This window comes from Lissotriton vulgaris, chromosome 4_1, assembly GCF_964263255.1.
Source record: "Lissotriton vulgaris chromosome 4_1, aLisVul1.2, whole genome shotgun sequence".
NCBI classification, from domain to species: domain Eukaryota; kingdom Metazoa; phylum Chordata; class Amphibia; order Caudata; family Salamandridae; genus Lissotriton; species Lissotriton vulgaris.
In genome coordinates this window covers 40,757,134-40,901,312 of record NC_141691.1, presented here as the reverse complement: position 1 = coordinate 40,901,312, position 144,179 = coordinate 40,757,134, and the positions used below count along the sequence as shown (strand labels likewise).

The window sequence follows — 144,179 nt, the reverse complement described above, 5'->3', positions numbered from 1 at the left end:
AGTCGACGGTCCGCAAATCAAGCAATACTAATATATCGTAGTAGACCACATGAGATAGGTCAATATATTTAGTGGAATAGTGTCTATTTGCTATTTTGCTAAAATATTTTGTTATTGTTCTTTTGAAATGTATGATTTGGTTGACAACACTCATCCATGTTGGTGGGTCTTTCTTTCTTTCATGTTGTACATCAACTCCCCCCAGGGGCAAGAGGACAGATGAGGAAGTGGTATCAGCTGCTGCTGCTGTTGAAGGCCAGGATCGGTCAGGCCAGGGCTCCTTTGCTGGCCCCGGTAAGTTTTCATTTTAATAAGGAGTACCTATTTTTTCCTAGCATTCCTCATTCGATTTTTTCTAAATCATCTTTGATCTTCTTGTAGACTGTATCTAAATTCTTATCCTGCCTCTACTATGACTCCCTGTGGTATTACTAGATTATTCTTATTAGTCTGTCTGTGTAGCTAACTAAGATTGCACATTTGGCAAAAGGTGTTAAACGAAACTCCCATTCTAGTCAGCAATAGCTTTGTGCAGTCCTCTGGGATTGTCCATAATGTCTTTTCAAGTTTTCTAAATGTTTATGCTTTGTCAATTCTCAACAATAAAATGTGCATGCCCACCAAGAAAGAATAAGATACTACTTTACTTTTGGATTGGATAGGAGGACAGTCCATACTACAACTGTTGCAGGGACAAATCTGCACAAACAGAACTATGGACACTAAATAAGGCATTGTTTATCAATTATAATAGGTGCAGGTAGACTTTCCACATACCTCAGTGATAACAGACTTTGAAGAACCCCCAATCTCCTTACTGACTAGATAGAGTGGCAGAGTCATTTAGCTCCCAAATTCATCGATGATTGACCCCCAATGATGATTATCCAACGCAGGACAAGAGTATGGAGTCAGAGTCCAGAAGTGTCAGAGGCACAGACTCATGCTTGCAAATTGCAAAACCTTTTGCGCAGTCACTCCTGATCAAAACCCACAGAGTCTATTTAAGTTTTAAAGCTTTATTAAAAGTGAAAACATTTATTAAAATCAAGCTTGTCATAAAACATAAACGGTTGATTAAAAATGGAAAAGTTCTTAGTGATTTATTTCACATATTTATTGTGGGCGAGCCGAGCCCTCACCTGGTTTGAACTTTAATTTTTCTTTTTGGTGCTGAATCTTTGGTCACTCCGTCCTAATGATGATGATCTGATCTTGCTCTTGTTCTTAGAAGTGAAGCTTCTGTATGTTATGAGAAAAATGATGCGTGTTAAAAAGCAAGCATTTATCAGTTGTGCCAAAAAGTGCAGCAAGACAACACCCTTCCCTGGAAAAAAGGACATTTTTACTTTAGAGTAGACAGTCACAAATTATTAGATTGGTTTCTGTATTCACATTTCTTCATTCCTAGACAAAATACTAGTGAGTGGTGTATGTCTATGACATCTAACATTCTTAAATGTACTTTGTAGGAAAATCTGGTGCAGGGGCCAGCGGGGAGGTGGAGGAAGACACGTCTGGGGAGGAGGCAGTGCAAGTGCCAGAGGAAACTGCTGTGAGGGTTGCCACGGTAGTGGCGGGCAGTGGTAAGCTCTTATATCCCTTACTTATTGAGATTGCAGACTGCAGAGTGTGCTCTCTGCACGGGTGTAGTATATATGTTGTACAGTGAAGTTAATATACTGTTAAGAAGACTTACAAATTTAGAACAAAGTTTTTATCAACCAGGTAGTAGCCTCCTCTAAATTTACTTCAACTCAGCCGTGATTTTTTTTTCGAGAATCCAAATCAGATCTGAGATTATTTTGATGGATGGGATGAACGAAATGCGAAAGAAGGGTGTAAGTAAGTGTGGAAGGATGAGCAAGTTAAAAGTAATGATGACTGACAAAGAAGAATGATACGTGTTTGATTGGTGTCCGAGGTGGCTGGGAAGGAATATGATGCATGGCTGGGTGAAGGATGAAGCAAGGATGGGTGGAAGGAGAACAACCTGGGTGGGTGAAACAGCAACTGTATGTGTGCGCAATATATCCTTTGGTTGAAAATCAAATGCAAGTCAAGCACGGATGTATGGCTTGCGGTTTCCCAAATAAAATGAAAAGGTTGTTTTCCTGTGAGAAAACATAAGGTTTGTCTAGATGAGAGACATGAAGAAGAATGATTGAAATATAGTTTGAATGGATGGATGCCTGGATCATGGTACTATCTGACTCTTAGATAGCATATGTGTATCTAGAGAGAGTAGACGGTCACTGGATGAACTAAGTGTTACTTTGAAGAGCATGTAACACCGCACCCGCACGTCCGTTCCAGTGTAGAAAAGGCAAGGAAAAGAAGTTTTAATTTTGTCTGAATACTACCATGAATAGTAGCAGTAATTTGTATTTCCAGCACAGCATATATCCGGCTATTACGATGGCCACTCACTACCGTGTGGATGTATCACTGTTCACTCAATAAAAAGCAAAGCACCTACAGTCATCCCATATGTATGCAAATACATACCATGTGCAGTGATAGATAGTCACATTATTTATCTTCTTCATTTTCCTTTTCTAGTATTCATTGGCACTGTAGGGTAAAATGTAAATTAATTAAGCAGTAGCCCTTGTAACAGATTTTTCTCAGTGCCACCCATAATAAAAAAGCAAGAACATCACCACCTGCATGTACTGGACTGGTACAGTAATGCAAGTCTGTCTTACTCATCATGGCAGGCGTCTGTTTATCTCGTATGCAAGTTGACTGCGCTGGCATTATGCCGGCTTGCAGAAGTTAACATACCAATTTTGCTAAACAAGAGAGAAGAAGAAGAATTAGACTGGTGTACTGTCATAGTCGACTCTAATGGAGTGAGTCTATAGTGCTCGTAGAATTGATTCCTTAAACTCCCACTAATGTTAGAGCAAGGATGAAGAAGTGGGAGGTTAGATAGATACTGGCCACAAAAGTTATGTACTGAGCTTGCAAGTTGCTAGTTCTACTGTGACACAACTTTATGCTGAATCATTTTATGTTAATCTTAAAGAGCATTTGTTACAGACTATGTATTTCTTTCTTCACATAGATGCTCCTTCTAAACCAACATGGAAGAAGCTGGCTAGAAGGGCCACGCAACGGAGGCTGGAAGCGACTGTCGCCGAATATCGGTGGCTGGTGGCCCAGGAGGAGATGGACACGCAGTCGACCACAACATCGACCGGGACAGCTGCATCCTCCTCCGCACTCCCTGGGTCAGCCAGTCAGCGCAGCAGGTCTCCAGCGGTAAGGAGCCGGGGTACTGCAGCCACCCGCCACCGCCGAGCAGCAAACAAATCAGCTGCGCCCCACAGCAGTACCAAAAAATGTTGCACCGCCTTTCACTCAGGGTGTCCTACCTCGAGCAGGAGCTGTTGAACACCAAAACTTTCTCTACCTTGCTGGTTGAGTATATAGGTAGGCAACCTTGGTCAGCGCGTCCTTTACCAGCGTGTGGCGCTATTTGTAGTAGTGCGTGTGGAGTGGCAGCTCGCTCGTTTTAAACCTCCCGTTTTGTATTTTTGTTCATTGTATCTAGGGCACTTATTCCTTGATTTTAAAATTTCCTGGCCCGCATACCCCCACCTCTGTCATCCTAGCTTGCACCCTAATTGGTACAACCCACCGCTCTTTGCGGGTCCTTCGCCCTGTCTCGAGGCGGCCATCTTTGTTGAGTGGGAGCAGCGCGCATTCAGTCCTTTCTCTACCTTGCTGGTTGAGTATATAGGTAGGCAACCTTGGTCAGCGCGTCCTTTACCAGTGTGTGGCGCTATTTGTAGTAGTGCATGTGGAGTGGCAGCTCGCTCGTTTTAAACCTCCCATTTTGTATTTTTGTTCATTGTATCTAGGGCACTTATTCCTTGATTTTAAAATTGCCTGGCCCGCATACCCCCACCTCTGTCATCCTAGCTTGCACCCTAATTGGTACAACCCACCGCTCTTTGCGGGTCCTTCGCCCTGTCTCGAGGCGGCCATCTTTGTTGAGTGGGAGCAGCGCGCATTCAGTCCTTTCTCTACCTTGCTGGTTGAGTATATAGGTAGGCAACCTTGGTCAGCGCGTCCTTTACCAGCGTGTGGCGCTATTTGTAGTAGTGCGTGTGGAGTGGCAGCTCGCTCGTTTTAAACCTCCCATTTTGTATTTTTGTTCATTGTATCTAGGGCACTTATTCCTTGATTTTAAAATTGCTTGGCCCGCATACCCCCACCTCTGTCATCCTAGCTTGCACCCTAATTGGTACAACCCACCGCTCTTTGCGGGTCCTTCGCCCTGTCTCGAGGCGGCCATCTTTGTTGAGTGGGAGCAGCGTGCATTCAGTCCTTTCTCTACCTTGCTGGTTCAGTATATAGGTAGCCATGCCATCGCACAGCGGTCACGCGCAGCGGGGACGCCGAAATGACGCCGGAGTTACACCAGAGTTCAGCCCGTCTGTGCCCGTCCGGGCCCAGCCGGGCCTAGGGCCTACCATTATGCCCGACTCTTCGGCGCCGCCTACCATCAGGTTTCGATATGGGAGGGATGCCCTCATCGCCCTCCGTCCGCCCCACCCTACCATCTGTAGTTTTGCACAGGAGGGAACTATTCCATTCTTACTGTGTAGAGCCTGTTCATCCGGTCATAACTCAGTGGCTGTGAAGTCCGCTCTTTCTATGGCTCTACTGAATTGCCGGTCCCTGCCGAGTCATGCCATCGAAATTAACTCACTTATCTTGGATCACAAGCTTGATGTGTTGTTTCTCACTGAGACTTGGCTCTCCTCCAGCTCTGGCCCTGACATGGTCAGAGCACTCCCCCCAGGTTTTCTCATATCCCACCTTGATAGACCTAAAGGGAGGGGAGGAGGAATTGCTGTCCTTTTTAGAGACACGCTTGCTTGTAAGATTCAGAATGGAGGGGTGACTGATTGCGAGAGCTGTCAGTTCTCCCTTCATTTGTCACCTACAGTGTCTTTGGTAGGCTTGTTGATTTATCGCCCTCCCTGACCCTTGGGTAATTTCCCTAACTCTCTCCTAGAAACTACTGCACTTCTTGCCTCCTCAATTGCCAACTTTGTCGTTCTCGGGGATTTTAACATCCATCTTGATGACCCCACTAATGCCGCGGGAGTTGATCTGCTCGATGATTTCAAATCCTTCGGAATCAACCTGGTCAATTCGGGTGCGACCCATGAGAAGGGCCACTTGCTCGACCCCATATTCTCAAACTTGGACCATCTTAATTCATCTCCGGCTCTTGCCCTGCCTTGGACAGACCACTTTTTGGTGTCCGCAATGTGGCAATTTGATAGTCCTGCTGCGGTGGCCCCAAGGGTTCACACTTTGGAAAGAGCCTGGTCGAGGCTCCCAGTTGACATCTGGGCGGCACACCTGGAGGCTACGCAGCCCCCTCAGGGAGTTAACCCGATAGTCGCTGATGCGAATTTATACACCTGGCTTTCGGACTCACTGGACACTCTCCTACCCAAAAAGAAACAACTTACGAGGGGTAAGAGAGTGGGTTCCGCACCTTGGTATTCGTCTGAATTGAGAACCCTGAGGAAGGGATGCAAGAGGCTAGAGCGGTCCTGGAGGAGAGACTGGTGTGAAACGAGTCAGAAAGAATATCGTGCGGCTCTGAGCAGGTACAAAGCTGCTATTCGGGTGGCAAAATCTGGATTCTTTGAAGAGAGAATAGGCTCTGCGGCCAACTCTTCTAAAGAGTCATTCAGGGTCATTAAGGAGCTACTGAATACCCCCGTACCTCCGGTCATCCACGAGGACCCTCGCAAAAAATGCACAGAATTGGCCTCCTTTTTCAAAACTAAAATCGACAACATACTGGCTTCCCTTCCCAGGCAATGTGAGGTTTCTTCCTTGGATGATAATCCCCGCTCTCAACTTAAGATGCAACCGGTGGAGCTGGCCTCTCTTGGTCCGGTCACTACGGAGGAAGCTCTTTCGGTTTTGAGGTCCATGAAGAGTGGCTCCCCCAAAGACCCAGCACCTATTAAATATCTTAAACAGGTGGCCTCTACCATCGGCGGCCCAGTGACGGACCTTATAAACTTGTCCCTCACTCAAGGGGTAGTTCCCCCTAGTTGGAAAGGGGCAGTGGTCAAGGCTCTTTTGAAAAAGCCTAACCTTGATCCCGCCGACCTCGCCAACTTTCGGCCTATTTCCCTGCTGCCGGGTATTAGTAAGGTGGCTGAGAAGCTGGTGAACAGTCGCCTCTCGGATTTCTTGGAAGCTAACTCCCTCCTGGGCGACTCCCAAACGAGTTTTCGTCCCGGTCAGGGGACTGACACCGCCCTGCTGGCGGTCGTGGAGAATGCAAGGAGCATTCTGGATTCGGGGGGATCAGTGGCAGTGATCCTCCTGGACCTCAGTGCTGCTTTTGACACCGTGGACCATCAGGTGCTTCTCCAACGGCTGTCGGGGGTGGGGGTCACTGGTTTGGCTCTCAAATGGTTTGCTTCCTTCTTGGAAGGTCGCACATTTGAGGTGTGGGAAGGCCATGAAAAATCATCTTCAATCCCTCTCCAGTGTGGTGTGCCACAGGGCTCTTCATTGAGCCCTACTTTATTCAACGTTTATATGGCCCCCCTGGAGAGTGTGGTACTGCCGCTGGGTATTAAAATCATCAGTTATGCTGATGATACTCAGCTGGTGGTAGGCCTTTCACGTTCAGAAGACACGCTTGCGAGTGGGCAAGACAAGTAATTTATAGCAGGTTGGTGATCTCTGGCCACACATCTCTTTTCCCATGCCAATACGCCAATGGGTCATGATGAACATAGACCTCTGTTGAGTCATTCAGATAGGCCTGCACCATCGAATCAAGGTTCTCCAGGGTTCCTCCACTTAGCTTACTTTTTTCTAGGACCTTTCGAGAAGCAAACCCAAGCTGAGTTAGCCAATCCTCTTCTTCACACAATATTACTGTTGTGTCTGGTGCAGATGATACGGTTGCTGGTGTCGTTAACGGCTGAGAGGGAAAATCAATCACTTCTGCCACAGCCACAGATGCAGAAGTAGATTTTTTTGACTCCGGATGGCCTGCTGATGCTGATTTACTGCCTTTTCCTTCAATTTCCTGCCGTTCTCTTTCAAACCGAGTGGCTGACACAGCTAGTCAATGTTTGTACTTTGTAACATCTGCGTCATCAAAAGGAAAGAAAACTCTGCCTGCCACTGCCTTTTTGTACCGTGGATCCAGAATAGTAGCAGAAATGTAATGCTGTTCTGTGTGGATCTTTTCAAGACGTTCATCGCGAAGTAGGCGCTGTAATAACTTCTCCTCCAACTCAAATGCTTCTTGCTTTCCATTTTTTTTAAACGTAGAAGACACCGCCTTCAGTTGGTGCTCTAGCATGCGCAACAATGGGATAGCTTTTCCCAAATTACAGTCCTCCCTGCTGACTGCACGTGTGAAGACCTCAAAAGGACGAAGCATTTCTGTCAGGCTTTTAGCTAGCTCCCATTGCTCCACCTGTATCCTCAGGTCTATCATAGATGTACCAAGTTTAAAGAAATACTGATTGACTACCGCATACTGCTCATACAAACGCTTAAGCATGTAGAAGGTTGAGTTCCAACGTGTTACCACCTCCTGGATGAGTGCTTTCACTGGCACTTCACGTTCATGTTGCAGGCACCTCAGCTGCTTCTGGGCCTTAAAAGAATGGATGAAATGTGTGCACATTCTTCGGCAGGTGGTCAGTAACTCATAGACTGGACTTTCTTCACACAAGAATTTTTTAACAACCAGGTTTATACAGTGCACCAAACACGGCACTCTGAAATAGTTACCCTTATCCATGGCCTTAACTACATTGGCGCCATTATCCGTGGAAACATAACCAATGCTGCTTTTTCTTAGGGACAGCCATTGAAAGACCTTTGTGTTAAACTCATGCTAAATGTTTTCTGCTGTATGAGTTTTCTCCATGGCAAACATGGCTACTGTTGCATGTTTCCGATCAGCTTCATAAACTTTGTCCGTGTCAACACCTGCGTTTAGCTTTGCTTTAACCCCTGAAAAAGAGACTCAGTGTGCAGTGATGCACATGTAATCAAGGGCTTGGCAAGTGGTCCACATGTCTGTTGTCAGATGTATAGTGTGAACAGCACTCTTCTGCAAAGATGCCCCAATCACCTCCAGTACATCTTCATGTAGTGCGGGAACCGCAACTCTGGCAAAATAGAACCGGCTAGGAACCCTTCATTTAGGGCAGAGCATTGCCACCATTTCAAGAAAACCCACCCCTTCCAGAAAAGAAAAAGGGAGAAGGTCCAGCGCTAATATTTTAGCCAGCTTAGTGTTATACACACGCGCCATTGGGTGGTTGCGTTCAAATGGCGCATCTGAAAACAATATGCTTCTATTGGTGGGCTGGACCATTATACGGGATGATGATGACTTCTTCGACCCAGTTACACTCAGTGATGATGAACTTTTTCACATTCGTGTCTCACTCTCTCCCACACTCTTAGTGTGGCTCATATATCTTGAAGTGGGTGTGCTGCTGACAGGGTTACTGGGTGTAACTGAAGAAATGTTTGACGCTTCTTCCTCCTCATCTTCATCAGATGAAACATCAATGGATACAATTTGTTGACTTGCAATTTGAGCTGCCTTGGTGCGCATGCCATTTGACAGTGTGCTGTCTATCAAGATGACCTCTCTGGCCTCCGGTACCATAGTTGGTACCAAGCTTACCACGACTAACTCGAACCTTACCAAGGGTACAAATGGCTATGTTTTCCCTTGTTGGGCTAACACTAAAGAAGTGCAAAACTGCAGACTTCAAATATCTGTGGGGGGCGGAGGAGGCGTCACTGGGAATGCTAATGCCAGATGCCAGATGAAGTCGACCATGTGTGTTGCCGAAATTTACTACGTTGTGCACTTACAGTACCACTAATTGAGGAAATGGAAGTCGAGGTGGATGGAGGTCCCTTCTGGCGAGAGAATATGGAAGCTGTAGGTGGTGGTGTACTAGTTAACTGCATTGGTGGTGGTCCCATTGCCACGTCGCCAACATCATGTTATCATCACACTCCATAACTATGAGACTTTCTGGAACCTTCCTTTTATGCTTAGCTACCTTTGTCAGATCATGGTGTGCCTCACTCTCAGACAGCAGTGGTGGTTCCCAATTTTGATCCATATCATCAGAAGGAAGGGGGCTTGAAGAAGATGTAGACACCATCCTTGATCTTTTCCTTGCAGGGGATCTGGAAGACAATGAATGATCAGGAGGAGTGGCTTCCTTAGATGATACCTCGTCTTGAATGTCGATTTCCTAATGTGACCCTACTTCAGGAGGAACAACTATTGTGGGCACTTGTGCCACTCCATGCACCTCTGCATGCGCCTCTCCTTGCGCCGCCTCTCCTTCCACATGTACTCGGGCTTGTACTTGCAACACATGTGGTTGTTGTTCCGACTGTGGTTGTTGAACACTCGTCAGATGAGTTACAACAACCTGTGTTGATTGAGGGATGCTGCTACTCTCTTGCGATGAGCCAACATCACTGGTCGGTGGTGATTGAACATTTATACTGGCTGTCTCTGTAGCACTCAAGGGCTTGGACCTAAGTTGGCGTGGTGGTGGTGGCACTGAGCCCAATAGAGTGGAGGTGCTGCTCCCAGCTTGGTCCCCAACAGACCCCGCTGCTGCTGCAGGCGTACTTTTTTTTCCCAAAAAATGCGGAGGTCAGCACACCAGTCTCCTTGGTAAGTGGCGCCACTTACTTCCTCTGCTCCTTACTGGCAAATTTTTTTGGGGCCATCTTCTTCAGATGTCAGAAAAGCAGGCCGCAGTTGCACAAGTTGCACTGTTGTCTGTGGCCACACATGACGTTGTGCTGCACACACCGCAGCAGGACTTATTCCTGGCACTGATGAGGAACGATGAGGCTGATGATTTGTCGTTCGGCACCTAAAAGCAAAGGAAGCCAGAGGAACATCAGTTAAATAAATGTTGCATATGTAGCGCTTCAATTAATATTTTGCAAGTAAGCATTTTTATTATGCCCACCCCCAAAACGGAAAGACCAATAAAATGCACCACTGACAGAGTACCCCTCGGTATAATGGATGAAAGCATGGCAGACTAGGTGCAGGCCTATGGCACAACAAAGCACACTGCCTGGCTTCAAAATGGCCCCAAGACCTCAACCCACATGGCCAGGCCCTGGACCAGGCCTCAACATGGCCCCCACCCACATGGACAGGCCCCAACACCACCCCGAAAAGTCAAAAAACACACACAAATTACCACAATCCTATGCCATCCATGCCCTTCATGATCTTTACATTAAAAAGACCCCACAGAAAGACCCAGTTCATGCACCACTGCATACCCCTGGGCAAAAGGCCCCAACAACAGCCCAACAATCGAAAAACACACAACAATCACCACAATCCAATGCCATCAATGCCCTCAATCATGTTGAAATTCAAGACACTCCACAGAAACACTCGGTCCATGCACCACTGAGTACCCCTGGGCATAATGGATGAAAGCATGGCAGACTGGGTGCAGGCCGATGGCACCACAAAGCACACTGCCTGGCTTCAAATGGTCCCTAAACCCCCACCCACATGGCCATGCCCTGCCTGGACCAGGCCTCAACATGGCCCCTACCCACATGGACAAGCCTCAACACCACCCCAAAAGTAAAAAAAAACACACACAAATCACCACAATCCAATGCCATCCATGCCCTCCATGATGTTTACATTAAAGACACCCCACAGCAAGACTCGGTCCATGCACCACTGAGTACCCCTGGGCATAATGGATGAAAGCACGGCAGACTGGGTGCAGGCCGATGGCACCACAAAGCACACTGCCTGGCTTCAAATGGCCCCTAAACCCCCACCCACATGGCCATGCCCTGCCTGGACCAGGCCTCAAAATGGCCCCCACCCACATGGACAAGCCTCAACACCACCCCAAAAGTAAAAAAAACACAAAAAAATCACCACAATCCAATGCCATCCATGCCCTCCATGATGTTTACATTAAAGAGACACCACAGAAAGACTCAGTCCTTGCAGCACGGATTACCCCTGGGCTAAAGGCCCAACAACAGCCAAAAAATAAAAAAACACACAAAAATCACCACCATCCAATGCCATCCATGCCCTCCATGATGTTTACATTAAGGAGACCCCACAGAAAGACTCAGTCCATGCACCACTGAGTACCCCTGGTCAAAAGGCCCCAAAAACAGCCAACAAATCGAAAAACACACAAAAATCACCCCAATCCAATGCCATCCATGCCCTAAATGATGTTGAAATTCAACAAAACAGTTGTATCATGCACCAATAACTAACCCTGGTCCTACTGGATACTGTGGCTATCCATAATATATTTTATTTAATGTTCTGAAAAAGTTCCACTATTGTATTTGCAGCAACTGTAATGCCCCAAACAAACAACATCAACGTACTTGTGAAATTTCTAATCTAAAAGTGATCCAAAGAAAGTCAAAAAGGCCTCAAATCCAAATATCCAGCAGCATCCACAAAAAGTAATCCTTCCAGGTCACGATCCAAATCAAAGTGACCAGGACATGAACAAAGCACTGGGAGGAGCCTGCTGGACAGGAACAGGAAGTTGGAGACTGTGGAGCACTTCCTTCCTCCCACCCCCCCCCCCCAAAGTGGACCCCTTGCAAAAAAAAGTGAAGGCAAATGTCAACCTGAGGGGTTATTCTGATAAAAATCATGATTTTCAGAAGGTTTATCATGCCTGCTGGTGGATTTCTTGTGCAGAATTGCAAATTTTGCAATTTCGCGAGGGCGAGATTGTTGCTGCCCGCCGCATCTACGTGTTCGCAATTGTTTACTCCCGCGATGCGTGATCTCGATCCTTGATGACGTACTCGCGTTGAAAAACTCTCGCTGTGCAAGGTTCGGGCTGCCATGACGTAATCGCGGTCGACAAACTCCCACAGGATCACGCAGCAAGATCCAAAATTGCGCAGCACATGCAAACATGGAGAAAAAAACCTCTTCAAATGCTGAATGACGGTAAGTGAACGCTACGCGCCACAATATTGTATTTGTCAAGCGCGACCAAGTAAAGAAATCTGCTGTGTGCGATTTTGCTTTATTTCCGCAAATTTACGAGAATTTGCGGATCACAAATTTACAGAAAATCCACAAATTCTGCGAGCGGAATGGATTTTACGCTCATGCTTACTAACTGCCCCCAAGGGAGGACAGATTTAGTAAAAAGTAACAATGGAGCTAGTCTGAGTGTATTGAGCTGGAACGTGGCTTGCCTCCGAAAAAAATTTGACAACACAGAATGGGCAAATGTAATGTAATGATGATACTTGATACAAATGATACAAATTCGATAAGGGAATATGACATTCTCATGGTCCAGGAAACCTGGGCCACTGAAGATTTATATATTGAAGGTTTTCATTGTTTTAGTGTGCTATACCAAACACCTAGGATGGGAAGACCATCAGGAGTATTGTTTTTGGGGATTAACGTGGCAGCCGGGGGAAGTTTCAAGGTAATCGCAATTCAGAGTTTAGATTATCAGGCTGTATTGTTTAAAAGAGGGATCCACTTTTATCTGATTAACTTTTATAATAACAATTTTTAGGCAGTTCCAAACAAGAGTTTTATAAAGCTTTTCGATTTTATTTCAGATTTGGATAACCAATCTAATAACGGGGACCCCTTGGGTATTGCAGTGGGGGGTGATTTTAACGCTAAATTCAATGATGTGGGATCTAATAAGGGAACCGCTTATTTCATACAATCTATAAGTATAGGTAGGGAACTCGAACGGTTGACTAAATCGCACATTTATCCAACGTTATGAATTTGGTCGCAGGTTCGACTACGACCAATCACCCAACTTATAGGGGAAGGGGGTGTAGATCCTTAATTGATTACATTTTTGTATGCCCTCTGATTGAAAAAAAGTTGGTCTCTGCCAAAGTCGTACCCTCTGATTTTGGAGAACATAACCCCATTATGGTAATGATATACACAGCTCAACGGCCAATCTTTCAGACCGAATGTGGGTGTTCAAATTTAGTATTATCAACCGATAACTTAAGATTGTGCTGGAAGGGGACAGAAAATTCGGAAACTTTCAGAAAATTGGCAAAGGAGAATATGCCTCTCATTTATTCCTCCCTCTCATTAGAATCACCACCAGCGCATATAATTGAGGACTTTGGGAAGATCTGTCAGACAATCAAATCCATCCTCTCTAAACCCCCCCTCTAAGGTGGTACCCATTCCTAGATGGTTTAACCACAATTGTTCAAAAGCGAATAGGAACTTACGTAGGGCTTTAACTACCACCCGAGGTGCTCAATAGGAGTCAAACAGGCTAGAGAGGAATATGAGGAGGCTATCAGATGTAGGAAGAATGAACTCCTGAGGGACCAATGCGACAAATTGTCCGAGGCTTCTAGTTTAAAAAATGGTAACATCTTCTGGGAGGCACTCAGGGAAGTCCGTTCTATATGCCAGTCTCTGATACCAAACAGTTGTAACATTGCTAGCGCTGCATGGGTTGATCATTTCACTGCTATTTATTCCATCGCATCCCCATGCAAATCAACCTTCAACCCAGGTAATCTAACACCTATGGATATAAGCATTTCATAAGTAGTGGAAGCGATTATTCAGAGTTTAGGTAATGAAGCATTGGGCCCAGACGGGCTCTCTATCGAGCTAATTAAGTGAAACTTGGCCTTCTAGGTCCCCGTTGCTTCTGAATATTTTCAATGACCTGACATTGGCAAAGATACCTGAGACTTGAGCTAAAAGTATAATAGTCGCGATCTTCAAGAAGGGAGATAGATCTCTACCGCGCAATTACCTAATAGACAATACCCTTAAAATCCTAGGAATAGTCAGGTATAATTAAATTGTGGATTGGACAGAAGCAAACGACATCCTAGATCCATGCCAATTGGGCTTTAGGAGCAAGGTTGGAACCAAGGAACAATGCCTAAACCTAAACCTAATTATTGGTAAATACGCTATCACAAAGAGGTCCCCTGTCTACATGGCTTTCATGAATCTGTCCACAGCCTTTGACCTAGTGAATAGGTCAAGGCTGTGGCAATCCTTTTGGCTGGTGGATTGGATGAAACCCTGGTAAATTTTTTTGCATATTTGCATAGAGACCTCAAGGCCCAAAGAAGGATCGGGGCGGGTGGAGAGGTTTCGGGGCCCATCGATATTGGCAGGGGGGTCAGACAAGGATGCGTGTTGGCCCCCTTGCTTTTTATTATATATATATCAATGGTCTCAATGCCTCTCTGAAATCGGCTACTTAAGACGTCACCTACATTAACAAAGAGCCCATCCCAGTGATGCTTAATGCAGATGATGCCGTTCTTAAAGGCCATACTCCACAATTCACTGCGTCTTTTGATAATTATATGAAAAAATTAGACCTGCGGGTGAATATTAAGAAGTCTTTTTTAATCAGCAGTGGCCAGGGCAGCGTGACGTAGGTTCGATTATAATAGTTGGCCAAAAACTGACATTGGTTACATCTTTTGTTTATTTAGGATAGGCCTTTGCTGCGAACGGCTCATGGAGTGAGCATTTAGCTGATGTCAGGAGCAAGTTCTCAAAGGCCACCAATTCGATTTTAAGCTTACCCCATACAGAAAATCTATAAACTTCAGTGCACCCTGGTGGCCACATATGGCGCCGAGACAACTGCTCAGTAATCCAGCAGGAAGAAAATAGGTTTTGCAGAAAATTATTGAACAACCCCAATATATATGTCACAAAGAGCTCAACATTAATATTATAACTGATTTTATTCGGGCACGTCCGGCACTTATGTGGGTTGCAGTGTAGAAGAACGAAGTGACATCCTTGACGCAGCTGATCATTAAGGACTGTTTACTCAGTGACAAGGGCTTATAAATGTGTGGGCTGAGTAGTTTATGCAGAATAAATAGAGAAAGTGTTTTCCGGGATCCCATACTAGCAGCTTCAGTTGCTAAAAAGGAACTGCAGAACACTTTGTACTCCCTATATAATAATGAGCGGGAGGTGGCAGAGACCAGGAAATCAACTGTGTGTAACTACATGGCTATTGAAGAGTATTGCTACCCGCTTCACACGTATTTGACTTTACCAATGAGCCGTTGGGAAATGAGCCTACTGTTTCGCCTAAGAGCTGGCTCAATTCAATTTGCACATTGCTTCCCACTTGGTTATAGCCCAAATTTGAATTTTAACTTGTGTGCTTGTGATGGGAGGAGTGAGCAAACTATTATGCACTTTATATTTTTCGGTAAATATTACATCAAATATTCTAAGCTCTTTTTATATACCTATTTTTACAAAAGAAGACCAATCACCCTGGAAGCAGCGTACCGATTAATGGTAGATTTAGATGATGTTGAACTTATCTTTCGCACAGGCGCTTTCTTAAAAACCGCAATAAAGGCGAGGAGATCTATGTTGGACACTGCATGATATAATCCGCGAATTGTTTTTAACAGTTATATATATTGACATGATGGACAGTTTTGCACAAGGCACTTTGGAAATTTGTATATTGAATCCTTTGTATTAACCATTGTGATGTATTTGTGTTCTGTGTGCTTTTATGGGTACTACATATCCGAAAAAAGTCGAACTGAACTAAACTGAACACCCGACCAGAGGGTCACAAGTCACCCAAGTGTTTTTCAGTGCCTCACTGGTAGGCTCCTATTGTTCATCATTGAAGGTGCTATGAAGCACTCCCATGGGGCAGCTGAAAGATCGCAGACCTTGCTGATAAAAAGCAAATCCTCATCTTTCTGGATAGGGCACCCTCCTTCCTGGGCAAGTACCCTCGAAGAGGATTGGTGTCACTACAACGCATGCTTTTACATCGCATGCCTTTACAACGCGGTTTTTACCACGCAGTCCATTACAACGCATAATGCTTTTAGGCGCTGGATAGTGAATTATTTAATTTACTATTCCAACTCCAGTACCCGTGGATAGCAGGGAAGGTGTTGGATAGTAAATTAAATATATTCCCTATCCTAGAGCGCCCCCCAGCGCAATGCGTTGTAATGGTATGCGTTGTAATGGTTGCGATGTAATGGTAGTGCGTTGTAAAAAATGCGTTGTAAGTGATGTTCCCCCCTCGAAGATCCTATCTAGTGTCCAGTATATCTCACTCTAATCTAATGCAGGCACCATAGCCATGGCACCTATGCCCTAAGCTTGAGTCCTTCCCTAACTCCTGGACTGTCCTTCTGATGCATCGTCCTTCTTTCAGGCCCCAGGTTATACCTGGTGACTCCAGGTACTGTTTCTTCAACATAAAGGGGGTGAATCTCAGTGTCAGGTGGGCATTGACTCATATGTACTTGATGTGTGAGAATCCGAGGCGGCCCTTCTTTCTGGGGGAACAGCATCAAGCAAGGCTGCGTGGCTTTCTTCCTCTGTCTGCGCCCACCTCAATCGGGTGTCATAGAAGAGAAAAAAATGGGCCACTAGATTCCCTTCCTGGTCAGCACTGCTGTTGAGGACCCACCAATTATATGGAAGTGGGAGAGAGATCATTTTAACGTTAGATCTGTGGACCCAGTGCTTCCAGTTTCCAAGCTTCACTGCTGTGCGGGTGGTGAGCAGGACAAGCAGTGGCCACTTCCACCTCAGATCTAGGCAGTTCTTCAGTTGAAAATGTTTCACCAAAACAAATTCACTGGGCTGTAGCTGATGCCCGGGCCCCTCTGGTACTAGTTGCAGCATGGCGTGAATCTGTTGGTGGATAGAACAGAGATCTTTAGTTAGCTCATTCAAATTGTCCACAAGTAGGGGGTGCTCCATCTCGGATAAGCACTTGGGTCTTGGGATGCCCCAGACATTGGCAGGGCATCCAAAGACCACCTTATATGCGGACAACCCTGTTAAAGAATGCGCAGTTGCCCTGGTAGATAACCAAAGGTAACACATCTGGCCATCGCAATCATGTGCTTTCTTGGATCTTTGCTAACTTCAGTTTGAGAGTACCATTGTACCTCTCAACCAGGCCTGCTGCATGGGGGTCGATCGCTGCATGAAACTTCTGCTTAATATGCTAGCCTTTAAACACCAATTCAATGACTTTTTAATTGAAGTGAATTCCGTTGTCACACCAGATCACACGCGGCAATCCATAGCGCGGGTAGAACTCCTTTAAGAGTGCCTTTGCCGTTGTGATGGCTGTATTCTACTTAGTAGGAAAAGCCTGAATCTATTTACTGAATTCACAAATCATTACTAGCACATACTTCAAATTGTTAACACTTTTGATGAAATCCATCTGGAGAACTTCAAAAGGGAATAAAGGTGGTGCAAAGTTACCTAAGCGTGTAGGAGTACCTTTCCCAGGATTATGTTTCAAACAACTAATGCAGTGTTTCACTAGGTGTGGGCTACCTTAGAGATATTATCATTCTGCCATACTGGATCGAGTAGCTTGCATATTCCTTTGGTATTATTGTGTGCTGGGCTGTGGGTCATGGTAACAAAAGGGGGAATGAAAGAATTGGGCAGGAACCATCTCTGTTTCCCAGACAAGTCAGTCCAGCACCTCTCCTCGTCCAAACGCCATGTACTCTCTTCCCATATGCCACTTTATCTATGGTTGCCTCACTCTGTATTTCCCTGACATTCTCTAATGTGTCCTCAAACATTCCATTGTCTGGGACCCACCTAGTGGGACTTGCCAAAAACATCTTTTTTATCTTTGATCTAGCTGTCTCCTTAGCTGTCTGATCTGCAAATGCATGTACCCTTCAAAGGTCATCTGTCACTTCTTTATGAGCTCTACATTTTAATATTGCCAACTTATCAGGAAGTGTCAATGCTGACAACAGTCTATGTATCAATGGACCATGTTGTAGTCGCAATCCATGCAAGGTCAGGAACCCTCTCTCCGCCCAGAGGTGCCGAAATTATGGGCCACCCCAAAAGTGTACTGGCTGTCGGTGTAGACATTGACAGTCCGTCCCTCACTCAACTCACAAGCTCTAAGGAGGGCAACCAGCTCTGAAGCTTGGGCCGATTGGTGTCGGATACAGGATGTCTCAACTACAGGTGTCATGATTCATCATCTGGGCTTGCTCCTCGTTGGGTCGGCGGTGTAATACCCAATGGGCAACACCTCAAAGAGGGGCTATTTGGCGGAGATCTTTTATCCAACTGCCGTTTAGATGAAGTGCGGGTGTGGGGCCAGAGGTGCGTTTACGTGGTTGTATGAATTAAAATAAAGCTCGGAGTACCAAGAATGCCTTTATTCTGTCGGTCCCCTGCTCTAATTAAAATGAAAACTATCTGGTACTCGTTGGAGTATTATGCTTCCTGTTTACAAGTCACAGATTAGTATGTGCTGTGGTCGGTCGACATGTTACTCACCCTAAAGCTGTTGGCTAGCGATTCTTCAGGACCTATCAGTAGGAAGTGTATCTATGGTGTTAACTGTCTACATCAGTGTTGTGTATGTCTTATAATCAGACAAACATTCAACTGTGTGTAGCTCACAGAAAAATAGGTGTTTCCTACGTGTTATCTCTGTCAGACTGCATCTACCTGGATTAGGAGAAAAGGAGCAAATCACAACAGGAACAGATAAAAACCAGAGGGCGATAAATGTACATTCCCTGTGCCATGCTAGAATGAGTGCTGCTAGCATGCGGGTTAAACTGAAATGAACTGGTGTTCATGCAATTCCTTAGTGAGCATTGTCGTGGGCATGCTCATGTGGGCAATCATAAACAACCTATAAAAACGTTGGTGGTTAAAATTGATAAAAACAATACAAGACACATATGTAAAATATCAACATTTCAAGGTGGTGTGGCTTCTAACTCATCTAATAGGTTAAGTATACAGACCCCAACAGTGTCCGGCGGGTTATATGGCATGTAGAACCTTCAAGTATCTGGCGGGTCACAGGAGGAAACCATAATTTAAAGACATGTAGCTGGTGGTGAGTCATAGGCTACTGGATCAGTAACAATCATGGCATGGTATCAAATGGAGCCTGAGTTGTCTGCCTGTCTTAGGAACTAAAGAGACATATTGCCGGCCCAAGATAGTCCCTTCCTGAGTGCCCAGAGTATCAGGTAACCTTGCTGCTTTCTAAACTCAATCAATCAATCAATCACAGACATTTATATAGCGCACTACTTACCCGGAGGGTCTCAAGGCGCTAGGGGGAGGGGGAGTGCTGCTACTGCTCGAATAGCCAGGTCTTGAGCTTCTTCCTGAAGGAGAGGTGGTCTTGGGTCAGGGGCAGGTCGGTCGGAAGGGAGTTCCAGGTCTTGGCGGCCAGGTAGGAGAAGGACATTCCTCCTGTTGTCGTTCTCCGGATGCGGGGGACGGCGGCGAGGGCGTGGTTGGCTGATCGGAGATGTCATTTGGGAACGTGGAAGTTGATGCGGTTATTGAGGTAGCTAGGGCCTTGATCGTGTAGGGCTTTGTGTGCATGGGTGAGGAGGCGGAAGGTGATTCTTTTGTTGACGGGGAGCCAATGCAGGTCTCTCAGATGTCCGGAGATGTGGCTGTGTCGTGGGATGTCGAGGATGAGTCTGGCTGAGGCGTTCTGGATCCGCTGGAGTTTCTTCTGGAGCTTGGCGGTGGTTCCGGCGTAGAGGGAGTTGGCGTAGTCCAGTCGGCTAGTGACGAGGGCCTGGGTGACCGTCTTCCTTGTCTCGGTGGGGATCCACCGGAAGATCTTCCGTAGCATGCGCAGGATGTTGAAGCATGACGAGGAGACGGCGTTGACTTGTCTGGTCATGGTGAGGGAGGAGTCCAAGATGAAGCCCAGGTTGCGTGCGTGGTCTGTGGGTTTGGGCGCGCTGCCCAGGGCGGGGGACCACCAGGAGTCGTCCCAGGCGGAGGGCGAGGAACCCAGGATGAGGACTTCCGTCTTGACTGAGTACAGTTTCAGGCCGCTGGTCGTCATCCACTCGGCTACGTCTTTCATCCCTTTGTGAAGGTTGGCTCTGGCGGCGGAGGGGTCATTGGTCAGGGAGAGGATCAGCTAGGTTTTGTCAGCGTAGGAGATGATGTTGAGGTTGTGTTGGCGTGCGATGGCTGCGAGGGGGCTCATGTATACGTTGAAGAGGGTGGGGCTCAGCGAGGATCCTTGAGGGATGCCGCAGATGACTTCGGTGGCCTCTGACTTGTACGGTGGTAGACGGACTCTCTGTGTTCTTCCGTCGAGGAAGGAGATGATCCATTCCAGTGCCTTCTCCTGGATTCCGACGTTCCTGAGGCGCTGCACTAGGGTGCGGTGGCAGACAGTGTCGAAAGCCGCGGAGAGGTCTAGGAGGATGAGGGCCGCTGTTTCTCCGTTGTCCATCAGGGCTCGGATGTCATCGGTGGCAGCGATGAGGGCGGTCTCGGTGCTGTGGTTGGCTCGGAAGCCAGACTGTGAGGGGTTGAGGGATCCATTCGTCTCGAGGAAGGCGGCCAGCTGCTTGTTGACGGTCTTCTCGATGACTTTGGCTGGGAACGGGAGGAGCAAGATGGGGCGGTAATTCTTGAGTTCGGTGGGGTCCGCTGTAGGTTTCTTTAGTAGGGCGCTGAGTTCGGCGTGCTTCCAGCTCTCCGGGAAGGTGGCGGTGTCGAAGGAGGTGTTGATGATGTCCCGCAGGTGGGGTGCGATGACCGCGTCGGCCTTGTTGAAGATGTGGTGAGGGCAGGGGTCGGTCGGAGATCCGGAGTGGATGGAGTTCATCATGTGGATAGTGTCTTCGGTGCTGATCGGAGTCAAGGTGCGGAGGGTGGTGGTGGGGGGCGGTGGTTTGGTCGTGGTGTGCATCGGTTGAGTGCTGAAGCTGTTGTGTATGTCCGCAATCTTGTTGTGGAAGTAGGAGGCGAGGGAGTTGCAGAGGTCTTGCGATGGGGTGATGTCGTTGTTTCCGGCGTTGGGGTTGGAGAGCTCTTTGACGATGTTGAAGAGTTCCTTGCTATTGTGTGTGTTGTTGTCCAGCCGGCCCTTGAATGCAGTTTTCTTAGTGGCGCGGATCAGTTGGTGGTGCTTCCGGGTGGCACGCTTGAGGGCGGTCATGTTTTCCGGTGTTGGTTCCCTTCTCCAGGCTTTCTCGAGGGCTCGGCAGTTCTTCTTGGAGCTCTTGAGTTTGTCAGTGAACCAAGGGGCCTTCTTGCTGCCGGGTCTGCTAGGCGGGGTCCTCAGTGGGGCGAGTTCGTCCGCGCAGTTGTTGATCCACTTCGTGAGGTTGTCAGCGGCCTGGCTGGGGTTCGCAGAGCTGGCGGGGGGTGCTGGCTCAGGGAAGCGGCGAGCTGGTCGGCTGTGATCTTGGTCCAGCTTCTTCGAGCAACCGGTTGCTGGTGGTGGTGGTGGATCGTCGTTCTTCTGAAGGTGAAGTGGACGCAGCTGTGGTCCGTCCAGTGGAGTCCAGTGGCGTGGCTGAAGGCGATGTCTTTGCTGGATGAGAAGACAGCGTTGAGTGTGTGTCCGGCGAGGTGGGTGGGGGTGGATACCAGCTGCTTTAGTCCGAGGTTGGCGAGGTTGGCGAGGTTGTCGAGCAGGGTGATGGTGTTGCAGTTGTTGTTGTTCTCCACGTGGAAGTTGAGGTCCCCCAGGAGGATGTAGTCGGCGGAGGGGAGGGCATGCGGGCTGATGAAGTCGGCGATGTCCTCGCTGAATTGTGTGCGTGGTCCCGGGGGTCGGTAGATCAGGGTGCCTCTGAGGGTGGTCTTCGGGTCGGTGCGGATCTGGAAGTGTAGGTGTTCGGTGGTTTTCAGGGTGTCGTTGGTGTTGGTCGTGATGTGGATGGTGTCCCTGTGGATGATGGCGATGCCTCCTCCAGTCTGTTTGACGTGGTCTCTTCGGGTGATCTTGTAGCCCTCTGGGATGGCGATGGCGATGTCGGGCGCTGAGGAGTCGTTCATCCAGGTTTCTGTGAGGAAGGCGACGACAGGAGCTGTGGTGTTGAGGAGGTTCCAGAGTTCGATGGCGTGCCTGTGGACGGAGCGGGTGTTGAGCAGGATGCACTTGAGGTGGTTGCTGCTGGTGTTCGGCTTGGTGGGTGCTGGTGTGGGGCAGGTCCGGATGCAGGTGAACTTGCAGGCATGGCAGCTGAAGGGTCCGTGGGTGCGCCTCGGGGTGGATATATAGAGATAAATATTCAGAGCTGTGGTATATAGTTAATTGGAGATCTCCCCCGGCTCATGCAGATTCTGAGCGCTAGCTGAGTCTGCTAATCACCCAATGATCATGGGGCCCTGGGTCATTGCCCCCTTATTTAGGAACCAAGGGTGCTGGTACATTGAACCCCATCGGTGACTGCAGCGCTCCCCGGGATATTGTTTAATGATACTGGTGCCGCGACTTATTGATGTGGCAGAATGTGATTTTTGGCTTAAGAAAGTATGGTATTAGCATCGGGATCATGCGAAGTCAGAGCAAGGCTTATACACCGGGGTATTTTAGTCCTGAGCATTGCGGTTGTCCGGGTGTCAGTTATTGTGGCTGGAGCCTTAGACACCTTACAGTATGCCCGCTAGCAGTGGGGCATTATGCCCGAGGTAAGCCCCCTTGTGCACGGTATCTAAAAAATATATCTATATATTTTAACAAGTGCCGCAGGGTGGGGCGCCCTCCTATATTATGCCCCCCATATACACTTAGAGGTAGCGCGGAGGCTAGGTGTGGGAGTGGAGAAGGACGGATCCCTAGCCTTCTTCACAGGTTCTAGTGGGACTCTTGGCACTTACTTGGTTAGTCATGCGTCGTCTCATCAAACACCTACCCCTTGCCGCCTGACCCGGGTGGTAGTGAACGGTCCGACGGCTTGCCTCAAGTACACACACGTGGTAGTGTGATAAAGCGGATAGGAGCAGTCTCTCGTTTCCCACGGGGATCGTGGCGGCCACCTTAGGGTGGAGCCTTGTCAATAGTTACGCGGTGTCTCAGCCTTATCATTAGTTACGCGGTGTCTCAGCCATACCTAAGTAAATGCTGAAGCCCCTTGCAGTTTAGTTTTTACTCAACATTGAGTCAGGGATTTACATGCAATTACAAGATGGTAAACCCCTTCAGTGCTGATGACGAGCCCAGGCTCGTCATGCAGCACAGTGCTCGTGTGCTCATGACCAGCCTGGGCTCGTCATGAGCCGTGGAAGGCTCACACGCGGGGCTAATTCCCCCGCTGTGCTCAGCGTTCCATTGCGTGGGCGGGTTCATGACGAGCCCAGGCTCTTCATGAGCACACGAGCACCATGCTGCATGACGAGCCTGGGCTCGTCATCAGCACCGCGGCGCCGTGCGTGGCCCTCCTACCCCCCCACTGCGGGGGAATTAGCCCCGCGGCGAAGAGGTTAAAACCGTATTAAATAATTCCGTGCCCGTCCCCTACAGTATAGATTGGCCTCGTTTGTGTTAATGAGTAGGAAAATTTGTACCAAGTTTCGGGAGGCAGCGCAACAGATGGGGAGTTAAAATAGCGGCTGGCTGTATTAAAAGTCACATGATTTGGAGTGTGAAGCAGGTGGCCATGATACAGTGGTGTTCTATAGTTGGAGATATAAGTTCACAGTTCACTCCATGGTATTTCCTCGTTCAGGCCTCTGATATCGGTAGATAGTCTATGTATCCAGCCCTGTTCTTTAAAGAGCAGGTTCTGTTTTGATGTTCTAGGGCTGGCTTCAAGAACCAACAATTGTAGTGAATCAGGTATGTGGTTCAACTCAAGGTAGTGTCTACACATCTTTGTGTTACTCTTTTTACAACGGATGTTGCTTCTATGTTCGGAAATACGTGTCTTGATTGGGCGGGTCGTCATGCCAATGTAGTACAGGTCACTCTGGCATATCAAGAGGTAAATGCAATTGGTACTGTTGCAGTTCATGTGCCCCCTCATCTCCCCTGTGAATGTATTGGACAAAGTGATGGTCTTATGTATTTTAGTAAAAGGGCACGCACTGCAGCCACCACATGGGTAGTGTCCCTTAACTGAGGGTAGATGCCACAACGTGGTTTGAACTCTCGCCCTCTGTTGCATCTTGGGTCTAGTGTGCACCAGCATATCCTTGATGTTTTTTTATCTTTTGAATGTGAACCTAGGTGGTTCTAATTCTAGAGTCCCTCTATTTAGAATCTGCCAGTGTTTTTTCACAATTGTCCTCACTTTGATAGAGGTTGGTGTGTAAGTCGTGATGCATGTCATTGGTTGGTTTTCTAAGGGTTATTTTACCCTATGTTCAAGCAGCCTCTCCCTGCAGTTGTGTTTTGCCCTTTTCCTAGCTCTTGTGATTATCCTTGTGGGGTAACCCCTCGCTTCTAGGTTCCTGGGTAGATTTGAGGATTCTGTTTTATAGTTCTCATGGCTGCTACAGTTACGTCTGACCCTTAAAAACTGCCCAACGGGTAGATTAACTCTGAGAGCCCTGGGATGGTGGCTCGTGAAATTCAGAAGGCTGTTTCTGTCGGTATTCTTCCTGAACATGGTGCTACTCAGTCTTCCATCTGCCCCTCTCTGGATGGTGAGGTCTAGAAAAGTGATCTGGGAAGCAGATGCCGTCATTGTGAAATTGAAGTAGGGATTCAGTGTATTAATCCAGCTGAAGAATTCAGTATATGATTCTCTATTACCTTCCCAGAAGACCAGAATATCGTCATAAAGCGTTTCCAAAGTTTGGTATTGTTTTTGTAGGGGTTTGACTGTGGCGAGATGTACTTGCCCTCAAAGTCTGCGTTATATAGACAGGCCACGCTTGGGGCAAAGGTGCTGCCCATCGAAGTACCCTGTGTCTTGTGGTAGTATTGGCCCTTGAACTTGAAAAAGTTCTCCATTAAGGCTTTTTCTGTGCATGCCATAATGAATGTTGTGGGTGTTGGTGATTCCCATGAGCCTGTATTTAGTGCCTCCTCAAATCACCCCGAGTGTGGCCCTCTGCGGGATGTTGGTGTAGAGGGCCTCCACATCGAGCGTGATGAGGAAGTCAAACTGGGTATAGTCCTGGAAGTTGTGCAGTAGGCGCAACATGTCCTTGGTGTCCTGTATGTAGGAAGTGATGTTTTTTACCAGTGGCTGGAGGAAGTGGTCGCAGAATTGAGACAGGGGCTCCAGTATTGAGTCAATCCCGGAGAGTATCGAGCGGCCAGGGACTGGAGTGATCTCAATATGAATTTTTGGGAGAATTTATTTATTTTTTTATTTATGTTATTTGCAGAGCGCAACACTCTTCCCAGGGGATATCAAGACGCTGAAACCAGTACTGATAAATCTGCAGACTGACACTAGCACACAGATGCTTAAGATTTAAGGAATAGATGTGTTTTCATTTTTTTTCGGATCTGAAGGTAGTTGGTGGTAAGTCTTAGGTCCTGAGGAAGCTTGTTCCACTTCTTATCTGCTAGATAGGAAAAAGAGCGACAGCCTGTCCTTACTTTGTTAATGCGTCTTGTTCTAGCAAGAGCTGAATGGAGCAATCGCAAGTTTTTTGTAGCTACATAGAATTCGATCTTCTACTGAAGTAATTTCGGGCCTGTTTTATAGAGAGCTCTATGAATATGACTGATCAGTTTAAAAACCAGTGCAATTTCCTCAGACAGTCTGAGGCAGAATCAAACTTTCCCTTATTACAGACAAGTTTTGCTGTTGCATTCTGCAATACTTGTAGGCACGTGAATAAATTCTCATTCATGCCTAAAAACAGGGCATTGCCATAGTCTATAAGACTTACCAGCAGAGCTTGAGTAACCGAGCGTCTGCAGTCCAGTGGTATCCAAGGGAACAGTCTGTTTAGGAGCTTTAGAATGGAGAAGCCCTTGCCGCAGAGGGAACGCACATGCTCCTTCATAGACAAGGCGTCGTCCATGATGATACCCAGATTTTTGGCATGTTGTTTTGGGACGGGGGCCTTGCCTAAGGTGGACGGCCACCAGGAGGCGTCCCACACTAGTTTAGCACTGCTGAACAATAGGATTTCAGATTTACCAGAGTTCAACTTCAGGCAATGAGTGTGCATCCACTGGGCCATTTCAGAAAGACAGTTGTGCAGTTTGGATTTAGAAGTGTCTGGTTTCTCCAGGGCCACCATCAGTTGTGTGTCGTCCACGTAAGAACAAATGCCAATGCCCCACTTCCCACCAATTTTAGCTAGGGCTGAAATATAGGCATTAAAAAGGGTCGGGCTTAAGGAGGCACCTTGGGGGACACCACAGCCAATGTGGCTGGGTTTGGAATGGAATTGGCCCATATGCACTGCTTGTGTGCGATTGCTCAGGAATGACTGTAGCCATTTTCTTAGAGAATGTTCAGCGGGCAGTTGTGGAAGACAGTGTTGAATGCCGGTGACAGGTCCAACAGTATCAGGGCCACCGCCCCACCTTGGTCGATGCGGGATCTGATACATTTCCGACACTGCCAGCAACGTTGCTTCCATACTGTTATTGGCACTAAAGCCTGTCTGGGAGGGATCAAGAAGGTGATTTGTTTCCAAATACTTAGTCAGCTGGCCGTTAACCAATTTCTCCACACCCTTAGAGAGGTAGGGGAGCTGGGAGATGGGGCGGTAGTTTTCGGGGTTAAGGACATCCGTCCCAGCTTTTTTTAGGAGGGGGATGACTGAGGCGTGCTTCCATAACTCCGGGAAGATCGCGGTTCTTGGGGATTTATTGAAGAGCTGAGTAATCAACGGGCAAAGCATGGGAGCAATTTTTGAGAAAACAAAATGAGGACGGGGTACAACAGGGATCCTGATTTTACTGTGCTCATAGCTTTTAGAACTTCATCAACTGTGAGGGGCTCAAAACTGCCCAAAGTGGAAGTGACTTCCGAGCCGGGTGCAGCCACGGCTGTCTTTGCAACATCAATTGAACTATGGGAGTTCTGGGGACTGAAGGTAATATAGATCTTTCTGATTTTTCCAGAAAAAAAGCACTAATTCTTTCACAGGCCTCCACCGAGGGGGTAAGGGTCTGGGTAGTGCTGGGCGGTTTGCTGAGTTCTTTAACAATTCTAAAGAGTTCTTTGGCTGAGTTGCAGTTTTCGTTGATGCGCAGGGAGTGGTATTTTGTTTTCTTTTTTATGGCAAGGTTGTAGGACCTCAGCTTGAGCATATAGCTTAATTTATTTGCTTCATTTTTGGACCGCCTCCATTGATTTTCAAGTTTCTGGCACTCCTTCTTGAGGCATTTCAGTTGAGGGGTGTACCATTTTTCCGTATAGGGCCGTTTCCGGGATTTTAGAATGGGAGCCAACTCAGCCACGCCACCGGACTCCACTGGACGGACCACAGCTGCGTCCACTTCAGCTTCAGAAGGACCACGATCCACCACCACCAGCAACAGGTTGCACGAAGAAGCTGGAACAAGATCACGGCCGACCAGCTCACCGCAGCCCTGAACCAGCACCCTCCCGCCAGCTCCGCGAACCCCAGCCAGGCCGCTGACAACCTCACGAAGTGGATCAGCAACTGCGCAGACGACCTCGCCCCACTGAGGACCCCGCCCAGCAGACCCGGCAGCAAGAAAGCATCCTGGTTCACCGACGAACTCAAGAGCTCCAAGAAGAACTGCCGAGCTCTCGAGAAAGCATGGAGAAGAGACCCAACACCGGACAACATGACCACCCTGAAGCTCGCCACTCGAAAACACCATCAACTGATTCGCGCCACCAATAAAACAGCATTCAAGGAAAGACTGGACAACAACGCACACAACAGCAAGGAACTCTTCAACATCATGAAAGAGCTCTCCAACCCCAACGCCGAAATCAACGACATCACCCCATCACAAGACCTCTGCAACTCCCTCGCCTCCTACTTCCACAACAAGATCGCTGACATACACAACAGCTTTGAAACAAAACAGGTGATGGACAGAATGTGGATCAATGTCACACATTCACCCCAGTCCAAAGATCTGGGCCCAAATCCATCGTTTTTTTGCACTCCACACCACCCTGGGTTAGACAATGGCGATATGCAAATCAGCTCTGACCCTGTGCCCCATGGGAACAGTCCAGTCCGAACTACAAAAGCCATGTCCTTCCCAGAACGGAATCAAGCATCCGAGGACCGGACCGGTTTCGAGGTAACACCTCTCATCAGCCCGGCTAGCTTGACTCCAGTGGTGTGGAGTGCCTGGGACCCACGTCTGAGCATCCCCAGCGCACTTATGGTGGCAATTGCAAACAAAACAGGTGATGGACAGAATGTGGATCAATGTCACACATTCACCCCAGTCCAAAGATCTGGGCCCAAATCCATCGTTTTTTTGCACTCCACACCACCCTGGGTTAGACAATGGCGATATGCAAATCAGCTCTGACCCTGTGCCCCATAGGAACAGTCCAGTCCGAACTACAAAAGCCATGTCCTTCCCAGAACGGAATCAAGCATCCGAGGACCGGACCGGTTTCGAGGTAACACCTCTCATCAGCCCGGCTAGCTTGACTCCAGTGGTGTGGAGTGCCTGGGACCCACGTCTGAGCATCCCCAGCGCACTTATGGCGGCAATTGCAAACAAAACAGGTGACGGACAGAATGTGGATCAATGTCACACATTCACCCCAGTCCAAAGATCTGGGCCTAAATCCATCGTTTTTTTGCACTCCACACCACCCTGGGTTAGACAATGGCAATATGCAAATCAGCTCTGACCCTGTGCCCCATGGGAACAGTCCAGTCCGAACTACAAAAGCCATGTCCTTCCCAGAACGGAATCAAGCATCCGAGGACCGGACCGGTTTCGAGGTAACACCTCTCATCAGCCCGGCTAGCTTGACTCCAGTGGTGTGGAGTGCCTGGGACCCACGTCTGAGCATCCCCAGCGCACTTATGGCGGCAATTGCAAACAAAACAGGTGATGGACAGAATGTGGATCAATGTCACACATTCACCCCAGTCCAAAGATCTGGGCCCAAATCCATCGTTTTTTGCACTCCACACCACCCTGGGTTAGACAATGGCGATATGCAAATCAGCTCTGACCCTGTGCCCCATGGGAACAGTCCAGTCCGAACTACAAAAGCCATGTCCTTCCCAGAACGATCCTCATTTGGTCCATCACCTGTTGTTTTTGCAAATCTACTATAAGTGTACTGGGGATGCCCAGACGTGGGTCCCAGGCACTCCACACCACTGAAGTCAAGCTAGTCGGGCTTATGAGAGGTGTTACCTCGAAACCGGTCCGGTCCTCGGATGCTTGATTCCGTTCTGGGAAGGACATGGCTTTTGTAGTTCGGACTGGACTGTTCCCATGGGGCACAGGGTTAGAGCTGATTTGCATATCGCCATTGTCTAACCCAGGGTGGTGTGGAGTGCAAAAAAACGATAGATTAGGACCCAGATCTTTTGACTGGGTTGAATGTGTGACATTGATCCTCATTCGGTCCATCACCTGTTGTTTTTGCAAATCCACTATAAGTGTACTGGGGATGCCCAGACGTGGGTCCCAGGCACTCCACACCACTGAAGTCAAGCTAGCCGGGCTGATGAGAGGTGTTACCTCGAAACCGGTCCGGTCCTCGGATGCTTGATTCCGTTCTGGGAAGGACATGGCTTTTGTAGTTTGGACTGGACTGTTCCCATGGGGCACAGGGTCAGAGCTGATTTGCATATCGCCATTGTCTAACCCAGGGTGGTGTGGAGTGCAAAAAAACGATGGATTAGGACCCAGATCTTTTGACTGGGTTGAATGTGTGACATTGATCCTCATTCGGTCCATCACCTGTTGTTTTTGCAAATACACAACAGCTTCAGCACACAACCAACGCTCCCCACGACCGCACCAACGCCCCCCACCACCACCCTCAGTGCCTGGACCCCAATCAACACCGAAGACACCATCCGCACAATGAACTCCATCCACTCCGGATCTCCAACCGACCCCTGCCCTCACCACGTCTTCAACAAAGCCGACGCCGCCATCACACCCCAGTTACGAGACATCATCAACGCCTCCTTCAACACCGCAACCTTCCCTGAGAGCTGGAAGCACGCCAAACTAAGGGCTCTACTAAAGAAACCAACAGCAGACCCCACCGAACTCAAGAACTACCGCCCCATCTCATTCCTCCCGTTTCCAGCCAAAGTCATCGAGAAGACAGTCAACAAGCAGCTGGCCGCCTTCCTTGAGACAGATTGATCCCTCGACCCCTCACAGTCGGGCTTCAGGACCAACCACAGCACCGAGACCGCCCTCATCGCTGCCACCGATGACATCTGTGCCCTGCTTGACAACTGAGAAACAGCGGCCCTCATCCTCCTAGACCTCTCCGCAGCATTCGACACTGTCTGCCACCGCACCCTAGTGCAACGCCTCAGGAACTTCGGAATCCAGGAGAAGGCACTGGAATTGATCATCTCCTTCCTCGCTGGAAGAACACAGAGAGTCCGCCTACCCCCGTTCAGGTCAGAGGCCACCAAAGGCATCTGCGGCGTTCCTCAAGGCTCCTCGCTCAGCCCCACCCTCTTCAATGTCTACATGAGCCCCCTTGCGGCCATCGCACGCCAACACAACCTCAACATCATCTCCTATGCTGACGACACACAGCTGATCCTCTCCCTGACCAACGACCCCACCACCGCCAGAGCCGACCTACACGTAGGGATGAAACACGTAGCCGAATGGATGATGACCAGCCGCCTGAAACTGAACTCAGACAAGACGGAAGTTCTCATCCTGGGCTCCTCGCCCTCCGCCTGGGACGACTCCTGGTGGCCACCCGCCCTGGGCTCCGCACCCAAACCAACAGACCACGCACGCAACCTGGGCTTCATCCTGGACTCCTCCCTCTCCATGACCAGACAAGTCAACGCCGTCTCCTCGTCTTGTTTCAACATCCTGCACATGCTACGTAAGATCTTCCGGTGGATCCCCACCGAGACCAGGAAGACGGTCACCCAGGCCCTCGTCACCAGCCGTCTGGACTACGGCAACGCCCTCTACGCCTGAACCACCGCCAAGCTCCAGAAGAGACTCCAGCGAATCCAGAATGCCTCAGCAAGACTCATCCTCGACATCCCCAGACAAAGCCACATCTCCAGACACCTGAGAGACCTGCACTGGCTCCCGGTCAACAAGAGAATCACCTTCCGCCTCCTCACCCACGCACACAAAGCCCTGCACAACCAAGGCCCGAGTTACCTCAACAGCCGCCTCAACTTCTACGCTCCCACACGCCACCTTCGATCGACCAGCCACGCCCTCGCCGCCGTCCCCCGCATCCGAAGAGCCACAACAGGAGGAAGATCTTTCTCCCACCTGGCCGCCAAGACCTGGAACTCCTGCCCGACCCACCTCCGCCTGACCCAAGACCACCTTGCCTTCGGGAAGCAGCTCAAGACCTGGCTGTTCGAGCAGTACCCGACCCCCCCTCCCCAAGCGCCTTGAGACCCTCCCGGTGAGTAGTGCGCTATATAAATGCTATGATTGATTGATTTATTGACTTGTCTAATGTTTGGTAGATCGTCGTTTCAAAAGTTGCTGCGTCTTCACCTACTGAGATGTCGTCAGAAAACTCTACCTTAGCGTCTAGAAAATGTGTTTCAAAATCGGCCTCATTAACTAGCCTCCAAACTCGGTTAGAAATCTGATTGGTTGCCCTAGGTTTCGTTTGTTTAATGGGTAAGCCCAGTGTGAAAGCTATAAGGGAGTGATCTGCCCAAAGTAATGGCAGGATCTCTTGAATATTTATGGCTTCGATATTAGAGAAGAGTAGATCGACAGTATGACCCGATACATGGGTCGGGCCCTCTATCCACTGTTTGAGATTAAGGATCTTCATATCGCTCTCCAATTGAGAGACTGCTAGTATGTCCTTTTTCTCATAGTGCATATTAAAGTCACCGATAACTAGAAAGTTGTTGTGTTACAAGCAGATTGGTAGGAGTTGAGTAAGTAGCTTGGTGCTAAAATTGACTTGTTGGCCAGGAGGATTGTAAATTATTGCTCCAGCTAAGATAGTGAGGCCATCGTGGAGTAGTTGGAAAGGGAGGGTTTGATGTTCATTATAGGAGGTTGCTCGCACCGGGATGCAGGTCAGGTGGTCCTTAAATATAATGGCAACCCCTCCACCGCTGCTTCCGACTCTATCTTGTTTGATAATTTTATAATTGCCAGGTAATGCATTGGCCATATCTGGGGCATTAGAGTCGGAAAGCCACGTCTCGGTGATAAAGACCTGATCGGGGTTCTTTTCCTTCAGCAGATCCCATATGTCAGAGGCCTGCTTAGGGAGGGATCTAGCATTGAAGTATAGGCAGATAAGCTTGGGGTAATCCCGAGTCTTCAGGCAGCCTAGTTGAAATTGACCCATACTGCACCACCTGCAAGCAAGGCAGGAGATGGGGCCTAAGAGAGTCCCGGACCGATCAGCGTACATTGTCCATGTTTGTTGCCCAAAATAGCGGCATAAGTCAGCAGCTCTGTGCGTGAGTAGCTAATGACGGCAGGTGGGGATTGAGTACCACCGACAGGGGGTATGGCCTTTTGTCCCGGTTGGGCGCGGACGGGCGCAGACGGGCTTGCCTTAGGCGCGCCTTTGGCGCGCTACCGGCACGCCCGTTGCGCACGTCCGCAGCTCGTCCACAAACACATTGAAATAAATAGAGGGAAGCGCGGGTTCCTGGCTCCGCCCTCCGGCTCACGAGGGATGACCACTGATTGGTCTGCCTACTTCCCCTTTGTGCTCTTCACGCAATCGGCACTTAGCTGTGGTGGAACAGAGCATGGGATTCGGCAGCCGACACTAGCAAGGTACGAGGGACAGCCTAACTCGCTGTCTGCCTCCAAGTATATTTGTGCAAAATAAGCAATTTTTAAAAACAACAGGTAAAAATGCAGCGTTTTCAAGCAATTTAAAACCAGACGATGTGCGATCAACAGCAGCAGCAGCTACCAGTTCTAGGCTGCATGACCAATGAAACATCAGATTAAATAGAGGGAAGCGCGGGCTCCTGGCTCCGCCCTCCGGCTCGCGAGGGATGACCACTGATTGGTCTGCCTACTTCCCCTTTTTGCTCTCCACGCAATCTGCACTCAGCCATGGTGGAACAGAGCATGGGATTCAGCAGCCGACACTAGCAAGATACGAGGGACAGCCTAACTCTCTTTCTGCCTCTAAGTATATTTGTGCAAAATAAGCAATTTTTAAAAACAACAGGTAAAAATGCAGCGTTTTCAAGCAATTTAAAACCAAACGATGTGCGATCAAAAGCAGCTACTGTTGATAATATAGAAATATGGGACATTGAGATCTTTTTTGACCAGAAATTCTGCCTCCTTCTTGCTAATCCACCCTTGACATTCTTCTGACTCAACCATCCCTGAGATGGTGTTCTGTAGATGTTCAGTTGGGTTCAGGGGAATGGGTGTGCAGTAGCGTGTGTTGCCCAATTGTATATGGCACTCAGCGGGATAGTCAGTTGTGTTCATCAACACTGTGGCGCCCCCCTTTGTCCGCATGTTTGATCATGTTTTGAGGGTCATTGGCCAGGGATTCTAATATCTCAAGTTCTTTCTTGGAGATAGTGGTATGATTGTTACGTGCAGTGATAGTTTTTATGTCTTTCAATACTGCCTGTTCAAAGGTCAATATTTCATTAGGGACCATTCCGCTGTGCGGTGTGAAAGTAGAGGTATTCCGGAGACCAGAGTCTTCATTCATTTCCATGGGTTTCCCCTCAAAGAAAGCCTTTAGGCTGATTTTAAGAAAGAACTTTTGTATTTCCACTGTTTGCTGGAAGTTGTCTACTCTAGGGGTTGGAACAAATCCAAGTCCCCTCTGTAGGACCCTTTCTTTATCTGAGTAGAGTTGGCGTGTAGAGAGGTTTACTACCAAACTCACTTCTTGGTAGTCTTGCTGCTGGTGTCCATTCCCTGAGTTGTGGTATCCTCCCATTGTACTCTTTTGTCTGGCGCGTTGCCTCTCTTACGCCCTTGCCCTCTGCCCCAGCCTCTGTCTAAAAAAGGTCGGTTGGTACCTTGTGGGGCGAACTGTGGTGGGTACTGGGGACCAAATTGCGGCATAATTTGTGGGAATGTCGGGTGTTGCCAAAAAGGTGGTCCCTGATAGGGTGGTTGTGAGTAGTTGTTCTGTCCTCGCCTACCTCCTCTGGCCCCTCTACATTGACGAGGTTGCCAATTATCCCCACTTGAGTTGCTATCACTGTTGGAGCCTCTCCTCGAGGAATTAGCGCTAGAGTCCGAGAGGTAGCCTGTACCAGGGGGAGAGTAATCCTCATTCAGGTAAGGGTAGACCTTCTCTTTCTCAAACCGTTGGATTTCCTTCTGGAGTTTGGTTATTTTTTGTTTCATAAGATATTCCTTATGTTCGGTCAATTCCTTATTTATTTCAGCCAGCTTGGTTTTGAAGCCAGGGTTGGGGACCGAGCTCTTGAGTGTGCTTTCCAAATCCTAGATTCGCACTAGTAAATCATCTTCTAGCCGTTTTGCCGTGTTTACTATCAGGATCAACAGATCATGGGTGCACTTCCAGGATATTTGAGACCATTCTCTTTCAAATTGGCCATCTTCCCAAAAAATCCCGGGGAAGTTCTTAACAATTAAGCTGTTTGGTGCTATCTTGGCTTTGAAATATTCTGCCATAAGGGCGCCATGAAGTGAGATTCTCACCCATTCTCTTTTGAGATCTGCGAGAGTCTGCCAATCAGCTGAACTGCTCCCAGTGGCGCTCTCAGTCTCTAGGCCTAGTATTGATGATGTTCTAAGGATTGCTGCTGCATCATCTTCGCCAAAGCTCAAACCTTGCCCGTCCATGGTGAGCTTTTGGAAGTGAGGAGGGAAAAAAGCGCACAAATAGTGGATGATATTGGGACCCTCAAGGTGGATAGAGGGTACCGGGGGGGGGGATAGAACAGATCTTACCCACCTTAAGGTGCTCCCATGGTGGTTAGCTGTGCAATAGATTATTTTTCAAAACAAGGGAGAAGTCTGTTTGAAGAAGGGCATTCACCACTCCTAGTGAGTGGTAGGTCCAGCCTCAATAGTGGCCTCAGTGAGGAACAATTACCAAAAAATGCTGGGCTGTTCCTTACACTAGAGGAATGTACCTGTTCCTGTGGTGTGAAGGATGTTGTAGGGTCCCGGGGGATCCTACAGTTGGGCATCCATTATGTTGGATGTAATGCCCTCACACACCCTTTCTGGTATCATGCTTCATTATCTGGGCTTGCTCCTCGTTGGGTTGGCGGTGCAATACCCAACGGGCAACACCTCAAAAGAGGGGCTCTTTGGCGGAGATCTTTTATCCAACTGTCGTTTAGATGAAGTGCGGGTGTGGGGCCAGAGGTGCGTGGACGTGGTAATAGGAGTTAAAATAAAGCTCGGAGTACCAAGAATTACATTATTCTGGCGGTCCCCTACTCTAATTAAAATGAAAACTATCTGGTACTCGTTAGAGTATTATGCTTCCTGTTTACGAGTCACGAACTAGTATGTGCTGTGGTCGGTCGACTTGTTTCTCGCTCTAAAGCTGTTGGCTAAAGATTCTTCAGGACCTATCGGTAGAAAGTATATCTATGGTGTTAACTGTCTACGTCAGTGTGGTGTATGTCTTATATTCAGACAAACATTCAAGTGTGTGTAGCTCACAGAAAAATAGGTGTTTCCTGCGTGTTAACTCTGTCGTACTGCATCTACCTGGATTGGGAGAAAAGGAGCAAATCACAACAGGTACAGTTAAAAACCAGAGGGCGATGAATGTACATTCCTTGTGCCATGCTAGAACGAGTGCTGCTAGCATGTGAGTTAAACTGAAATGAACTGGTGTTCGTGCAATTCCTTAGTGAGCATTGTCGTGGGCATGCTCATGTGGGCAATCATAAACAACCTATAAAAACGTTGGTGGTTAAAATTGATAAAAACAATACAAGACACATATGTAAAATATCAACATTTCAAGGTGGTATGGCTTCTAACTCACTTAATATGTTAAGTATACAGACCCCAACAGTCTCCGGTGGGTTATATGGCATGTAGAACCTTCAAGTATCTGGCGGGTCACAGGAGGAAACCATAATTTAAAGGCCTGTAGCTGGTGGTGTGAGTCAAGGCTACTGGATCAGTAACAATCATGGCATGGTATCAAATGGAGCCTGAGTTGTCTGCCTGTATTAGGATCTAAAGAGACATATAGCCGGCCCAAGATAATCCCTTCCTGTGTGCCTAGAGTAACAGGTAACCTTGCTGCTATCTAAACTCAGTAATATTCAGTGCTGTGGTGTATAGTTAATGGGAGATCTCCCCCGGCTCATGCATATTCCGAGTGCTAGGTGAGTCTGCTAATCACCCAAGGATCATGGGGCCCTGGATCATTGGCCCAATATTTAGGAACCAAGGGTGCTAGTACATTGACCCCGTCGGTGACTAGAGCGCTCCCCGGGATATTGTTTAATGTTACTGGTGCCACAATTTTTTTTATTTATTTTTTTTACTTTTTTTTTATTGAAGTCTTGGATGCACCACAACACAGAAATATACTAACATATGCCGCATGAGTTCGGAAGCAGACGTATTCGATAGAGAATATAAATAAAGATACATTCCGTAACATTCCCAATATTCGTTAAACAAAATACGATTCCCAGATTTTCTCAAATTTCCGAACCACCCCAATTCTTTGAGCATAACTTTGTTCACATTTTCTAACTCTCTCCATTTTATGGCGCCATTCTTGTACCGTAGGGCAATAATGTGAACGCCCGTTCTGAAGTAATAATGATCTAGCCACGGCCATAGCTATATACAATAGTTTGACTAGTTGCCCAGTTAACATCAGCTCTAAATCAAAGCCAAACAAAATCAATTTAACATTCTGTGAAATCATAATTTTCTGTTGATTTTGAAGAAATGCAAAGATATCCTCCCAAAAGGATGCTATTTTGGGACAGAAAGCAATAACATGAGACCAATTGGCGGGATTATAATTCAAACACCGGAAGCAGTTAGATGAGCTATTGGGATACATTTTAGATACAATCGCCGGGGTATAATACAGGAGCCACTTACTAAAAAACAGCATTCTGCGCCAATTAGCGCCTCTTAGTACAGAGAAGTTCAGTCTATTAATTTTCTGCCACGCAGTAGAAGTTAATGCTAAATTTTCCTGCCCTTGCCATTTATGAACTGCTTTAAGATAAAGATCCGGGGCCTTATTCTGTGTTAAAGAGCGTTTCCACTCCCCTGGTTTCTTCTCATGTATAGAAATAAACAGTTCACTAAATAGCTGGACAGGAGGAGAAAGAAGTGTAGGATCCAGTTGACGCAATACACTGTAAATCAGTTTATATGAGCCCAACATTAGAAAGTTGCCTTGGACCAGAGGAGCCATATCTGAAAGGGTAATCCAGGCTCCGTCTTTCATAAAGTTTTTTAACATTGTAAACCCTGTCCTATGCCAATTTTCTACTATTTCCAAACTTATATCCGTCCCTAAAAAAGAAAATGCGCTATATAAAGAGGAAGTTAGATTAAGAAAAGGGAGGGAATATCTTTTAAGCATTGCAGAACGCTTCTTGAAAAACCAGTTTAAGACCTTGTATCGAACCAGTTTGGGTGATTTAAATATTTGAAGAGGAGAGGGAATCTGGGTCTCTCGGCTAATTAAATTAAAAAAAAAGTTGATAAAGAGTTTCTGGTTACTGTCTTTAAATCTCGCTAGGAATTGGGCTAAATAAGCATTGTAATAATCTTTCAGATTTGGAAGAGCAAGCCCTCCTTGCTCCTTATCCTCATATAATGTATTTAAAGCTATTCGTGGGGTCTTTTTGGCCCAAATAAAAGATGAGAACAAAGATTCTGTTTTAGCGAAACACGATCCGGGTAAAAAGCAGGAAATGGTTGCGAACAGAAAATTAAATAAAGGAAGAACTGACATTTTAATTAGTGCTACCCGTCCTAAAATAGATAATGGTAGAGGGTTCCATCTTTCCAACATTGAACGTACTCTATGAAGAAGGGGCACAAAATTTAGCCTGTAAAGGTCTGAGACAGAAGAAGAGAAAAGAACCCCTAAATATCTTTTCGGTTTATTATTAATACAAAGTCTTAGATCCGGATGGAGTTCAGGATCGGAACCACCACAAACCAGGATTTCAGTTTTTTTTTTATTGATACGATATCCGCCAAAAGCTTCAAACTCTTCAAATATTTGCAGAGCATAAGTTTGGCATTGCAATTCAGGTTTAATTAACAAAATTATATCGTCTGCGTATAATTTAATTTTAGGCATCGAGGTAATAGGGGGAAGAATATAAGCAGATTTCCTAATTGAAGTTGCTAAGGGTTCAATAAAAAATGCAAATAAAACGGGAGAGAGCGGGCATCCTTGTCTGGTACCGCGTTTAACCGGAACCAGGCCCACTGACTCTGCATTAATAATAATATTGGCTTGAGCCTTTGAGTAAAGGTTCTGAATCAGATTTATAATAGCTACTGGAATCCCAAAGTGATCTAAAATAATAAAAAGTGTTTCCCAAACCACCAAATCAAAAGCTTTTTCAGCGTCAAATAGTAAAACTAACGCAGGAACCCGTCGTGTTTCAAAATAATCTAAAGCCTCAATTAAAAAGTGAGTGTTAGATAATAATTGTCGGCCGGCAATTAAGCCGTTTTGATCTGTATGAATCAAATCTGAAGAAAGGGAATTGAAACGAATAGATAATAATTTAGTGATGATTTTATAATCCGTGTTCAATAACGTAATAGGTCTATATGAATTTGGATCATTAGGCGGCTTGCCCTTTTTTAGAAAGCTAACTACGGTTCCTTCCCGAAATGAATCAGGGACTGAGCCACCATCCAACATAAAGTTTACTAACTGTACAAAGAGTTCAGCAAAGGAGCTGAAAAAAATCTTAAAAAATTCTGTTGGAAGCCCATCAGGCCCACATGCCTTACCTATTGGTAGATCTTGCACAACGCGCTCTACTTCTTCTCTTGTAAATGGATTAACCATAGTAAATTGTTCTAAAGGAGAAAGAACAGGCAGGGAAATTTTAGCCAGATAATTTAATAACTTTTGCCGATCTATAGTGGATTGAGTATTATAGATCTTACTATAGTGTGCAACCATTATCTCTCCGATTTCTTCAGGAACAGATGTATCTATTAGAGTACCCGGAGACTTTAAGGAATGAATGAGATTAGAAGCGGCTTGCTCTCTGGCCTGCCACGCCAGGAATTTGCCTGTAAAATTGCTCTCCTCGTATATCTTTTGCGAACTCTTAAAAAATATCTCTTCACTAAGGGAATAGAAATGTTGACAAAGTTCTCTTTTTGCCTTGTTTAATTGTTCCTGAATAATACTAGCTGAGTTTTGTTGCCACAATTTAGCGATGTGGCAGAATGTGGTTTTTGGCTTAAGAAAGTATGGTATTAGCATCGGGATCATGCGAAGTCAGAGTAATGCTTATACACCGGGGTATTTTAGTCCTGAGCATTGTAAGTGCTACTCATGGTTGCCCGGGTGTCAGTTACTGTGGCTGGAGTCTAAGACGGCTTACGGTATGCCCGCTAGCAGTGGGGCGTTATGCCCGAGGTAAGCCCCCTTGTGCTCGGTATCTAAAAAATATATCTATATATTTTAACAAGTGCTGCAGGGTTGGGCACCCTCCTATATTACGCCCCCATATACAATTAGCGGTAGCGAGGAGGCTAGGTGTGGGAGTGGAGAAGGACGGATCCCTAGCCTTCTTCATATGTTCTAGTGGGACTCTTGGCACTTACTTGGTTAGTCATGCGTCGTCTCATCAAACACCTATCCCTAGCTGCCGGACCCGGGAGGTAGTGATTGGTCCGACGGCTGTGCGGAGCAAACAATGTTAATTCACATCCAGTCAGACACGCACTAGAAAGGTACTGCATCTTTGTCTTATTCAATAGCGTATATGCAGCATGAGGTAGCATTACTGTGATATCAGTGTCAAGGAGGAGCCCTGTCGATTGTCTGATAGAAACCACCACGGCTGCGGCAGCTCTGAGTCAGTTCGTGAGAGCTCTGGTGACGTTATCAAGAATAGCACGGAAATAAGCACAGGGTCTCTGCTGCACAGGGTCTCTGCTTACCACCGACACCGTCTGTTAGAACAGAAAGCGTGCAACCATCCGCCTTGTGTACATAAAGCACAAAAGGCTTCTGGTAATCAGGTGTATCAAGCAGAGGAGCAGAGCAAAGTGCAACCTTTAATTATTGCTCAAAAGCTTGCTGGCATGCAGTTGTCCAAGGCAAGGGTTCATGCACTTCTTTGTTGGTCTGGTAAAGGAGGGGTTTTGTTAGTTAGAAATAATTAGGAATCCAGTGACGACAATACAAAGTTATACCAATGAATGCCTTCCGCTCACGCTGGGTCTTAGGAACAGGCTTATTAGTAATTGCAGCTATGCTTTCAGGTGTTAGTCTGCGACCCTCCTTTAACATTAGGTGACCTATATAGGTGGCCTCCTGTCGACAATATTGACTTTTTGAAAGTGACACCTTGCGTCCATTGAGTGCCAAATGTAACTGTAATTTAACCGTGGCCTCTTTACAACCATCTTCAGTGTCCAAAGCCACAAGTAGGTTGGCAATGTACTGCAACAGGACATTACAAGCGGGAAGTTCCAAAGAATCCAATTGAGCTTTCAAAGTTTGGCTATAGATACAAGGACTTTCTGTATAGCCTTGTGGAGCAAGGCAGAATCTAAAGCTCCTTCCTGCTATTGCAAATCCAAAGAGATATCTACTATCTGTATGGATTGGAATGCTGAAGAAAGCATTCTACAAATCAATCATGGAATTTTGCTGATGGGGGAATTGTTGTCAAGAATGTGGTAATGTCTAGAACCACAGGGTACTTGGGAACCACTATTTTGTTCACCTCTCTTAGGTCAATTACAAAGTGGTAAACATCAGGGTGGGCATTGTATGAATCCAAGGGTGTCTTTTTAAGAATGGGCAGAATAAGGCTATTACACACATTTGCCACTGTCTCCTCAACTACACCATACTTAATCAAATCCTGTATTGTTTGCAATAAGGCCTTTTCTCCTGCTTGGGATATCTTACACTGGAGAATACGTGACAATACAGCATTGTCCTTAATCTTTATAGATACCAGTGAGATCTGAAGTAACCCCACATCCCTGTCTCCTGTAGCCCACGCTGTATGTGGCTCATCTTTAAACTCAAAGGGGAGGAGGCCATCCTTAGCGAGGCATTGTTTGGCACGGGCCACTTGCGGCCCAATAGTTATGTAAACACCGTCAGGAGAACAAAAAATTGTTGCATGTAACCTTTTTAGGAAATCCAATCTTAACAAATTCTCCCCCGATTTGACGTTAATAAAAATGGTGAATCAACCGTAAAGGGGCCAATAGTGAGAGCAAGGGGTCTGTAAATAAGGCTAACAACCGGCACGCCTGAGAAACCCATCAAAACATTGTTTTAGCCAGATAGAGCTGCCCCCCATTACCAGTGAACGGGAAACAGAGCTATTCATAGCCCCTGTATCCACAAAATATTTCTCGGTCGCACCTTGCAAATCTACAGTGATGTAGGTTCTGTGCTGATCTTCAGGTACTGGAACTAGACCCTTGCTCTGTCCCTGGCTATCCTAGCTGTGAGACATTCCGTCACTTTGTCCATGTCATAGTCATCATGATAGTACTGCCTCTCTCTGGGGTCATCAAAATAGTTCCTGCTCTGTCTATTAGACAATGTATTCTCCGACTGCATCCCTCCACAGTCTCCTATTCCTCTCCACATCCTCTACACCCCTGACTTCTCTGGCCTCACCTTTCTACAATAACTCCAGGCACTCATTCTGCCAATATCCCTCCAGCTTGCAATATGCACATTGGTTGAGCCCAAAGGGTGCACTCGAATTACCACCCCTGTTAAACCGGGGCAGCCGCTGGGTCGAACCCAAACCTCTTCCTCTTCCACTCGCAACTTGCTGCATCACCACCCTAGTTCCACAGTTTTGACTTGATCTGCACTTTCTTTGTTCTCTCTATGCTCATAGTACTGTTCCATTCTCAGTATTACCAATGGGGAGGAGGTGCTCCAAATGCTTTCTGAAGCCTGCAGCCTAGTCACAATCTCAGGAATCAAGTTATTAATGAACCTGCTGACAAACACTCAGACACCACCTTCTAGTAACAGGTACTGACCACTAAAGTCGAGAAACACCCCTTCAAACTTAGTAAAGAAATAAGACACACTCTTGTCCTTCTTCTGATGAAATGCAGTCAATTTGTCCCAATCCACCCATCCCAGAGGGATAAGGGAATGCATATAACTGGTACCAACAGGCCAAAGAACAACTCAATATCAGCGAGCGTTAACACTGTGGAGAAGGCTGCCTCTGTCAACTCTTTGAAGTACACTGTTGGGTTTTTCCAATGGTGTAAATATCACAAATTAGGAACGATGAAGATGCTTATGGACCTAAACATCAATTATAAACAACATATACATGCAACCTCAATAGAATGGTATCAAAAATATTTTTATTGATATTATTTGTAATAAATTAATCTAGATACAAAACCGATGAATAAAACATTTCAATTCTCTACATTTATACTAGATTCAAACAATCACATTAGGTAAATTGCTATTTTTGGAACAACCTCAGATTAGATAAGGTATATACAGTGTCAATCATGGATATATGAAGACCTGTGTACAAAGGTTCAAGTTACATCAAAAATATACAGACAAAATAGTCATATCATTTATACAGAGGACAATCATTTCTGGTATGGCTCTTGGAAATCTGTGTCCTACGCGCGTTTGGGCTGTGTGCCTTCATCAGGAAGCCATGTACATATTAAGTGAAACCTAGAAGGGAGGATGCATGGACAAATAAACCGTCAATAAGAATTTAAAAAGGCGGTCCTACTACATTATTAGATACCACTAAAGTGGAGATAATTATGAACTCATACTATAAAGACAAAAAGAAGGGCATAAAACCAATAATTGCAAACTGGTTAAACTAAACATTGTACCAAATATGCTAAGTATCCTTCACCAAGAGATAAGAAGAGACCACAATATCAAGATGCCTTATGGTGCAGAAAAGGATAGAAAAGTGATATCCCAAACAGTGAATAGAAGTGATAAATCGGAATACACAATAAGATGTTTTTATGAACATTGGAAAAGAAAGATGAGAAAGGGTGATTCACTCAAGGGCTGAGTATCTTGCAGGGGTACTCAAATGAGTTTTTCTGAGGGTCCAGCAACTGATATTACCTCACTCTTCTTCCAAGAAATATAGATCCTCTGCTCCTGAAACCGAGAGTCTACTTGTGGCCTAATTACAGTGTTCATGGAGTCACACAGTTCTGGTATTTCAGGATGGTAAATAGGATGGACCTCTCACATGGGGCACTGAGTCACCATTGTCTGAACCTTTTGGAGTATCTGCCTCGGTAACCCACCAATGTTGTTACATTGCTAAAAACTTCAATGGGAGCCATCCCTGTAGCATATACCCTGTCCCGTATGTCATAAATGATCTGCGGTGCAACACACACCTTGAAAACACTACTCCTACAGTCCTTTTAGTGAGGCTGACATGTGCTTAAGAGCATGCTGCTGTCTGAATGGCTCATAATCTTTCATCACACTCCACACATCTTCGACTGTATACATTGCATTCCGGGCCCACTGAGCTGCTTGATTCGCCACCATTAGCCTTTCCTCATCACCACAGCAGAATTCACCAACACTTTCTCCATGCAGTCTAGTGCTGCCCCCCAGTGGTGTAGGAGTAAAAGTGGGTGTAGAGGCATAGTCAGTAGACAGAACAGGAGAGTTAACGGCTCCGGCCCCTGTTACTTGCATGAGCAGAGACGAAGCAGGAGGGGCTGGTGCTGATGCAGTTTGGCTAGAAGCAGAAATACTAGAGAGAACAGCACCAGGGGCTGGGGTCTGAGACATTGGAACCTGAGGCTATATTTACTCAGGGGCATAAGGTGGAGGAGGGCGAGAATCCAATAGCTCTTCAACAAAAACACCACCTTCCTGTCTAGTAACATAACATTTATCAGTCTGCAATCAAAGCTTTCTATTTGTACATTCTATGCCTTTCTCTTGCATAGGCATTCTGCATTATTGTTTGCGTCTGTCTCTTTCAGGCCTTTTTCTCTGTTCTCGTACGCTGTTGCTTTGCTTCCCACTGCCATACTCTTAGAGAATCAAACATCAACTGCCTGCTCTTTTTGGTAAACTATTTGTCCTGCAAGAAATTCAATTTTTGTTCATCAAATGAACCAGTAAGAGGCCATTGTAACTCTACATTGTCCCTCGTATATTTATTCCACAATGTGCTAATCATAATAGGGCCAATACCATGTTTGACGTATACGTAAAAATGTAGGGTACCCTCCGGAGGCACAGGCTGGCTCTCTTCCAATCGAGCTTCAGTAGAACAACACAGACATCCAAAACACCCCGGTTTACTAAGACAAGGCATCTTAATATAAGACACATGTGCTGTCCCGAACAGACAAGTATAATACCAACAACAATAATAAAAAAAAAGATAAATATTAAAAATTGTTCAAGAACCAAACCAAAATGGGCCAAAAACCACACTCTACAATCCGGAAACTGTACCAAGTTCAAGAAGAAAATCTGGATGTTGTACCAATACACAGCCCGTTGGCTTGTGCCGGTCAAGCAAGGCAGTCTGAAAACTGCACCAAGACAGTCCAGGCTCATGCCCTTCAAGAATGGAACACATTTTTCCAAGAATAAAATCACTCACTTGTGCACACAGGTTGAGTCAAGTTATTCTCCACTGCCGACTCTATGAACCAAATGGTCAACTCCAAGCTTTTGCCTTCTCAGAACCCCCAGCCGGTGACAACTAGATGAGGATTCGCCTGATCAAATTGGCAGCTGCAAGAACCAAGCTCGATCATGTGTGGTACCCGATCTGCCCACTGACCGGACGCAACCCAGACCCTGTAACCCGATTGTGGGTGAGTCAGATCACCTTGCGGGGTCCCTGTTCAGGCATCAACTGAAGGAAGTAGCCCTTAGGGGCCACCCGGACTACTTACATCTACATGCTATGCCTTCCCAAAAATGAAGAGTCGGTCAGACAGTAGAGAATACAAACACATTTTTTTTAGCAATACTCTGCAGAGAAGTCCAATCTGACTTGTACCCTAAGATGTCTTCTGAAGGACTGACCCCCCAACATTCTGCAACACATAATGATTCTTCCCAAGATTCTTTAAACCAGCCCACAGTGGAAAGTTACAGGCCTGGGACGAACATGAACAAAGGAGGCACAGAACGATGGGCTACCACCTGCCAGATGGGCACATGCTATCTGCAACTCAAGGTTACTGCGCTGAGTATCAGCATCTCCTAACGTGGGAGCAGATCTACACACACAGGTAGGTATGCGAGGGTAGAATAGCCGATTCATTAGTAGGTCAGGAAGCAGCTCTGGACAGAAGAGAAAATAATAACGAAATACAGTGTTCTGCTGAGGCAAGTAATACGAATAATGAGGCCTAGTTCATGCCCAGCCTAAGCAGCCTAATAGAGATTGCGAAATACAAAATGGAGTCGCACCTGCTAACTAAAGTCTACACATTACATGGATAACACAGTGGGTTGCGTAACCTTAATACAAATAGCGTCTATTTAGCCACACACTGCTTACCTAATATATCAAGAAATGAGTGCATAGCAGGATTGGGGTTTTCAAACCTAACAGTAATATTTTTGCTTCTTTATTTTCAAATAGGGGAATTGGATGCGTAAGATTATCATTTTCTCTTTTTTGAATTGTCGGTTCTTACCGTACTTTAGGTATTTGCTTTATTTCTATTGGAGAGTAGTGTTATGAACATGCGAACTATTGAACTTCGGCATTCATGTATTTCGGAATGCACTGATGAGAGGAGTGGACTGTGGGATAGGTACTCTTGAATATTTTGAATCGGTTGTAGTCATTATTTGTTAAAGAAGTACAGTTCAGCTACATTACAATCTTGGATTCAGCTGAGTTTAGGAATGTCTTTTCTTTTCTTAATGTACTTTCAATTATATATACAGATTAGATTCTGGAGGCATCATGTAAATTAAGACTTTGATAGTCTTCAAGCCACATTAACCCTTCTTGGTTCTGTGTATATTGTAAGTGGCTAAGGATTTTTTTAAAATTTTAATAGATTCTATGTATGAAGTAATAGACAGAATTACCTAATTCTGGGATCCTGTTTCAGATTCTTTGAAATTGATCAAAGTGCTTGATTTACATCTATTTGATGTTTGGGATGGAATTAGTTCCAGTAATTCTTTTTTCAATGAACTATGCATGGAGAGTCACTCTCAAGGGTGTTGCACTGTTATGTATTTTCATTTTATTTTAAATACATTTTTTATATACTTTTTCTATTTTTGTCTAATTTAACATGGGTGCAGGATTCTCCTCTATACTCTTGAGTTCTGCTTTTTAGTAAAACTAACAGGAATCATATTTTAAGTATTGATTATAACCCAAATATTGTTTTTTTGGTACCATCACTTAAGAAACAAATTCATTTTGTCGGCCTGAACAATTGACGGTTGCTCTCAATATGTTTTGTACTGATGATTACCTGTGAAATCAATATGGTTGAAACACCGTCAATGCGTTTCTTGGCAAAATATAAAATGAAGCATTAAGTGAAACAGGCAGAGAGCATGTGTTTGTCAAGGGCAAACATTTGATGCCATGGTCCTACCCTTCTAGAAATGAAATGTGGAACAATTCTGCTGTGTAAGGTATTTTGTGATGGTTGAAAGTATTTCACTTGGAAACAGTAAAAACTCAAAAGCAGCCACAGGAGAAAAAAATTACTTTAGTCTAGGTCCATTAACTCTGAAGGTAACAGTGAAATTGAAGTTGAATAAGTTGCATATGTAAACATATTTCACTCTGTTTGAAGATCATTTGAAAGTAAAATTTCGAGCTATATAGCATGAGTGCAAGTAACACAGAATGAAGGCAGGAGGAAGCTACACCAGATAAAATGGCCTCCAATAGTAGCCTGAAGGAACTCCATGAAAGATTTTTTGATACACGAAAGATGAAGGGGATATATTTGGAAGAAGAATCTGCCTTTTTTGGTGATTCAGTTATTCAGATGTTTTCTAATTTAATCAAAATCTTTTCATCAGGTATGTACTACTCATGTCCATGCTCATCCATAGACAGCTTTGATTGTGTAATTCTGTTGGCAGCAAATCAACTCAGGGGTGTTAATTGTATCTGACATAGATACTATGTCCCAACCACTTGCTAGTTATACTTGTTATGGATTGAGATGCATCAGTTATGATTGAAATTGAATAAGAAAAAAATGTAAATTATTGTTAGAGTGTCTCTATTTCAATAACATTTTGCAACCACCACAAAGGAACAGTAAGTGCTTCCTGTGCATGCTCTTCATCTTCCTCTTCTCCTCTGTCTTTATTGACCTGTGATCATAATACTGAATTACGCCACAGGGCTGAGTAAGATGTGTACCTACCTGCTACTAATAAGAATCCAGGTGTATTGTGCACAAATATGCATGTGGATTGTTTAACAATGCCTTTTCTGATGGCCAAAGGACTTAAAATGCTTGTTATCTACATTATATGAATGTCATATATCTGCCAATTCTTCTAAAAAAACTATTCTCCTGAATTGCATTTTCAAACATTAAAGATCTCTTACAGTAGCTACTATTAGGGCTAGTTATAATTTAAAGCAGTTTGACTAGAAAGACATTTAGATTACATTAATTTTGATAGTTAATGAAAATCATTACAAAATCACAGGTAGAAGTGCAAATAAATTCTTATATGTCATTGCCCTAAAAAATAAATTTTGAAACTTTTAAGTCAAGTACTCATGCCACGATTTAATAAAATGTATATATTTATTACAATAATGGCAAAAAATATTTAAATCAATCGAACAAAAAGAAGTTTCCTTACATAATACATATATGTCACTGAGGATCTAGTCTTTTCACAAACCCATGCCCAGTCCATTCCTGACGCGGACACAAGGCATAGCTGTAAAAGTGGGACAGAATTTTTTTTAACAGTTATTGACACACGTTGATTTGGGCAAATTCCAGAGGTTTCCATCACATACATTTAATGAAACTGTGTGATTGTACATTGATTTTGAGGTTTGCAAGGTATTGTGTGTAGGAAAACCTCATGGGATCCATAAAAGGAACACCACCTGAGAATCACCCGCAAGTTTACTTTTCAGAAATGTGTATGTTTGGTAGGTTTCCGTAGGTGGGGGCTGAGCAGGTCTCCAAATACCACAACTACCCTTATAACTGATCTCTCCACGGAGGTGTCAGCAGAGCTGGGGCCCAAATCTTCAGCTGCCTACAGTGCAAAAAAAAGGGGTTTCTTTCAGTGGCAAAATGTGATGTGTATATTTTGTATTTTGGATCCTTTTCTGTGGTGGACACTAGGCCTACCAACAGAAATGAGGTAACATCTTTACTGGGAGACTTGCTGGATTGCTGGGGAGGTGGGAAATGTGTGCCTCTCCAAAAGGTCCTTAAGTTGCCCCCACTGAAATGTGAGGAAAATGTGTTTTTTTAGTCAAAGTATGAAGTTTACAATCTCTTCTGGGTTACGAAGCATGGGGAGAGCAATGCAAGTCACCCCTCAGTGGATTTCCCTAGGTGTATATTTTAAAAAACGCACAGGTTTGCTATGTTTTCTAAGGTGCCGGATGTGCTAGTGACCAAAATCCACGGCTACCCGCAGTACAAAATTAGGGTTTGTTTTTAGTAGAAAAATTTGTTATGTACATGTTGTGTTTTTGGTCCTTTCTACCCCTAAAAGTGAGGTTCAATTTTTATCGTGAGACTTGGATCAATGCTGTGTGGTAGGGAAAATGTTGCTCCTGCAGATTCCAGATACTTTTCTTACAGAAATATGGGGGAAATCTGTACCTTATTCAAGATTTGAGGTTTGTAAGGGCTACTGGGCAAAAATAGCTGGTGCGAGTCACTCTCATCACCCCATCCTAGGCCCCTCTGGGTATCTAGTTTTCAAATATGTGCAGGTTTGCTGAGTTTCTCTAGGTACTGTCTGAGCTAGAGCCCAGAATCCACAGCTATCCATTTTCCAAAACAACGATCAGTTTTAGTGGAAATATGTGATGTGCCCACGCTGATTTTTGGGCCCTTTCCTGTCATGTTCACTAGGCCAATGCACACAACTGAGGTGCCATTTGTATCAGTGGACATGTGGGAACACACAACAGTAGAACATTTGTTACTACCAATTGGATTTCTATGCATTTGTGCCTTCCAAATGTAAGCCAGTGTGTAAGAAATAATTATTTTTTAAAAAATGTCCACTGAATCATCTGCTAATATGGGTACCCACAAACTCAGAGATGTAAAAATACCCACTGCTCCTAAACTATAATAACAGTATCTATGTCAGAATTACATAGGTTTCCTTGGTACACATTTTTCACTCTATATATTTTACCAAATGAATTTCTCGGAACACAAGAAAAAAACATTGTAATGTGCAGTTTAGTTTTTGGCCCAGGCTCCTTTACAACCTCCAGACCCTGTATATCCCTAAAACCAGAAGCAACTAGAAGCCGTAATGGTTTATTACTTTGGGAATCAGCCATTGTGACAAGAAGATACAGATGAAAACATGGTCACAAATGTCAATTTTTTCCTACGTATTTTCACTATTGTTTATTTTAACAGTTATGGCCTTAGTAGGATGTTGGACCGCCACCGACAGTCTGCCGGTGGCCATCCGTCCGACATCCAAGGCATTGGTCCAACCACCGGATTACAATACAGTCACTCAGAGAGATGTGGTTGGATAGACTGACCCACTCCTCTGATCAAGGATGCCATTGGGGCATTGGTCGGAGGCCTAATCCCTATAATGGAGGTGGTGCTTATGGAGGCACTGCCATAAGGATTAGGATGTCCCTTTCAGACAGCATTTCCATATCAGCCTTTCTGACATGGAAAAGTGTCTTAAAGAGACTTTGGGGGCCCTTAGCAGGGCCCATGTCCCCCCTAGACTTCTGCTGTGTGGTCTGGGGGCACATGTGGCACCCCCTAAACACCACTTGGTACCTGGCACACAATGCAGAGATATTTACAAACATACCCTTTACCATTGCAGCTTGTGCTGCAGCCCTTTTCTCGACCGCAGCACCATCAGCAATGGTAAAGTCTATGTTTATGACCGCCATGATGGTACTCACATCATATTATTGGCAGTGGCGCCACCGACTAACAGTAGGACAGTTCCAGTCCTAAAATGACTGGCATTTGAATAAGGCATTTAGTTACTTTGGGAAACCCTTGAGGGATGTACACAAAGTTCTCTTTTTTGCATTTAAAATGTTGTTTACTTTTCGGATATCTGTAGCTTTCTGGGATCACCCATGGATTCAGACCCATTTCCACCACAAACTGGATGTAGGTTGAAAGCACAATAATTTGGAAAAATGGGATACCAGATGAACCTTCTGGCAGGAATCTAGACTGAAGGAGATCTTAGAAGGACTTCACACTTAGCAAGTAATCTCCTGATGAGCTCTGACAGCCTAAAGGGCATTGCCTTTTGCCTTCTTTGATTCTTTGAGAGGCAGGCAGCCATGTCTTGTGTTGTCAGTATGGAGAAATGGGGATGTGTGAATTGCAGTCTATATACACAGTGAGAGTAAGTGATTAGGAGCTGGTACAATTACTGTGTGAGCTAGATGCAAGAGTCATTTAAAAAAAAATCCCAACCACTGGGAAGCGCCTTCTTAATTACAGTCCTAGATTTAACTGTCTCTGCATCTCATAGTCTATAAGTAGGTTGCCACCTGACTGGTAGTGCAGCTCTACCACAGGTTACTGAACAGCATGAGCTGCTGCCGTTAAATAATAACTACAGACAATAATGTAGCCAATATTTCTATAACTGCCCCATGTTCCTAAAACCCTGTAGTCTTTCTGTCCCTGCTTGGTCTCAGAGTTGGCAGCATGTTAAAAAAAATAGATACATTCAGAGGGCCTGATTCACAAACTGCCCTCTGTAGTATTGTAGCACTTCAAAATTTACTATAATAGGTACTAAACCGTGTACATTTTGCCTACACTTGTATTGAAAATTTCTCTGTCCCGTTTGAGGAGTTTATGCACATGTGAATGCAGATTTTAGTTGTAAATGAGGGTGGGTCACCAGGGAGTGGGTGTGGAAAAGGGGCAGACTTACCAGTAAAAGAAATGGAATTAGTGAGATATAAGAGGGGTTTAGGGAGGATCAGAAAGGGATTTAGAGAGGGACGTCACCCACCCTCACAAGAATAGCGCAATTGCTTTACTTTTAGGGGTAGAGACATATAGATTACACTTTTGTAGTATGTTTAGACTCAGATTTTGATGTATTTGTGGATGGGTTGAGTCTTTTAGTGTGAAGGAAACAAGAAGCAATATGTAACACTGTCTTAGTGGTAGGTTGTGAATGCATAATACAGAGAGGAAGAAATCGAAGCAACACAATCGCATAAAATGAAAGGTAAAAAAACAAGTCAAGAAGGAATGAAAGAGACAGAAAAGAGGGAAAGATTAAAATGGGATAGAGTAGAGAGTAAGAGAAAAAGGAGAGCTATCTCAAAGGGAAGTAATGTTTTCTGAGTAATTTAATTACATCATCACCACTCTATAGATAAATATGTTTTCACTGCAAGAATGGTTAAGAATTGGGATGATGCAGTGTTGCTGATGTTTCCCCTTGACAAAAGAGCCAACTCCATCTAGTATAGACCCGAAGGGATCAATGACAGGGGACTTGTAGTAGGCTGGCTCTCTGTACAGTGTACTAAAATGAGGTTCACTATGTGGAGAGCCCAAGAAACCCAAGAAACTGTATAGTTGTTCAATAGATAGGTCTAACCCTCTATTTATGGTAGTGTATGAAAGCATTTAGGCTTATCCTGGGGTCGTGCTAAGCATTTGTTGTTACACAGAGTCATGAAGCAAGGCCCACAATCAAGAATACATCTGAGAACAATGTTGTAAAAAAAATAACATAATCTTTATATATTTTTAAGAAGACAGACTTCAAATCGGAGATATACTTTGTAGAAGTGTAAAATGCTTAAATAAATACTTTGTTAACTATGAACTTCTGAATAAATGAGATGCAGTTCAAAGTATGCAGTACTTTCAGTATCTTCGCACTCAGCCCAGGATTTGGATACAGCTGGAGTTGATTCACTCCTGAAGAAGGAGTTTCAGCAGTCTTGGTTGTTGGAGGTCGGATTTCACTTACAGAAGTCAGACCACAGGTGGGTTGCAGAGCAGACTGTCCCGGAGAAGTGGCGGCCTTGCCATTGTTGCTGCTTTTGCCACCGAAGCCACCTGCCGGTTGGGTGTGGGCTCTCAGGAGCAGGGCTGTTATCAGCATCTATCACTGTGGTGAGAGGATACCTCAAGGTAGTGAGGCATGCTGTAATTCCTTTACAGTTATGAGTTATGTCAACACAAGTGCAGGTCCTCAAGCATGACGGTTCTTTACCAGCGGTTGCAGGCACTAGAGCCTCTAGTCCAAGGTGAGGTTCTTTGGCAACTGGTGAAGATCGGAAGGGCACAGGGGTTTCCTAGAAGTCTTGCCATTCTCAGGAAGGACAGCCAGTCAAGGTGTTGAGTCTTGCTTGCAGCTGGCAGTGTTTTGCCAATTTCTTGCTGCAGCAGGGATCAGTTCCTAGTCAGTCAGAGGTGTTCTTACATCGTCTTCTTTTGGTCCCTGAACATCTGAGGTCAGGTTCTCAGGGAGCCACCTAAATACAAACGTTTGTTGTGTTTTTAGGGAGGCTAGGTAGTTGCCAGGGGGCTAATAACTGGTGGAGTGCCTATGCCCTCTTAATACTCACCCATATGAGAGGGTGGGCTTAGCCTAACACCTACTAGGCTACTAACCCATCTTCAATATGGTGGATAGTCAAAAGTGGGTCTACTTCGGCTGTCCCATCTGAGGAGTGGTACAGGGGGAGGCAGGTGTGCCTCTTAATTTACCTAATTTCCCAACCAATTCTCCTGCAAAAAGATGCAGCAGGATTGGTGGGTCACCATCTGCTTCTATCAGCAGGGACTAAGGAACAGGGTTCAAAGGCGGCAGGGCCTTTGAAGCTCCTGTTTCTTCTATGGCAGATCTAGAAGGGGGGAAGGTGTGACCACCTTTGCCCAGAGCGGGCATTGTCACTGAATCCAAAGAGCTCTGTCTCTCTACCCAGGGGTCCAGAAACATGTCTGAGGATGGCAGAATGGCTTCAACTTGACAGGAACCAGACCAGTGGTAAGTAGGTTTCAGGAGATCCTCTAGGAGGAGCCCCTGTGTGAATTTATTAATAAATTCATCACTGTGATCAGCTAGGATTGATTTAGAGGAGATGTGTTGTGCTAAACATCACTTGCTATAGTGGAGCCATCATGAGACTAGGAAACTTGTAGTGACAATTATCCAGCCCTTGTACTCATTATGGCTTCCCTGTGCGCTACAATGCCTCAGTATGGATTGGACATTTTAGTTTTCCCCTGCATGAGATATGGTCCTCAAGTTATATAGTGTACACTGCCTTAGAGCTACTAAGGCCTTAAAGAGTGGTGACTTGCGTATATCTCAAGCAGTGTGGGGAGGAATGGCACACAAGGCGACATGGCATGTCAACCCTTCTGTTAGTCATGGATATGGACACGCAGCCTGCAATGGCAGTGTCACCTTATTTGGGTGAGGGGTCACTAGGTGACCTTCTTCTGGCCTCTTGCCCTAGGTACCAGACGTATCCTTTACTAGGGACTTACCGGGGAGACAGACCCTGTGTTAATCAGGGTACATTTTTGGGGAAAGAGATACAGTGTCATGCCCTGGTTGGCAGGAATATCACAGCAAATGATGGTTGGGATATGTTTCACGCTGAGTTGCATACAGTAAAAGTTTCGTAATCACAAAATGTTCTACGGATATAAGTGAGGGCCATCCACCATCACTAACTATATAGAACAAAGTTCTGCAACTAACACGAAAAATGGGTTCATGTCCTGAGCAAAAAATTATCCAAGTTATTAGAAAAAATCCCAAACAGTGTTCATGACAGGCTTTTTATTTGTCTTCTTTATTTCCTCTTGATAAGATTCAACAGACTTCTAGCCAACACGTTTTTCGTCTTATACTGATGTCAACCATAAGACTTCTTCAGGGCAGATGCATACAGTCATGCGCTCATTGAAGATCATTCGCACTCGCCAGCCGAATAGAATAGAATATCAGGTGTCGCAAGAGTTAAAATTCTAAGCTGCAAGACCCATACCATATATATGTAGCCTGTACTGGCTTCGATGGATGGAGAGTTCTAGTACAAACCGCATACGAACAGCAAGACGAGTACTAGCAGGGGACACGAGTACTCATCTCGTTGTTCATAGGCTCACTACCAGGTATACTTACCTTGCAGTTTTTACTATATGAATATACCCTTAAGAAGTCTTATGGTTGACACCATTATAAGATGAAACACGTGTTGAACCTTATCAAGAGGAAATAAAGAAGACAAACAAAAGCCTGTAATGAACACTGTTTTAGATTTTTTCTAATAACTTGCACTTGCACGTGCACTTACATGTTGAAGTAACATCAACATCAGGCAAAAGTGGGGACTACTCATGCTAAAGAGGCACTTTCCTATAGGACGCAAAATGCATCCATCCGCAACGAAGATCGTAGATGAAAAGTATGCAAGGAAACTACACCTTTCATACTTTCCCACCACCCAGACACTGCATCTACATCTCAACTGAGAGTCTGTAGGGCCTTGACCCTAAGGTAGATCTGAGGAGTTATGAGGGTCAAAGCAAAGTCGAAAATGGGAAATGGTAAACTCATGTGTCACAATTTGTAACATATTTATATTATCTGCTGTTGTTTACTGCTGCCATCACGCTGCCCGGGACATGAATCTAAGCTTGAGGACCTCCTTTACCAGCTACATCGACCCGTTTGCAGCCGCTGACCGCGGAGCGCAAGACTGCCTGGGACTTCAATCCCCAGGAGGCAGTGCGCACTAGCGGCTACTCGGCTGCCCTTTAAATTTTCACCGGTGCTCCCACGGCACAGGACGCTTTCATTCACTGACCTGCTTTTGTTTCCTACTGCCATTACGCTGCCCGGGCCTGAATCCAAGCCCGAGGACCTCCTCTGCCAGCTACATCAACCCGTTTGCAGCCGCTGACCGCAGAGCGCAGGACTGCCTGGGACTTTAATCCCCAGGAGGCAGTGCGCTCTCGCAGGAACTCGGCTGCCTTTTATTTTTCACTGGGGCTTTCATGGTGCGGGATGCGCGCAGGCTCCCCCGGGCCAAGGGCGGGCCCGTCCTTGTCCGTCTGTGCCTGGATGAGGCTGGGATGGGCCCACCATCTTGCTTTTTGTATGGGAACATCTGGATCAAACAAATACAATCAGACTGGCTGTACTTGTGGCACTCTATTGTACTGCATTCGGGCTGTGTTGAGTGCAGAGTCTACTCTTGCACTCATATTGTAACTGTATTTTTTAATTGAACTCACCAAATTTTTGCTATGGGGTTATTAGTTTCAGGGGTGCAAGAAGTACAAGAAGTATCACTTGGAATACATTGTGCCCTGTACACTGTCCTGAGTATAGTGCAGTCTTCTATAACATAAACTATCCATGGGTAAAAGAAATATGCTAATCCCGGAGGAACAATATGGGCCCCTAGCGACACACAACAAACCCTACTGAGTTATCTGACAGAGGCAATGGGGGCCCTGGATAGGCAGATATCCACTGTAGAAGAGTCTTTAGAGGCAGGTACATTGTGCATATTTCCTGAACCTGAACAACCCAAAGTCTTGGACACTTTGGGCCGCAGTTTAAAGTCTAACACAGTCCTAAATGGCTGTATTCAGCAGCTCCCGGAGGAGATTCTATCAAGGGATTCTGTTTCCTTGTTACAACCACCCCAGAAAAAGCAAAAGAATCCGGCCTCCCGGGTGGAAATAATTGCTGAACAAGCCATAGGTAAGGGTGGCAATAAACAATTGAACACTATTTCGCTCACTGGGATGCAACAGGGTCAACACGGGAAAAAAAGAGCAGGAACAAGAAAAGGCTCCCACAAGGGGAAGGAAGATGCCAGTAAAAGATGTGATGCCCAAAGTGTCAACCTGAAGAATTTAACGACCTTGCTCGAAAGACTGGATCTTTATGTGAGAGTCACATTAGATCACCTGGGCGCCAGACTGACCCTCATTGAAGAGTCCATGTCTAGTAAAACTATCCAAGGTAACCACAGGGACTTGTCACCCGCCGACCCAGGTTTTGTAATTACAGGCAACAACATATAAACCAGGCAACTATGTGTAGTAGTAGTAGTAGTAAAATCAAAGTTTATTTAGACAATAGTCTATAAACCATACACAAGACCATGGATCCACTTAGCAATAGAAATTTTACATCATAGTTCATTTTAACACTCAGTACACATTTAAAACCATAAAAGCACTAAATTGATATTTTCCATTTTTTTTTTAAATCTTAATATCTTAAAATTTCCCAACTTCCTTGGTTGTCTCCTTTACAGCTTCTCTTATTGCTTTCAAAAATGTCCCCAACGCAATTGTGATATCTAAAAACGACATTTCAGTAAGGAGAACAACAGCCTCTGATCGTGTGTTTACCTTATACTTTAAAAATATTGGACGCAAAAACATTTTACGCACTGTTAAAATCCATGTACAGTCCAGTAATATATGTAAAATATCATTCTTCACACCTAGGCCACATTTACAAATACCATCAGGTTGGATCAGGGCTACTTTTAATTTACTGTCGATCTTCCATGGATTTAAGCCTACCCGAACCTTCATGATTTCGTACCTTAACCATTTACTGGGTAACACATCCAAATAAGGGAACCGGACATCCTTTTCCCATTCATTCCTTACCCAGTTTACAGATTTTTTCAACTTCAGGTACTCCAGATCTTGTGATCTGGAATATTCTTGCCCTCGGTCCCTAAGCATTTTCTTAGTAAAAACTAGGTCCAATAAGGGTTGTTCGAGGGTCAACTTTAATTGCGCAGTTACTAGCTGAAGGGTTTTCCTCACTTCCCGTGCCCAATGTAAACTGCTTGCTTGTATTTCCTTTCTGCACCAAATTGACACCTTCTGATCACCACCGGGCATCTGGCGGTTCCAAAATCTTAGCAATGACATTTGTGCCTTTACCTCCCATGCCGTCAAGCCTACCTCCAATCTAATAGCTTGCAACATGGATCCGTTAGGTAGGGACAACAGCATTTTAATTATCTTCCCTTCCTCTCGGTCCCAACCTCTTTTACCACTCAGATAGAGCACTTCAGCGCCGTAGAGAACTTGTGGGGGTATCATAGCTTCAATAAACCAGGCAACTATGTGTAGTAGACACAAGCTACCAAAAAAACAGCGCTGGGAAGCTGGCCATGTCCTCAGATAGTGTACTTGCCACTAGAAACGACCCTTCTCTACAGATTAAGATGAGCAATTTATTAACCACCACAGAGCTAGGGAAAGGGTACAGGGATATCACAAGGACAGGAGATGCTAACAATCCCTCTGCCCAAGTGTCACTGAACCATCAAACCTTAGGACCTTTTTCTCCCAGGTCATTCCTTGGACAAACCTGCTATAGATCAACATCTACACTTACCACCTGATGCAACCCCATACATAGTTATTTTGGCAAACACGCCTAAAAAGGGTCCATTAGAAAAAGAAACCTGGGAATCGCTGAGAAATAAAACACTTTATTGGCTAGGTAGGAGGACATGATTAACCCAACATCTGTTCACAGAGTTTAAAATGGTGAGAAGGGTACAGTGGGTTGGAACTCAGGGAAAAATGCTCCCAGGAGATTGCATAGTCTTAACATTTAAAACACCTGCGCTTGTGAAGACAATTCTTTGGTCGGAAGGCAATAATCCACTAACACTGGGTGGGATCAATGTATTACCCCTAGTTTTTTTTTATCCACCATGTATTAGGGATGCGAATGAATATAATACTAATAAGGTTGAATATATTCAAGGCTATTCTTACATTGCTCCAACTTTTAACAGTTATAACGTGTTATCTGGTATGGAAGAAACAGATTGACTGGCCAAACTTAAACTTACTTAATATGGGAGGCAGGAAGAATCGACTAAGTTCGGTCTCTATCCCTGGGAACTCCTCTTAAACCCTAATTCACGACCCTCTATTATGGCAACTAGCTGCAAACTCGAACCCCATACTTTTCACCATAGTTGCCTAGACGAGAGTTTAGCTCTAGTACCACATAGTAACATTCTCTTCGAACAGGGAAGTTTGATGGACGTGACTAATTTTGCCACCCAAGGGAGCTCTATCGAACATGGCACCACACAGGAAGGAATTTCCAGGGGGTCTGGAGTCATAGTCTGTTGGAACATAGCAGGTCTGCGTTCCAAACTAGTTAATAATGCATGGCTCAGATTTGCTGGAAAGTTCAAGGTGCTCTGACTACAAGAGACTTGGACTAACTCTGCCATACATTTGGAGGGATATAAGACCTACTTCTCCCCAGCGATTCCCTCTACCTCAGTCAGAGCCAAAGGAGGCCTGATAATATTTATCTCTAATCTTTTGGAGTTTAAAGAAATAGTTCCCTCTCAAATTGGATCCAAAGTTCCAAATAATTACGCTTGTCTCGAGTAAATATGATACTTATGTGTTGGTACATTTTTATAATAATATGCATAAGGCTCAGCTGATTGTAGTTTTAAAAGAGATCTGCTCCATCTTAATGGATTTTATTTATAAGAATACTAAAAATGTTTCCATAATATGGGGCCGAGACTTTAATTTGACACCATGTGTGCATAATGATAATTTAACCTGTGGTCTGACAGATGAAGACAGGAACAATTTTACTCACTTCCCGCACTCAACAAGTGGGAATTGTTTGAACGATATATTATTCATCATGGAACTTGGTCTGACCAACGAACAATTGGTACCCCCGGTTCCGTTGACACAGACCTTTAATGGCAGAGGAGCCGGCACTATCATAGATTTGATATTTGTATCTAAAATTGCTGCGACCTGCATTCTAAATTTTAAAACTCATGACAATGCTACCAGCGACCATTTTCCAATCAATGTTAACTAATTATATCCCTGTACATTAAATAGGAGTAATCCCAAAAAAAACTGAACTTAGACAGGCTGAATGGGTATTCGCTCAAGTGGGACAGAGTTGATCCACTCCAGAACACAACAGAGATGGTAAAAAATTCCCTTAAATCTCTAGAGATATGCCTAGATAATACTTCTCATCAAGAAATTTTAAACAATTTCGGAGCTATAACAAGAGTAGTAAAATATGCCCTGGCTATCCTACAGAAAAAGAAGGAAACATCTAAAGGATGGTTTAATAAAGCCTGTACCAAAGCATACTCTGATTTAAAATCAGCCTTACATAAAGCAGTAAGGGATAAAAAAGAAATAGCCCTTCTTAGAAAGGTGTATAACAAGGCTATAAAAACAAGAAAAGCTGAATTAAAAAATGAAGTATGGGATCAAGTACACAAGAGTTGCACAGAGAAGGACAGTGGGGCCTTTTGGAAAATTATTAAATCCCCATTTGTATCTGAAACCAGGGACACCGCAAAAATAGAAATAGCCATAGATGAAACGCTGTGGGTAGAACACTTCATGCAGATATTTGGACTAAGTGCCAAAGAAGCAAGTTCATCAAGAGAACGAGAGAGGGCAAGTTCCAATTTTAATCCTACAGTTTTCCCCATATCCCTTGATATTACTTTGCTAGAAGTCGAGCGTGCCTTAAGGACCAGCAAAGGGGGTAAGGCACCAGGCCCCAAGGGGGTCCCTGTGGATTTGTTTAAATGTAACTTGTACCTATGGACTCCAATTTTGGCAAGGGTCTTGGAAGCCTCTTGTGCAGTGGGGCTTATCAAATTGTGGTCAGAATCAATCCTGGCCCAGATATTTAAAAAAGGAGATCGTCAGAGCCCATCCTGCTACCGTCCCATATCCTTGTTAGACTCTTTGGGCAAGGTAGCAGGGCGTATCATTCTTGATCGTTTACAGCAATGGACAGAGGACAATAATATACTGTCTGACTTCCAATTTGGGTACAGGGAGGGTATGGGTACCACGGAACAAATCCTAAATCTGACACTCTTGATGGGCAAATATATGAATGCGAAGGGGGGAACAAATATATGGCTTACGTAGACTTAACAGGAGCTTTGACTATGGATTATTTTAACACCTTGGCTGCTAGGCGTTTTCCCCCCCTGTGCTGGAAAATGCTTGAGTACATTATTCATGACGAGCTCAGCTCGTCATCAGCACAGCTCAACTGTGCATCATGACGAGCTGAGCTCGTCATGAGCATCGAAAGGGTTAACTGAGATGGGAATAGAGCCCCATTTGGTAAATTTTCTGTGAGAACTGTACTCTAATGCTACGGCAAGGGTTAGGTTTGGACTAGGAGGGGAACTCACAGCCTCCCTTAAGTAGAAAGAGGGGGAAGGGAGAGCTGCGTCCTGGCGCCCTTTCTTTTCACACTCAATACAAATGGTCTTGAACAAGCCTTGTTGAAAGGGTGCCAGGACTTACCTTGCTTAAAAAAACATCCAATTCCCGCTTTACTCTATGCGGACAATGCTGTGATCATAGCACGTACCCCCCTGGAAATCCAACGCGCTCCTAACAGGTACCATGGCTATATGGTCAATCTACATTTAAGGATTACTATTAAAAAAATGTTTGTAATGTCTTCTGGGCCAAGTCGTAAGAAATGAGGGATATTTTTATTGAAAAAACTAAGTTGGAGGACACTACCACGTATCCTTATCTCGGAATTCTAATTGATGACAAGTGTTCATGGAGGCAGGCATTGAGGCCCGGAAATTGCTGTTTTTGAGGGCCACTACTGGCTTAGTCAATTTTGCACACAGTCTAGGTAAAAGGCCATCGGCAGAGATGATTCAAATTTACCGAGCTAAATGTGTCAGCGCAGTGATATATAGAGCTGGGGTGTGGGGTTATGGAAAAGTGGACGTCCTCGAAAAGGTAGAGAATAGCTTTTTGAGGTTTCTTCTTGCAGTTCCGTGTGGTACTTCTACCTTTAACTGTCATCTGGATTTGGGTTTGCAATATTTTACCGATTTAGTGAAACTTCAACCGATCCTTTTGTGGCTTTAAATTTGGTCCTACCCCAAATCAGTTTTTAACCAAGAGCTTCTGAATGACTTTCTTTTACTCAAAAATTCAGGGAAGATTGGGTGACACTAATGTGTTAAAAATGTTCTGCTCGATCTGGGTTTGGCAAAATACTACCACAATCCCCCAATGATGTTAGAGATCTCTAGGAAAAACTTTGAGAAACGGTGTTTGTCACACTTGGAAGAATTACGACTGACCACAGGGTTATCTAAAAGTTAAGTTCAACACATTCTTTCAGTGCAAACCACACAGACCATACAGCCTTACTTAAACTTTAATCTGAGTGGTTATGATAGGTTTTTGCTTACGCGACTTAGGATGAATATATTCCATTGTTTGGTTACTTTTCCCAAACCCAACGACAGGTCCTAACTATTATCTGTGTGCACTAGTGATGGAGTGTCCATACAGTCCACTACGCATGTGGTCCTGTTTTGAAAATTCTACAAAGAACCAAGGAAGCACTGGGTGATACCGATCTTAAATATTTTGGGTTTCCGACAATGTCGTCCAGCTTTACTTGTGATGCAATTTTTGGAAGTAGAGTGTTTTGCAGTGAATATAGCTAGATTTTTGAAATTCTGTATACAACATAGGCCAAATCTAGAATGGGAACACTGAAGCATCTACTGTGTAAGATTTTGACTGTTCTCCATCTTCTTGTACATTAATGAATTATTTCTGCTTTCTTATTCCGAGTTTGCACCTTAGCACTTTTTGCTGGTATGTATAGTCATCGACAAAATCTATGTTGTTTTAACCTGTTTATTACAGTTAGAAATTGAAATGTTAATGCTATGTTTAAACTGCATCTTTAAACAGTGTACCTTTAAAAACCGAATAAAGGAATTTTTCGATTGATTGATTAATTGACTAAAATGGGCATGTCCATTTATTCTCACTAGCTGATAATGAACTTACATGGAACGAATTATACATTTCTATTTACTCAAGTATGAATGTTTTTCTGTACAGGTGATGTTAAAGGAGACTCCCTGATTGGACTTTCACTTGCCCCTTACATCTATTTCACTCTCCCAGCCTGTGATTATTTCAATGAGATCACCTTCGCTTGTTCAGATGATAACTCCATCCAGGACATGCAGAAATGGCTGAAGAATTAACCTGATGCTTTGAACTGGAGTCACATAATGAAGAAGATTTGTGAGCTTCAGGGCAGTGGGTAAGGATATAACTTTCTATTAAAATGTTCCTACTTTCTTTTCCTTTTCAGACTCTCATCTTCCAACCCTTCATAAAAATGTGAGGATTATGAAGTGAAATAAATATGCCAAGGGATAGCTTAAGAATATGTAAGTGCAGATGTTACTGCTCAGATAGACATTTGAAAGAAGGAAAAATAATACCCAGACTCTACTACTCACAATTGTATGTTCCTGGCAGTTGCTGCCAAGACATGGAATCTGTCTGCAAGAGATACAATAAAGCTAATGAAGGATGCCAGACCTGTGGCTTCATCTTTATAATGGCAACATGTGAACACCAGGGATTTCAGATGTCTCCAGAGGTCCATTCTGATGCTCTCCATGTTGCAGACTGACAAAATGAATATTTTGTGGGAGCAGTCAACAAGCGTTCCAGTGACTATTTTCATTGTCAAGTCATCTGATCTAGATGGTCATTTTGTCAGTCTTATCATGGCGTTGTTATTGTAGTGGTTAATGCAACCACAGTGGAATGAAAATCCATACACTCCACATTGTGACTACCACTGTCATCGTGTGAGGCAGCACAGAATAGACAGGCCAAGTTCGGAGCAAAAGGCCACTTCATAAGGACAGGTTGCAGCTGAACTTTATAAACAATATTGTGACATCAAACAAACCCACATCAATAATACGATAAGTCAATCTAGCTTATTCCTTTTTTAAACCTCCTCTCTGATGTGTACACACTCCCAACCAAAGATCCCAGCATTCAACCCACTCTCCCTTTCATTCCATTTACCGTCCTTTCACACCTGACTCCAGCATCCCTCTGCTAGCATCTTTCTGCCAAGGACCCACTGGCAGGTCCCCACCTTTCCAGATTAGTGTGTGAGCCTCCCTCTTGACTGCCACACCGGTAAACCCTGCACAGGTGTTTTTACTGTCCCCCGCTCCCCAAAGCCCATATTCTTAGCCTCATTGGATGTCGCTCAAACAGCCATTACTTACTTTCTAAAATAAGCTTTGTGATTGTCACCTAACAGCCAACCTTCACTACGCACCATTTTACCATCAGCTTTTTTGCCAGTTGATAACATATTATATAGTAAATACAATTAATTCCCTAAAAAGAATCAACGGACCTCATCATGGTGGCACAAGGCAAAAACCTCTTTTGTGATATCTCCATGCTCCAAGACACCTATGCATACAATGGACATATCTCCCCATTAACGTTGTGCCTGTCTTTCTCAATTGCAATTTACTTCAACGCCCCACCCAATACCCTTCCGGAACAGGACTAGGTCCTTACAATCATTGCCAGATCTACTTTCATCAACTTAATCAAACCTAAACCTGATGGCTTTGCTAAATAATTCTCACCCAGTTCAATAATCAACAAAACTGAACAGGTTCACACTCTCACCAACTCAGATGAGAGTAGTTGGCCCCATTTAAGAGATGAATGGACCCACGATCCATATGGAAAAGAATGCCATAATTGGTCCAGCAGGACAACCTGAAACAAAAAGAGAATAATGTATGAATTAGCACTTCACTGATGCTCTCTTTGTACCTAATGTATTGCAGACAACAGCCTGAAGATCCTCTCCCCAATATCCTTTTTTAGAGAGAAACTCTATTTGTTACCTTCTGATGCAGTCCCTAAGTTAACAACAAAACTCCTGACTGCGGCTGACCACAGGTTCAGCACCTCAATCCCAATACCCACTTAGTAAAAGTCCTGTGCAATCAACCTCCGAGAACCGCCACACTTAGGTATCACTGGAATCCAGAAAAGTAGATTGAAGAACATGGAGGGAGCACCAAAAATGAAGTCACACTTTGTTAGATTTAGTCTTTTCAGTATCTTTTATTCCTCTTTTGTAAAACAGATGACAGGACAACAGCCAACGCGTTTTGTTCCTTTCAAAGGAACTTCTTTGGGGCAAAATATTTTATGCAAAAGGATCCAAAAGTATAAAGACTTCTGTGTAGGGGCAGCAAGTAAGCCCGGCAATCGAATGGAGTTTTACTACTGGGCTTACTTGCCGCCCCTACACAGAAGACTTTTGGGACTACTTTGGCCGGTGTCTACTATTACTTCCCCCATACTGGTGGGGCAGTCTATTGTTATTATTTAAACCTGGCATATTTTTTAGCTGTGAATACAATGCTATGGATGAGGCAACCAAGCATAAAACATTGCAACAGCTTCAAAGCTTCTTGTCTCTTGCATTCTGACCATTTACCAATGCTATGACTTTTATTACCCACATTAAAAGTCACTATCTCATTCACTAAGCCATTGCCCACAGAGCAAGATCCACAAAAAGGGGAAAGAAATTCTAAAAAGACAATGCTCCTGCCCTCATTCATCTACTTCTGAGGCGACCTCTTAGAGCACCAAAGTCATTCGCAAAAAAGGCCAACCTATCTGCACCCCCGACTTTTTGGACTAGCCAAGTAAAATCCAAATCCAGAGACCACATTATCATGCAATTGAAATTCCGTAGAAAGAACAACTAAGCTAAAAATCTGCTCTTACTGCAGTGGAAGGCCTGATCCTATGATAAGGTAGTGTAACTCCTGATATCATAAAGCCTAATTTCAGTAAAAAGAATGTGTCAGATCTTACCGCTCTGCATGCGGAATTCAAATGCCCCAGAAAATGCTGTACCTGCCGTAGTGCCAACTTCAGGGCTTTTGTTGCTTTCTCCAGCAACAAAGTCATAATTTACATATGAAGGAGTGACCCAAAGTATTTCCACACTCACTCTTGTGCATGCATCTGTATCAAAAAGGGAGAAACCAAGCCTTGTAGAAAACATGTGCACCTATCTCTTCATATCTGCCTATTTGGGAATGCCTAAGGCAGGACGTAAAATGCAGCATTGAAATGGGAAGAGACATGAAACCGTGAAGAAGCCAGATGGCAGATGGGGTTTCAGCTACAGTAAAAGTCCACTTTTCTTAACATTCAATATTAAGCATAGTGTAGATTGCTTCTTATTTAGCTATTGTTTTTAGCATGTGTGCCAAATTATAAGACGAAAAAAGGCAGCTGCACTCAAATAAATCCATGACACTATATTTGATTCGTCCAACTTAATTGCAAAATCAATCTAACTAACTTTGGCCATTTTGAAGCGCAGACATATAATTTTGTAATATCTCAAATGCAGATTAAACAACATTATTCAATGATTAAATATGTGTTGATAGAGTAGTCATGCCAATATTGAGAAAAGCAAAAAGCCTTTTCTAAGTTTTCCTTATCAATTCAACTGGTCAGCAGCTTCTGGTTATGACAGTTTCCAACTTTCATTATATGAGGCATATATAAAATATTTTAAACAAGAAGATCTGGGGCCCAACAAAACATCCTGTAAATCCATATTATCTGAAAGGAGGAGTAAGTGGTTTTTAACTTCAGATAAGGTGGAATGTTCTAAACGTTACCGGTATAATTTCCCCACACTATAGGCAGTAACCACCCACAGTGTTGTGACTGAATATTTCAGATGTTTGCCCTGCTTGCTTTAAACTCTGTGGAAGAGTTAAATAGAACTCGCATTATACCCATTGGCATCCACTGACCATGGTAACCACCCATCTGAACCAGAATATGAAGAATTATATTTTCCAGTCTGCACCATTTCATTAAGCTGAACTTCTGTGCAATTAATGAACTGTTGCCAGTTATCATATTTTGCTGGTGGGAATGCTTGGTGTATTTAAATATTTAACATGGCCCACATCATGACATGTAGTCTGTTGTATTGATTTGTTCAAAAAGATCATTTGTCACAGAATCATACAAACCCTAAATAAAGCTTCAGTATCCAGGACCTGCCAGTGTCTTGACTCCAATACAGTTTTTAGCTCAATATTACCCTTCTACTATTCGTAACTATTTAGGCTAGTTGTGAAATAAATGAATTAGAATAAATCAATTTAATTTGTGTGAGCATCTTTTTCTTCAGAAGGGAAGGTGTAGGCTTATAAAAATATGAAAACTGGTTTGTAGGGACACAACCAGAAAAATAACTCAACTTCTTTAAATATGTTTTAAAAGTACCCACAGGTGGTGTCTGGCAGTGTTCCCACTGTACATAATTAAACACAGCACATTGTGTACTAGCTCTGTATAAATAGTGATGTGCATAATGATGGCAACAAAACCTTTCACCATAATTTACAGAAGTCAAATACAAATTCTCATTCTCACAAACTATGTATGATTTTATTTTAGATAGCATATTAGTAACAGTCATAACATCCTATTCATCAGAAATGGAACATGGGGTAATAATAACGTCAGACGTCTCAGCCTATACTTGTCTCATTATAGCGTCTAGCCCAACTTTCTGACTCACCTCAAACTTCTTTCTACTACTCTTTGCAATACAATTCCCTATCTCTCACCCTATACATCTCTCATTATAACCTCTACACCCACTCTCTCATTTATCCTAAACCCATACCACTACTATGTTCCCCAAAATAACCCTTTCTTGACTCTCTCCTACTCTACCCCTCCTTGCATCATCTGACACCTCTTTTACTATACCAATCCCCTAAACAAACCTTTCTAAACTCTTCCCTCTGACTCTTCCCCTCCAAAAACCTTATTTACTCATCCAAAGTCTCATCCTACTGCTATGACCTAAACAAAGAAATCCTTCACTCTTCTATCCCTCCACTATCCTTGTCAATCAAAATAACAGACTAACATTTTCACTTCTCTAATTCAGTATTCCACTATACTAATTCACCCCTAATCCTTTATGGGTTCCAGAGTAGCATTCTATTTGCCATCAAAGCGTTTCAACACCTCATCAGGTTTACAAACGCTATATAAATGCAAACCTTTTTCCCTTTTTTACCCCTCCCCAACCCATCTCAATCCAAATACCTGACTAACATATCCACCACTCAAACTACTTTACATTTCACTATACTAATTTTCAACACTAATCCTTTATGGGTCCTGAAGTAGCTTGTTACTCGCCTGAAAAACGCTTCAACACCCCATCAGTGGAAAGAGGCACTATATGAATGCATATCTTTCTTTCCCTTCTTTCCCTCCACTATCCTTCCTTCTCACTCCAAATAACTGACTAATATCCACCACTCCAATTGCTTTCATAATTCACCACTAATCCTCCAGAATATTGTGTAAAAAATATTGATTATGAAAATATTGTTTCCTTATACTTATAATTGTAAGAAGAAGATTAGAATGAGTGCTCTTGACTTCTACGGGCCGGTAGAAGCCCACAGAGCAACATTCTAATGTTTTTCATTCAAGGCTGCAGTGAACAAAAACAAAGACCTCTCAGGGCCTGAGGGGATTTAAATCCTTTTGGGCTCTGAGAGGCCTTTGTTTTTACCAATTTGAACAGTCTGCCCTCTGGTGCAGAATGTTCTAATAGCCTTAGAGCCCGACCTAACGATCTAGCGGGCTTTACCGGGCATTAAAGGCCCGCTCCCTAGTTAAAGGCCTTCGCCGACACTGGAGTGGGCCTTTAATGGCCGGTAGAGCCAGCTAGGTCAGGCGCTAAGACTATAGTAAAACATCACGCTAATATTGTTAATAAATACTCAAATGTTGTTTCATATATATGTGTGTATATTTATATATAATTTTTTTGGGCGTTATCATTTTGTCCAATTGGCCCCCTCAATCCCGAGTCTGTGTCTCAGGAGAACTGTATTCAATGCCGTTTTTACCACTAAGACGCTTTGACATTTGCCTTTGTCCTGCCGGTATGATCGTGGACATTGTTTTCATATCGGACATTTCATTGCAAAACTTCGTACATTAATTTACCAACGAAAGGCATTATGGGAGTGGTAGTCCCCAGGAGGTTTCAAGCATGTTCTTGAAAACAGGCATTCATGTCGATATTCCACATCTTGTGTAAATTAAGACCTCAGGGTGCTGCTGCAATTATCCTGTCCCCATGCCTATATTAGATTGATGTTCAGGAGCGTGACATTTACAGCATGGCAGCTGTCAGACTGATCCCAATTTTAAGACTTTCGGTATTCACAGAAGGCATTTAGGAGCCCTAAAGTTAGTAGTCCTAACTTTATTACTACTAAATTGTGAAAAATCCCAATTTTAAGACTTTCGGTATTCACAGAAGGCATTTAGGAGTCCTAAAGTTAGGACTCCTAACTTCTGTGAATGCCAAAATGAGTATGTGCCTTTTGTGAATACCAAAATGAATGAGTGCCTTCTTTGAATACCAAATGGTAGTAAGTTTAGGATTTTGTCTTAAGTTAGTTCTGTGAATCGGGCCCAGTGGGATTGCTAAGAGGTCTTTAGAAGTCATGATCTCACTTTCTCCACCACTTTGCAAATGCACCTCCTGGCACACTACAGGTTGGGGGATGAAGTCCACTTTACTCCTGAGGAACTTTGGGGGCCAAGACGCCCTCTTGGTACCTCCTGTAAGCCCTATACAGCGGAATTCCTGAACGCTGGTTAGAGGCTCAGCTCCCTTTCTCAACTACTCTGCAAACATAACTACCAGTTAAAGAGGCTTTTGTAATGTAATAGGTCTCACATTTGCAAGAGTTAGAGCTACTGGTGTTTGGAGTGGAGTGGGTGTACGTTGTGGGTAGTGAAATTATGTGGTATGTTGTGCAGTAATATTATGTGTATAGAAAGTATGTGGTATTTAGTGTTTAGGAATTATGTAGAGTGGGATTATGTGTTATGGAGAGTAATTTCTGGTATGGTAGTCTGTGTTGTAGAGTAGAAACTCGAGGTTTAGTCTTCCTCGTTTCCATAGAAGCTGAAAGATGAACTAAATGAGACAAATAAAAGAAGGAATCAGTGAGGAGCACTTCTGGACCTAGTCAGGGGTATGAGCTGGGCCACTGGAATTATGCGACTGTTTTGCTGCACTCACTTTGGCACAATTATACATTTTCCACATTAGCCACATAATCAATCATCAGCTGCCTAACCTGCAGATTTGAACAAAAAAGCCTTGCCTTGTTTCTATCTCAAATAGCTCAAACATTACCAAAAATGCAGCGACAAGTGCTACAGCATTGTGGAAAGTCCTTTGCAAACCTAGAAAGGTCACCTGTTACCTATTGATAATTGTGGGTGTTACAATGCTACAAATAGTATGCAAGCCACTCTGCGCCTCTCTTGCCTCTTGCCTCTTTCTGCATTTCTGTTGCTTCTTTCTACACCTTACTTTCTTTTCCTGCACTTCTCTTGCCTGTTTATGCAAATCTCTTCTACTTTATGCACCTCATTTGCCTCTTTCTCCTCCCCTGTTCCCCCCTTTCTGCATCTATGTTGCTTCTTTCTGCACTTCTCCTACCTCTTTCTCCACCCCTCATTTCTCTTTCTTCACCTCTCTTGCTTCTTTATGCACTTCTCTTGCTTGTGTCTGCACCTCTGTCCCTTCTTTCTGCAACCCTTGTGCCTCTTTCTGTACCCCTCTTGCCTATTTCTGCACATCTGTCCCTTCTTTCCGTACTTCTTCTGTTTCTTTCTGCACCTCTTTTGCTTCTTTCTGCTTCCCTCTTGACCCTTTCTCTACTCCTCTTCTCCCTTCCGCAACACTGTTGCTTCTTTTTTCACTTTCCTTGTCTCTTTCTGAATCCCTCTTCTCTCTTTCTGCACCTCTGTTGTTTCTCTCTGCACTTCTCCTGCTTATTTCTGCACCCCTTGTGCCTCTTTATGCACCATTCGTGCATCTTTATGCACTTTTCTTGCGTCTCTCTGCACTTCTCTAGCCTCTTTCTACACCACTGTTGTTTATTTCTGCACTTCTTTTGCCTCTTTTTGCACGTCTGTTGCTTTTTCTGCAGCCCTCATGAGTTTTTCTGCACTGCTTGTGCCTCTTTCTGCACACCTATTCCATATGTCTGTACCTCTCTTACCTCTTTCTGCACTTCTCTTGCCTTTGTCTATACCTCCGTTGCTTTTTTCTGCAAACCTATTCCCTCTTTCTGTACCCCTTCCCCTTTCTACACATCTCTTCCCTCTTTCTGCATTTCTCTTACATCTTTGCGTACTTCTCTTCTCTCTTTCTACACCCCTCTTGCCTCTGTCGGCACCTCACTTGCCTCTTTCTGCACTTCTCCTGCCTCCGTCTATACCTCTATTGCTTTTTTCTGTACCCCTATTACCTCGTTCTATACCTCTTCCCTCTTTCTGCACATCTCTCCCCTCTTTCTGCATTTCTCTTCCATATTTCTGTACTTCTCTTTTCTCTTTCTGCACCCCTCTTTCCCCTGTCTGCACCTTACTTTCCTCGTTCTGCACCTCTCCTGCCTCTTTCTGCACCTGTATTGCCTCTTTCTGCACTTCTCTTACTTTTTTCTGCATCTCTGTCTGCACCTCCCTTGCCTTGTTCTGTACCTATCCTGCCTCTTTCTGCACATTTCTTGTTTATTTATACAACTCTGTTGTCTGTTTTATCACTTTTCCCTTTTTCTTTCTGCACTCTTGTACCTCTTTCTGCACCTTTCTTGCCTCTCTCTGCACCTCTGTTCCTTCTTTTGGCACTTCTCTTGCTTCTTTCTCAACCTCTATGGCTACTTTCTACACCCCTCTTGCCTATTTCACCACCCCTCTTACCACTTACTGAATCTCTGTTGATTGTTTCTGTACTTCTCCTGTCTCTGTTTTCACTACTGTTCCCTCTTTCTGCACCTCTGTTGCTTCTTTCTGCACTTCTCGCACCTCTTACTCCACCCTCCTTCCCTCTTTCTGTACCTCTGTTGCTTCACTCTGCACCCCTCATGCCTCTTTCTATACCCATTGTGCCTGTTTTTGCACCCTTCTTCCCTCTTTCTGTACTGCACCTCTTTGCCTCTTTCTGCACTTCTCTAGCCTCTTTCTGCACAACTGTTTTTTTCTTTTTTCACTCTTTACCTCTGTTGCTTTATCTGTCGCCCTCGTGCCTCTTTCTGCACCGCTTGTGCCTCTTTCTGCACGCCTTTTCCATATTTCTGCACCTCTCTTGTCTCTTTCTGCACTTCCCTAGCCTATGTCTGCACAACTGTTATTTATTTCTGCACTTATTTTACCTTTCTCTGTACCTCTGTTACTTTTTCGCTACCCCTCATGCTTCTTTCTTCACCGCCTGTGCCTATTTCTTCATCCCTCTTCTATATTTCTGTACCCCTCCTTACCTTTTTTTGCACATCTCTTTCCTCTTTCTGCACTTCTCTTCCTTCTTTCTGTACTTTTCTTTTCTCTTGCTCCACCACACGTGCCTCTGTCTGCACCTCACTTGCCTCTTTCTGCACCTGTTTTGCCACTTTCTGAACGTATCTTCCTTTTTCTGCCCCTTTCTTGTTTCTTTCTGCAACTCTTTTGTCTGTTTTATCACTTCTCTTGCTTCTTTTTAAAACTCTGTTGGTTTTTTCTGCACTTTTCTTGCCTCTTTTTGCACCCCTCTTGCCTCTTTATGTACCTCTGGCGGTTCTTTCTATACTTCTCTTGCTTCTTTCTATACCTCTCTTGCTTTTGTTGCACCCTTGTTCCCTCTTTCTGCAGTTCTCCTGCCTCTTGCTGCAAATCTGTTTCTTCCTTCTGCAATCCTCTTGCCTCTTTCTGCACATCTGATAGTTCTTTCTGCACTCCTCTGGCTTCTTTCTTCACTTCTCTTGCACATATCTATACCTCTCTTGCCTCTGTCTGCACCCCTGTTCTATCTTCCTACACCTTGCATGCCTGTTTGTGCAAATTTCTTGTTTCTGTCTGCAGTTCTCTATTGCCTTTTTCTGCACCTATGTTGATTTCTCTTGCCTCTTTCTGCACTCCTATTACCTCTTTCTGCACTCATTTTGCTTCTTTCTGCACTTCTCTGGCTTCTTTCTGTACCTTGATTGCTTCCTTTATGTACCTCTCTTGCTTCTTTCTGTACCCCATTGCCTCTTTCTGCACCTCACTTGCCTCTTTCTGCACATCTCCTTGCTCTTTCTGCACCTGCCTTGCCTCTTTCTGCACTTCTCTTCCTTTTGTCTACACCTTTCTTGTTTCTCTCTCCAATTCTCTTGTCTGTTGTATCACTTCTCTAGCGTCTTTCTGCACCTCTCTTGCTTCTTTCAGCACTTCTTGTGCCACTTTCTGTACTTATTTTGCCTGTTTCCACACTCTTTTGTCTCTTTCATCACTTTTCTCGCTTCTTTCTGCACCTCTGGTACTTCTTTCTGAACCCCTTCTTCCCTCTTTCTGCATCTCTCTTGCTACTTTCTGTACCCTGTTCTCCCTTTCTGCAGTTCTCTTGCCTCTTTTTGCACTTCTGTGGCTTCTTCTTCACTTTTCTTGCCTTTTTCTGCACTCCTCCTGCCTCTTTCCACACCTCTGTTGGTTCTTTCTGCACTCCTTTTGCTTTATTCAGCACCTCTCTGGCAAAATCCGGCACCTCTCTTGCCTCTTTCTGCACCACTCTTCTCTATTTTGCCACCTCTCTTGACTCTGTCCGCACCCCATTCCATATTTCTGCAACTTGTTTGCCCGTTTGTGCAAATTTCTTGCCTCTTTCGGCAATTCTGTTGACTCCGTCTCCACCTCTGTTGCTTCTTTGTGCACTTCGCTTGCCTCTTTGTGCACCCCTGCTACCTCTTTTTTTCACCCAATATGCTTCTTTCTGTACCTCTCTTGCTTCTTTCTATATCTCTCTTGCTTCTTTATGCACCCCCTTGCCTATTTCTGCAACCCTTTTCTCTCTTTCTGCACCCCTCTTCCTTCTTTCTGCAACTCTCTTTTCTCTTTTTGCACTACTCTTGGCTCTATCTGTACCACTGTTATTTATTTTTGTACTTCTCTGGCCTCTTGCTGCACCTCTTGCCTCTTTCTATACTCCTTCCATCTTTCTGCACATCTCTACCCTCTTTCTGCACTTCTCTTCCCTCTTTCTGCACTTCTCTTCCCTCTTTCTGTACCCTTTGTGCCTCTGTATGCACCTTACTTGCCTCTTCCTGTACCTCTCCTGCCTCTTTCTGTATCTGTCTTGCCTCTTTCTGCACTTCTCTTTCTTTTTTCTGCACCTTTCCTGTTTCTTTATGGAACTCTCTTGTCTCACTCATGACATGGTCAGTGACATCACAATGACATCACTGATGACATCCCAAATGACACCAAAGGTGATATCATCAACGTGATTATCTGATGCACCTCTTGTACCTCCTCTCTTTCTAATATAGCCTTTGATAAACCCACTCTAAAATGCAGACTACCATTCTCGTAACCATAGATACACCAATACCAGTTAGTACTTACACACTCACTGATTCCTAGGCCTACACACACATCTACTCACTCTCTCATACAGTTACTCATCCATGGAGTCACTCATAAGTACAGCCATTGTCATATGTACTCATACACCCATACAGACACTCACACACCACCACTCATGCATCGAGTTACTCACATTCCTAATCCTAGTCAGTCATGCACAGAATCAATAACACTCCCATTTAGTCACCTACACAGTTATACACACACCACCTCACTCATTCATACTAACACATACTTACTCTCTTATACAAACACTGACACAAGCACACACTCATCCATACAGCCACTATCACAATCACTCACTCTCACATGTAGTCACTTATATATTCCAAAACTCATATATACTGGCTTTCACATGTGTAATTACTCACATATGAACCACTGAGATATCCATTCACTCATGAACACAGCCATACACATACTCACCCACCCATACAGCCCCTCACAGTTATACTCTTGAACATATGCACCCAGTGAATTACCCACTCACATATTAATGCAGGGAGTCACATACTTCCCACCCACCCACACAGACACTCAGGCATCCATACAGGTACTCAGACAACCAATCAATAACCTATATAGACACTCATGTAGCCACTGACCAACTCATGCAGCCGCTTACACACCAACTGACAGACTGATACTGACATTCACACAGATTAGACACTAACGTACATATACAGTAAAACATCTTTCATCACTCACCTATACTTTCAGTCATCCACCTACTAAATCATCCATTCAGACCTGAAACCTATGGTTTTTTCAGTGAATTTCGTGAATTTCAAAGGTTTTTTAAATGCTAATTTCTAACTACAATGTCCCAATAACCTATAATGTTTTAAAGTATTTTTTTATAGTGAAAACGAACTTAATAGTTGTATTTTATAACTTAAGATTATGGCTCCCAGTTTTATGGTATTTTTTTTTTGGGCATATCCGTCTGTTTTTATCCACATTTTTTAAAGTAATTGTATCTGTAGTTATCCATATATATTTTGGGTTTTGTGAAAAAATGAATCTGAAATCAGAGGAGATCAATTACCTGGACAAGGGGAAAAACACCCTGTCAATGGCCCTGCTTAGTTGCAGATCTCTCCCGTGTCATGCACTTGAAATCTATTTCCTGATACAAGATCATGATTTTGATATCTTGTTTCTTACGGAAACTTGGATCGTTGCCAGTTCTGACGCAGACATGGTCCGAGCCCTTCCCCCAGGTTTTCTGATATACCATCTTGATAGACCAAAGGGACGGGGGGCGGCATCGCCATTATATATAGAGACACGTTTGTGTGTAGGGCGCAGAACAGTGATGTCCAAGACTGTGAGAGCTGCCAGTTCTCACTACAGACAACTCCCATGGTGACTGTGGCAGGTGTCCTGATCTATCGTCCCCCAGACGGCATGGGAAGTTTTGTTAGTTCCCTGATGGAAACAGTCACGCAGTTGGCCTCTTCAATGACTAATTTTATGGTGTTAGGGGACCTGAATCTTCATTTTAACGAACCGGTGGACCTAGTGGCAGCTGATTTGTTGGGTGACCTAAAAGCCTACAATCTTAGTTCAAAAATATTCAGGACCCTCGCATTCCCAGGGCCACCTCCTTGACCCCATCTTCTCGAACATCCCGTACCTCACTGCTCGGCCAGTTTGCCCTTTACCTTGGACAGACCATTTTCTGGTCCCTGTCAGTCTGCAAGTTGATCCAAGAACTGTTCCTTCCCTGAGAGTTTATACCTTGGAAAGAGCTTGGTCCAGGTTATCAGTTGATAACTGGATCACTAAACTTGAAAGTTCGTGCCCTCCTGTAGCACTGGATTAGGTAACGGCTGATGCAGACTTTGAGCGGTGGATAACTAATTCCCTGGATGCCATCCTCCCTAAAAAGAGAGTGGCAAAGAGGGGAAAGAGGATGGGCTCTGCCCCATGGTACTCGCCGGATTTGTGAATCCTCAGGAAAGGATGTAAGAGGTTGGAGAGGATCTGGAGAAAAAACTGGGGGGTGGCTAGTCAGGATGAGTATTGTTCTGCGATTAGAGCATATAAAAATGCCCTTCGCAATGCTAAGGCTCAATTTTTTGAGGAAAGAATAAAAAATTCCTCCAACTCGTCGAGAGAGACGTTTAAAGTGGTGAAAACTCCTGAAAATTCCGGAGCCCCCGCTGATTCAGGATAATCCAGCTGAGAAGTGTAGAGAGCTAGCGAAGTACTTTCACTTAAAAATAGAGAACATCATAGGTGCACTGCCTCAAGTCGTGCAGACTACTAATACAGGCAATCAGATAGGAGGAGATTGTGCCCGGCTGGGCATCTTTGGTCCAATCCCTGTAGCAGAGGTCGCAAAGGAGCTAGGATCCATGAAGAGTGGTTCCCCTGGGGATCCAGCCCCAATGAAATTTCTGAAACAGGTGACATCTGTTGTTGCGGACCCCATTGCGAACCTGATTAATACATCTCTCACCCAGGGTGTGGTGCCGCCTAGCTGGAAAAGAGCAGTTGTAAAGGCTCTCCTGAAGAAACCCAATCTGGATTCTTCAGATTTGGCAAACTTCAGGCCCATTTCCCTGCTGCCGGGTCTTGGTAAGATCGCAGAAAGATTGGTCAACCATTGACTGTCTGACTTTCTGGAATCCAACGGTCTGCTGTGAGAGTCACAAACGGGTTTTCGGCCAGGGCAGGGTACTGACACCGCCCTATAGGCAGTCGTTGAGGAAGCAAGGAGCATTCTGGATTCAGGAGGGTCAGTGGCAGTGATCCTCCTGGACCTCAGTGCTGCCTTTGACACTGTAAACCACCAAGTGCTGATCCAACGGCTTTCCAATGCGGGGGTTACAGGAGTGGCGTTGCAGTGGCTTAGCTCATTTCTGTGCGGCCGTACCTATCAGGTATGGGAAGGCAGCGAGAGGTCTACATCTATCCCCCTCCAGTGTGGTGTGCCACAGGGCTCTTTGTTGAGCCCCACGTTGTTTAATGTTTATATGGCCCCCCTGGAGGATGTGGTTGCCCCTTTTGGGATAAAAATTGTCAGCTATGCTGACGATACCCAGTTGGTGGTTGCATCATCCCAATTGGTGAAGAACCCAGACTTGCTGTGCCTATGCCTGTCCAATGTACATACTTGGATGTGCGAATCGTCGCTCAAATTAAATGGTTCCAAAACTGAGATAATGCTGTTAGGGCACAAGACTCCTTCACTTCCCTCGACCATCTGGCCTGGCTGCCTGGGTGAGCTCCCCAGCCCCAAACAGGAGATCAAGAGCCTGGGGGTATGGTTGGAGCAAGATCTATCCTTCAGGACCCAGGCTAAGAAGACGGCAGGGATCTGCTTTGGGCTCCTTCGCTCAGCCCGTAGAGTCCTGCCTCTCCTTCCCTTGCCATCAAGGAGGTTACTCATCCAGGAGCTTATTATTTCTAGGCTCGATTACTGTAATGCCATATTCCTTGGCGCCCCGGAAGCCACGTTCAGCAAGCTGCAGCAGGTGAAAAATGCTGCGGCCAGGATGCTGACTAATGCGCCTAGGAGGCAATCAATTTAGCCCGCCTTGAAAACTTTGCATTGGCTCCCAGTGCGAGAGAGGGTTAAGTTTAAGGCTCTCTGTACAGCACATAAAATCCTCAAGGGGAAAGGACCCCCTTCCCTAAGGAAGTTAGTGGTGCCCTATAAAGCAAACAGAGCTCTTCGCTCTGATCAGAAACTTCTGCTTCGGGTCCCCGGAGTTTATAAGGCCCGCACCGGGGGCAGAAGATTCTCGGTGCATACAGCCACCCTTTAGAATGCGCTTCCTCTGAAAATGCGTTTAGAGACTTGCACTCTTCGTTTTTGGAAGCTTCTGAAGACACACCTCTTCCCGTCTTAAGATGTTAGATTTGGCTTTGCAGTTTGTCAGCGGATGTCGGGACAAGCGCTGGGATGCCCAAGGGTAACCACGCGCTATATAAGACTCATAATAAATATTAAATAAATGAGTATATTTCCACATTTATTTGGCAGATAAATATGCACTCATGCCTAAAGTAGTCACCATTTTCAGTCATATAAATACTCTCAGTTGAGAAAATATGCACAACCTTGATTTTAAAATGTGCTTGTTTTCGTATACGAGCATATATGTTGCTCTTTAAGGATCTTTACTAAATGTATTTTATTGTTTTAACCCTTTTACTTTTATAACAACAGACCTATTTGCCTGGTAGTCATGATTGACAGCATTTAGAATCGCAAAAAAATCGCAAAAAAATAACCCAATTTCAGTTTTATCCAAATTTTTAAATAAATACAGAGAGGAAAATAAATACTTTTCTGTCTGTATCTATCTGTAACAATCAGTAAAAATGAAAAACAAGAAGCCCTACTTATATTTTAACAATGTTTACAACTTAATTAGCATTAATTAACATATACGTTTTTTAAAAGTGTGACGCAGCAACTATAATACCTGACTTTGAACAACATAGTTTGCAGTTCGATTCCCGGCTCCAGCAGCATGTTATCCCACCACTATCTCACTATCAGTCTTGACCCTGTGCCCCATGGGAACAGTCCAGCCCGAACTGCCAAGCCAGGTTCTCCCTGGACTGGAAACAAGCATCCTAGGACCGGTTTTGGGCTTTCAGCACTCTTCTGCCAGGATAGCTTGACTGACTGTCGTTTTTGCATTTGTCACCCCGAGTGGGATGGGTATGCTCAGACGTGAGCCCCATGCTCTCCACACCACTGGAGTCAAGCTATCCTGGCTGAAGACGGCTGATAGCCAGAAACCTGTCCTAGGATGCTTGATTTCGGTCCAGTAAAGACATTGCATGGCAGTTCGGGCTAGACTGTTCCCAAGAGGCACCGGGTCAAGGCTGATTTGCATATAACCATGTCGAGACTGGGGTGGTGTGGAGTGCAAAAAAACGATGGATTTAGGCCCAGATCTCTGTACTGAGGTGAATGTATGACATTGTTCTGCATTCTGTCCATCAACTGTTGTTTTGCATTTTGACACCCCGAGTGGGATGGGTATGCTCAGACGTGAGTCCCATGCTCTTCACACCACTGGAGTCAAGCTATCCTGGCTGAAGACGGCTGATAGTCAGAAACCGGTCCTTGGATGCTTGATTCCAGTCCAGTAAAGACATGGCTTGGCAGTTCGGAGTGAACTGTTCCCATGAGGCACAGGGTCAAGGCTGATTTGCATATGGCCATGTCAGAACTGGGGTGGTTTAGGTTGCAAAAATGATGGATTTAGGCCCAGATCTCTGTACTGGGGTGAATGTATGACATTGTTCTGCATTCTGTCCATCAAGGGTCACAGGGTCAAGGATGATTTGCATATGGCCATGTCTGAACTGGGGTGGTGTGGAGTGCAAAAAAACGATGGATTTAGACCCAGATCTCTGTACTGGGGTGAATGTATGACATTGTTCTGCATTCTGTCCATCAACTGTTATTTTGCATTTTGACACCCCGAGTGGGATGGGTATGCTCAGACGTGAGTCCCATGCTCTCCACACCACTGGAGTCAAGCTATCCTGGCTGAAGACGGCTGATAGCCAGAAACCGGTCCTTGGATGCTTGATTCCAGTCCAGTAAAGACATGGCTTGGCAGTTCGGAGTGAACTGTTCCCATGAGGCACAGGGTCAAGGCTGATTTGCATATGGCCATGTCAGAACTGGGGTGGTTTAGGTTGCAAAAATGATGGATTTAGGCCCAGATCTCTGTACTGGGGTGAATGTATGACATTGTTCTGCATTCTGTCCATCAAGGGTCACAGGGTCAAGGATGATTTGCATATGGCCATGTCTGAACTGGGGTGGTGTGGAGTGCAAAAAAACGATGGATTTAGACCCAGATCTCTGTACTGGGGTGAATGTATGACATTGTTCTGCATTCTGTCCATCAACTGTTATTTTGCATTTTGACACCCCGAGTGGGATGGGTATGCTCAGACGTGAGTCCCATGCTCTCCACACCACTGGAGTCAAGCTATCCTGGCTGAAGACGGCTGATAGCCAGAAACCGGTCCTTGGATGCTTGATTCCAGTCCAGTAAAGACATGGCTTGGCAGTTCGGAGTGAACTGTTCCCATGAGGCACAGGGTCAAGGCTGATTTGCATATGGCCATGTCAGAACTGGGGTGGTTTAGTTTGCAAAAAAACGATGGATTTAGGCCCAGATCTTTTTACTGGGGTGAATTTATGACATTGTTCTGCATTCTGTCCATCAACTGTTATTTTTGCATTTGTCACCCCGACTGGGATGGGTATGCTCAGACATGAGTCCCATGCTTTCAACACCACTGGGGTCAAGCTATCCTACCTGAAGACGGCTGATAGCCAGAAACCGGTCCTAGGATGCTTGACTCCGGTCCATTAAAGACATGGCTTGGCAGTTTGGGCTAGATTGTTCCCATGAGGCACAGGGTCAAGGCTGATTTGCATATGGCAATGTCTGAACTGGGGTGGTGTGGAGTGCAAAAAAATGATGGATTACGCCCAGATCTCTGTACTGGGGTGAATGTATGATATTGTTCTGCATTCTGTCCATCAACTGTTGTTTTGGTTTTTTAATTTAACAGCATAGTGAAGACAAATATTAGCACATTTTTTTTCTTCTATTCTGAACAATAGTTTTTTAAATGTCTTCTGTTTAGATGTTTGAAATCATGAGAATGCAAATGACACAGTTTGCCGGGTAACACTGTTTAAACTCTCCAACGTATGTACATATTAAGAACCTTATACGAGTAACGATGGAAATCGAAACCTTTACAGCTTCATAGTTTGTAACTTTTTCCAGCACATGCACAAGTTAAACAGTTAAAACGTGAGCATGTGTAAACTGTAAAACATGACATCTAAATGGGCGGACCCTCATCTTTCTTCCAAAGACTACTCAATAACCAAAAAGTATATAAACCACACCGGCTGTTCGATTAGTTTCATTTTCGCGAGTTATTTATCCGTGTCCATTCGGTGATGCAGTTTCCCTTTTATAGCATTGGATTCTTGTTTTGCGGCAACAAAACATATTCCGGATTTGTAAGTTGTTTGATTATGGCATAGTAGATATTTATAATATGTAGCTATTTGTCAATATTTAAATATATATCTAGAAAAAAGTGTTATTGCATGTTTTTGCTTTTTTTTGTAACATCAGCAGCTTGTTTTCAGAAACAGACAGATTACAGCAAACATTGCTCCTTTCTCTGGCACCTTTGAGCTCATATACTGTGACTTTTTATATTATAATATTGATTCTCTACTTGACCTCAGAGGTGTTAGTGACCCGTTGGTGCAAACCCTAAAGATTCATAGTTAACGTCACCAGCTTCCAGTGGTTAGTCTGTTTTCCCCTGGAGATCACATAATGTCAATATGTATATATTAATATGAACATTCATGGTGATCGTAGAGGAGTTCACAACCCTTTGGCGCAAAGATTAAAGATAGATAACAAACGTCACCAGCTTCTATTTTTTAGTCTGTTCCCCCTCATATACTGTGAATATGTATATTATTCATTTCACAGTCATAATGATCTGAGGCGAGTTTATCACTAAGGGTGGGCGTAGTTCGCGAAGTAGCGCTACGTGAAGCTACGCGAAGTGCACTTCGTACTACGCGAACTTCACGTAGCACAACGCGAGCTGCGTAGTAGCATGTTCGCAATGTGCAAGATGCGTTTTCAATTATTGCACAGTGTGGACAAGCATCCAGCACTGTGCAATCATTGAAAACAGCATCTTGCACAGTGCGAGCTGTAGATTTCTGCTGCTCGAGTAAATTTTTACTCGAGCGGCAGCTTTCTCAACACGAACTGGTAGTTTCTCATCGCGATCGGTCGCGAGCATGCGCAACCACTCGCAATGAGAAACCTGACCTCCCCGCATTGAGAATCTCACTGGGATGTCATGTTGCTTGCTCGCGGTCGCGAACATGACGTTGAGGACTGCGAACATGCAAAAAATTACCGCTGCACTACGCGTGTTTGCACTGTGCTACGCGCAGCTGGCGTAGTGCGAAGTTGCTCAAACTTCTCAAACTACGTGAGCGGAGCATAGTGCTTCACCCAGGGTTATTTATGACCCGTCACCACGAAGATCAAACTTTTTGACGTCCCGGAGAAAAGAACCACTGAAAGTAATTACTGCTCTAAAGTATTTCGTTATTGATCTTCTGTTCTATTCATAACTTTTTTTTCATTTTCTTTTTACTGTAACAATGGTGTCTTTCGTTATATTGTAATAGACTGTCCTATTGCTACAGAAGAGGAATTGGAGATTTGTCGTCGCCATCAGAAATACAGCTTACTAATCTTTATATTTTACTTGATCAGATATCTTTTTCAGTGAGCATATTTTACAAAATTGTAGTTTAAAAAAACATAGTTTTCATACATACTTTGTTACTTTAAACATTTGCTAAACCCCGCATTTTTTAATGTTATTTTCTAAATTCTATTTTTCTCAGTTGCGGATCCTATTCGCCTTCTCCCTATCAAATGTATATTACCAGTACTGTATATTATAATAGTACTTTGCTATATAGTCTTTGAAGAGTAAGTGATTTGTTAGCGGAATAGTGTGAGACCTCTAAGCACTACGACAGAACGTACCCGAGTTCTACAGAATACAAATTTAAAAAATGATAATGCATACATTTCTATGTAATATGAAGTCATTTGTGTTTAACTGTTTTTTACTTGTTCTTCTGACCTCACATGATGTAGTACAGGAGTATTTGTTGTAGAACTTCTTTTCTACTTTATCTAAAAGTAACTGATGCTCTCTTATATTATTAAGAATATGGGGCAACACTTTTACAAACTATAGCAGAAAAAAGGAGGGTTTTGCTACGCTTAACTGATATTTTGTGAAATTCCATTTTTATTTTTAACAATTTGATATATACAGAGTCAATTTCTGAAGAAAGTTCATTTGTAATTGCTAAATAAAAACTGTTTGAAACCAAGACTGAAATTTTTGCTGCGCAACCACACCTCCCAGTCAGAAAAGTAAACTCCACATTATAAGTAAATAGTGCTCCTGGGAAGTATTCCACCAGCAAGCTTGACAAAAAGAAGACCGCAAGACACTCTCTTATTTGTCCGCCATGATTTGCACACCCCATGGCAATTATATAAATGGTCCTTAAAATATATAAAAAACAAATGTTACCTTCACAATCCCTCTCAACCACTTTTTGACCACTGTACAGAGTTAATAGTGCTCCTACCCTCCCCATCTCCTACTTTGTTTTCCTGTACTCCTTTAGAAGTGCGTCACAAAATGGCTGACAACAGTGAACCGTTCCCACCCAATAGGGAGCAAACTTGTACTTGGAACACTTAGCCAATAAAATGTCCATGTTGTTCTGCAGGGGAGGGAATGGCTGCCAACACTTCTACATTGATGCTTCACAGCCAATGAACATTAAGCTTGGGAAGGTCCCGCTTGAAGCAAGTTACTCAATGAGATGTCCCTAATACTCCTCGGAGGGGGGAGGAATCACTGACAACATTTCTACTTTCAATGGTTTACAGACAATCAACATTAAGCTTGGGAAAGTCCTCCTTGAAACATATCAGCCAATCAGATGTCCCTCCTACTCCGCAGAGGGGAAGTGAATGGCTGGCAACACTTCTACTTTCAATAGTTTGCAATCAACCAACATGAAGCTCTGGAAGCTCCTACTTAGAACAGGTTAGCCAATCAGATCTCCCTCCTACTCTGCGGAGAAGATAATACCTAGCAACACTTCTACTTTCAATAGTTCGCAACCAATTAACATTAAGCTCAGGAAGGTCCTCCTTAAAACATGTGAGCCAATAAGATGTCCTTGCTACTCTGCGGAGGAAAATGAATTGCAGAAAACACTTCTACTTTCAATGGTTGCCAGCCAATGAACATTAAGCTTGTTGTTGGCACACCTCAGCCAAATAAATGTTAGTTTTGTTCCTCACACACATACAGACTACGCCCTCCCATATATTTATACATTTCATGTATAAAAGTGCCTCTATCCGTAATAAAAGTGAACACTGCATAATAAATACACATTATTCCACATTATATTAAAGGAAGGCCGCAATGCAGCGCATTGTTGTTTTCCCAATATAATTTCCACAGCCTACTTCACCCCCTCCCAACATGAGTGAAGCCCCGGGGCTGCGGAGGGAACCACGAGCCCCTGCTAATATTTTTTAAACAAATACCCCCGGGACCTAGCCCACCCAGGGACCTCATTAAAATAAAACACGGGAACCGGTGACCCCAGCGCCAATTGCACCAATTTAGGTTTTTTTAAAATGCTTTTTTGGGCCCTGGGTGCCCTTCTAGGAACCCCTGAGCAGGGCTAGGGGGTCCGGGTCTTTTTACCCTGCCCCCTTCTCTTGTTGTATATCTTTGTTTCTCAGTATTCTGGTGACTCACATGTACCGAGTCACAAGATGGCTGCCAACAGTTCCTGGTTTGGAGTGTTGGCAGCCAATCATAGTAAAGCTCGCGCACAGGACTTAGGCTCCTCCCAGGTATCGAAACTTTTATTTTACAATTTTCTCAGCAAATACTGAATGGATTTACACCATTCCGTTCCGCTGTTTCGGCTGTAGCCTTGCACAAACTTTCCTATTAGAAAATTATTTTTTGACTCTTATTTTTTTAATTTCTCAAAAACTACTGAACGGATTTACAATATTTAAAAAAAAGGTTGATTTCTGAACCAAAGTCTACCTTTTTGTTAAATTTGGGGTAATTATGTTCAGCAGTTGAAGCTGTAGCTGTAGGTGGAATTTCAGGAAGATTCGTCAAATGAAGTTATTAGCAAATCAAAAAATGCATTTCCTATGGAAAACAGGTTCTAACTATAACTACCTGCTGGTGACCGCCAATAGGTAACATATATATATATAAAACATACTTAAACTTTTCAGAAACACACAGTCACTGGATGATGTCATCAGTGAAGTCATCAGGGATATCATTAGTGATGTCACTGACCATGTCATGAGTGATGTGATATATGACATCATCAGCAGTGCATTGCGGGGGGCGCAAATTATAGTTAGCTTAACTAACTATAACGGTAGAATTTCTCTGGTTTTTTATGTCCAACTAACCTGTGACTTTTTCAGTGAATTTCTACGTTTTTTATGCTAATTTCTAACTAATATGTCCCTGAAACCTATGATTTTTTCAGTGAATTTCTCTTTCCTGAAATGTTTTTTTTTTAACTTTATTTACCAGTTTCCAAAATAAACACAATATGATTACCAGCTCAAAATGTAAGACAATGAAGAAGCATCATTACACAGACGTTGCTGTCACACATGAGACACAGCTCCAAATTACTTTTTTTATCGCTGCCCAACAACACATGTGCTACACAGTAAATCACTCTTAGTTAAATATATTCATGTTATCACATACTGGAATTGCAGATGAATCAGTCAAAGAATAGTATTTCTGCTTAAACTGGCTTATCACTGTTGCATAAGTAGATAATTAATAAATCAATATTTAGCCAATACCCTCCGGTACTATGCCACTATTAGGCTGCATATTGGACTGTGATGGTGAGTGTTTGTGTACTGCTTGAAAGGGCGCCAGATATCCAGAGGACAGGATTTACTGGGCAACATGGACGCATAGAGATCATAATTATATTGGCAATATGCAATGCTGCACACCCAGTCCTTGCACTGTGGAACCACCCTACGCCCCCATTTGAGTGCATTCTCCCCTTTTGCCAAAAGAAGCCCTAACGCTGTGAACTTTCTGACCGGTTTGGGGATATTATTAACATATCTGAATAAGGCTATAGCTGGTGTAGTGTCTATGTCAAAACCAATTATGTCCCCCGACATGTGGAACTGAACGCCAAGAAAACTGAGGTGCTCATTGTTGGGAAACAAAGTCACCTATGGGGTGACAACTGATGGCCATCCGAGCTCGGTCCTACTCCTATCTCTGTTACTGAGGTTAATAATCTAGGGGTCTGGTACGATTCTAAACTCAGCTTCACCACCCACACAAAAAAGGTTGCTGCCATGTGTTTCGGGACCCTGCGTAAGGTTAGATTTATTTTTAAATTCTTTGATGCGCCTACTAGACAGCTTATTGTACAAGCTATGATTCTGTCGAAGTTAGACTATGCTAGTTTTCTTCTATTGGGAGCTAATCAGGCTGAACTCTCTAGATTTCAACACGTTCAGAACCCTGCTGCCAGGGCTCTGGTTGGCCTACCTAGATTTTGTTCTGCCAAAAAAATCATCCACAAGCTCCATTTGCTTCCTGTTGCCCAGAGAATCAAATTCAAGTCTCTTTGTCTCCCGTTCAAAATCCTGAAAGACTCCTCCCCTCAGATCTTGAAGCACCTCATTTCGCTATATGTCCCATCACGATCCTTGAGGTCCTCGGGTCTCCACTTGGCCATAGTACAGCGCTTTAAGAGGTCCAGGATTGGCGGCCGCTCTTTTAGAGTGCTTGCTGCCAAGTTTTGGAACTCCCTTCCTGTCCATATCCGCGCGATTGACGGACTCCTGTCATTCAGGAAGGCTGTAAAAACCTTTCTTTTTCCTTTAGACCCCTAGTGTTATTGTGTTGTGGGCTTCTGTTATTGCTTCTGCCCGTTTTCTTTGTCCTGTTAGCGCCAGGACGCCCCTTTTCTGGGGCATCTGTGCGCTCTATAAATCCGGCTAACATAACATAACATATTTCAGTCCAGTATTTACTTATGTTAGGACAACTCCATGAAGTCTGCATGTGGAGCTCTACATTTAAGGCAGCAGTGGGATCTGTCCGGATCTATTTTGTGTGATAGCTCAGACGTTATGTAAATTCTCTGTAGAAATTTAAAGTGGCAAAGCTCATGTCTGCTATTCTTGTACCCCACCTTGGTTTGTGCACAGCATGTGGCTCATTGGTCATCAGTTATGGAGTGGCCCAAGTCTGCTTCCCAGACAGCCCATATCTTGTTGTCATGGACAGGAACCAACTCTATGCAGGCCCTGTATAATTTAGAAACCCCAAAATCCCCCTACTACAGTCTATTATTATGGACAGGGGAGTTCGAGAATCAGGTTCTATTGGAAAGCCAGGGATCTTGGCTTTTAAAGCTGCCTGCATGCGAGTAAGAATAAACCTGTCCAAAAAAGAGGCCTCTGGAAATTTGTCCCTGTCAGAGATCGAGAATATTTGGCCGTCTATATAGAGATCACCTATTTTCTTTAAATCAAACCTATCCAGTGTGCGTTGCACTGTCTTTCCCTCCATAATTGGAATCCATCACTGATTAGGAAGCGATAGGCTCAAAGAGTACAAAGGGGTAGACCACAGTACTCAGAGCAGTTTGTTCCAGGCCCAGCTGGTAGTGCATACTGTTTGGACGTTTAGGGGATCCCACGGGAACCCTTGTGGTAGTATTGTTCCTAAGGAATCTGGGAGAACAAGATCTGCTTTAGGCCTCAGGTAGGGGATTCTAGCATCCGGATGGAACCAGGAACATGCATAGTCACACTGTGCAATCAAATAATATAACTGAAAGTTAGGGACTCCCAGTCCTCCCCTGTGATATGGGAGAGTCATAATTTACCATCTGACCCTTGGACGTTCCCCCCCCAAGTCAGTCGAATAAGGTGGATGTTGATGGTCTGAAAAAAAACGTACGTCAGAGGAATGGGTATGTTATTAAATAAATACAGGAACTTCGGCGAGACAATCATTTTATTTAGAGCTACTCGCCCAGCTTTTTTTTCCCCAGAGTTTTATATAGCGCAAACCTGACCCGAATCAGGAATCAAAGTGCTTTACATAGCACCAGTTACTTTACTTGAGGACACACATTCAATTTATTTTGTTACTTTTTTTTAGGCACAGGAAGAGCTGGTGACAGTGGGAGCCTGAGCCACCTCTCGCCCTGTTGTTCCAAAGTGTGACGTGCCGTGCCATAGTTCAATAATATTATCTAGTTTGTTTTTAGATGTATGTTTACCCCTAAATATTTAACAGAATCAAAGCACCAAATAAGAGGATACTCACACTCCAATTGGACGGTAGCTGCGGTAAGGGGGGATAACACAGACTTGTGCCAATTTATACCGAGACCCGAGACCAGAGGATTTCCCCAACTAATGTGGCCAGATTAAGTTGGTGGTTCCTAACATGTACGATTACATCATCTGCGTATAGTGACACCAATAGAGGACCCGTGGAGAACTGGAGCCCTCTTTCTAGATGGCGTTCCTGGAAATGTCTAATGAGCGGGTCCATTGCCAATATGAAAAGTAGTGATGACAGAGGACAGCCCTGTCGGGTGCCTCGAGATAATGTAAAAGAGTGGGAGAGTGATCAATTCAGAAGCAGTCTAGCCGAGGGGGCAGAGTATATCTAAGCAGTTAAGTTAATGTAACCGAAGGGCATGCCCAGTCGGTGCATAACAGTCCAAATGAAGTGCCATTCTAGAGAATCAAAAGCTTTCTCTGTGTCCAATAGCACATCCGCTGCCGGAACCACTGAGTCGATGCGGTGAAGGACTGCGAAGAGAGTTCGAAGATTCAGGGAGGTAGATCCGTGGGGGACAAATCCAGACTGGACTGGAGATAATATTTTTTCTAATAGTAGGGCTAGGCGTGTTGAAATTGTTTTTGCCCACATCTTATAATAAAAGTTTAACAATGATAGTGGTCGATATGATCTGCATTGTAAGGGGTCTTAGCTGGGCTTCGGCAATAGCACCTTGACCAATTCACGTAGAGTCAGCGGAAGAATATTACGTTCCAGTGATTCATGATAGACCTCCAAAAGTTTAGGAGCCAGTATATCTTTGTAACGTTTGTAAAAATCACCTATGAAGCCGTCTAGGCCCGGCGCAGAGGTGCCATTTAAAGCATCTATCGTGTCTGATATCCCGTCCTATGCGAAAGGTTCAGCAAGGAAATCTTGCATGTATTTGTCCATGAATACAAGAGCGATCTCTTTAAAACAGTCCTTGCGTGTATCAGGGTGATGCACTATTTTAGATTTGTAGAGCTCTTCATAGTACGCAAGGAGAGCATCACAAATATCAACTGTATCCTGTAACAGGAGTCCAGAATGTGAGTTAAGCGCTGTGATGTACGACCTAGCATATGGTAGTCACAATAGCTGTGCCAACGTGTGCCCAGGCATGTCTCCTTCACCATATTTGCATGCAACCTCAGATTTACTAAGGAAGTAGGATTCCCTTTCTGCCGCGTTGTGAAATTTTAGTAGCATCACCAATCGGTGCCCTGGCCATTGGTGGAGTCTGGGAGTTTAGCATGGATGCCTCTATGGCTGTATGTTACTTTCTATATTAGCCAGAGTCTTCCTCAAGTCTCTTAAAATACCTGCACGTTTAGAAATAATTTCTCCTCTTATATATGGGTTGAAAGCATCCCAGAGTGTAGCCCACCTGTCCACAGACCCAGTGTCCAGTTCAAAATAGTCTGCAATTGCTTCCCGAAGTTCATTTTCAAATAAATCATTGTTCAATGACCTGTTTGGAAAGCACCACTGGTGCTCATGTCCCTCTGGTCGGGGAATGCGAAGTGTGCGCTGCATGGGGGAGTGATCAGAATATGTAAAAGATTGTTCAATTTGTTGTGCCATTTGTGGGGGTGTAGCCCGGGGTTGCTGGATTGTGGACTCTCCCGGTATCAGCAAGCTGGAATGTTTCACATATATCCATCAGCATCCTGCGGGCCCGGGGTTTAGTATCTGCCGTCCCAGAGGAACAATCATTGGTCCTATCTAAAAGCAAGTTAAAAGTCCCCCCATTATCACATTGCCAGTATTCATTCATAAAATGTGAGAGTCGAGTTCCTGCAAAGAATTCTGGACTGTCGACATTTGGCGCATAAACACATACTAGAGGTACCAAGCTTCCCCTCTTGATCTGTATGGCAGCAAGTCAGTGAAAAAGGAAGACTCCTGTGAAGAAGTATAGCTGTTCCTTGTGCATATATGTTGTAATTTGAGAAATAACAGTGTGCCCCCCAGCCAGCTGCAAAACTTATAATATGAGTCCTCAGTAAGTGAGTCTCTTGTATGAAAGTGATTGTTGAGTCCCCTGACATTCCAGGTGATGGAGGAGAGATAAGAGTGGGTCGCTAAATCAGGGGCCATCATCATATGCGACCTGCAGCAAAAACATGAACGTGATCTGTGTGATGTAAGCAGTTATGCAACCGTGGCTGGAGCTGGTAAAGAAATTAAATCAGACAAATCAGAAATTTCCCCCACTCCTTCCCAGCCTCACCTCCCAGCACTTAAGGCAATACCCCAATAAACAATAACTGAATTCATCCTGGACAGGGTCAGCAATCGATGCATTTGAATCTGAGAGTGCTACACACCTAGGGGGGAGCAAGGCTCTGAGTTGGCCCAGCATTACATAAACAGTCATATAAAAATGTCATCATGCTGTCAAATTCTGCTATGTACATAACTATATGGCATGTATTCAGAATATAGCAATACTATAGCACGCTTCATTCACAGGAAAAGAGTTCTACTCTGGCCACTTCTGAGGAGGGGATGAATTTGGACCACCATCTCTCCATTGGTTATCAGTTCCCTTATATGATTTATAGAAGGCCTGAACATCCGCAGGGTTGTAAAAAATTCTGGATCGTCCATTCACGCCAACTCGCAACCTAGCTGGATACAGTATGCCATACCTAAGACCAAAATTACGCAGTGTGGCCTTAACTCCAGTAAATTTGCGGTGTGCGTCTTGATACATGATGTTAAAGTCCGGGAAGGACATAGCTGAGCCCTGCCAGCTGACTGCTACCTGCACCCTAGCCAGTCTCAAAGCGGTGTCCCTGTCGCGGAAGTTCATTAGATGGGTATTGATGGAGTGAGGTGGGCATCCAGGATTGGGGTGAGGGCCAACGTGCCGTGCACCCTTTCAACCACAAACCCAGGTGTGAAGGCCTCCTTGCCAAAGATATTGACTAGTAGTGATTCAACAAAGATGTCCATTCTGCCTGTGTTAGTCGATTCCGGAATCCCAGTAATACAGAGGTTGTTGCCACCACTACGTGCTTCCAAATCTTTTGTTTTTGATGGCGTTGTCCTTTAGAATTTTCTACATACGGTCCAACCACTTTGTTGATTGAGCTGCACCATCTTTCGAGGTCCGATACATGACCTTCTGCTGTGCCAAGTAGCTGCGCTTGAATGTCTAATTTAGCACCCAAAGTATCCAAACGCTTATCAAGCGTGTCAAATCTGGTGTCAATTGACTTGAATCCAGCCCGGAGTTCAGCAAGCAAATCAGAGTGAGGTGCAGTCGTGCCCGGAGCTGCAGCTGAGCCTTGTGCACTGTCCGCCATTGTAATTCTGGGTTCCTGCGGTTTGTCTACAGCTGCTGGGAAGGATAGCACTCGCTGCTTGGGGTCTTTTTTGCCCATTCCTGTGAGCTCGCAGCTAATGAAATCAGCTGTCGCCACACGCAGCGCAGGAAGTGCAGTGACCAAGTCCATTTATCTGTTGGCGAGGCAGGTCTTGCAAGTAGCTTATAATCTTCAGCAACCAATCAGAGGGTGGTGTGTACCAGAAAGTGGCAATATGATGCGAACTCCCCAAAAGGCTTTAGAGATATGTATTCTGCTGTATTGAAGCAGGGAGATCAGGAGCAGGATAAACTTGTTTTTGCCTCCTGATGGGGAGAGAAGTGGTGATCCAAGGAGTAAGGGCTGTAGAGAATGGCCAGCCCATCTGCCAATGGTGAAGTAGTGTGGCTCACTGGTTAGAGGTGGCAGACCCGAGAGCAGAGGACGGCCCGGGACCAGGGTTCGATTCCCGGCGCGGCAGGTTTCTGGACCAGGGTCAGCGGACTCGATAATTCTCTCGCCTCGTGCCCACTCTGATCAGCGTTCACACTCGGCAACTCTGGGCATTAGGTTGCCTCATCTTCACTAACGGCCCCACCAGACCGCCGGGGATGCCTGGTCTCACCCTGGAGATACCCATTAAGGGACCATCTCTCAGGGAAGCCAGGAAGGGTTTCGCAGCGGTCGAAGCGCCTTGGGACCCTCCGGGTAAGTAGTGCGCTATATAAATGCCTATACATTTACATTTACATTTACAATGGTCCACCACATTGCATTATCGTTTAGCCAAGACCATGCTCTCCTTCCTCCACCGTGTGAGATTTAGAGGCCTGTAGGCAACTCAATGATGTACTCACAGCACGTTTCCTAATTTTGGTGCCAAGGGATAACTGCCACGTCCCGATTCTTCTGTATCTGTTATTTATTTATTTATTTGTGTGCCTCCAGGAGATGTTTACTGCCTTTCTTACACAGTGGGGATCTGAGGCAGTCAGCGGCTTCTGTGATGTTCTCTAACCCCCTCAGCCCCCATGTGCCGCTGGGCGGTTGCCCCCCTGATGCACGCAAGGGCCCTGACACCCCAATGGCCTACGGGGGTGTCAGCAGCATATTTATTGGGACAGAGGTTGCCCTGCGACGGCCGTTGGTCGAAGGTGCTGTGGCAGGGAGGGTGGGATTGATAAGGTGATCCACTCACCACATTTCCCAGATGACGGCCGGGTCATTACAGCGGCAGCATCCATAGCATGCAGAGATCCGATCAGAGGCTTCAATAGTTTGGTGCACAGGCCGGAGTAGGCCCCACCTCCGGCAGCACCGGAGCAAATTTCTTCATCCCAGCAGCGATTTTCTGAGCTGTGAACGGCCTTGCCGCATCTCTGATCAGTGGGGATGGTCAGTTTTGCATCCTCGAGTCTTACACAGTGCCATTATCGCTCGACAGCCAGATCAATGCTTCACAGCTGCGCGGCTATCTTGGATCACGGCGTGACACCGCCCCGTCTTTCCTGAAATTTAAAAAGCTTTTTGTTCTAGCCATGATTGCATTATTTTCACCTGCTTTGCTTGTAGTTGTTACTGATTAAAAAAGGTAATTATTTCCTACCGTGATTGCCCTATTTTTTACCTGTTTTATTTAGAAATTTGAGGCTTCTACTTGCCTGTGACTCTTTCATTTTATCTGTTGAAATCTGGGTTTTACAGTCCAAAAATGGTTGTATTTCCAAATTGCCCATGACTACCTGAGTTTCCCTCCTCGTTCCTTGATCTGTGCTCAGACCTCTGTGTTAAGTTATCCACCCTTAGCTCCCATTTTGTCTTAGAAACTGAGTGGAACAAGTTAAACCCCATATTGCCCCTCTTAGCAACAGCGATATTACAGATCAGACACTGAACAGAGGGTGCTACTAGAAATCAGCAATCTGCTTTTAGTTGTTTAAGCTGTGTTGTTTTAGGGATTGTACACTCGTTTTGTGGTTAGGAGTGTGAGTAAAGGTTTGTACAAACAGTGTTGTTAGAGGGCAAATTTTGTTAGACCCTTACCTGCAGACTCCAAAGTGTGGATTGAGCCTTTCTGACTCCTAGGAGTTTCTCAGTTGAGGAACAGCTTTCGAGCCCCACAGATCAGCAGCCCAAGCTTATTGATTGGCTCCCTAGCCCTCCTCTCAAACCAGCTCAGGCCCTTTAAGGGCTTGTTGGGTGAACCCTAAAAATATCACCTACATTTTGGGAGCTGCAGTTTCCTTATGTTCAAGATTGCAGTAAACCAATCACCAGGAGGAGGTACGAAGGCAGACTTGTGCTTTCTCTTTCCTGAAATTTAAACAACTGGTTTTCACTACCCATGATTGCATCATTCCCCCCTGTTTTGCTTATGGTTGTTATAGTTTAATACTTGAAGTTTTTACCTGTCCATGATTGCCTCATTTATTACCTGTTTTGTTGAAATATTTGTGGTTTTTACTTGCCCGTAACTGTATAACTTTACCTCTTGAAATTTGGGCTTTACAGTCCAAAAACTGTTGTAATTTTAAATTGCCAATGACTGTCTGATTTTTCCTCCTAGTTTCTCCCTTGATCTCCCTGTGTGTTAGGCAGTACAACCCCAGCCCCATTTTGTCTTAGCAATTGAGTGAAACAGATTAACCCCACTCCGTTCCCCCTTAGCAAAAGAGATATTTTACATGAAAGACTGAACAGAGGGTGTTCTGAGACAGCAGTAATCTGCTGTAAGTTGTTTAAGCTGTGTTTTTTATTTATTGTACACTCATTTTGTGGATAGGAGAGTGAGTAATATTTTGTACAAACAGTATTGTTAGAGGACAAAATGTGTCTTGCCCTTCCCTGCAGAGCTCCAAAGTGTGGATTGAGCCTCTCGGTTTCCTAGGAGTCTGAATTGAGGAGCAGCTTCCAGCCGCCAAGCCAGCAATCATTGCCTGAGGTCGCAGGGACTTTATATAGGCTGCTATTGGATGCTACATGTGAGCACTGATTGGTGGTTGTATCTGTTGTTTCTATTGGATTCGGGTTTATGTTCTGATTGGTTGAGTATTTGGAGATTGATGATTGTTCCTGTGTCAGTGATTCTATTGATGTAGGGCTTAGGGTTATTAAAGTGATTGGTGGATAGGTTTAGAGTTTTGGATTAGTTCCTTGGGCTGGGCCTTCTATTGGATATAGGGCTTGGGGTTTCCTGACTGATTGGATGTGGGGACTAGGGTTAGGACTAGGGCTAGGGTTAGGTTTTCATTGGACAAGGGCTTAGAGTTTTTTCTCGATTGGATGTTCAGACTAGGTTTGGAGCTAGGGCTGGGCTAACTTTTCATTGGATATAGGGGTTAGGGTTTCTTGCCTGATTGGAGGCTGGATTTAGGGTTGGAACTAGTGCTGGGGTTAGACTTTTCATTGGACGTAGAGCTTAGTGTTTCCTGCCTGGTTGGCTACTTCGACTAGTGCTGTGATTGGCTGCAAGTTGCTGATTTCCTATTGGTTCTAGGGCTGAAGGCTAGTTGTGTTGATAGTTAGGGTTCCCATAGGCCGAAGGGGTCACCTGAGGGTTCAGGGCGTCTCAGCCCAGGCATTGATGTTAAGGGCAGAGAGGAAAAGTTTGAGCCTGTTCAAGACTGACCGGAACTAGAGCCAGGAATGCTATCCACATTTACAAACACCAGCACCCCCTACCCCATCCACAACCAGAGTAACACACTCACAGCACATGTACTCTACTCATTTACTACAAACTAACACTATACAAATCTAAATATCTCAGCACCCACTAAAAAACCTCAAAAACCACACATAAACACCCTTCTTTCCCACCTATCACCTATTTCCACCTTCACCTACAACCAGCTCCATTAGACAGTTTAGAACCTTACTTCCTGACCAATATGCTGCACCATCACCCCTAACTCATACACCTTCCACCCTAAACAGGGGCAAACAAAATAAGCAACATGCCACACCTCACAACCTCGCTTCTCCATGTCTACTGCACAACAAGGTTACACTACAAAAACAGCACAGTGGGCCAACTCGCTTTCAAACAATGTCTCCACCACCTACACACACAGACCCATCAAAATTCCTTCTTAGATTTCTGGACGAGGAACTCAATACAGAACAGCTACACAATTGCTATCTTCATATGGCTAATATCAACACTATGGACACAACTGCTACAAGCCCATAAAATACTCCTGACTCTTCTGAAAAATTGCCAAAGCATGTTCCCTAAACTGTCTACTAACAAATGCTTGTTCGTTCTCTAAAAACAAGCATCATATCCACAACTTTCTTACCGTAAAACCTGACATACTATTCATGACTGAATCATGGTTGGGAGATGATATGGCTCCAGTCCTGCATGAATCCATTCCTCTAGGCTATCAAACTGTCACCCAAAATTGTATAGGCAAAATAGGAGGTGGCCTAAGTGCTGATTCAAGCAAACATTAAGCAAAGCTCATGTCTGCTATTCTTGTACCCCACCTTGGTTTGTGCACAGCATGTGGCTCATTGGTCATCAGTTATGGAGTGGCCCAAGTCTGCTTCCCAGACAGCCCATATCTTGTTGTCATGGACAGGAACCAACTCTATGCAGGCCCTGTATAATTTAGAAACCCCAAAATCCCCCTACTACAGTCTATTATTATGGACAGGGGAGTTCGAGAATCAGGTTCTATTGGAAAGCCAGGGATCTTGGCTTTTAAAGCTGCCTGCATGCGAGTAAGAATAAACCTGTCCAAAAAAGAGGCCTCTGGAAATTTGTCCCTGTCAGAGATCGAGAATATTTGGCCGTCTATATAGAGATCACCTATTTTCTTTAAATCAAACCTATCCAGTGTGCGTTGCACTGTCTTTCCCTCCATAATTGGAATCCATCACTGATTAGGAAGCGATAGGCTCAAAGAGTACAAAGGGGTAGACCACAGTACTCAGAGCAGTTTGTTCCAGGCCCAGCTGGTAGTGCATACTGTTTGGACGTTTAGGGGATCCCACGGGAACCCTTGTGGTAGTATTGTTCCTAAGGAATCTGGGAGAACAAGATCTGCTTTAGGCCTCAGGTAGGGGATTCTAGCATCCGGATGGAACCAGGAACATGCATAGTCACACTGTGCAATCAAATAATATAACTGAAAGTTAGGGACTCCCAGTCCTCCCCTGTGATATGGGAGAGTCATAATTTACCATCTGACCCTTGGACGTTCCCCCCCCCCAAGTCAGTCGAATAAGGTGGATGTTGATGGTCTGAAAAAAAACGTACGTCAGAGGAATGGGTATGTTATTAAATAAATACAGGAACTTCGGCGAGACAATCATTTTATTTAGAGCTACTCGCCCAGCTTTTTTTTCCCCAGAGTTTTATATAGCGCAAACTTGACCCGAATCAGGAATCAAAGTGCTTTACATAGCACCAGTTACTTTACTTGAGGACACACATTCAATTTATTTTGTTACTTTTTTTTAGGCACAGGAAGAGCTGGTGACAGTGGGAGCCTGAGCCACCTCTCGCCCTGTTGTTCCAAAGTGTGACGTGCCGTGCCATAGTTCAATAATATTATCTAGTTTGTTTTTAGATGTATGTTTACCCCTAAATATTTAACAGAATCAAAGCACCAAATAAGAGGATACTCACACTCCAATTGGACGGTAGCTGCGGTAAGGGGGGATAACACAGACTTGTGCCAATTTATACCGAGACCCGAGAACTCACCAAACCAGAGGATTTCCCCAACTAATGTGGCCAGATTAAGTTGGTGGTTCCTAACATGTACGATTACATCATCTGCGTATAGTGACACCAATAGAGGACCCGTGGAGAACTGGAGCCCTCTTTCTAGATGGCGTTCCTGGAAATGTCTAATGAGCGGGTCCATTGCCAATATGAAAAGTAGTGATGACAGAGGACAGCCCTGTCGGGTGCCTCGAGATAATGTAAAAGAGTGGGAGAGTGATCAATTCAGAAGCAGTCTAGCCGAGGGGGCAGAGTATATCTAAGCAGTTAAGTTAATGTAACCGAAGGGCATGCCCAGTCGGTGCATAACAGTCCAAATGAAGTGCCATTCTAGAGAATCAAAAGCTTTCTCTGTGTCCAATAGCACATCCGCTGCCGGAACCACTGAGTCGATGCGGTGAAGGACTGCGAAGAGAGTGCGAAGATTCAGGGAGGTAGATCCGTGGGGGACAAATCCAGACTGGACTGGAGATAATATTTTTTCTAATAGTAGGGCTAGGCGTGTTGAAATTGTTTTTGCCCACATTTTATAATAAAAGTTTAACAATGATAGTGGTCGATATGATCTGCATTGTAAGGGGTCTTAGCTGGGCTTCGGCAATAGCACCTTGACCAATTCACGTAGAGTCAGCGGAAGAATATTACGTTCCAGTGATTCATGATAGACCTCCAAAAGTTTAGGAGCCAGTATATCTTTGTAACGTTTGTAAAAATCACCTATGAAGCCGTCTAGGCCCGGCGCAGAGGTGCCATTTAAAGCATCTATCGTGTCTGATATCCCGTCCTATGCGAAAGGTTCAGCAAGGAAATCTTGCATGTATTTGTCCATGAATACAAGAGCGATCTCTTTAAAACAGTCCTTGCGTGTATCAGGGTGATGCACTATTTTAGATTTGTAGAGCTCTTCATAGTACGCAAGGAGAGCATCACAAATATCAACTGTATCCTGTAACAGGAGTCCAGAATGTGAGTTAAGCGCTGTGATGTACGACCTAGCATATGGTAGTCACAATAGCTGTGCCAACGTGTGCCCAGGCATGTCTCCTTCACCATATTTGCATGCAACCTCAGATTTACTAAGGAAGTAGGATTCCCTTTCTGCCGCGTTGTGAAATTTTAGTAGCATCACCAATCGGTGCCCCGGCCATTGGTGGAGTCTGGGAGTTTAGCATGGATGCCTCTATGGCTGTATGTTACTTTCTATATTAGCCAGAGTCTTCCTCAAGTCTCTTAAAATACCTGCACGTTTAGAAATAATTTCTCCTCTTATATATGGGTTGAAAGCATCCCAGAGTGTAGCCCACCTGTCCACAGACCCAGTGTCCAGTTCAAAATAGTCTGCAATTGCTTCCCGAAGTTCATTTTCAAATAAATCATTGTTCAATGACCTGTTTGGAAAGCACCACTGGTGCTCATGTCCCTCTGGTCGGGGAATGCGAAGTGTGCGCTGCATGGGGGAGTGATCAGAATATGTAAAAGATTGTTCAATTTGTTGTGCCATTTGTGGGGGTGTAGCCCGGGGTTGCTGGATTGTGGACTCTCCCGGTATCAGCAAGCTGGAATGTTTCACATATATCCATCCGCATCCTGCGGGCCCGGGGTTTAGTATCTGCCGTCCCAGAGGAACAATCATTGGTCCTATCTAAAAGCAAGTTAAAAGTCCCCCCATTATCACATTGCCAGTATTCATTCATAAAATGTGAGAGTCGAGTTCCTGCAAAGAATTCTGGACTGTCGACATTTGGCGCATAAACACATACTAGAGGTACCAAGCTTCCCCTCTTGATCTGTATGGCAGCAAGTCAGTGAAAAAGGAAGACTCCTGTGAAGAAGTATAGCTGTTCCTTGTGCATATATGTTGTAATTTGAGAAATAACAGTGTGCCCCCCAGCCAGCTGCAAAACTTATAATATGAGTCCTCAGTAAGTGAGTCTCTTGTATGAAAGTGATTGTTGAGTCCCCTGACATTCCAGGTGATGGAGGAGAGATAAGAGTGGGTCGCTAAATCAGGGGCCATCATCATATGCGACCTGCAGCAAAAACATGAACGTGATCTGTGTGATGTAAGCAGTTATGCAACCGTGGCTGGAGCTGGTAAAGAAATTAAATCAGACAAATCAGAAATTTCCCCCACTCCTTCCCAGCCTCACCTCCCAGCACTTAAGGCAATACCCCAATAAACAATAACTGAATTCATCCTGGACAGGGTCAGCAATCGATGCATTTGAATCTGAGAGTGCTACACACCTAGGGGGGAGCAAGGCTCTGAGTTGGCCCAGCATTACATAAACAGTCATATAAAAATGTCATCATGCTGTCAAATTCTGCTATGTACATAACTATATGGCATGTATTCAGAATATAGCAATACTATAGCACGCTTCATTCACAGGAAAAGAGTTCTACTCTGGCCACTTCTGAGGAGGGGATGAATTTGGACCACCATCTCTCCATTGGTTATCAGTTCCCTTATATGATTTATAGAAGGCCTGAACATCCGCAGGGTTGTAAAAAATTCTGGATCGTCCATTCACGCCAACTCGCAACCTAGCTGGATACAGTATGCCATACCTAAGACCAAAATTACGCAGTGTGGCCTTAACTCCAGTAAATTTGCGGTGTGCGTCTTGATACATGATGTTAAAGTCCGGGAAGGACATAGCTGAGCCCTGCCAGCTGACTGCTACCTGCACCCTAGCCAGTCTCAAAGCGGTGTCCCTGTCGCGGAAGTTCATTAGATGGGTATTGATGGAGTGAGGTGGGCATCCAGGATTGGGGTGAGGGCCAACGTGCCGTGCACCCTTTCAACCACAAACCCAGGTGTGAAGGCCTCCTTGCCAAAGATATCGACTAGTAGTGATTCAACAAAGATGTCCATTCTGCCTGTGTTAGTTGATTCCGGAATCCCAGTAATACAGAGGTTGTTGCCACCACTACGAACTTCCAAATCTTTTGTTTTTGATGGCGTTGTCCTTTAGAATTTTCTACATACGGTCCAACCACTTTGTTGATTGAGCTGCACCATCTTTCGAGGTCCGATACATGACCTTCTGCTGTGCCAAGTAGCTGCGCTTGAATGTCTAATTTAGCACCCAAAGTATCCAAACGCTTATCAAGCGTGTCAAATCTGGTGTCAATTGACTTGAATCCAGCCCGGAGTTCAGCAAGCAAATCAGAGTGAGGTGCAGTCGTGCCCGGAGCTGCAGCTGAGCCTTGTGCACTGTCCGCCATTGTAATTCTGGGTTCCTGCGGTTTGTCTACAGCTGCTGGGAAGGATAGCACTCGCTGCTTGGGGTCTTTTTTGCCCATTCCTGTGAGCTCGCAGCTAATGAAATCAGCTGTCGCCACACGCAGCGCAGGAAGTGCAGTGACCAAGTCCATTTATCTGTTGGCGAGGCAGGTCTTGCAAGTAGCTTATAATCTTCAGCAACCAATCAGAGGGTGGTGTGTACCAGAAAGTGGCAATATGATGCGAACTCCCCAAAAGGCTTTAGAGATATGTATTCTGCTGTATTGAAGCAGGGAGATCAGGAGCAGGATAAAGTTGTTTTTGCCTCCTGATGGGGAGAGAAGTGGTGATCCAAGGAGTAAGGGCTGTAGAGAATGGCCAGCCCATCTGCCAATGGTGAAGTAGTGTGGCTCACTGGTTAGAGGTGGCAGACCCGAGAGCAGAGGACGGCCCGGGACCAGGGTTCGATTCCCGGCGCGGCAGGTTTCTGGACCAGGGTCAGCGGACTCGATAATTCTCTCGCCTCGTGCCCACTCTGATCAGCGTTCACACTCGGCAACTCTGGGCATTAGCTTGCCTCATCTTCACTAACGGCCCCACCAGACCGCCGGGGATGCCTGGTCTCACCCTGGAGATACCCATTAAGGGACCATCTCTCAGGGAAGCCAGGAAGGGTTTCGCAGCGGTCGAAGCGCCTTGGGACCCTCCGGGTAAGTAGTGCGCTATATAAATGCCTATACATTTACATTTACATTTACAATGGTCCACCACATTGCATTATCGTTTAGCCAAGACCATGCTCTCCTTCCTCCACCGTGTGAGATTTAGAGGCCTGTAGGCAACTCAATGATGTACTCACAGCACGTTTCCTAATTTTGGTGCCAAGGGATAACTGCCACGTCCCGATTCTTCTGTATCTGTTATTTATTTATTTATTTGTGTGCCTCCAGGAGATGTTTACTGCCTTTCTTACACAGTGGGGATCTGAGGCAGTCAGCGGCTTCTGTGATGTTCTCTAACCCCCTCAGCCCCCATGTGCCGCTGGGCGGTTGCCCCCCTGATGCACGCAAGGGCCCTGACACCCCAATGGCCTACGGGGGTGTCAGCAGCATATTTATTGGGACAGAGGTTGCCCTGCGACGGCCGTTGGTCGAAGGTGCTGTGGCAGGGAGGGTGGGATTGATAAGGTGATCCACTCACCACATTTCCCAGATGACGGCCGGGTCATTACAGCGGCAGCATCCATAGCATGCAGAGATCCGATCAGAGGCTTCAATAGTTTGGTGCACAGGCCGGAGTAGGCCCCACCTCCGGCAGCACCAGAGCAAATTTCTTCATCCCAGCAGCGATTTTCTGAGCTGTGAATGGCCTTGCCGCATCTCTGATCAGTGGGGATGGTCAGTTTTGCATCCTCGAGTCTTACACAGTGCCATTATCGCTCGACAGCCAGATCAATGCTTCACAGCTGCGCGGCTATCTTGGATCACGGCGTGACACCGCCCCGTCTTTCCTGAAATTTAAAAAGCTTTTTGTTCTAGCCATGATTGCATTATTTTCACCTGCTTTGCTTGTAGTTGTTACTGATTAAAAAAGGTAATTATTTCCTACCGTGATTGCCCTATTTTTTACCTGTTTTATTTAGAAATTTGAGGCTTCTACTTGCCTGTGACTCTTTCATTTTATCTGTTGAAATCTGGGTTTTACAGTCCAAAAATGGTTGTATTTCCAAATTGCCCATGACTACCTGAGTTTCCCTCCTCGTTCCTTGATCTGTGCTCAGACCTCTGTGTTAAGTTATCCACCCTTAGCTCCCATTTTGTCTTAGAAACTGAGTGGAACAAGTTAAACCCCATATTGCCCCTCTTAGCAACAGCGATATTACAGATCAGACACTGAACAGAGGGTGCTACTAGAAATCAGCAATCTGCTTTTAGTTGTTTAAGCTGTGTTGTTTTAGGGATTGTACACTCGTTTTGTGGTTAGGAGTGTGAGTAAAGGTTTGTACAAACAGTGTTGTTAGAGGGCAAATTTTGTTAGACCCTTACCTGCAGACTCCAAAGTGTGGATTGAGCCTTTCTGACTCCTAGGAGTTTCTCAGTTGAGGAACAGCTTTCGAGCCCCACAGATCAGCAGCCCAAGCTTATTGATTGGCTCCCTAGCCCTCCTCTCAAACCAGCTCAGGCCCTTTAAGGGCTTGTTGGGTGAACCCTAAAAAAATCACCTACATTTTGGGAGCTGCAGTTTCCTTATGTTCAAGATTGCAGTAAACCAATCACCAGGAGGAGGTACGAAGGCAGACTTGTGCTTTCTCTTTCCTGAAATTTAAACAACTGGTTTTCACTACCCATGATTGCATCATTCCCCCCTGTTTTGCTTATGGTTGTTATAGTTTAATACTTGAAGTTTTTACCTGTCCATGATTGCCTCATTTATTACCTGTTTTGTTGAAATATTTGTGGTTTTTACTTGCCCGTAACTGTATAACTTTACCTCTTGAAATTTGGGCTTTACAGTCCAAAAACTGTTGTAATTTTAAATTGCCCATGACTGTCTGATTTTTCCTCCTAGTTTCTCCCTTGATCTCCCTGTGTGTTAGGCAGTACAACCCCAGCCCCATTTTGTCTTAGCAATTGAGTGAAACAGATTAACCCCACTCCGTTCCCCCTTAGCAAAAGAGATATTTTACATCAAAGACTGAACAGAGGGTGTTCTGAGACAGCAGTAATCTGCTGTAAGTTGTTTAAGCTGTGTTTTTTATTTATTGTACACTCATTTTGTGGATAGGAGAGTGAGTAATATTTTGTACAAACAGTATTGTTAGAGGACAAAATGTGTCTTGCCCTTCCCTGCAGAGCTCCAAAGTGTGGATTGAGCCTCTCGGTTTCCTAGGAGTCTGAATTGAGGAGCAGCTTCCAGCCGCCAAGCCAGCAATCATTGCCTGAGGTCGCAGGGACTTTATATAGGCTGCTATTGGATGCTACATGTGAGCACTGATTGGTGGTTGTATCTGTTGTTTCTATTGGATTCGGGTTTATGTTCTGATTGGTTGAGTATTTGGAGATTGATGATTGTTCCTGTGTCAGTGATTCTATTGATGTAGGGCTTAGGGTTATTAAAGTGATTGGTGGATAGGTTTAGAGTTTTGGATTAGTTCCTTGGGCTGGGCCTTCTATTGGATATAGGGCTTGGGGTTTCCTGACTGATTGGATGTGGGGACTAGGGTTAGGACTAGGGCTAGGGTTAGGTTTTCATTGGACAAGGGCTTAGAGTTTTTTCTCGATTGGATGTTCAGACTAGGTTTGGAGCTAGGGCTGGGCTAACTTTTCATTGGATATAGGGGTTAGGGTTTCTTGCCTGATTGGAGGCTGGATTTAGGGTTGGAACTAGTGCTGGGGTTAGACTTTTCATTGGACGTAGAGCTTAGTGTTTCCTGCCTGGTTGGCTACTTCGACTAGTGCTGTGATTGGCTGCAAGTTGCTGATTTCCTATTGGTTCTAGGGCTGAAGGCTAGTTGTGTTGATAGTTAGGGTTCCCATAGGCCGAAGGGGTCACCTGAGGGTTCAGGGCGTCTCAGCCCAGGCATTGATGTTAAGGGCAGAGAGGAAAAGTTTGAGCCTGTTCAAGACTGACCGGAACTAGAGCCAGGAATGCTATCCACATTTACAAACACCAGCACCCCCTACCCCATCCACAACCAGAGTAACACACTCACAGCACATGTACTCTACTCATTTACTACAAACTAACACTATACAAATCTAAATATCTCAGCACCCACTAAAAAACCTCAAAAACCACACATAAACACCCTTCTTTCCCACCTATCACCTATTTCCACCTTCAACTACAACCAGCTCCATTAGACAGTTTAGAACCTTACTTCCTGACCAATATGCTGCACCATCACCCCTAACTCATACACCTTCCACCCTAAACAGGGGCAAACAAAATAAGCAACATGCCACACCTCACAACCTCGCTTCTCCATGTCTACTGCACAACAAGGTTACACTACAAAAACAGCACAGTGGGCCAACTCGCTTTCAAACAATGTCTCCACCACCTACACACACAGACCCATCAAAATGCCTTCTTAGATTTCTGGACGAGGAACTCAATACAGAACAGCTACACAATTGCTATCTTCATATGGCTAATATCAACACTATGGACACAACTGCTACAAGCCCATAAAATACTCCTGACTCTTCTGAAAAATTGCCAAAGCATGTTCCCTAAACTGTCTACTAACAAATGCTTGTTCGTTCTCTAAAAACAAGCATCATATCCACAACTTTCTTACCGTAAAACCTGACATACTATTCATGACTGAATCATGGTTGGGAGATGATATGGCTCCAGTCCTGCATGAATCCATTCCTCTAGGCTATCAAACTGTCACCCAAAATTGTATAGGCAAAATAGGAGGTGGCCTAAGTGCTGCTTTCAAGCAAACATTAAATATCACTAAAGCTGACGAATGTCTCCTTAAAAAATTATGAGGCCTTTTTCGCAAGATGCAATCCTACACCGTCTTCCTCCTGTGACTTCCTGCTCCTTTACAGACTTCCACCTAGCAATGCAACATTCCCAGACACACTTCTAGACACGGTTTCAGAACTGATAACACTACACTCCAACCTATGCATTCTGGGTGACCTCCACATTTGGTTTGACAAACCCAATATGACCCCTCCGTAAACAATCATTTCTGGCCTAAATGCACTGAACCTACATCAGATCATCCACAAACCCACACACATCGCTGGACACATCCTGGATGCCATTTCTGCAAATACTGAATTAGTTACCTTTCAAAACAGTGACTCCAGTCACATGGCCGAGCACCGTTTGCTTGCTTTCCACCCTAAAACAATACTAGGTAAAGCACCTAAAACCACCTTACGTGCATCCACGTATCGACCGTGGAGCAAACTCAATTCGGAACACTTAGAAGCACAACTAATATCCAGTACAGATCTAGACACAATACATTATGTTAAAAAATTATATGAGTGGCTACAAGAAGCTTTTGATATCCTAATACCACTGAAAACAACTCAACAGAACAAAAGAAAACAAGCACATTGGAGAAATACAGAGATAAAGGAGATAAAACAACACATTAGAAATCTGCATTGTGCCTGGCTCAAAACAAACACCAGTCAAGACAAACTTCGACTACATAAAATTAACAGATTAGACAAGTCAACCATCAAAAAAGCTATGAAACAATACTATTCAGACAGAATTCAAAATACTAAATGTGCAAATAAAGAATTCTGTACCATTCTCAATGAATTTCGTAAACCAAATTGACCAGAAGGAGCTTATCCCGTTACCCAAAGACAAACTGGCAAATCATTATACGACCAAAGCAGACACAATAGACTTCAATTTAAAACAAAGACAAAGCACCTGCATTGACACTTTTCCTACATAACAATACAAGAATACTCTAAACCAGCCTCTCCTTTCCTTCCAACACATTTTACACAATTAATTTTTCGACCTGGTCAATGCAAGTAAAGCTGCTGGTAGCCCTTCTGACCCGAACCCACTGCAAACCTTCAAGAAAATTCTTCTAACAACCTCTGCTGCTGCACTAGTAAGAAGAATCATCAACAATTCCTTAACTACCAGAAAACTTCCAGAAGAACTCAAAAAGTCATACCTATGTCCATTACTGACAAAAAACAAACTTGGACCCACTGATTCCTGATACTACAGACCCATTACAAATGGACCTTTCCTGTGCAAAATGATAGAAAGAGCAGCATTCACCCAGATGTCAGAATTCATTGAAGATAATGCCATACTTTCAGATTACCAAATGGGATTCTGTACAGAGAGAGGCACAGAATATGCCCTCTTTGCCATCTGGGATGACCTGAAGAACACAGTTGACAGCAATGGGGTTTCTGTGCTACTTATCTTGGACCTCTCTGCTGCCTTTGATGCAGTTGACCACTACACTCTTATACAAATACTGTACGAAGCTGTCATAGATGGGACTGCTCTAGATTAGATCATATCCTACCTTCGTATAAAAACTAATGCCATCCATAACCCCCTTTCTTGTCCAAACCATATTTCACAAAAGCTGGGGTCCCTCAAGTCTCTATCATCTAGCACATGCTTTTCAACATCTACATCAAGTCATTACTGGCACTGGCAATTTCCCCTTATGTGCTATAACTATGCAGATGACACACAAATGCTTCTTCAAATGGAATGCCCCAAAGACATTGAAAAGTCACCTACTTTCAGCTGTCTCACAGCCATCTCAGATTAATGATGAGCCATCTCATATTGAATGCTTCTAAAACAGGAAAACACACGTGTCGCGGTTGGAAGAATTATGACCCACTCGCAGCCTAGCCTGATGATCTGGGAACACTGCCTAAAGAATCAAAGGAAATAAGAAACCTCGGAATGTCCATGGACTCCAAGTGGACAAACTAGCAAGTTCAAGCTTTGCAGATATAAAATCTCTGTGACTAATCTTCTCCCATTTGTGATTTCCACACAAGGTCCAGAATACCATCTCTCATTTTCTGTCCAAATTTGATTACCCCAATAGCCTCTACCACGGATCACCTTTAACGATTATGAAAAGACTACAACAGATTCAGAACTCAGAACTCAGCTGCATTGGTTACCAGTTGCCAAAAGATCCACGTTCAAGCTGCTTTGTATTTGCTACAAAGCAATACATGGAACGAGACAGCTCTTTATCAGGAATAAAATCACCAAACGAATTCGACAAAGGAACTTCCACTCTAGAGTGGCACTTTGCCTCAAAATCCCAATGTACAAGAAAAAAACATGGGTGGCATACCCTTCTCTGTTCAAGCAGCTAAACTATGGAACTCTATACTCCCCAACCTAAGATCCACAGAAACCACCTTATCATCAGTAAAATACTCAAGAATTGACTCTTCTCCACATAACCACCATATGCAAACAGAAAAATACAGCATATAGCTCTGTATATAAGCATTAGTTTACACCATAGATATGTACCTATATATGTGTATTGCTTTGTATAAACATGTATAATAATTTAAAAAAATATAGATATTCATTAGTTCTGCTTGACAAATATACAGATTACTGATGTTAAGCAAAAAAGAAGCAGAGAACTCTGGGTACTTCTCAAGTGACTGCATAAATAAGTAAATAGTTTATCATAACTATTTATCTGCATTTGCTTCAGTATTTAATTACAAAAAAAATAATAGTTTAAAGTACAACACTTGAAAGCAAAAGTTTATTAAATGCAGCTTTAATCTACATATGCTACTTTCCTTACGCATATATATACCTTCCATGTACTTATGTATCTATATATTTATTACTTTTCTTTTAACTCAGAATATCCAATGCACTCCCTTATTTCTTACCCTATACCGCTCTCAATATATCTTCTATCTCAGCTCTCTGACTCATCTCAAATCACATTCTACTGCTCTTATCAATGCCCTACCCTGTTTCCCCATTACCTCTATCATTATATAAGCTGCCTTCACGTTCTCATTCATCTCAGACCCCACACTACTACTATGATCCCCAAAATAACCCTTTCCAGACTCTTCCCCACTCTACCCTCCTTGCTTCATCTCATACCTCTTTACTATTCGGATCTCCCAAACAAACCTTTCTAAACCCCTACCTCTGACTCTTCCACCTCCACCTCCCTTTAAGTCATTACTCCTACTGCTATGAGCTCAAAACAAAGTTGAAACATTCCCTCTTCTATCTCTCCACTATTCTTTTCAATCCAAATACCAGGCTAACATGCCCACCACTCAAATTAGTTTCATATTTAAATATACTAATTCATCACTAATCCTTTATGGGTTCCAGAGTAGCGTGCTACTTGCCGAAAAAGTACTTCAAAACCTTATTAGGGGTAGCAATCACTATATAAATTCAAAAATGTTTCTCTCTTCTATACATCCACTATCCTCAATCAAAATACCTGACTAACATATCCACCACTCATATTACTTTCATATTTCATTATTTTAATTTACCATTAATTCTTTATGGGTTCCGGAGTAGCTTACTGCTCTCCAAAAAAGAGCTTCAACTCCCTATCAAGGGTAGCAAGCACTTTTTTCCCTCCTCTATCCCTCCACTATCCTTCTCAATCCAAATAACTGACTAACATATCCACACTCAAATTACTTTCATATTTCACTATAGTAATCCAACACCAATCCTTTATGGGTTCCGAAGTAGCGTGCTACTCACTGAAAAAGCGCGCTGATACTTCAGCAGGGTTAGTAAGTGCTATATAAATTCAATTACAACGCAAAGGAATACCCTATATATTTATATATTTATATATAAATATATATATATACATATATATAATTATTTACTGGCGGTCGCCATTAGGTAGTTATAGTTAGGATTATTTTGTATGGGGATTTCGCAACATTCTATTGGGAATAACTTTGGCGCCGGTTGAGGAATCTGCCTGAAATTTTCCTCAGAGTTGCCTTGCGGCGCTCCACTCCTTCCCTGAAAGTTTGGGGGGGATTTGTCAAGCGGGGGCTGAGATAAAAGGGGGTCCCAAAACTTGTTTTCCCCATGTTAATTTCCATAGGGCGGTTGGACTCACTTTTAGCCCGAACGGCTGAATGGATTTCGACCAAACTTGGCAAAATTGTACGGACTGGTAGCCTGATGTGCCTTTGCTATGTCTCAAGATATGTGCTCTAGTGGATTTTGAGTAATTTAGGTTCAAAAAAATATATATATCTATAAGCGTGCCCCGGTACGCACACCGGGGCGTGCACCAGCGCGCTACGCGAGTTCGCGAGCGGAAAGCTGATTGGCTCTCGGGTGTCTGTCAACATTCCAAACAATCCGGAGCGACCGCCATCTTGTGTCTCGGTAGGATCGAGACACAAGAGGTGACAAAAACAAAGGGGGAAATGATCAAAAGGGGGCAGGGTAGACCCCACCTGACCCCCTAGGTTTTTTTTTCGATTTGCCCGGGGGGAGCGCCCGGTACGCGCACCAGGGAGCGTACCGGGGAGTGTACCATGGGAAAAAAAGAATGACAGATTTTTTTTTTTAAAATAGCATTTTTTTATAAATTGGAGGTAGTTCTAAAAAGAACAGTTTTTTTATTCTTTGTGTTGTTTTATATTTTCTTTATTGTTTTTTGGAACATTTTGAACTTTTTTTGGCTTTTATGAACAATTTTATATATTTTTTGTTATTTTTATGGGGACAAACAAAAAACAGGGAATTGTAAATGGCTCAACTGGAGCAAAAAAAAATCAGGGAAAAATTAAGGTTTTTGGGGAACACGTGGTTGTTACCAGCACGGTTGATGAGCTTAATGCTTTGCTCACCATAGGTAATTGTTTTACCACAAAATATACAAACAATTTTGTATTGTCCAAACTGTGTTTGTATGTTTGGGACCATCTCCCTTGCCTCTGGTCCCGATGGAGTTGGTTGCTTACTTTGGGAGGTGCTGGGAGAAGATTGGGGAGGGTTCCTGGCCATTTCTCGGACCTCTGCCCTAGCATAGTTGTTAGGGTGCCGGCGTTGCATGTGGCGAATCATGGTGTTGTTGCCAAAAGAGTACTTTTTGTTAGGGTTCCCCCTTGAAAGTACAGTGCCACAGATCAGACAAGTAACCTTTGGCGCATTTACTTTCTTGAGGTCCTTTGGGATAGAAAAAACTCCCCGACTATGTGCTCCTTTGGCTTATAGGTGGGAGTATCTTCATGCAGGAATGTCCTCCTCGCCTTCTCCTCCTCCTCCTCCTCCTCCTCCTCTTCTTCATCTCCACCACTGTGGTGTTGTGGTGGTCCTTGAGGTGGTGGTGGTGGTGGTGGCTGAGATGTTCCTGCTGCTGCTGCTACTGTAGCCATTTTTCAGTACAAATTGGTAATAGCTCTCCAAACAGGTCTTCCTCAGTCAAAGGACAAAGTGAGAATTAGGAAAAAAGGTGGGGGCTTTCATCATTTGGAAAACAAAACTGTCCTGAACCAATAAAAAGTGTTATGTTCAGGTCACATGACCCGACGCGCTTACGTAGCGCGATCGTATGTGCTCGAGTGCTTCCGGGTGCGCTTACACTGTGCGTATCACGCGGACGCGCCTACGCGATACATCACGATGATGTTTTTGTTCACGGCAATAGCGCTAACGGGACGCTCACTGGTACGCGCACCGGGGCGCACCGTAAGACTGCGCTTACCGGTGCGCACCGAGAGCGCTCCAGGGCAAAAAAAAAAAAACATAAACAATATACATAGAGAAAATAGTATTACATAAATATACAATATAGGAATCATTATAAAAAATATTAGATTTCATAGTTATAGAAATTTGCCATTAAAAAACCTTTGAAATTCACTGAAAAAAACATAGGTTTGAGGTCCTATATATAGGTAGGAATTAGCATTTAAAAGACCTATGAAATTCACTGAAAAAACCATAGGTTTCACACCAATTATAGTTAGGAATTAGCATTTAAAAAACCTATGAAATTCACTGAAAAAACCATAGGTTTCACACCAGTCACTGACCATGTCATGAGTGTTGTAATATTTGACGCCATCAGCAGTGCATAGCAGGCGCGCAAGTTATAGTGAGTACAACTAACTAAATAATAATGGGTATATTTAAACAATATAAAGAAAAGTATTGAAGTCTGGAAATAATAGCTAATCTATTCTCAACCATAGGGAAAGAGTGAACCTCAGCGGGGTAAGATTTACTATTCCCACACCTTTCTCTGCAACTGTGGGGAAAGCATTGAACTTCGGTAAGATTCATTTCACTATTCTCCCCCCTGTGTATGCAACAGTATGAAAAGCATTGGACTTCAGAAGGGTTACATTTACTATCCCCACTCCTGCCTGTGTTACAGTTGGGAAAGCATTGGAGTTTGAAGAGGTAAGATTTACTATTCTCTCTCCAGACTGTGCAACAGTTGGGAGGTCATTAGACTTCAGAGGGATTATATTTACTATTCCCACTCCATTCTGTTCATCAGTAGGGAAAGTGTTGGACCTCAGTGGGGTAAATTGACTATTCCCAGACCAATTTGTTCAACATAAAAATATTAATGGACTTTAGAGGGGCTTAATTTACTTCAAACGAATACTATATTTGAACAACCCTATTACATTGCAACAAATATAAAATTCTTAATATTAACAGTATTAATTAACCAAATGAAGAATGTATATATTTATATATATATATATATATATATATATTCACTGAAAAAACCATAGGTTTCACACCAGTTATAGTAAGGAATTAGCATTTAAAAAACCTATTAAATTCACTGAAAAAACCATAGGTTTCACACCAGTTATAGTTAGCTGGAAATGTTACTGACATAAAACCATTGAAATTCCCACGGTATAGTTAGTTGGACTCACTATAACTTGCGCACCTGCAATGCACTGCTGATGATGTCACATATTACATCACTCATGACATGGTCAGTGACATCACTCATGACATCACTGATGACACCATCCAGTGAATATGTGTCTTTCTGAAAAATAAATATTAGTGAGTAATGTTTACATTTTTAAATCTATGTATTAGTGTTTCACTTTGTGTATAAGTGGCTGCATGGGTTGGTGAGTAGCTACATGTGTATGTACATGGGATATTAGATGTTTTTCTTAGTATCAGTATGAGTGTCTATATGGTTTGGTGGGGGTATTACTTAGCACATAGATACATGATTGACTGACTCTCTGTTTGTATGTGTTTTGAAGACAGCATATGTGCAGGACTGTATGAGTGAATGAGTGTGTATATGTGTGTGTTAGCGAGTGAATGCCTCTCTCACTAGTGTCTTTATGAGTAACTACATATGTTTTCATCTAGTATATGTGAATATTGATGTATATAAGTGAGTATATGTGAGAGTAAGAGATTGTAAGAGTTCCTGTTTAAATAAGTATGTGTTTCTATAAGGGATTGTTTAAGAGAATAAATATGTTTTAATGTCAATAGTAAGGTGGCAGTGTGTGTAAAGCTCTATATGCAAATAAACGGATGTTCAATTGTTTATTTGCATGTGTGAGTATGTGTGTGAGTAACTTTTGGATGACTGTCGGTGTGTAATAGGATGTATAGGTGTATCACTACATATGATGAGTGAGTATATATGTATGAGTGAGTATATTGAACTGTTTGTGAATGAGTAGATGTGTATATAGATGGTGGATTTACTGAATTGTTTTTTGAAACTGATATGGTTATCTCCATTTTTTTATAAATTGTAGTTTCTATTTTTAAATATGTGTTTCAAGGGTTACATTACAGTGAAAGGAGGTCTCTCACTCTGTCACAAGGATGGTGTCATCAGTGATGTCATGAGTGATGTCACTGACCATGTCATGAGTGATGTAATATGTGACATCATCAGCAGTGCATTGCAGGCGTGCAAGTTATATTGAGTCCAACCAACTATAACGTGGGAATTTCAATGGTTTTATGTCAGTAAAATTTCCAGCTAACTATAACTGGTGTGAAACCTATGTTTTTTTTCAGTGAATTTAATAGGTTTTTTAAATGTTAATTCCTAACTATAAGTCTCAGTTTATAAATAAGACTGTTAGCGTTCTAGTTGTTCTTTAGAACACTCTGTGACATTCTGTCATTGGGCTATATTTGGGCTACATCTGGCTGATATTTGGTCTACATTTGTTTTTTTTTGTCTCTGATGGCCATCTTTGGGCTACATTGGGCTACATTGGGCTATATTTGGGCTCTAACATATATATAGCCCAATGTAGCCCAATGTATATTTTTTCAAAGTTAAGTTTCGTAAAAACCACTTGAGCATATATCTTGACACATAGCAAAGGCACATCGGGCTACCAGTCCCTGCAATTTTGCTCAATTTTTTTTTTATATTGTTTTTTTTTTAAATTTCTTTTTTGCCTTGGAGCTCTCTCGGTGCGCGCCCCGGTGAGCGCCCCAGAAAGCGTAGTTTTATGAAGCGCCCCAGGGCGCGCACCGAGGAGCGTCCCGTAAGCGCCAATATCGCGAACGAAAACATGATCGTGACGTATCGCGTAGCCGCGACCGCGTGATACGCACGGCGTAAACGCACCCGGATGCACTCGAGCGAATACGATCGCGCAACATAGGCGTCCGACGCGCTTACGTGACGTGCCCCTGGGCGCGCCCCGGGGCGCGTAGCGTAAGCGCGTCGGGTCATGTGACCTGAAAATAACACTTTTTATTGAATCATAACAGTTTTGGTTTCATAATGATGAAGCCCCTGGTCATGTGACCTGAAAATAACACTTTTCATTGGTTCAATACATTTTTTTTTCAAAAGGATGAAAGACCCCACCTTTTTTCCTTATTCTGACTTTGTCCTTTGACTTAGGAAGACCTGTTTGTACCTCTTTGATCTTTATAAAGACTTCAGTAGCAGCAGTAGCTGGTGCTTCTGCACCACCACCACCACAACCACCAAGAGGACCACCACAAGATATCATTGGTGGTCAACAAGAAGAGGAAGAGGAGGAGGAGGAAGAAGGGAGAAGATGGCTGGATGAACAAAATACCCCATACCAGCCAAGACCACACATTATATGGGAGTTTTTTTCCATCCCACAGGGGAAGAAAAAAGTAAATGCAGCCAAGGTGACTTGCCAAATCTGTGGCATGGAACTTTCCAGGGGAAACCCGAATAAGAAATATTCATTTGGAAATAACACGATGATACGCCACATGCAGCGCAAGCATCCAATAAATTATTCTGCTGCAGAGATGAAGGAACTGGCCAGTAACCCTCCCCATTCCACAATCACCACCTCAAAAAGGAAGCAGCCCACTCCGTCGGCACCAGAGGAAAGTGAGACGATAGCCACGATTTGCAGATTTCTGAATTATCTGTAAATATTGTGGGAAGACCATCTCCTACGGAGAACAGAGCGTAAAGCTCATCGTCCTTGCTGGGGACAACCACAAATGCCTCAATAAACCCTAATTATTTTTTTTCTTTTTTTTTTTGCTCCAGTTGAGCCATTTTCAATTCCCTGTTTTTTCGTTTCTCCCCATGAAAAAAAAAAAAAAACTGTTCAGAAAACCCAAATTTTTTTTCAAAAAAACAATAAAAAAATATAAAACAACAAAAAGAAGAAAAAAAACAGTTCTTTTTAGAACTACCTCCAATTTATAAAAAAAGGCTACATTTTTTAAAAACTCTATTATTCATTTTTCCCCATCGGACGCCCCCCGGTCCGCTTACCGGTGCGCGTACCGGGCGCTCCCCCGCGCAAATAAAAAAAAATAATTTTTTTTGCCCCGCTGGGCCCTTTTATGGCCCCCACATCAAACCTAGGGGGTCAGGGGGGGTCTATCCCTGCCCCCTTATGGTCATTTCCCCCTTTGATTTTTCCACCTCTTATGTCTCGATTTTACCGAGACACAAGATGGCGGCCGCTCCGGACTGTTTCGAATGTTTACAGACACCCGAGAGCCAATCAGCTTTCTGTGCGCAAGTCGCGTGGCGCGCCCGGAGCGCTCCCTGGAGCGCGTACTGGGGAGCTGCCATAGCTATATATATTTTTTTGAACCTAAATTACTCAAAATCCACTGGAGCACATATCTTGAGACATAGCAAAGGCACATCGGGCTACCAGTCCCTACAATTTTGCCAATTTTCGTGGAAATCCATTTAGCCCTTCGGGCTAAAAGTGAAACCGACCGCCCTATGGAAATTAACATGGGGAAAACACATTTTGGGACCCCCCTTTTATCTCTGCCCCCACTTTACGAATCCCCCCCAAACTTTCAGGGAAGGAGCGGGCCATTTTCTTGGAGAAATTCGCGAAGATTTGTCCACCGGCGCCAAAGTTATTCCCAATAGAATGTTGCGGGTTTCCTATGGAAAGTAGATCCGCCAACGCCAGTAGGTAATATATATATTTTCCTGAAAATTTCAGCAATTCCGTCCACGAACGCCAAAGTTCTTAGACATAGAATTTTCAAAAGTTCCATAGAGAAAAAATCCTAACTATATATACCTACTGGCTATCGCCAGTAGGTAATATATATATATATTACCTACTGGCGATAGCCAGTAGGTATATATAGTTAGGATTTTTTCTCTATGGAACTTTTGAAAATTCTATGTCTAATAACTTTGGCGTTCGTGGACGGAATTGGCTCAAATTTTCAGGAAAATGGCACATTTTGTTTCTGAGCAGCCCCTGAAAATTTGGGGGGGGGGGTCGTCAAGGGGGGGCCGAGATAAAAGGGGGGTCCCAAAACGCGTTTTTCCCATTCATTTTTCCATAGGGCGGTTGGCCTCACTTTTAGCTCGAACGGCTGAATGGATTTGCACGAAACTTGGCAAAATTGTAGGGACTGTTAGCCCGATGTGCCTTTGCTAGGTCTCAATATATGTGCTTCAGTGGATTTTGAGAAATTAACATTTAAAATAAGATATATATCTGTAACAGCGCTCCGGGCAGCGCTCCGGTTCGCATACTTTTCGCGTAACGGAACTTTGCGATGCGAAGCTGATTGGCTCTCCGGTGTCTGTCAACATTCCAAACAGTCCGGAGCGGCCGCCATCTTGTCTCTCGGTAGGATCGAGAGACAAGAGGAGGCCAAAACAAACGGGGAAATGAAGGAAAGGGGGCAAGGTAGACCCCCTAGGATTGATGAGGGGGATATTATAAAGCCATGCGGGGCCCAAAAAAAAAAAAAAATTCCGATTTTTTCGCCGTAGAGACGCGTCTTGGTACGCGAACCGGGCAGCTAACCGGGCAGCTAACCGGGAAGCTAACCGGCAGTGTAACGGGAGTCTGAGGAGTAGCTGATTGGCTGTCAACATTGTAAACAGTCCGGAGCAGCCGCCATCTTGTCTCTCGGTAGACAAGAGGAGGCCAAAACAAAGGGGGAAATGAAGGAAAGAGGGCAAGGTAGACCCCTTCTGACCCCCTAGGATTGATGAGGGGGATATTATAAAGCCACGCGGGGCCAAAAAAAAAAAAAAAAAATCCGGTTAAATATATATATATATATATATATCTTTAAGCGTGTTCTGGCGCGCTTACGTTTTGGGTTTGGTTTGCGCTGCAGAGACGATACGTCACGGTTATGCGATGCATCATGAGGCGTCTCACGGGCTACGTGATACGTCACTTAATACAGAATATATTTTACAGCTATAGATATTAGCTTTTAAAAAACCAATGAAATTCACAGAAAAAACCATAGGTTATAGACCATATATAGTTAGGAATTTGCATTTACAAAACCTTGAAAATTCAATGAAAAAAACATAGGTTATAGACCATATATAGTTAGGGATTAGCATTTAAAAAACCTTATTTTATTTGCACAAAACCATTGAAATTCCATATATAGTTAGTTGCACTAACTATATATCGCGGAGCCGCAATCCACTGCTAATGATGTCACATATTACATCATTCATGACATGGTCAGTGACATCACTGATGACATCACTGATGACATCTCAAATGACATCACTGATTACATCATTCATGGTCATGTGACTTGTTAATAAAACTTTTCATTGGTTCATTTTACTTTTGTTATTCTAATGATGAAAGGCTTGGTCATATGACCTAAAAATAATGCTTTTCATTGCTTTCGAACATTTTTTTTTCTTAAACATATATGTTATAATGTTCCAGGCTAATGTATTTTCCCGGAAAATTTACAACTGTCCTGCAAGTAAAATATATCCCTTTTTCGAGAAAAAGGGCGTTTCTTCGTCCCATGAGGGAGCCGTTGAGCAAAAGAGGATCGACCTGCTGTCTTAGTCGCTGATAGGCCTAAATATCAGATTCTTATCGATCACTTTATGTTGCAGGAGTAGAAAACACAACAACCCTTGACCATTTATCTTTACTGCGTTCCTGCGTATTATACCTTTTAACAGTCATGTAATTGGACTGCTTTATTTCACTTGCCTTTTACTGATTCGAAAACAGTGGCTATTATTCAAAACTTTACCAATGTAGGTACTACTACCATGTTTTTTTTTAAAAACCTTTATTGTGAAAATGTCAGTATACAAATACGGGCCTATAACCACTTGGGCCGGCCACGGAGCAAACTGGAAACGTAAACGTATATGATGAGGGAACATTTACACTGTAGAAGAACGTAAGGCGACCCATTAGATTGCAAGAACTAAGGTGTCTAACAATAGCGGAATCGGTGGATGTACATTTTATAATTAAAGTACAACAGGGCCAGTTACAATAAAATTATCTAGATATACATTTGCGGGCAAGTACCATGGGTGATGTTAATTCAAACTTTCAATAGTAATTTTGGGCGAGGCCGGGCAGGTCCAGGATATAGTCAAAATGTCTCCACCAACCAGCGGTCGGACCAGAACCATTTTCGGCAGTCCAAAAATGTTCCGTTAAATGACAACAGAAGAAATAGACAACAAGAACAATCAATCAAAAGAGGGGACGCTTTCGTGAATGGGGCCCATGCCCTAGTAGGCAAGTGTCCGAGTTCCAAGGTGTCCCAGAGCCATTTTAGTGGACCAGGCCCAAATCCAAAGAGCTGGCCGCCATTTTGAGAGTCTTGTTGCAGCCGGCTATCGCTGCACCACAAGAATAGCCGCAATTCAGCTAGATGGCGGGTGAGTCACTGTACCGCAAAAGCGGGTGGAACTCAGCTGAAAGGCGAGTGAAACGCTAAGGGGCACCCCACTGCAGATGAGGTGCCTCCACCTGGGGAGGAGGGAGAGGCCCGTTTGCGCTGCCTTCCCCCTCCCCCCGGGCACCCCACGCCGTCTTTCGGGGCAGCATTGTTGGATGGCCACACCAGTGAAACTTGCTGGACACCACCTCGGTGCCATCCGGATCTCGGCGCGTTCGAGTCACTGTACCGCAAGAGCGGGAGAAACTCAGCTGGACACGCCGTCTTTCGGCGCAGCATTGTAGGATGGCCACACCAGTGCGGGAACTTGCTGGACACCACCTCGGTGCCATCCGGATCTCGGCGCGGTGTGCTGCCTTCGGCGTACTGTAGCAGCAAGAGTGACCGCAACTCAGCTGGACACGCCGTCTTTCGGCGCAGCATTGTAGGATGGCCACACCAGTGCGGCAACTTGCTGGACACCACCTCGGTGCCATCCGGATCTCGGCGCGTTGTGCTGCCTTCGGCGTACTGTAGCAGCAAGTGCGGGCGCAACTCGGCTGGACGGCGTGTTAAACGCTAAGGGGCGCCGCACTGCAGATGAGGTGCCTCCACCTGGGGAGGCGGAAGAGGGCCGTTCGCGCTGCCTCCCCCCGGGCACCCCACGCCGTCTTTCGGCGCAGCATTGTAGGATGGCCACACCAGTGCAACTTGCTGGACACCACCTCGGTGCCATCCGGATCTCGGCGTGTTGTGCTGCCTTCGGCCTATTCGCACATCGGTCCGTTACTGACGCCGCCTCATGGGCCAACGGATTTTGTACGCTTTTTATAACCCAAAGCCGCATAACAGGTCATGTAACTTGTTTATAAAACTTTTCATTGGTTCATTTTACTTTTGGTTTCCTAATGATGGAAGGCTTGATCATATGACCTAAAAATAACCATTTTCATTGGATTAAAACATTTTTTTTTCCCAAACGATGAAAGACCCACCTTTTTTTTTCTCACTCGGCAATCAAAAAAGGTTCCGTTAGATGACAACAGAGGGGACAGGCAACAAGAACCATCACTCAAAAAAGGGGAGGGCAAGTTCTTCCCTACCGGGTCACGTTGGGGCTCCACCGGAACTACAGTGTTTCTGGATGTTTCAGACTGAAGCTGGTGTCAGCATGAGAGCACCACCATCTCGTAGCTCTGACGTGGCCATTCCGCAAGAAATCATGGCAGCCGCTCCCCACCGGAAGCCTGCGGGAGTCGGGGGCCCCCAAGACTTTTGTAGAATCTTCAAGGCTGAGGGGACGCTTTCGAGAATGGGGCCCAAGCCCTAGCAGACAAGCGTTCGAGTTCCAAGGTGTCCCAGGGCCATTTTAGTGGACCAGGCCAAAATCCAAAGAGCCGGCCGCCATTTTAAAAGTGCTGTGGCAGCCGCCTATTGCTGCACCGCAAGAGTGGGCGTAACTCAACTACATGGTGAGCGAGACGCTGTAGCCGCAAGAGCGGGCGGTAAACAGCTGAATGGCGGATGAGGCACAGTGTAGCAAAAGCGGGCGGAATGGCAACTGAAACGGTAAAAGGGGCGCCCCACTACAACAGACGAGCCTCCACCTGGGGAGGCCCATTCACGCCGCCTCCGTCCCCCCCCCCCCGGGGCGCCCCACGTTGTTTTTCGGAGCAGCATTGTAGGATGCCAAAACCGGTGCTGCAACTTACTGGACATCACCTGGGTGCCGTCCAGATCTCAGCGCGTTCTGCTGCCTTGGGACTATTAGCACAACAGACCGCTACTGACGAGGCACAGTGCAGCAAAAGCGGGCGTAAAACCGCTGAATGGCAAGTGAAACGCTAAAGGGGGACACCACTATAGCAGACGAGCCTCCACACCCTCTCCCCCCCCCCCCCCGGGGCGTCCCACGCCGTTTTTCGGAGCAGCATTGTAGGATACCAAAACCAGTGCGGCACCCAGGTGACATCACCTGGGTGCCGTCCAGAACTCAGCACGTTGTGCTGCCTTCGGACTATTCGCACAACAGACCGCTACTGACCATTGTTGCTTCTGTTTCAAAAATTTTTTTTTAACATGTTTACTGTTTTTGTTGCGTTGTATATTTTTTTAAGTTATTAAAGTGTTATAATCCTACTACTTTGTTGGAGTGCTATATATTTTTAATGTGACACATAATTGTGAAGACTTTGATGTACAAAAAGGCATCCCTGGAATCTTCCGCTTCAGGCTCGGTCCCATACACCCGCACAGTGAGAATCCCCTCCCCAATCACAATACAGGATGGTTATCAGATAGTAGGAACGCGTGTGGTGTGACGGATCTCATCGGTGGGGGCCTTGATCTACTGTAACTCCTTTGAAGAGGGGTGATTCTTTACAGTTGAGGCCATAAACTACATCCGCAGGGCTAGGTGATAGCCTGGGACCGGCCTGGACAATCAGACACAAAGGAAGAGGAATGTCAGAGGGTGCGGTAGTGAATAGGGTGAAAGGGTGGTGTCGGGCGGGCACAGGGTGTGATTCTCATGGATGTGCAGCGCAGATGGGGGAGGTTTAGGGCCCATGCATAAGACAGAGAGCGGGGGTGACCAGTGCGTGGGGGGAGATGCTTGCGAGGGTGGGGAGTCATGCTGAGTATCGGCGGCGTGCAGAGAGTGGGTCTGGTCAAGGCATTTAAAATGGCTGCCGTGCACGACAAAAGTGTGGCATTGAAAAAAGCAAGATGGCGCAGACAATGTTTATCAATACGAATTAATTTATAACAATTATTTTTAACAAAATATTTACTCGCAGTGTCAAAATGGCGGTCAACACTTCCTGATTTCCTTCGAATCGAACGTTAACAGACGTCACGCAGCAAAAAAAAAAAAAAAACGCTCACGCGCAGCCGCTGGAAGACAAGTATCAACATATATGAGCATCCTCAGTCACCCTCAGAAAACATAGGGGGTCAGGATACGTCTCCCGTACCCCCTTATACCCATTTCTCACATTGTTTTTCCTCCATCTTGTAATTTAATTAAATCGAAACACAAAATGGCGAATTCCCGTTTCGCGTCCCGGTTCACTACCCGGTTCGCGAACCGGAAAGCGCTTCTACCGCAAAAAATCAATATTTTTTTATTTGCCCCACGGGACCCTTTAATAACCCCAACATCATTCCTAGGGGGTCAAGAAGGGTCTACCTTGCCCCCTTTCATTAAATTCCCCCTTCGTTTTTCTCCTCCTCTTGTCTCTCGATCCTACCGAGAAACAAGATGGCGGCCGCTCCGGACTGTTTAGAATGTTGACAGACACCAGAGAGCCAATCAGCTTCGCTACGCAAAGTTCCGTTACGCGAAAAGTTCGCGAACCGGAGCGCTATCCGGGACGCTGTCACAGATATATCTGTTTTTTAAAACGTTAATTTCTCCAAATCCACTGGAGCACATATATTGAGACCCAGCAAAGGCACATCGGGCTAACAGTCCCTACAATTTTGCCAAGTTTCGTGCAAATCCATTCAGCCGTTCGAGCTAAAAGTGAGGCCAAACTCCCTATGGAAAACTCAATGTTAAAAACGCGTTTTGGGACCCCCCTTTTCTCTCGGCCCCCCCTTGACGAAACCCCCCCAAATTTTTAGGGGCTGCTCGGAAACAAAATGTGCCATTTTCCTGAAAAGTTCAGCCGCTTCCGTCCACAAACGCCAAAGTTATTAGACATAGAATTTTCAAAAGTCCCATAGAGAAAAAATCCTAAATATATATACCTACTGGCGACCGCCAGTAGGTAATATATATATATATATATATATATATATATATATATATATATATATATATATATATATATATATATATATATATATATATTACCTACTGGCGGTCGCCAGTAGGTAGTTATAGTTAGGATTTTTTTCAATGTTAAATCTGAAAATTCTATTTGGAATAACTTTGGCGCCGGTTGAGGAATCTGCCTGAAAATTTCCTCAAAATGGCCTCGCGGCGTTCCGGTCCTTCCCTGAAAGTTTGTGGGGGATTCGTCAAGCGGGGGCCGAGATAAAAGGGGGGTCCCAAAACGCGTTTTCCCCATGTTAATTTCCATAGGGCGGTCGTTTTCACTTTTAGCCCGAACGGCTGAATGGATTTCCACCAAACTTGGCAAAATTGTAGGGACTGGTAGCCCGATGTGCCTTTGCTATGTCTCAAGATATGTGCTCCAGTGGATTTTGAGTAATTAAGGTTCAAAAAAATATATATATCTATAGCCGCGCTCCGGTACGCGCACCGGTACGCGCACCGGGCGCTTACCGTGACTTGCGCGCTGAAAGCTGATTGGCTCTGGGATGTCTGTAAACATTCTAAACAGTCCGGAGCGGCCGCCATCTTGTGTCTCGGTAGGATCGAGACACGAGAGGTGGCCAAAACAAAGAGGGAAATGACCATAAGGGGGCAGAGTAGACCCCCCTTGACCCCCTAGGTTTGATGTGGGGGCCATAAAAGGGCCCCGCGGAGCAAAAAAAAAATAAAAAAAAATTTTGATTTTCGCGGGGTGAGCGCCCGGTACGCGCACCGGTACGCGCACCGGTAAGCGTACCGGGGAGTGTACCATGGGGAAAAAGAATGACAGTTTTAAAAGTAGCTGTTTAAAAAAAAAATGTTTTGTTGTTTTTTTTTATACATACACATACATATATATATAAATGCATATGCATATATATATATGCATATATGTGTATATGTGTGCGTGTAGAGAGAGGTAGAGGTGTAGAGGTAGAGAGGTAGCGGTAGAGAGGTAGAGATTAGTAGAGAGAGAAGAAGAGAGAGGTAGAGAGGTAGAGAGTAGAGAGTGAGTAATAGAGAGTAGAGAGTGAGTAGTAGAGAGTAGTAGAGAGCAGTAGAGAGAGTAGCAGAGAGTGAGTAGTAGAGAGTAGTAGAGTGAATAGTAGAGTGAGTAGTAGAGAGTAGTAGAGAGTGAGTAGTAGAGAGTGAGTAGTAGACAGTAGTAGAGAGTAAGTAGTAGAGTGAGTAGTAGAGAGCAGTAGAAAGTGAGTAGTAGAGAGTAGTAAAGAGTGAGTAGTAGAGAGTGAGGAGTAGAGAGTGAGTAGTAGAGAGTAGTAGAGAATGAGTAGCAGAGAGAATAGTAGTGAGTAGTAGAGAGTGAGTAGTAGAGTGAGTAGTAGAGACTAGTAGAGAGAGAGTAGTAGAGAGTGAGTAGTAGACAGTAGTAGAGAGTGAGAAGTAGAGAGTGAGTAGTAGAGAGTAGTAGTGAGTAGTAAAGAGTGAGTAGTAGAGAGAGTAATAGAGAGTGAGTAGTAGAGAGTAGTAGATAGTGAGTAGTAGGGAGTAGTGAGTAGCGAGTAGTAGGGAGTGAGTAGTAGAGAGAGAGTAGTAGAGTAGTAGAGAATGAGTAGTAGACAGTGAGTATTTGAGAGTAGTGGAGTAGGAGAGAGTAAGTAGTAGAGAGTAGTGGAGAATATTCCAAAGTTTGGCACAGCACCACTTTCACAATGAGTCCAATCAAATCATATCACTTAGAGTCCTTATTGAAGCGCTGAATCTTGGTGTATATTCAAATGCTTTCATTTTCCTTAAGTTTATGTACCACAGCCAGCCGAAAGGTTTCGTTCTGTACAACAGAACTTCTTCAGGGCGTTCTTATTTCCTTCAAGTTATGTCGGTATCCAGTTGTCATATAACTAGATATTTCTTCCAAATGTTAGACGAGACATAAGTATATTCTTATTCAAAGTGACTAGGTATCAATTTTACCCACACAATTCGGGCAGACTTGAGTAATTTATAGCATCCTCAAAGTCAGTCTTTCAAAAATTCCAAAGTATAGGACATGATAATCCAAATCCAAATGTTTCTCAAGAAAAGTAATTTACAATCGTTCGGAATATCGGTGTTTGGGCAGATATGATCCAGGGACCCCCAGTATGCAAGGGGAATTAGTCCCCCCTCTACAAACGCGCCAGTGGCCTGCATTGCAGAGAGGTGTAACAAGGGTGTGGCCTCATTACACTTCTCTGCAATGCAGCTCCCTCGCGCATACTGGAGGCTCCTGGTGGACCAGTTGACCCCAGGGACCCCCAGTATGCAAGGGGAATTAGTTCCCCCTCTGCAAACACGGCAGTGGGCTGCGTTGCAGAGAGGTGTAACAAGGGGCATAGTCTCATTACACCTCTGCAATGCAGCCCCTGGCGCATACTGGAGGTTCCAGGTGGGCTAATTGGCCCCCAGGGGCCCCCAGTATGCAAGGGGAATTAGTTCCCCCTCTTCAAACATGCACGGGGGCTGCGTTGCAGAGAGGTGTAAAAAGGGTTGTGGCTTCATTACACCTCTCTGCAATGCAGTCCCCTGGCGCATACTGGAGATTCCTGGTGGGCTTTCAGGTCTTATATAGTTAGGAATTAGCATTAAAAAAACCTTTGAAATTCACTGAAAAAACCATAGGTTTCACACCAGTTATAGTTAGGAATTAGCATTTAAAAAACCTTTGAAATTCACTGAAAAAACCATAGGTTTCACACCAGTTATAGCTAGGAATTAGCATTTAAAAAACCTATTAAATTCACTGACAAAACCATAGATTTCACACCATTTATAGTTAGCTGGACATTTTACTGACATAAAACCATTGAAATTCCCACGTTATAGTTAGTTGGACTCACTATAACTTGCGCGCCTGTAATGCACTGCTGATGACGTCACATATTACATCACTCATGACATGGTCAGTGACATCACTCATGACATCACTGATGACACCATCCTTGTGACAGAGTGACAGACCTAATCTCAGTGTAATGTAACGCTTGAAACACATATTCAAAAATAGAAACAAACATTTTCAAAAAAATGGAGATACCCAAACCAGTAACAACAACCAATTCAGTAATTCCACCATCTATATACACATCCACTCATTCACCAACAGTTCTATATAGTCACTCATATATATACTCACTCATCATATGTAGTGATACACCTATACATCCTGTTACACATCAGCAGTCATCCAAAAGTTACTCACACACATACTCACACATGCAAATAAACTATTGAACATCCATTTATTTGCATATACATTTATACACACACTACCACCTTACTTCTAAGGAAACTTACCCATACTTACTCTCTTAAACAATCACTTATAGAAACACATACTTATTTAAACAGGAACTCCTACAATCTCTCACTATATATATTATACTCACTTATATACATCAATACTCACATATACTAGATTAAAACATATGTCGTTACTAATGAAGACACTAGTGAGACAGTCATTCACTCACTAACACACACATATACACACTCATCCACCCATACAGTCCTGCACATATGCTGTCTTCAAAACACATACAAACAGTGAGTCAGTCACCAACCCCTGCAGCCACTTATACACAAAGAGAAACACTGATACAAACATTTAAATATTTAAACAATACTCGCTAATATATGTATTCACTAAGATACACGTAATAAGCCAGTTACCCAACCAATTTTTTAAAAAAAAACATCCATTTACACACTTATTTAAACATTTATTCTTCCATCGACCTTTACAAATACATATATAAAACAAATTTATTTTTCAGAAAGACACACATTCACTGGATGGTGTCATCAGTGATGTCATGAGTGATGTCACTGACCATGTCATGAGTGATGTAATATGTGACGTCATCAGCAGTGCATTACAGGCGCGCAAGTTATAGTGAGTCCAACTAACTATAACGTGGGAATTTCAATGGTTTTATGTCAGTAAAATTTCCAGCTAACTATAAATGGTGTGAAATCTATGGTTTTGTCAGTGAATTTAATAGGTTTTTTAAATGCTAATTCCTAGCTATAACTGGTGTGAAACCTATGGTTTTTTCAGTGAATATATATATATATATATATGTATATGTATATATATATTGTTTACCAATCCGATTCCCATATGATAAAAGGAAGGCACTGACTCCGTGAATTTAACTCAAGGAAAGTGTTTAATCCGACATGCTGCAAAGACGCGTTTCGGCGGAAGCCTCCGCCTTGCTCACTTACTCTGCTGTGAGTGACATTAGAATATATAGCATTTAACATGATGACACATCAAAATAGACCCTCTGTCATGATTGGCTATTCATTTCCATAGTTACCATGCGTCATGGTCCAAGCACATATAGACATAGACATAGAAGATTTGGTAGTTTCTGTGACATGTTAAATTTACCATGTTTAACCATACAGTAAAACATTGCAATAGATATACCAATTCAAACGGCTGAGAATAACCAGCGACCGTGAAGCCTTGAAAGTATTACTGCGTATTTCATACCGGTTGCAAAGAGAAATTTCAAAATAGTTAAATATATCGTAAATATATACGCACATCACATTTCTCCACAACTTTGCTATACAATTATTGTCATTGTATAGTTGGTAACATTCTCAGTCCTGATATGCTTAGCGCTTTTGCATGTCTTTGTATCATGCTCGGTCACAGCTTTCACAAAAAACACTATTATCGTGTTGAAACTACGAGAGCAAAGTTACAACGTAGCCCACAGAATATATATTTATGTAAAGTGTTAAGGGTAAATTGCCTATTGTTAGCAATTCTGTTTCACTACACATCGTCTCCAAGTGGAGTAGATTGCTCATACACCCGTAATAAACGCTGCTAATGTTAATTTCATGTACTTCTATGACCTTGGACAATATCAAACATAAAATTTAAACCAAACAATAAAGTTTCACAAACAATTTTTTGAGTGCAGAGTTGTATCATGGAATGGGTTTAAAAACGGGAAACGTTTTACACTAGGTTATAAATGTACAGTTAAGGCCTCGTCCGAGTTCAGTCCATTGGGAATTTTAGAATTTAACAAGATAATATATCTTGTTTCTAGACGTCTTAGGGATAGTCTACGGTTCCCTCCCCTTGGATTTTTAGGGACACTGTCTATAACATAATAGGAAATATGCTTGATATTCCCATCATGTTGTGTGTTTATATTTCTGGCCACTGGATAGGTTGGGTCATTATTAGTGATCGCACGCAGATGTCGGAGAATTCTGACGTGGGCTTGATGGATTGTGCTCCCAACATAGCGTTTACCACAACTGCAGACCAGAACATATACGGCATACTCGGTCTTACATGAGTATCCGCCTCTGATGATATAGGGTTTTCTTCTGGATGGCACAATCACCTCTTTCGTGTTTATGCCTTGTTTACAGGCTTTGCACTTAGTGCATTTTTTAAACCCTTTCTGAGGTGGCGGCCAAGTGGCGGGTTTTGTCAATGTTGGTGAGTTGCAAACTAATTGGCTACGCATTGATTTTGCCTTCCTGATTGTTATGGAGGGTCTGTTGCCCTTCAGATGTCCTATCACTGGGTCATTTTTTATCAGTGGCCAGTGCTTTTGTAAAATTCTCCTGACTTGGTTGTGGTACATGTTAAATCCAGTTATCATGCTAGGGATGTTCACTGCGGCCTTTATTGGTTTATCTTTACTCTCCAAATCCTTGGAAAATAACAGATCCTTCCTATTTTTGGTTTTGCATTTTTGTTCAGCTTTGGTTAGTGTTTGTGGTTTGTAACCCCTTTTGCTCAGTCTCTCAAGCAGGTCAGTTTTAGCCTTCTCTACGCCTGCTTCTGTGCTACAGTTGCGTGTCATGCGCAGGCATTCGGCATAGGGGATGGACTCTTTAAGTTTTGTAGGGTGGAAGCTAAGTGCATGAAGCACTGCATTACCTGCCGTTTCTTTTCTGTATGTCCTTGTCTGTATCTTATTATGCTCTACATAGAGCTCTATGTCTAGAAATTGGAGCATTTCTTTGCTAGTAGAGCATGTAAATTTTAGGTTAAGGCTATTTTCATTGAGATTTTTTGCAAAAGACTCTGCACTCTCGGTCGTCCCTCTCCATAGAATAAAGATGTCATCGATGTAGCGTTTATATAAATATACATTTTCAGACAAACTTTAACCATATTTGGTGGCTAATACCTGCTCCTCCCACCAGCCCATATGCAGATTCGCATAGCTGGAGGAGAAGCAAGTACCCATGGCCGAACACTGGAGTTGTTTATAGTGTAGTTTGTCAAACAAAAATGTATTATTGTTCAGACACCATTCCACCATCTGCAATAACATTAGGGAGTGTTGGTATAATGCTATGGGTCTCTTGTTTAAGTAGTGTTCCAAAGCTTTCAAAACATCAATATGACGGATGCCCGTATACAATGCTTGAACATCTAACGTCATGAACACATACTCATCATCCCAATTCAAGTCATACAAATGTTTGAGGAAATCCCCACTGTCCTGTATGTAGGCGGGTAGATCTTTTAAAAACGGTTGTAGAAAGGGGTCAACATAGGTGCTGGTATTCTCAAAAAGACCGCCAATAGCTGATATGATTGGTCTTCCAGGTGGTCGTGTTGGATTTTTATGAATTTTGGGTATCAGGTATAATTGCGGTGTAGTTGGGTAATCATTTTTCAAGAAATTAAATTCTGCTTTGCTTATTAAGCCCATATTCCTCCATTTGTATAATTCACCATGATACCTTTCTTGTATTCCAACTATTAGGTTGGGGCTCACTCTGCAATAGCATTCTTGATCCTGTAACTGAGTCATAGCTTCCTCATTGTACATTTTAAGTGGCCACAACACTATGTTTCCACCCTTATCTGACCAACGTACTACGATATCAGACCTGGCTTGTATTTTTGCAATCAGAGCACCATACTCTACTCTCCGGTTATGGTCTTTAGTGCAAAATTGTCTTGTGCTCAAAAGTGACAGTTCCTTTAAATCTTTTATCACATTTTCAGAAAAAAGGTCTAGCCCATCCTTTAGTAAAACTGGCATAAATACAGATTTTGGTTTAAACTGTGTTTCAGTAGTTTGATAGGCATTTAAATTGGCTAGATTGGCTATTTCACCAGGTGTCAGTTGGCTTAACAATTCCTCATATTCAAGGGCATTGAGATCTCCCAAAGTTACCATGTCCGCAATACTCAGAATATTAGCAATTTCTTGGCCGGGTTCTACCAAGTTCATTCCTTTGTTTGTACAATTAATGAAGTATTTTTGCAACTTAAGTTTTCATGTAAATTGGAACAAATCTATTCGGGTCTGAGTATAATCAAAATTTGTGGGTGTGTAATATGTTAATCCCAATGAAAGTATTTTAGTTTACCTTGGTGTCAGTTCAAGATCGGTTAGGTTGATAACCGTATTGTCTAGATTATTCTTTAATTCGTAATCCATTATCGTTTCTTGTTCTTTCTGTATTTTGGCTTGGTTTGTTTTGTGGCGCCGCCACCCCCAGCGTCTGTCCTTTCTTCTTCTGCTTTATGTTTTTTGTCTTGGATATATATATATATATATAACAACAATTAAACAATTTACACAATTATTAAAAAACAATTTAATAATGAAAATCATTTTTGTTTTATTTATTTATTACTTATTTAAGTTTCTATACCACACTTAAGTATAATTAAAATAAATACGTATAAAATCATTGACATAATTATTAATAAATTAAGAATTATTTATTAACTATTTATTTCTTAACTAACTTCCCACCCTATACCCCTACAAACACAACAGTCTGCAACTACTGCAAAATATAGCGATGTGTCATCCCTGTGATCGCAGGGATGACACCACCGAAAAGCTGTCAGTGGCAGTCTCTCCGCCATCTGAGACATGTTACCTGCCTGCCACATTACAGTGAGTGATGGGAATCCGTCCTCCTGAAAAGATTGCCTAGGTCTGTGTACTTTTCATTCTGAATATAGTCACTCACATTCCGTAAAGCCTAGTGTTGCTCTGAATTTGAATAGACCCATGGATACTTTAGTTGTGATATATAATTGGGAGTTAAAACTTTTATAAGTTTTCCTTAAAGCATTCAAAGCCATTTTCAGAACTGTTGATTATTTGTGTGGCCCTGACATGGTTATGTTTTCCTGTTACAAAAATGTTTTATTATATTTTTCAACACAATAATTTTTGCTACTTTATACTGCTTAAAGTTTAGCTTTTAAAGGGCTTTGGCCTATTTTAGTCAGATCATTTGGGACCCGCTTGTTCTTGATTTTTTGATCTCTTTAGTTTAGAGGTTGTCATTTATTTTACTATCTCTGGCATTGTTTCTTGTATCAGCCATGTGGATGTTAATCTCAAGTTCACTGGTGTCCAGCTGTGGTTGGAAGAGGCAGGAGAAGCAAGGCTGTGGATGGCTCTGACCCATCATTTTGTATGTTTTGGTTGTCACTATTTTAGAAAGGATGAAGGAATTAAATGTTGTTCTGACCAATTTATTGGAATCAAGGACTCTGCTTTCAGGATTCCTTCCTTGGTGAATATCAGACCAAGTTTTTATAGAAGTTGGTGAGAAGCACAGGTAAGTCACATCAAGTGACAATTGGTGGTTAGGGAGGAAGTGTTCCCAATACATGTCCCTGATGAACACATTCAAACCTAAACTTTTGTGTAACTTTACTGCTTTTTTGTACACAAAAGTAAACTTAGATGAAAAGTTTAACTTTACTAGTAGTAACATACCTTTGTGGAAACTGAAAAGCTACGCGTTAGGTCTAAGTTTATTTTGTGAATGCCAACAAGTAGTAAACTTACACAAAAATTAAGTTTATCTTTGTGAATCAGGACCTGGGTCTTTAGGTATGTATGATGTGTAGGAAACAAGCAATAATAGTAAATGTATCTCTCAATGATTACATTTCACAAAATATTCAGTCTGTTAACATTGACAAAGTTTTGGAAACTCTGAGAAATCCTACTCTTAAATGTACACAAAGATCTTGTTTCTTGTTTGTCTAGCAAACAACTAATTCCAGAAAGCAAAAGAGATGTCAGGATTTTTATGGTAGAAATGTAATGACACCTGTATTGCCTTATATATAGTTCATAAACCAGAGATTTGCTGCAGAGAAGTGTTTGATACAAAGTGAGGAGCCCAGGCCGAGGGAGCGGCCATATTGAAACCATTTATACATTTTTATAAAACTGGTTTGAAAATGATCATTGTCACTTTGCAAAACATGTGTCAGTCAACAAATAAAAACATGTTAATCATGTTGTATCTTTTTGCTTTCAGTGACGCATGGACTGAGAAGGAACACATGTTACAAAGAAAAGTCAAAAGAGTTCTCACACATGATGTGATGAACTGTAACCCACTGTCTCCTGTCATACATCCCCAGGCTGACTGTCTGCTCTTAGCACATTGTTTGGAGCACTTTGTGACAGACAAGAAGTCCTTCTGCGAAGCTCTGAAAAATGTCTCCTCATTGTTAAAGACCGGAGGAATTCTAATAATGTGTGCTTCCCTCGAAGCAACATTTTACATGTGCGGTGACTTCAAGTTTCCTATTCTCTGCATGGATGAGGGTTTTTTAAAGGATGCTCTCATAGGGGCTGATTATGTTATCAAGGAAGATTATATTTATCTTCGGAAAACAGAAAGCTTATACGATATAACAGATTATAAATATGTTATCACTATAAAAGCACTTAAAGAAAGAGAAATCTAGTATTTAAATAAAAAAGATATAAGTGCAAGGACACAAACTGGTAGAAAAGGGAACATCAAATTCCTTCTCTTCCCCTTTTTCCATAATGTCTTTGGTCCTTTCTAAAAATTATAGTCAGATGTTGGTAAAAAGTGTGCCACAAAGCTGAACATACAATGTTGAGTAGCAATAACGAGTAATTGATGCATACATGTGAGTAGTTGTTGTAGTAGTGAGTAGTTCATGCATAAATCCAGTCAATAAAGAGTGATGTCATCTACCACTTGTGCATTACTTTCTTGTTGTGATTTCCTGAATTTGAATATTTTGTTTTCAATTATAAAGACACAATCTAGGTCCTCATTCAGGCAACTGTAGCCATGACCCAGAGACCTTCCTTGACTATTGGCAATTTACAGGATAGATGAGTTAGAAGTCCATATTAATTCCATTTCATCTCTGAACATTCCATTGGAGCAGGCTAAGCAGGCACTCAGCTTTTCTTTATACTTATTTCTGAAAGGAGGAGGTTACTATATCATACTGCAGTGAGTGGCATGTCATGACATTAGACATTTGTAAGCAACAAGCAAAGAAATGGAGTATCACATGAAGCCTCTCTTTCCCGAGAAAATGTATATTTTTATAATGTACTGGACCATGAAAACATACAATTTCATAGCATTATATAGCGTAAATGCACTGTTCTAAAATATTATTTCCATAGCAACCAATCAAACTATTAGTTCATGAAACATATTAAGTGCACCAACTTTCAACTGATTTTAATTGGTTATTAAACTGCACGATTCAGCTACAAAGAGGACATAAACAAGGAATGCAACTTTACATAATAGAATGCTTCTGCACAACTATAATAGTGGACCAATATGCTAATGTTTGGAAATCCTTCTTTTAGTTAGGAAGCTAGATAAATGTTGATTTATTTACAAAAAGAATATAGATGTTACATCTGAATTAGAATTATTTTCTAAATAGGAACTAAAACATGCACAGGAGTGGCTCAAGCACAGCAAAATAAACATGCATTCTTTTACTATGTGGACTAGTTAGGCCCTATTATTTTTATATAACATTAGTCTTAAGCAAATGTTATGTTCCAGAGTAGCTCCGTCAATCAAAGATTGTTGTGCCCAGGCCCATGAGCACTCAGGGGGCATGTTGACTGACCACAGCTGTTGTGTTGCCACTTTTTTCATGATACTGTGACAGAATATTGAGTACCAAAATATCATAAAACACAAATATCATGTAAAAAAACATTGTTAAAATAATTATTGTTTTTCTATCTTAGAGCTGAAATTACCAAAGAATTGAATAACAAATATTGTTCACACTAATGTCATATAACAAATTACAAAAATATTTTTTTGTGCATAAATATACAGTTCAAAATAGTAAAAATTAAACATTTTACTATTTAACTATAATATAATGTATATAACATAAAATTAAGTAACATTTAATATTAAAAATACATATATACTTATGTAAACATACACACATAAAAACATGTGTGTGCATGTTTATAGATATATATCTATGATAGGGGTGGGCGGAATTTGCGAAGCTGTGCTACGCAATGTTCTGCAAAATGGCAAAAAATCTCAGTGAGCACGCTAATTCCGCGTGCTCGCTGAGATTTATTTCTTGTCTTCTGCCTAGTGCCCTTGTAACTTTGCCACCGCACCAGAAGGCGCCAGAGTCACATGAGTGAGCTGTCCATCATAGTGGGTAAAGGGCAGGAAGACTTGCATACTGCTAGTGAGTGTAAGGCGGGGCCAAACGGGTAGCGCTTCTATGCGAGTTCACATGCATCTAGTTAATAAAAGGTCAAAGAGCGACCAGAGCAGCAGATGAGGAGAAAGAGCCTCCTGGTCAGAGGTTGCGCTCAAGAAAGTCATGGATACAAAGATCTCCATCATGCATCACAATAAATGTTTGATGGTAGATATGGGGATAAAGCACACCTGCCCAGCCTCGACCAAGCTCACACATTTATTGGGCTGATTAATGCGTTACCGAATTTGAGCTGCAACTCGGGCACCTGCTTTATTTACATCTGTAAGTGCTTCCTGCTGAGGTTTAATTTTGGGGGCAGGAACATCATGTCAAAATGAATCCTGCCCTGCATATTATTTATCCAAGAAGATGCCACCATGTTGTGAAATACCTCTACTCAACAGGAGTACTTTCTACTGGCTAATCATCAGTAAATGCTACCTCCTTGGGTTAATCTATAGAGCTTTTCCTGCACTACAGCTGCGGGCCAGAAGAGTTGTGTCCAGTGACCATGTGTGTCTGGAACTTTGCCACCGCGCCGAAAAGCACCAGGGTCCCTTCGTTGAGCTGTCCATCATAGTGGGTAAAGGGCTGGAAGACTTTCATACAGCTGGTGTGTGGGGGGTGGGGCAAACAGGCAGGGCTTCTAAGCGAGTTCACATGCCTCTTCCTAGTAAAAGGTCAGAGACCGATCAGTGCAGCAGATGAGGAAAAAGAACCTACTGGTCACAGGAACTAAACAGTGATTGAGCTCGAGAAAGTCATGGAGGCAAAGACCTCCATCACGCATCACATCTAATGTTTGACAGTAGATATGGGGAGCTCACACATTTTTTGGGCTGAATAATGCATTACAGAATTTAAGCTGCAACTCTGGCACCTGCTTTATGTATATCAGTAAGTGCTTCCTGTTGAGGTTTAATTTTTGTGACAAGAGCATTGTGCCAGAATGAATCCTGCCCTGCATATTTGCCCACAAGTTCCATTCCACTGCGTATTGCGGAATTTTCAGCAATTCTGCATTCCGCGAGGAAAGCGGAATAGCCAAAATTTTGCAAATTCCGTGGGCGGAACGGAATTTGCCGCCCACCTCTAATCTATAACAAACAACTAATATTACATATACATTGTTTGCATTAGATAACTTTTGGGTGTTTTTTCTTAATTTACTAATATATATGTATGTATATGTATATATGAATACTTCAAGGTTGCCCGCCAGGGTGTGGAGCCCCCCAAGGACCAGTGATACCTCATGGACCATGCAGCTCTTGTGGTGCGGCCTGACGTTTTTCACTTGCATATCTTTCTCAAAGGCCAATCACTTCTGTTCTGCAGCGGCATGCGCAGACATTTAAATCACTCCTGCCACCTGCTGATAGGACAGTTGGCTCCAACTGCATTATGGGGCATTCAGCGTTCATGCTGCACTCATTAAACCTTGTATAGGTGCCAGGGGACTAATGATCTCTGATGCATACCCAGTATGGGCCACAAGGGCTAGAAAGTCATTATTTCTAGTGCCAGTCCTTCTGCAGTGAACCGGGCGGATTCCCGACTTAGTGGCCCACTTTAGTTAATGCAGTGGTGCTACCCCTGTGGCAGGGCTGCTGCATATAAATAAATGGTCCAAGGGAGCACTCCTGTTCCAGTGATACCTCATGGACCATGCAGCACTTGTGGGGCGGCCTGATGCATTTTGCTTGTATAGCTTTCTCAAAGGCCGATCACTTCAGTTCTCCAGAGGCATCCGCATCACTCCTGCTGCCTGCTAATAGGACTCCAAATGGTTCTGACTCCCACCTTGGGCAGGTGAATCAGTGGGAATACCAAGTTAGGAGGAGAGGTGTGCCCATCGTTGCCAACCCCACCCCTCAGTTGGGGGCAAGGTGAAGCATACATCTTAGTTCCCTCCTTCTTGAGGAGGAGGGGAAGTAGCCAATTGGAGAGAGGATCAGGTCTCCCTCCCACTGAAGGGTGACATAATAGAGGGAATACCCATCACAAGGAAGGGGTCTATTGGTCCCAACCTGCACATCCCTGTTAACGCCCCTACATTTTGTGAATAGGGGTGACTCTGAACTTTGCCTCCTCAGATTTGAGGAATAAAGAAGAAGGACCAAAGAGGAAGGCTGACCCAGGAGGAAGTGGACCCCAACTGATTTTGGCCCGAGCTCTACTCTAACTTGAATACTGCAAAACCTTGGCATGTCAAGCAGGCCCCAGAGCCCGGAGGACATGCCCTGTACTCATCTAAAGGATTTGCGCAGCCACAACTCAAAACACAGAGCCCATATCCAGGAGATCTGTATCACTCTGCACCCTATGCCCAAGTTTGAGTGGCCCAACACACAAAGAGGTTTTCCCAGCAATCCTGACCTAGGATCTAGCGATCCCTGACCTACCTCGAGATCCAGACTGATGCCTTCAGCCTCAACCTGAAGGGTCCCCCGGATCGTGACTAGAATTGGTAAGATGAGCCAACCCCTACAGACACCCCTGTACCTGATACCCACTGCCTTGGGTGGTCCAACCAATAGTGTCCAGGCATCCCCCAAGAAACCAACTTTCTGTCCTGCCAGTGGTTGCCTTTCGGAGACTTCTTTGCATGAGCCTGCAGCCTTTTTCTCAAACCAAAAATCTCTATTGCAAACCACAGGGCTCCTGATGTCTTCTTTACATTCTGCATTCAGCCGCCTCTGTTACTGGTGGTGCAGCTCCTGTGTTGATTGTTGGCCCCTGCAGTGCTGATCCTAACCCCAGCAGCTTTGCTCCCCCAGGCTAGGGGGGCCTGCTCGCATGCAGCCCCTGACAGAAAGTCTCCTTAGCTCCTTTAGATAACTCTTGGCTCCTGCACTCTGCACCCAGCCGCAGAAGTGCCACTGGTGGTGCAGTTTGAGTGCCTAACAGAACCTTGGGGAACTTTGGTTCTAACCCTCAAAATCAAGTCATGCAAGTCGTTTACTGACCTGCAAACCACTAACCTTCTTTCCCCCATAAGAATCTATGGTATATGATTTGTTCCTAAAAATGTTGCGTTAAACCTGTTTTTGTATGAAAGAAAAGTAACTGTACTTCAGATGAAACTTTTCATGCTTACCTGTAAGTTGCAAGCATCAGTGCATGATATCTGGGCATATCGCCTCATATGCTAAGTAACTGAAAAGTAATCCAAAAGTAATCAAAACAATTTCTATATAATTTAAACTGTTTTAAAAGCAAATACCAACCTGTAACAATTTTATTCCATTCACAACTGTATTTCCTTGTAAAATTATGCATTTGAAAGTGTAATGTACCTACCTGTGCCAAATCCTGCTTGTTTCGAGGACTAAAACATAAGTAATCTTTTTTATAGTTATCTAATTGATCCAAATTCTGCCTCTGAATGCGTGCCTTTAGTCTGGATTGCATGACAGCAATAAATGCTTAACACACTCTCCTAATACGCCTAACTACTCAACCAAACTACCACAAATAGAGCTGTTAGTGCTTATCTAATTTAATGTCTGCTATACCCCAAGGGATCCCCTGGACTCTCTATGCTATACAATACTTTGTGCTGAATGCCTACCTGAGAGTCCAAAGGCTGTGGATTTGATGGTTTCCACAGTCTGTGGATCTGATGGTTTCCAGAGTCCTTGGACCGGTCTCCAGTGGCCGTTGGGCCTGATGGCCCAAGGAGGCTGTGAGTTTTATAGTCTCAGAGGCCATGGGTCTGATGTTCTCTAGAGACCAAGGATCGCATAGGCTATGAGTCCATTGTACTGTGAATGCGAATCCACGGCTATGCTGGGTCTAGGCTGTGGCTACAAAAAAGCAAAGAATTAGGGAATGGGAAAGGGTCCCTTTAACAAGATTTTCCCATCAAACTAACATATGAAAGAACTCTAACACCTAAGTCTCATTATGAATACTGTTTTACCTAAGCAGTAACTTCAGTTACCCCATACCTAACAATTATATGTCTTGTGTCTTGTACCTTCTTTAAAGATACTGGGTACCAAAAATGTAATTCCCCACTAAATGTTTTCAAAGCTTTAAAAAAACTGAAAGGGAAAAAAGGGCATGGAAAATATCGGGGTATGCATCAAAATGTGCATGCAATGTCTCATTTCAGGGGAAAATTACATTATTGTTATTTATCAGGTGTGTTGAGTATGAGAATGGAGCAGTATGCAATGAAGGCCTAAGCTGGTAAAGAAATGTTTTGGGGATTTAATGTTGACAAACTGAATCTGATTGATTTGAAAACTATACTGAAAAGAATGCATCAGAACTTACACCAGGATCGTTGAAAGCAGTAAACATTAGATCAGAGAGCTTCCAAAACCACCACACTGTAGTATCAGACTGCACAAAACAATATTCTACTGTTTCATTTAAGTATTCTCTTCAGAAGGGAAAAGGCAAGACCCATACTAGAAATTGCCTATATACACCAAATTCTCTTCAATGAGACTGTGATTGCTTGAAAGAAGTGTTAGAGATGAAATGGAAATTCTCTTGGCAACCAGTGGGAGATTAAACAGGGGCTAGCCAGTCTTCTAAATAAATAAAAAGGTTGATTGATTAAAGATAAAGATGGACCATATGTTCTGGGAGACCCTTTGTGCCCAATGAATGAATGTTAGACATCCTTACTCATAATGTTTCAGGGTTGACTGACAAAATATTGACCCTCTAAATATCCCCATACCAAAATATTGTGACCAAACTATCAATGCCATAAATATCTTCATCCTTTACTTATAAATGTAAGTGCAAAAATATCTGAAACAAATATATGGGTCATTAATATGGTTGTATTAAATATAATTATATATATATATTCACTGAAAAAAACCATAGGTTTCACACCAGTTATGGTTAGGAATTAGCATTTAAAAAACCTATTAAATTCATTGAAAAAACCATAGGTTTCACACCAGTTATAGTTAGCTGGAAATTTTACTGACATAAAACCATTGAAATTCCAACCTTATAGTTAGTTGGACTCACTATAACAAGCGCGCCTGCAATCCATTGCTGATGACGTCACATATTACATCACTCATGACATTGTCAGTGACATCACTCATGATGCCCCGGAAAGCGTAGTCTTTTGAAGAGCCCCAGGGCGCGTACCGGTGAGTTACCCTTTAGCGCTATTGCCGCGAACGAAAACAACATTGTGACGTATCGCGTAGCCGCGTGATGCGGCATATGACACACAGAGTAAGCGCACCCGGAAGTACGCGAGCGCATACGATCACGAAACGTCTTGACGCGCTTACGCGGCGCGCCCCGGGGCGTGTAGCGTAAGCGCGTCGGGTCAAGTGACCAGAAAATAACACTTTTCATTGGTTCACAACACTTTTGGTTTCCAAATGATGAAAGCCCTGCTCATGTGATTCGAAAATAACACTTTTCATTGGTCCAGAACTGGTTTTTTTCTCCAAATGATGAAAGCCCACACCTTTTTTCCTTATTCTGACTTTGTCCTTTGACTGAGGAAGACCTGTTTTGAGATCTGTCTCTAATCTTTTCTAATTTTAAATGGCTACAGTAGCAGCAGCAGCTGGAGCATCTGCCCCACCACCACCAGCACCACCATCAAAAAGACTACCAGAAGATCACATTGGTGGTCAAGAAGAAGAGGAGGAGGATGATGAAGAGGAGGGACAGACAAGGCATTTCCTGACTGAAGTTAATCAGCCCTACAAACCCAAAGAGCACTTCATATGGCAGTTCTACAAAATCCCATGGGGTTTCAAAAAAGTCAACGCTGTGAATGTAACTTGTCTGATTTGTGATGCAGAGCTGTCCAGGAGGAACCCTAACAAAAAATATTCCTTCGGGAATCATACCATGATTCGGCACATGATCCGTTGGCACCCAATCAACTATTCTGCTGCAGAGGTAAGGGACCTCTGCAGTAAGCTACCCCCATCAACATCAAGACCCTCAACATCGAAAGAACCAACTCCATCGGGTTCAGAGGCAACAGAGACAATGCCTATCATACAACCAAAATTTAACGATTTTAAAATCATGTGCAAATATTGTGGAAAGTTAATTTGCTATGGTGAGCAAAGTATAAAACTTATCATCTGTGCTGGGAATAACCATAAGTGCCTGAAAAATCCCTAATTTTTTCTGGTTATTTTTTTGCTCCAGTTGAGCCATTTACAATTCCCTGTTTTTTGTTTCTCCCCATGAAAAATACAAAAAAATATAAAACTTTTCAGAAAACCCCAAAAAAGTAAAAAATGTTCAAAAAAACAATAAAAAAATATAAAACAACAAAACGAAGAAAAAAAACAGTTATTTTTAGAACTACCTCCAATTTTTAAAAAAAGACTACATTTTTTAAAAACTCTGTCATTCTTTTTTCCCCATGGTACGCTCCCCGGTACGCACCCGGCCCTTTTATTGCCCCCACATCAATCCTAGTGGGTCAGGGGGGCTCTACCCTGCCCCCTTTTGCTAATTTCCCTCTTTGTTTTGGCCACCTCTTGTGTCTCGATCCTACCGAGACACAAGATGGCAGCCGCTCTGGACTGTTTGGAATGTTTATAGACACCCGAGAGCCAATCAACTTTCCACGCGCGAACTCGTGTAGCGCGCTGCTTTGCACCCCGGTGCGCGTACCGGGGAGCGCTTATAGATATATATATTTTTTTTAACCTAAATTACTCAAAAACCACTGGAGCACATATCTTGAGACATAGCAAAGGCACATCGGGCTACCAGTCCCTACAATTTTGCCAAGTTTGGTGGAAATCCATTCAGCTGTTCGGGCTAAAAGTGAGGTCGACTGCCCTATGGAAATTAACATGGGGAAAACACGTTTTGGAACCCCCCTTTTATCTCGGCCCCTGCTTGACGAATCCCCCCAAACTTTCAAGGAAGGACTGGAGCTCCGCGAGGCAAATTTGCGAACATTTTCAGGCAGATTCGTCAACCGGCGCCAAAGGTAATCACAATAGAATTTTGAGATTTTGCATTGAAAAAAATCCTAACTATAACTACCTACTGGCGACCGCCAGTAGGTAATATATATATATATATATTAGCAGCCCGCCCCAGCGTTGCCTGGGGCAGAAGGGGGATGGGGGCAGCATTTCAGGCTTGTGTGCACTGCCGCCCCCGCCCGCCACAACATTGTCTGTGTCCCAGACAATGTCGTGGCGGGCAGGGGCCGGGGCGGGAGTGCACATAAGCCTGAAATGCTGCCCCCAGACCCTGAGCCTTACCTTACCGCAGTTGTTCCGGGCCAACCTCCCGCACCGGCTCCCTCCTGTCCCATGTCGCAGAGCCTTACCTGAGCCGCCGCTCCTCCCCGAGCTCCTCACTTCACCGCCGCTCCTCCTCATCATCAAGTACGTTGCGGCCAACGCTACGTCATGGCCGTCAGCGTCGCGGCCGGCGCTACTTTCAGGGCACTACTATTTTTTTTTTATTATATTTTTAAATTTACATTTTATTTTTATTTTCTATAGCCTATGTCCATCTGCGGATTTATGAAGCCCCAGACCTCGCTACCATATAGAGTTTTGACACTACATATAGAACTATATAATTTCAGTATGTGCTCCGGGGACCAACGACCCAGCCTATGTGCAAAATTCATGATTGCCCCGGCAGAGCTGGTTAGTGTTCGGCATTTGTTGTCTATCAGGGTTTTAACACATAGGCGACTATCAAATAAGTTACCCAAATAGGAAAATGCCTGCACTTTTTCCATACGATGGGTACCAATCCTAAAAATAAAATTCCTGCTTGGTCTTTTTCCCATCTCCATTATATATGATTTGGAGAGGTTGGCGGACAAATCCAGGCTCTCCATGGAGTTAATAAAGTTAACAAAACCATCTAGAAGGTGCTGTGGACTCGCGTAAAGCAGGACAGGGATCCCTCTGCTTCCTATCCTTGGACAGTCCACCCCTAAAATACCAAGCACCCAATCTAGACCATTAATATATAGGGTAAATAAAAAGGGTGCCAGGATGCAGCCCTGTCTCACACCCCTAGAGCATGGGAAGAAATTGGTGGTGTTTCCCTCCTCATTGTACCTAACCTGTGCTGAGGTGGGTTGATGCAAGGCCCTTAGAATGTTAACCAGACCTGCATCGACACCCAAGACCCCATTAGCTCCCAAAGTTTCTTCCGATTAACCCAATCAAAGGCTGCCGTGAGGTCCATGAATGACAGGTACACCGTCTCATCGCTGGCGGAGGTGTACTTGGCAACCAGGAGATACAAATTAAGGCATTGGTCTGAGGTTGAGCGGCCAGGCCGGAACCCATACTAGGTATCATAGATTATATCATGTTCTTCCATCCAGGCCATTAGCTCCACTCGCCTGAAGTGCACCCTTCTGTTTCAATTTTGATTTCGGCATATGATGCACCCCACCCCACCCCTCGATCGATTGCCTGGGGCCTTGGAATCGGTTAAAGAAGGGGCCAAGGGGGGTGTGGCCTTAGCTTTCAGGGCTTTTTGTGTGCGGGTGACCACCTCACCCCTATCCCCTGGGGTGATCCCTTTTTCTGACACGTCTATAGATGTCTCATTCTCGCCTTTGCCTCTCCCTATCAGATCGGGTGTCATGGAAGTACGCCCTGCGTGGCACTCCGTTTCAAGTGTAGAAATCTGCGTCTGACTCCGATCAATAAATATTAATTCTGGATCTTCTGGAGCCACTCTCACCTCCTGTGACAATGGAGTGGTATGAATTAGAACCTTCGTGGTGTTGCCAATTGTTTTATTCAATTGGCCTGGGGGGATCCCCACAACAGGTGATTTACAACTAGCTAAAGCACCATGGACGGTCTTTTATTGTCTAAGATCGTCTCTAGCGAGAGCCTCTTCTCCGTTAGCTGGAATTTGTGGATTAGGATAGACTCAGCCGTAAGGTCGGATAATTTCTGGATGCAGAAATTATCCGACCTTACGGCTAAATGGCACCCTCTTTACTTGTCCTGGTGGGGTCGCCTAGATACTATCAAAAATGATGCTCTCCCCTGTTGTTCTTTATACTCTCTCCAATATTCCCATCGCTATTCCAGCTAAGTTTATCTAAAAAATAAATTCGGTCTTATCTTCCTTTTTATGGCATAAGAATAAACCCAGAATGTCCCTGGCTAGACTCACTCGTCCTGCATCTGAAGGTGGTGTTAATTTCCCGAACTTTTTAGCTTATCATAAGGCTTTTTTATTGCGTCAATCTTCCTTTTAGTTGCAAGATCCTGATTCCCCTTGCCCTTTGTGGACCAAGGTGGAGCGTCTTTTTCTTGCTCCTTTCTCTTTTGCTGAATGTATCTCCTTTTCACGCAAGCCATCCTCACTTCTTTCTCCTATACATAAATTTACTCTCAAACTCCTCTTATCCTCTCATCCTCCTCCCCCTGTCTGTGTTGCTGATTTCCTTTCCTCCACTATATGGCATAATAAATACCTCTTAATCCGAGGTAAGCCTATTCTTTGGAAGTCTTGGAGAGCCAAGGGTTTGCTTTGGGTCTCCCAATTGTTTTCACAATCCACTTTTTTGCCCTTTCACACTCTTCGCCTCACCTTTGACTTACCCCTCTCCTTCACTCCCCAATATCTTCTCCTTAAAGCATCAGTCCTGGAAACCTATAATAAACTTCCCGATTCCCGCCCTTCTACCTCCGCTCCTGATCCTACTACTCACCTTCATTCTACTTTACTAACCCTTCCAAAAGCCCTTCCAAAAGCCTCTGTCCTTTATAAACAATTTCATACACACACTCTCCCCAGACTCAAAAGCAAAGTGGAGGAGCAATGGGAGAGTGATCTTTCCGTATCTTGGCCCACTTCCTTTTGGGATAAGATTTGGATGAAGATTCGTAAAACTTCCAGAGCTGCTTCCTTGTCGCAATCTATATTTTTTATTTATAACCGCTTATTACATACTCCTTCCAACCTTCACAAACGCTTCCCTACTACACCAGATACGTGTTGGTCATGTTCTTCCCCGAATGCTACTTTATTTCACATGTTGTTTCTCTGCAAGGAGGTACATGCCTTATGGTTAAAAGTTTGGGCTCAAATTAATGTTATTTTTTCCACTAGTATTCCATTTTCACATGCTCACATTTTTTTGGGTAGTCTCTCTTCCTGTTGGGACCACAATGATCTTAATGTTAGAATTGTTGATTTATTATTGACGGTTGCATTTCAACAAATCACTGTTAACTGGAAGTCTACGTCCAGTATCACTTTCAAAGCATGGTGGTACAATGTTTGTTACAACCACAGACTTGATACTGCCTTTGTTTTTCCTGCACAGCTGGCAACTAAACGTGCTGAGTTATGGCTTTCTATTACGTTGCATCTAGATCTTTGTACAACCCGCTCCTTTCGTCCTTCATCTGCTCAGCAAGAGGTTTCTAAACCCCCTTGATACCCTTTTCATTTTTGCATGTTAGGCTAAACTATTTTACTGCATAGCTATAATTGCATTTACTTCTACTGCATATTTATTGTACCCTTTATTTTGTATGCCCTATTACCCATGTTTATTGTCTATATTTTGAATTGTTCACTTCAAATTGCATTGTTCTTCTTTTTTCTTTCTCTTACTTAATCATCATATGTTTTCCCTCTCCCTCTCATCCACTTATTGTTTTTCCTCATAATAATATGTTCCTATTTTGCATTCCTACCTTGTATTTCTTTTAATAAACTTATTTTTGAACTTAAAAAGGATAGACTCAGCCCTTAATAGAAATGCATCCAGAGTCCCCTTGATACCCCCCACCGCCGAACTTGTGGCCTTCCGCTTACTCATCATGCGAAAGTCGGAATATGTGGTTGGTTTGATCAGGATGTTACAAAAGGACCAATTACAAATTGGGATCGGGGTGACTTGTTGTTTTTAGTATGCTTATAAATATGGTACAGGGCAGCTGGTTGATGCTGTTGGTCAATCTTCTTTTCACTGACTTTCAATCCAGCAATGCACTGGGGTTCCCAAATGAAAAAGTTAAAGGGGGGGTGGCCCAGCCCAGCCCAGCCTCCTCCGGCCTACTCCGGCCTGCCCTTATCCCAGGCTTCTCCCACGCACGTCCCGCGTGA

The 144,179-nt window shown here is 43.8% G+C and overlaps 1 pseudogene; it reads left to right on the top strand.

Moving 5' to 3' along the window:
- Positions 1-47,030: 47,030 nt before the first annotated feature.
- LOC147718310 (nicotinamide N-methyltransferase-like) lies at positions 47,031-131,312 on the top strand (annotated as a pseudogene).
- Positions 131,313-144,179: the final 12,867 nt, after the last annotated feature.